The following is a 143,392-nucleotide window of genomic DNA, read 5'->3' as shown; positions in this document are numbered from 1 at the left end:
TTTTCTTTTAACAGTCTTTGTCTTTATAAGCAGCAAAAGGATGTGGAAAAATCAAACAGCCCATATATGTACTCACATGACATCCCTTGCACATTGCAAGAAGTGTATATTGGCTAAATCACAAAAACTTGAGAAAAGCATTTTCAATTGTGATTTCTAAAGAAGCTTCTGGAGCACATAAACCTACCAAATCAGTCTTGATTCCTCCTTCAGGAAATTGCTGTGTTGTACTACTTGAATATACTTTAAACAAAATTTGGAAAACTCCCGAACAGACCTCTCAGTATAGGGCTACACCATGAGTTACTAGTGGAGAGGCAGCAGATCTTGCACAGACCTGTATATCCACTTATGACCTTGGATTTACATTGTCACAGAACTCGTGACCTTAAGCACAAGTTGGAGGCCAACTAGGAGACAGAGAAAGCTATCCAGATGCTTCATGTTTTCTACAGATTTTAATAAAACAAGCTAAGAGAAATTGAACATTATCCTCTAAGGTTTTCAGTTAAAAGTTTCTCTGATAGTGTCTCACATTACAGTATAAATTTGTTAGCAATGTCACTGAGACTGCCTTATTCATAAAGCATGGCATGCTACAATCTTCACAGTGTTATTCCCAATCTTCAGCTAAAATTTTATTAACATATTCTTGGGAGAACAAAGTAAAATTAAACACATTATTTACTAAGCCAAGTTTGTCAGAGCTCCATTAATCTTTGATGTCTGGGGCTGCATGTAAATCATAGACCACCAGATCATCTGAACTTCAAACTTGTTCCACCTAAAGCACTTTGGATGCCTTCAACGAGGACAATTTTTCCAGTCAGGAATCTTTCTTTCCAGGTATGGTTCAAAGAAATTAGGAAATTGGTACGCAAGCATAATAGTTGTATTATTAGTTCTCTCAAGGATCTAAACATAAGATTTTTTTTTTGTGCATGCTTTAACAGCCTTCATATCCCAGAATCCAGTGTACTAGGATATGCAGGTCCTATATGTAGATATTCTATCTACATACAATTAAAATTAAACCCCTGGGAAAAAGCCTGTGTTGGAAACCTTCCACTGATGGGCAATTAAAAGACCACACAACCCATGACTCGAAGTTACTTATATGTGCGCGTGCGTGGAATCAATTTCAGGTATAATTAAGTGAAGCACAGTGTTAATGACGACTCATATTCCCAAGCACAACCTTCACTATCATTATAGCCAATAAAGATGTTAATCATCCTGCAATACAAGCCACCTAGTAACTTTCAAAAACTAGTACACAGACAGACGTTGTCTCTCTGACACAGTTTTAACACTGAACTGCCTCTGCCCCAGTGGCAGCTGCATTCACTAGTTCATAGCAAGTACTACAGGAGCAGAAGTCCTGCTGGTTGCTTAGCTTTGAGGGCATCCTTAGCTGTGGGTACCATCTGGCAGACTGGTTACCTTGTACTAGGAGTATCATTTCCCATATTGTCTCTCTGAATTCTTTGCTGTTCTAACCTAACAACTTTTGCAACCTTTCAGTTGAATCTGATTAGTAATCTGGTCTATTAAGTTCTCGGCATCACTATCTCCAAGTTAAACAATATTACTTCAAAATAAAAACATTTTAAATTTAAGAAGAAAAACATATTCCCTTCTCAAAGAAAAAGTTTACTCTCCTTTCAGTCAAATATTTCAGTGCATCCTTCTGTAAATTTATGCTTTAAACTTCTGGGAGTGGGCAAATTTATACTCCAGTCAAATCAGTAGGTATGAACAGAGAATTCACTCATGTCACCTTACTTCAGTGGCACTGGACTTCTGTTTTTGTCAATAGACCACTCTCTAAAATTAAACACCTTCTACCAAGACCTGATGCACACTTTGTATTTTTTAAACAGCATGATCGAATACTGGAAAATACAATGTCACAACATGTGACACTTCAGTCTGGTGGACAGTATCTGACACGATTGCTTATTTTCATCCACTGACCAGTATATGATCCACTCGGTCTCGTTTCTTCCGCCCAAATTTCATCATCTTCTGCCAGTCTGTTTTGTGATTAGGCTCCTTCCTCAGGCTGAACAACTTCAGTACTTCTGCTGCAATGAAGCTCTACAGAACAGTAAAGGTGAGATTTATCACATTTGAGCTAAGAAACGAAATGCATGCACAAAGTACCTACCCTCAAAAGTCACATTATAGAATGCATAACAGCTTTCTGTTCAGCTAAGAGACATGCGGTGTATACAAGAAAGTTACAGTGAAAGTCTTTGAGGCAGCATTACACAGGCAAAACAACTACTAAACCCAGAAGTGGGAAAAAAAATTTCTTGAGATTGTGACTGCTGTAACAATTAAACAGTACAGCAAACAGGAGATTATGACAATTCATTTTACGGGAGAATATCAAAGAAAAGCAGGGTGGGAGTTTGGTGTCCTTGTCCTGTGCCCCTGCTCTCCTCTGCCACATGCTTTTGAAAGTCTTCTCAACTAACACAGTGATCTAAATACTATTTCTGTCTTTTCCAGACAGTTAACAAGCTGTACTTTCGGTAGATTAATCAAAATACAGTCAAAACCCTCCCAATTTCAGAAGAAACAGTACAGGTGGAAGTCTTCATTTGCGTCCTGATGAGCTGTATGGAAGGTTCTTTGTTGACTGCTTGTAGGCAGACAGTTTTTTTCCACATGTCTAGCCCTGCACGTTTAACCTAGGTCCAGTCAGGCTCCAGCTTCTTGGGGGTTTTGTCTTTTCTTGAGCACTGCCACCGACAACAGGACACCTCCTCTGGCTTGCCAAATACAACAATGCCCTCACCAGTCAAATTTTGAGTCCCTCTGGGCAATTCCCACTGTCCTCAGTGAGGTTGGCACAGATGTCTGAGTAAAAAATCCAGCTCATCCCATTTGGCCTGACCCTACCATTGGATCCATGTCAATATACCCATACAGAGTTCCACTGAAATCTGCTAAAGCAGCAGCCCGTCAGCATACCAATTTTTATAAGATCAAGGTCATCCTGGCAGTTCTGCACAGAGGACTAAGGTTTAAATGCAACCAGCACCAGCGAAAAGGACAGAGAGGCAAATTCATTGAGTAAAAAAGGACAATTTTGACAAATGCCATTTCAGGTTTGTAATCTCATTTCTCTTCACAACTAATCTCTTGCTGGATACACCTGTTATGATCTTTTAACACTCAGGCAAGTGCCAGTATAATATTTTTCATCTCACTTTCCCTGCATGACAAAGATTTCTTCCTACCTTGATTTCATCCAGATCATTTGGATCTTTTACTCGGCGAAAATAAGCAGATGCGATCCTACACGGTTTCATCCAAATAGGCTGATTTAGATTAGGATCCTCAGCAAAGATTTCCCCAAAGATCTCTCTTGTTAAATCAAATACCACCTTAAGAAAGAAAGAAGTAAAAGTTAAGGCTGCTGCTGTTCATGGTAAATATTCAAAGGGCAAGAACAAAATGTCTGAAGACTGTACCTTTTTATAAACTTGCTTGTTTATTGTGTCAGTGTCCTGCTCTTTGAGGGTACTACTAAGATCTGCATGAAGGCTGAAACTTTGCAGGTCATGACCCAGCTCTTTCAGTTTCCAGAGTTCCTCAGCTGCTGCATGCACCATACCTTCCACCTCCACCGCAGTATGAGGGACCGCCAAAGGCTCCTCACACAGTTTTGTTGGCACTTTCTGCGGTTCTACCTTGGGCAGCACTGCTGGTTCCTCAGCTTGCTTGTGCTGGACCTTATGGGAACTCAGGCCATAGTCCTCATCAAACCAGTCTTGATCATCTCCCAGCACACTCAGGAACTCCCGATTGAGCTCCAGCTCTGCCAGTCTCTTGGCAAGCTCTTCCTGACCGCTGGCACCAAACACTGGACTCTCCTGTGAATTAAGAGCCACAGAGTAAATATAAAAGTGGTGTCACACTGTTGTCTAACTCAACTTACATTTTTAAATGCTCTGCTGATGTAACTGGAAATATATGCACAAATACTAAGAAAAATAATAAATAGCCCACAGTAAAATTAGAAATGTTTTGATTCAAATACCTGGGGTTTCTACCGCTCCTGATGAATGCTTTCAGAAGGTTCCTACAGAGCTTAAAAGACTGTGTCCTGCTCACTCTCTGTCCTAATGTTCAAATGTTTACGAAAGGCTGAGTGGTTTAAAAACTGATAACGTGACATGCAACTTTTCACTTCGATTGCTAACAGTCTTAGATCTAAATCAACAGCCTAAAAACTTTTAGCAGATTATGGCTGGTTTAGTGACTGAGTAGTGCTTACACTGGTGAAATGGGCTGAAGCTTTCTGTGATGATTAATATATTGAGATCAATGGCAAAGCAGACAGGTTCACTGGGATCTTCAGCAGAAAGGCCCACTCCTGTATCTGTATCATTAATGGTTGTTCTGAGGAAGCTTGAACTTACACTACTCATGATATATTAGTTCAGTGCAGTCTGACACCTTAATGACCTCCACAGCAACTGATTATGTTCGAGGATGATTATTTCATATCAAGAATAGACAGAGGTAAGCTTACAGTCTGTTGTAATTTGCCATTTTTAGCATAAAAACTGAGGGTAAGGATTAAATACAAACTGAACGTGTAGGCAAAATGCAACCTAAATGAAGTATTTTTCACTTTCATGTGCCAAAATGTGACTTTCAGTCTGTAGGGCTACCAAAACGAGCTGTGAACTGGACACATAAGAACACACGTGTAGAAGACATACATACAGCCAATCATCAAACAAAACTTGGGAGAAAACAAACTGGTGCCACTCAGCATTCCTCAGATCTAATCACCATCAAAGGAACAATCAACTGTTAAAATCAGTGCAAGATGTGCGTTACTCACAGGTCTGGGACACATGTCTGGAGAGGAAAGTTCTTCTCTTTCATCTTCCAAATCAGAAGTTAGAAAAAAGTTATTCAGTCCATCGGGAATCTGGTTTTCTACCTGCTGAGATGGGGTACTGGATTCCTCCTTCATATCACAGAGCTCCTGGTTGCTAAGCTGGATTTTCTCATTTCTGACCTTCTTTATTTGCTGTAACTGATTGACTGTGTCTTTCACAAAATCTCTAAGTAGACTGTCTGTCAGCAAACCGACCTTCTCCAGTTGGTCTTTTGACTTTTCTTCCTCGCTAAGTGGTAGTCTAAGCTGGGCTTCTAACTGGTTCTTTTCTTTTGTCAGCAAATCCAGAAGTGGAGTTGCAGGCTTCTCCACAACTCCAGGAGAGAGATCATCTAACTTTTCAGCACATTCTTCCCCCAGTGTCTTCTGCCTCTCCAGTTTTTCAGAAAGGAAATCTGAGATATCATCCAACTGAACAGTGGAAATCTCATCCACAACACCAGAAATGAGAGGAGCAAGGCTGGCCTCCTCTTTTACAGCATGCTTCAGATAATCCACCACTGACTGTTCTTGGGTAAGTGATTCAGTAGCTACAGAAATCTCCTTTATGCTGTTTACTTTAGAAGAAGACTCCTCATCAACCCTTTCCCCAGCTGAGGCTTCTGAAACAGCTCTGTCTGCAGGAGCTTTACCCTGGGAAGAGTTCTCTGTTGCATCTCTGCTCTGGCTTTCATCCTCTTTTCCAGGTTTGGAACTTCCTCTGTCTTTCTGCTCAGCTTTGTGTTGCTTCTCCAGTCTATCATCGAAGAATGAGTCTTCATCCTTATTTGCGTCTAAATGGCTATCAATGCTTTCTGTAATGTGAGAGATTTTTTGAGGAGGAGCAAAAATACCATGCTTTTCTTTGCAATCAAAATATTTAATACCATCATAAGTTCCATTATTGTTCCCTTCAGGTTTATCCAACTCCACGCCAGCCCAAAACCCTTTGGCAAACTTTGTCAGACCTTTGAATCTCAATGTTCCAGGTTGGACTTTGCTCACAAGTACTCTATCACCGATGTTGAAATTTGGCAAACTATCCATTTCTTCTGTGATCGAAACAGAGGCCCATAGCGGTGATTCGGTAGGGGCCTGTTCTTGCTCCACATCTCTGCGTTCAGTATTTTTTATAAGTTCTGTTGGAGACTTAAGTTCTAATAGCCTCTCTGAATGCAAGCTGCCAGAGAGAGAGAAAGACCTGTCACTGAGGTATTCACTGATTTCACCATCACTGCCAAGGCTGGTGGATCTACTTCTGCTGGTTTGTGTGTGCTGTGAGCGTTCTGTCAGTGACTGAGCATCCCCATCAGGAGAGAGAATAGATGCTTCAAAGTCATCTTTGTAACATTGCCCAGGTAGTGTTTCTTCAACTGATGCTTGTTTTCTGGAAGAGGATCCTTCAAAGTCTTCAAGGTATGATGGCTCCTTTTGACTAAAGAGTTGTTCTGAAAGCAGATAACCTTTTTCCTCTGCTGATTTGAGAGAATACTCTTCTACGCTCCGGCCAGTTACAGCATCTTTATCTACCGGTCTCTGTTCTAGGATTTCTTCTGTACCATGAAGACTTGCGACAGCCAAACCAAAGAGTTCCTTCTGAGAGCGTTCATTTTCAGAATGGAGGACTTTCTTTGGAAGGATGTCCAATGAGCTCTCCTGTTCTTTATCTAATGTCAACAAGACATCAGAACTCTCCAAAGGCTTAACATGAGAACCTTCAGTCTCATATTCCTCAGACTTTATGTATTCCAAGTCTTCCTGTATTTCAGACTTCTGACTGAAGGCAGCCTCAGCATTGGATGCTTCTACCACATTGTTCATTGACCCATGGAATACCCTGCTAATGTCTTTCACATCTTTGAGAAGAGATGATGAGGGTACATTATCTAAGGAATCACCAGATCCTGCTCTGGATCTCCTTGGCGACATTAAAACAGAAGATGATGTTCCAGAAGGTCCTTCTGCATGAACATCTGTCACAGCCACCTTTTTGGTGTGCACAGAGACAGACCTCTCAGTTCTTGATGACACAGCATCTTGAAGGAAAATAAAAAGTGAATTACAGCAGATTGTATAGCCTGCATTGTTTTATTGAAAAATGCAACCACAGGCAACAAAATTAACATCAAGGTTTCTATGCTAAAAGAAGATATAAACTGGTTCCTTGGAAACATATATTTCTAGATGTCCTATGAACATGAGCAACGTTCTTTCAGTTCCAGTGTTTTAAAGCTTTCTTTTGAATTCTGTTCCTTGTACCAGTATTTCATAATGCCATATAATACTGAGCCCAAGGTAAGGGCTCAGTTATTTGTTTGTAAGCCACAAATACAACCAATATTAGAATGGTAGATAATGATTAGATAATGATCAACAACAAAACATTGAAAAGTATCTAAAAAAAACCCCAACCTATTCCTAAATTCTTAATTATTTTTTATTTCCTCAAGTGATAAAGGAACAAGAAACAAAAGAAAGGAAAAAGGTTGTCACTTAATTATGGTTTCAGGCAAACCTCAGCAATAGTAAAATTAAATACTGAATATACAGAAAACAGCAAAAGCAGAAGCCTACTAAATAACAATAGTAAAAAATATAGCTTGAGCATCATGGTTTTATGAAGTCTGCATCCTCTGTTAAAACCTCGTCTTGACTCAAGAAGGAAAAGATTAAAGAATTTTAAAACAGTCAGTCTTCAAGATCTTCATCTATAGTACAGATTCTTCCAGTTACATACCTGCATGTTCTGAAATGGATTCCAAAGATGCTCTGGATCGCTCTGATTCAGCCAGTGATTTCCAGTTTTTAGCCGTCTCAGGCCTAAATATGAAAAATCAAATTGCATGAATCATGGTTACACCAGAATGTGTTGTTTTGGTTTTGTTTTTTTTTTTTTTTTTTTAACAGATAAAAATGGAAATACGAGCATCTATAATTATAATACCACACCAATGATAACATAAACAGTTCGCTTTGTCATCAAACTGTGACCTTAGGAAACAGGAATGGGGACAGAGAGGATAGTTTGGTGAGTCCTGGAAAGTAATTTTTAAAAAGACTAATCAAACCTTAGCCTTTTTTACAGCCAAAAAAAAGAAAAAGAAATTTATTTTTTTTTACTTGAATGCACTAAAACTGCACCATCTGCTGGAGAAAATGAAACACTTAAAAAATACAGTAGGAAGTGCAGGAATCAGTTGAATTTTCTACCTTTTAAAACCTAAGACGTAAACCAGATTTAAGTTGCAAAGATGAATGGTTTGCCTCACACAGTGCAGCAGGCATAATGAGTGACCAAAATGGGAAAAAATTCCTTCAGGCCTGTAATCCATGCAAAAATTTAGTGCAATTCCTGCACAATTGAAATTTATTGTTCAGAAACAACTTGAAAATAGGACTGGAAAGGCTGGGCAGGACAAAAGTGAGAGGCATATGATTACAATGGCAGCACATCTTATCTGTTTTGGGTCTGATAAGACTGGCAAATAGGTCAACAGGATACTGTCACTGTCCAGTGCTTTGAGGAAGAGCAGTTACCAGCTTTCCTTGCACTTGTGTTTTCTGCTAAAACAGCATTTACAGCAGTATCAGAATAATCTCAAAAAGAAGAAGGAATCCCAGTTACCTATGAAGTGGCGGTGCCTTGATCTTAGGTTTTTCAGCAGCAGCTGAGGATGGAGTTTTAATCTGAGGTTTGGCTGTGGGTGATGCCTCCAGATCTTGGCTCAGCTCTGCTTCAGTCTTCTTGATAAACTCATCATATGACTGCACACGGAAAACAGTTATGACTGTTAATCTACTAAACCATAATTAGAATTCAGCAATCAAAACCTATTAGATGAATAAAGGATACACTCGATTTTTCTGTAAAGCAATCTATTTAACTTCCTAAAGCTCTACAGTTGTGAATCCTAGAAATTTTAATACTTTACTTTCAAAAACAAATCACATGAGTATCACTCTTTAATCCAAGCTAGGGTACTAATGTGTATAAACATACATAAGTCCCCTGAACGCTGCTAGTAACCCATTAAAGATACGCATTTAAAAAGGGAATGGCATTTTTGCCTCAAGGCTCTAGTTCATTATTGAAAATGGTTAAATAGCCAGGACACAGTCACATTTCTATCACAATAATGTGTCTTTCACAGCTGTTGATACAATATTCTGCCAACAACACCCATACTATAATGGTTTATCCAAGGCTAACAATCTTTTACTTTGCCCTTCTTCCTACTGTTCCTAACCTCCAGTTGTTTGATCAGACTGGCTTCCTGGGCCTTCAGTCTTTCCTTTTGTCTCTTTTTCTGTTCCTTTTTCAGCTGGTAAACCACAGACTTCCTTTTCCGTAGTTCATCTTTCAGGGCCCTGATCCGTCCTTCAATGTCGCTTTGATCAGATGTGGTTTCTGAAAAAGTTTAGTTTTAGTCTTTGTAAGCTTGCACCTCACAAAACAGTTCTATGCAAAGCAATGAACAGTCATTTAGTAAATACAAAATATGGTCTAAGCAAAATATACAACAATTTAATGTCAACATGTTGATCTTTACATAAGACTCTTAAAGTGGGATCTCAGATTCCCAACACAACTATGTAACACATGAAAAAGTGTTGCATCTTATTTAATTTAAAAAAGAAAGGCTCCGATACATACAGTAACTTGTTACCAAACTTGTTCACATCAACCACCCATGTTTATGCTGCTACCATGCTGCTTATCATGTCAGCTGTTACAGAAATTATTTTTTTCTGACGTATTTAAAAAAATGACAACTCAAAGATGAATATATAATACATCTGAAATATTTGTTTACAATCGTGATATACAGTTTCAAGCTACAAGGTATACCTCATTGATGAGAATTTCACTTGCAACAGTGAACTCCAAAAGCAGTTTAGGTTTCTGGGCCATTTTGATTTCCTACCACCTAGACTAAATACATCTATGAAATAGACAGTTGACTGGTCAACAGTTGGAAGAAATGTCAATTATAACAATGTGGAGATTTTCACTGTTTTCAGGCCTCAGGATGACCATTTATTCAGGGTGAAGGAGGGTAGTGTTGAGCTTAAGACAGATGGTAGACTACTGAATAATAGCTTACACAAAGTTACTTGGCATGTCTTTGCTCCAAGTTAAATTTTACAGACCTTCCTATGACACCATTACTGACTGTAGCTATCTTCCACCTGAACAATTTTTTTTCTTAATCATTATCCTTATTAATTTTAATATGATCTCCTCCCTTCCTCTCCATCCCCAGAACTCTCTGCAACCTGGTCTTCCAGTCCTGATGATGTTCCACCTCTTTTCCCCTGGGACACTGTCCCCAGATACTTAGATCCATTCTCTGCATGACAACCTCTTTCTACCAGTAACTCTGCTACTTTCATTATTTCTGCTGCAGAAACTGAGTCTCTCAGACCTCTCAGACTTTATAGAGTGACTGCCTCAGTGTTTCATTACTTATTCTTTTCCACCCACCTGGTTATATCCACTTGTTTCTTGTTTTAAATGTATACCAACATAGTGCAAAACAAGATCCTTGTCCCAGATTGGTGTTATCACAACTAAACATCAAAAACTTCAAAATATTTATCTGACATAGCCTTACTGGAGCTCCTCCCTGCGGCTGACGGTCCCCTTCCTTTTCTATAGCAGCAACTGCAGCTCTTAAGAGAAGGATCTTGGCTGGTTTGCTTTTCTAATGCTCAGTATCACCTATAATGGTTTTTGGACCAAAAGGCTTGGATGCTCATAAACACCAATTGCTTTACTGAACATCCTAGAAAGTAAGTCACCAGTGTTATTTGGTCAGCCAGCAGGAACAGCTGGACATTTTGCTAATCAATCTCATTTCTCAAGACAACAAACCACCATAATGAAGGATTTAATCATCAACAATAGCCAGTAAATACAATCAAACTACTGTATTATTTTTCCATTAACAACTGTTGTTAACCATTTAGAGAATTTAAAAAAACCCCCACAACACAGCACAAAAACAATGGAATCTCACTTGCTAATCAGGAGTACTTTATGATGCCACTGTAATTAACAACTCCTCCCGAATAGTAAGTGACCAGTAGGTAATTATAGCTCTTCTTGATCAACTCATAAGGGAAAGATCTGCACATGCTTTCATCTTTGATGATCTTGTGTATGCATGCATTGGACTGACATAGCAATGACTTCATGACTACTCAGCAGCTTGGAAGACTTGTCTCTTTACAATGGAATGATTTATTGTGAAACCAGCACCATATTGATGGACTTCCCACATCTTATACCATTCTTCAACATTTGGAATCAAATATCTTATTTTTAAAAAGTTTATTTTCATAATCACTGTTGCCTGCTCTACTTTTCATAATAGCTTCCTTATGTGGTTTCTCAGTCAGAACTTGAAATAACTTGATAAAGTCACTGAATGCTTCACTGTGTTGCAAACTGCTCTCTAGACAGAATCCCAACACGTTACTCAGTGCAAGTATCTAGGTGTTACGTATTCATTTCTCTATCCAGTAGGAGAACAGCTGCCTCAAAATTACTGTGTTTCTATTGCTCTTACATACGTATTAACAAAAAAAAAAAAACCCAACATAAAAGATTATTAAGCTCGCCACATCAAGCACCACGAAGACTGGATATGTATGCATGCCAGTAAGTTATCCACCTATCACAAACAACAGCCAGTACATACAACAGAACCACCTAATCCTTTTTCCACTAAAAACTTATCGATCATTTAGGGAACTAAAAAAAACAAGCAGGAAAATGGTCTCTCATTTGCTAAGAAGTATTTTATGATGCTATGTCAACTGCACTGTGGAATACAAGATGTTTCAGAGGCTAAAAGCACAGAAAGGTTCAAAACAGATTTCACTGCTTAACAGAGCTGATGATGGTGACCCACTGAACGATGGCTCAGGAAATCCTGCAATCCACATGACTGACAGACTGTGAGAGCACACCAGGGAAAGGACCACTCTGTACCAGTTCACTTCTAACATGCCCTCCCTCAGCATTTACTGGTAGCCAGCTTGGATACTGCATAAAAGACTTGTGATAAAGAGTCCATACAGTAGATCTCGTGTTTTATAGCTCAAAATGTAATCTTAGGCCCTATTTTGCTGCACATAGTTCAAACCTTCCTCCAAAAACAAAAACGCGTGTCCTGAAGTATCCGTTTGTTCTGCACATGCCAGCGCAGGTCCAACAGGCTCATTCATACCACCATGGTAACAGAGCTATATTGATTCTGGAGCCAGGCTGTGTTCAGAAGGAGGATTATCATGTTTATATATTGCTGAACCATATTTGTTTTCTTACAGCATGAGTGTTGGAGAAGTGTCACCTGTTAAAAGCACAGCTAACCTTGGTATGTTTAAATTCTAGGACTACCTTACCTATTGACTTGTATCTTCTTCATACCTGTTGGCATGAACCTGTGTTACTTTCTAAAAGAAGAGATAATATATAGACCTTCTTACATTAAGACCTTCTTAAGCTGAAGTGACCAAGCTACACCATGAGAAAATACTCTTATAAAACCCCAAACATTGGCAATTTCCAGGAATTTCTGTCTGCCTCCCCACATCTATGTCTTCATTTCAAGTTTACTCATTAAAAGGAAAAGCTTTGAAAAAGCAATTTAAACCCAAGCAGGCATTATTACACTTACCTGACTGTGTCATGGATAAAGATTCATCAGACCAGTTGTGAGATATTTGATGAGACTTCACAGGGGAACGTAGCTGTGATCCACTTCTATGGCTACCTTTGCTGGAATCTTGCTTTGATACAGAGATGCTACTTTTGGGAGGAGACTATGGGAGAAGAAAAAGACAAATAAGCAATTGCTTGTAAAGCTCAGTTTGAAAGTAGATCATTGCCATCAGGAGCTAGTTACAAGGAAAGAACAGCACGACTAGAGAACATCCCACAAGCAGCGGTACCTATCCAGCTATCTTAACAAGAATTCAATCTTAGTTTGACAGACAATAAAACAACAATACCAAGAGTAGCAATAGCTGACTGCTAACTTTGAGCCTAGATTTTAGTAAACCTGGTTAGGCTACTCTATTACCACTTAAGTGAACTGACATGGTTCTGACTCACAGGTGTTCAATACAGTTTATGTAATCTTATTTGGTAACAACCACGCCAATAGGAACTCCTACTAAATATATCTGTGAAATCAAAAGGACCATTCCATGTAAAGGGTGGAAGATGACAATCTAAATCAGTAAAACAACAGACCACTATTGCTCTGAGGCCAGGTAAAAAGTTCTAAGTGCAAATATTCTTCCAAAATGCTACTTACCGCTTCAACATTATACCACAAATCTTTTACACACCTTGAATGTAACCTCTGGCACATACTAGACATTTTACCTCACTATCTTCTCAGCCAACTTTCCAAAAAAGTATTTGTAATAAGTATAGATGAGCAGGTTTTTTTATGCCACAGACACTGCATTTTCTGTCTCACTGAGCACAGGGAAAAGTTATCAGGATGACACTTAAAATTATCAACCAAGCAGAAATAGTAGTCAGAACAGAACAATAAGGCAGAATTAGCTAGCAAGCAGACATAATCTGAAACCCAAAGGATTGTGTATGAGGTTACAGCTCTGCTTCTTCATCCTATAGCTATACTTTGGGATACATTACTTGCAAATAAAGCAAGGCGGAAAAACAGAACATAGTTTCCACGGCCTCAAAGAATTCATACAATGGTAACAAGCTAGCCTACAGCTAATTCACACTGGTAAACTGGGTCAGGGTTCCACCACTTAATACTGCATACCTACGTGACATACGCAAAACATTTTGCAAGACTACCCACAAGTTTAAAAATATCTAAACTCTGTGCTGAAGCAATTTTTCCTCAAGACTTGAAAGAACGTATCTGATCACAATGTCTATTCACAGTAATGTAAAATAGTATTGCAAACCCAGAGATGAGTTTAGGCTCTGCTTTGACAGCTGGGATAGCTATACTTACTACTTTTCTGATAGCCTTTTACAAGTGTAAGAATACATATAGCATAAAAAGCTCACTCACAAGTTTGCTGGGTGAGGTAGAGGACTTGAACTCTTCAGAATAAACCATTTCTTCATTAGCTGTACTCTGATCTGGACTTTCTGTCTGTCCATGGCCCATAGTCTCTGAAGGGACAGACTCAGCAGCTAGACTGCCAAGATCTTCAGGGATAGAGCTTTCACTGTTTAGATGAGAGCAAGAAGGCACTGGAGACTCTTCTTCACTAGCCGTTTCTGAGATTGAATAATGAAAGAAAAAATAAAGCGTGTAAGAACTTGCACTTACTTATATGCCTTCAGAGATACTGCTGCCTGCATATAAAGTAGTAACTGCTACCAATACATGTCAAATTGTGTTATTTCACTGACCTAGACACTGAGGGTGGAATATTTAGCAAGAAAAAGCATGTTTACCTGAGAACTACGATTTAAGGCTGCCAAATGTTATTAGTGATTGCTGAATGTCTAAAATAAAGGTTTTCAGGATATTCTAACATTTTCCAGACAACACACTCCAAAAAGATTATTAGGGAAACCTGTCCTTCCAGTTGACCATACTCCAGCAAGAGTCACTATTAGTCTGAAGAAGTCATGGAGGAGCATATAATCTGCAAGCCAGATCTTGAATTTAGAATTGATTGCTTCCTTTACAGTAGCTGCAGAAAACATTTTAATGTTATGATTTCATCATGAGTCTCTCAACTGGCAACAAGTAAAATAATAAGTTGGGTTTTCAATATTCCTGTTTACTAAATTCCGCAGGAGTCACAGCATTACTGAAGCAGCCATGGAGAACTATTCAATATTTAAGCAAAGGCTGGAGGAGAGGCACTTCCAAAGCAGGGCTGTGCTCCAATGCCTACTGGTAGGTACGGTTAATAGAAAACAAGTGTATTTTCTCATCTGTTGATGGAATACAGCATTCATGCTGAATTTTTGTTCATTGGAACTTCATGACTCATACACATGTCATTTTCAAAACGTCTTACATGCCTAAAATCCACATGACTTTTCAGTAAGAAGTGTAATAGGGCACAATTCTGAATTCCCTTTGGACATTCAAAGAACATGCTGCCTGCTTTCAGCAAAGAGGGAAAAAAAGGAAAATGGATTGTTTCTCAAACAATCCCTGAAGTTTCATTTTTTCTCCCACTGCAATCCAGTTCTCTGTGCTTCTGAAAGTATGGTCCACTTAAGACAGGACAGTAAAGCTATAGCTCCCAACATCTGGGAACTTATTTTCCCTCACAATACCATAATTTATACTAATTACATCCTAGCACACTTTAGCACATTTGCAGATTTCAAACAGTTGTACTGCATTAACAACAGAGGTAAGAAAAAAAGTTTTCAATTTATTTGAAAACACAGACAAGGGGAAAGCAGCCCTTGATAAGAACCATCCTCACCAATAGTAATAAGGCTAACAGGATAGACACTCACATAGCACTATAGGGGAAAATGGTTTTAATGGAGTGAATTCAGAAGATCAGCAAAAGATCATGAAGTGTTTTTGTTTTGAAAATACAGAAATATAGTTTAAATTGTATGTGGAAACATCTGATGGGTCTATGCTGCACTGCTCACTTGAGAAGATACATAGCAAAGGAGTAATATGTGTATAACTAAGGTGTAAAATAGGGCTAAAAGAACAAGGCAACAGAAGACGGCGAAGACAGCAGAAATCGAGATTCTAAGAGTGTCCAGAGAAGAACCACCACCAGCAAAACATCAAAAAAAGAAAGGAAGTACAAACCTAAACAACCATTTGTGTCAAATTATGTTTTACTCTTGTGATTTGCATCAGTTCCCCCCACCTCCTACTACCTTTGGGCTCAGTTCTCTGATCCCCCAGGTCTTTCTTGGTTATTTTGGTTTTGAGCAGCTCTTTGTCCCAGGCAGCTAGAGCCTGCTTTTCTATCCACCGTATTTCTGCTTCCTCTGCATCCAGGCGGCGTTTCCACTCCAACAATTCTTCAGCATGTTGCCGACGCTGCATCAGCTTCTGTTCTCGCTTAGTTAGGAACCTGACAGAGCAGAAGACAATGGGAAAACAGCCAACCACACTCAAAGGTCCCAATAGCCAGATTCTCTATTGCCACAATTCCCATAATTTTAGCTTTACAAATTGTTTCCTAGGATAACATCCACACTAACTACTATCTCCTAGACTGCTGGTGTGCTGCTGAAAAAACCCCAAAACAAGCAGACGAGTTTTTTTTTCCTTTGCAGTAAGTAAAGTCTACAACATACTGTAAACACACTGCTTACATTTTAAAGATCTTCAAAATCATTAAAAGTGCTACTGATTATGCACTAAAATGAACAGGATAAGTTCCCAATTTCAGGATGTGAAAAGTACCTGTGGTATTAAAGTGGAACCCTCAAGAAAGCAGTAACTGTTTGAAAAATTAATCTTTCTTTTTGCTAATCCCAATGACAGAAAAATTGTAACCCCAGTCACCCCTACAGTTCTTTCAAAATACCTAATTATAAGAGAAGGTGATCCTGTATTAATAGCTCTCCTGAATTACTGGAACTTTTATCCTTCTTCCTTTAAGCATCATCTCTATGGATTGCCACACTTGAAATGTTAATTGTCAGCTGACAGCGTTAAAGAGAATAAGGACGCAGGACTGTTTTTCCCTGCTACTAACAGATCTGGCTGCTAGTTTAAGAGTAGATAAAAAGTAAGGAACATGCTGAAAATTAGCAATTATTTTTTTCTTTCTGACAAAGATTTCTTAAGTGATCCATGAAACCTCAGAAATGAGGAAGTTCTTAGAGAATTTTGTAGGTATGAATAGGTTTGTATGCATATACTGGTTCTTTTTGCCAGTTCCTGAACAACAGTATCTCTGGTCTTATTTCTAAACATAGAAGTAATCAAGACCACAGCATTTAACCTTTAAGATAGTAAATGGAAGCAAGTTCAATATCAATTGCCCACACTTCCTCTGACGTGTCAAGGCTGGAGAAGAGTGTACATCAATTTATTCATCTCCTACACTGACATTTTTAAGGCGTCATAAAATCACTCTGTAGAAAATACATGGTTTGCCAGCTAGAGTGAGAGTTCATCATTGGTACAGAAGGTGTGGTGCCTAAAAAGGCAGTCTTCAAAGACTTGTGATATTTTGCTTTGCAAACGCCTTTATAATTTGTGATTGTCAAGCCATCCCAGCCACTTGGCATCAGAGTTTTTAAGCTGCAAAACAGATAATAATTTCATTTGTGCTCTTAAACTCTTGTGTTTCAAAAAACCTTTTATTTACAGAGACCAGAATGATGAACTGGCCAATCTGCAGGTCTCGCCTGCTAAGGGACATTTCTTGTTTGCTAACTTAGTGTTCATTCTGTTCCCTGGAAAAGTGACCTGGCAATTGATCAGAAAGGTTAAGATTCAGATAAGTGCTCCTCTAAGACAGATTCAGATAAGGCAGAGAAGTTATGACGTGAAGATAAAAGTTTCAAAAGCCAGTAAGACATACCTACAATCTTCTTTCCTGTGGTCAAAACGAGAGCAAGTAAAAAAATAGAAGCACCTCAGAGTCTCTGGAACACCTGCCACCTTCAAGCTGACAGATTCCATGATTTTGTGCATTACTTTATCACTTTCTATAGACAAACATCAAACATCCCCTACTCTTAGGCAAAATCAACAGATTAATACCACTAAGAAACTAGACTGCCAACAGTAATTGCATTACAGACATGACATGGACAGTCATGCTTATGTTGTGTCTTTCACCAGCACTATCAGATTTATCAACTCTTACTTTCACACACACATCAGCTCCAATTAGTCGAGCAGATCATGTATTTGGAACTCATTATGGAGGTCATGATTACAACGACCTCAATGCAAAAGGCAAATTTTTATTTGTCCTTCACCCACCCACTGTTTGATTTCATCAGAATGTCTGGATCTTCACAGTTTACTGGATCTTGAGGGAGATAAGTTCAGTTTAAATAAAACACTAGAGAAAGACTGAAATAAATGTATTCAAAAGAGGACTCCTTAAAAGCATATGTCAAATGAATTAACCCAGAAGACCACAAACAGGAGCAGAATTAACTAAATGACCACAAAACTAATCACGACACAGAAGACTACTTAAAAAGAAAGATAAGTCAAAAGAAGTGAGAGGAGAGAAAGAGGGTTCCAACATTCAACCTATAAGAGGATGATTAAGGTAGCATGGCTAAAGATGCGGACCCTTTTATAACTCTGGAGTTTAAAAGGTCAAAGCCACACACTGCCTTAATATTACTACAGTCTAGAGGGTTCCAGTTGCAACACCAAGGGTACATATTTATCCTCAAAAGTGGGGGCAGCTTCACAGAAAACAAAAAAAAAAAAAGCAAAACCACATCTGGCATCTATGAAGCTGGAAATCTGGGGGAGCAAAGAAGCAGCAGCAGCACTCAGATTACACCAGCACAATTTCAAAGTCTAACTATTTCTCTGGTGCTAACATTACACATTTTATCCAGCCATCCCAAATATTAACCCAGAAGTATTAACCTGGTGCTCTAACCTGCACTTTTACATCAAGGTATAAGCCTAACTTTAAGGTATAAGCCTGACTTTAAGCCTAACCTACACAGTTTCAGCAGCTATAAGTAGTGATGAAACAGTAGGAGTAAAGTGAACCATCTGTCTGCCACTCAGAACACAGTAAAAATAAGAGATTAGAATCATAGAATGGTTTAGGTTGGAAGGGACCTTAAAGATCACCTAGTCGAACTCTCCTGCCATGGGCTGGGCCATCTTTTACTAGATCAGGTTGTTCAAAGCCCCATCCAGCCTGACCTTGAACACTTCCAGGGATGGGACATCCACAACTTCTCTGGGCAACCTGTTCCAGTGTCTCACCACCCTCATTGTAAAAAATTTCTTCCTTATATTTAACCTAGATATACCCTCTCTTAGTCTAAAACTGTTATCCCTTATCCTACCTCTACAAGTCCCAGTAAAAAGTCTCTCTCCATTTTTCCTATAAGCCTACTTTATATATTGAAAAGCTGCAATAAGGTGTCCCTAGTACCTTCTCTTCTCCAAGCTGAACAACCCTAACTCTCTCAGCCTTTCTTCATAGCAGAGGTGTTTCAGCCCTCTGATCATTTTTGTGGCCCTCCTCTGGACCCACTCTACCAGGTCCATGTCTTTCGTGTACTGGGAACCCCAGAACTGGATGCAGTACTCCAGATGGGGTCTCATGAGAGCAGAGTAGAAGGGGAGTATCACCTCCCTCAACCTGCTGGCCATGCTTCTTTTGATGCAACCCAGGATTTGGCTGGCTTTCTGGGCTGCAAGTGCACATGGCCAGCTCATATCCAATTTTTTGTCCACCAGCATCCCCAAAAGTCCTTCTCTGCAGGGCTGCTCTCAATCCATTTATCATCCAGTCTGTATTGATACTGGGGATTGCCCTGATCTAGGTGCAAGACCTTGCATTTGGCTTTGTTGACGTTCATGAGGTTGTGACTGACCCACTCCTTAAGCCTGTCAAGGGGCCTCTGGATGGCATCCCTTCCCTCTGGCAAATCAACTGCACCACACAGCTTGGTGAGGGTGCACCCAATCCCACTATCTATGTCATCAATAAAGATCTCGAAACAGTGAGGAAAGTGTCAAAAACATTCACTGATGAAGAACCTCTTGACCTTCCAGGACTGAACAGAGCATGCTCTATCAAAGAGTCTATCACTTGAGAAAGATACCGTTACCTGACCAATTGGTTGTAGATATACAGCTGGAATTTGGGGTGTAGGTTGGGAAAACAGACACTGAGAGAGGCCCAGTGGTGAGACGTAAAGACAGAGAAGAAGTAGTGAACAGGAGAGCAGTGTCTACAAAATAAGGAGGAAGAGTTTAAAACTAAGATAGCAAAAAAGGCAGAAAGAACGTGAAGAGGATAGCATCTAGCAAAGAACTTTAAAATTAATTGCATTTAACATTGTATAGTTATTACCCAACATCTGAAGTAGAAAAACTATACACTGTTATGCACAAGGTAATAGAACACATACAACACTTCATTCTCTATTAAGTAAAGGCAAGCTACTTTCACACTGCTATATTTTTCTTTAAATTTTGGAAGGAGTTTTATTACTTTGATGCAGATTTCCACATGCACCAGTTAACATATCTCAGCTTTTTGCAACTCCTGTTATTCTAACTGTTGATAAAGTATATTATTAGCATCAAACAGCATGATGGTTTTGCGATACAAACAACTTTGCTAGTCTAAAACTTAAAACACATTTTCATTCACCTGGCGAAACCTCAGTAAAATTACTTCTCCAAAGGTAAGCACCAGTGAAAGGGGGGAAAAAAAAAAAAAAAAAAAAGGAGATTAAATGATGTATTTTTAAAACATGAGCAATTCCAGGAAAAGTCTGAGATATACCTGTAATTCAGCTTCTAGTTGCTATTTTTTTTTTTTTGGTTTTTTTTTTGTTTGTTTGGTTTTTTTTGCAACAAAGTGCAGACTTGGTCTCAGAATACTCACTTACTGCCTCTCATTTGAAGTACTAACTGCAGATAGATAACGCCTATTGGTTTTTAAAAAAAACTACGTAAACTCACAGCTGTGCTTAAAATGGTATTTCCTAAAGAATTACCATTTTAGGCTAATTCCTAATGAATTATCATATTTATAGAAAAATAGCATGCTCCATATAGCTCTATTAACTACAATGCAAGGTAAGAAGCATATTAAGGAAAAGCAAAGAATATGAGCATTTAATCAGTTCCTCTATTGCACAGATCATCATTAAAGTTGCATATGCAAGGAAAGCAAGGGGAAGTGGTTAATTCTCTTTGACAGAGCATGCTCCTGTTCACATGCAGGCTACACAAATTGATTAATTAAAATTAAAAAAAACAGAACTACTCTTTCACTCCACTTTCAGCAAAAGAGAAATATTAAAGCTGTCTCATAAGTAAAAATGCCAAAGGATTTCCACCTTGCTGTGGAGTACAACAAATCCAGCATAGCAGGCTTTCCCAATTTCTTCCTCTAGTTGCTCTGTACTTTACTTGTTATTCAGCTTCTTTCCTTTTGCTGTATCTCACAACCTGATTGATTCCCTTCAAACAGCAGCTTCCTATCATTACACCCCAAGCCAAACATCTTACTCTATTATCTTAATATTAATTCTTATGCATTTTACAAATAAAGACATTAGGAAAAAAGGTACCAAGTTGCACTGTTTTTCAATCAATAAGCACTGCTACCACTATCAAAACACCTGCAAAAGGTGTGCCAAAGCTACGCAATTAGGAAGATCTAGTTCTAGAGAATCACTTATGTTTACAGAAAATACTACTTCCTTTGAACATACGCAGCAATCCAAGACAAAACCATAAAAATAAAAATACACGACCACATACGTTACATCACACACAATTCCCACTTGTTACTCTTAAAAGTAATTGTTTCAGCTTAAATCCTGCTATCCACCTTTTGAAAAGTAGTCTCCAGGTGAGCAATATTTTGGACTGACAAAATATCTTTAAGACCAGACCATACTTCATATCTACTGCTATCCCTAGTGATAGTAAGAACAATTATTTATTAATATATTAATTCTTTCTGCAATCCTAAGTGTTGCTTAGAAATGAAGGCACTTGGAAAAAATAAGATTTAAAAAAATTATTGACAAAAACACTACTTGGCAAAAAAAACCACAGGAAGTCTTGAATATAAAAGTGCATTTGTCATCTCTTATAGTATTAATACAGTATTAATAAAATCTCAAAATTCATAAGCTGTAACGTTTTTTTTTTTAACACTATATTACCATTTAAAATTTTGTATACTGAAACTCAGGTGGAAAAAACAATATAAAGACCCTTTTTTTTAAAAAAAAAAAAAAAGGATCAGAAGAAAAATCTTCTTGAAACCCTAGAAGTGAACATGGCCTACAGAGTACATCCTTTTCAAGTCCCCATCTTAAGCCATTTACCAACCTCAAAACAGACTTTGAGAAAGAGTTTTCTGCTATAACAATGGGGTGGGTTTTCACATGACTTGAAATGCTAATAGTTTAGTTTTGGTAATATGATGCTTCAGAAACTTGAAATATTTTGTGATTTTGGCTTTTCAGTTTACTGGATCCTATCAGAAGAGTCTGAATAAAACAGCAATCAATTGAGGCTAGAACACTGAAGACCATGTAACAAGAACATGGTTTTGGTTTTATCCTACTTACACTAAATCCTCACTTACTGCTACTACTGGTTTTTGTCTTCATCATATAGAAATACATATGGACTAAAATATAGTGACCTACCTTGGTAATAAGTTCAAAAAAATTGTTTAAGCAAAGACTATTCCTTGCGGTAACTGGCAGAGGCCAGACTTTTAATGGATTAGCCTCAAATAAGAATTTAAGGCTTCAAACTAATGAGCACATGCTGGTAAAGCATTTGGGATGTTTAGTGCTGACAAAGTAATTCCTACACTGAAAAGATGCAGAAACGATTTTTGATTCAAAACAATTTAACAGGTGAAATCAACAGATGCAGCCTTAGTTTTCAGACCCAGGAACTGCACATATACTTCATTATTTCCTCTGAAGACTAACAAATGGTTTCAACTGTGGAGCACATAGGAGGAAAAGAAAGTTCTTATTAACTGCCTGTCTGCTCAGTCACACACATACCACCTCCATTAATTAAGAAAATACTTACAGAATTCATCTCTAGCTGATTTTAATGTAATTAGAACTGAAATTCAGCAGCTGGATAATAAGGTAGAAATCACGTGCCCGAAAAGCTCAATAACTTTCTGTGAGCCATATCTAAAACTCAGTTAGTAGGTTTTGCAGAAGTATAATGCTATTTATAACTTATGCTTCAATTAAAGATAAAAATTGGTACTGTAATTCCAAAGTCTCACTCCCTATATTTTTTCCCTTTTAAATAAAAGGAGAGATACAAAATACAGGCACCACTTTGACCATTCGACTGTCGAATTGCAAGACAAACTCTGACAAGACATACCATCAAGCCCGTTCAAGTTCCTTGTATGTACAAACATCAAAATCTTTTTAAATCAAGGCACTTTTACTGACTCTATCAAGTACAAAGAGCATTAAAACCAATCTTCTACAATAAAACCTTGGCCACACAGTCTGCCAGCTAACAATGTTTGAATCTCAGTATTCAGGCAAGAACTGTAGCCTTTAAAGTATTATACTCAAATATTAATATAGTTCTATTAATGCTTCTCATCAACTATTTTTCAGGTAACTCAGGTCAAAGTGTATGTGATAACAATACCTATGTAATTTTTCTGATGGCCATTGATAGTGCAGATACTGGCCCAACCAACTAATTCTATTAAAATAGTACAATTTTGTATAAGAAAAAAGAAAATTAGTTACTTTTCATCCATTCTGCTGCGCATTTTTTTAAGTTTCTGCATAATGCTACTAGTCTCACTACTGGAGATTGAGATTGGGGAAGGGCTGCGCGTTTCTGCATCAGTTGGAAGTGGGCTAGAAGCATTGCTCTGCTTGATGTCATCCTCACTGTGAAGTTCCTGCAATTAAGTGTTAAAAAAAAAAAAAAAATCAGCATTGAAAGTAAGAAAAGTTACTCTACCATCTTTTTAAAAATTGTGTTAATTTAGCTTACTTCTGCCCAGAGTACATCAAGTACTAGTTCAGATAAGTCTGTCCACCTGCAGATTTAACTTCATTTTCCAACTTCACTTTTATTTGACACAAAGTTTTTTAGTACACCCTATTTCTCCATAATTTAAGGTCTTCCCTAACTGCATCTAGAACAAAAAACCCCACCAGAATCCAGTTACCCAAACAGGAAACCAATCCTTTCTATAATACTATTACTTAACCTGTGTCTCCTCAAAATTCTGTAAGGAGGCAGACAGTTACCAAAATCCCATCTTGCTGTCTCATAAAGCAGATCCAAGAAACTTAGTTGTAATGACACTAACACACACAAACATGCAGCAAGTTTTGGGTTTAGTGCTTACATTCAGTAGTTTGGGGTCTGACAAATAACTAAACAAAATCAGAACCTGAGAGATCTAAGCATCAAAAACCTGATATTTCCAAAGTTATTAGTTAAGCTTGAGCATTAACAAACATAATCTACTGCCCAGTTAAAACATTTTATAACTTCTCCAAATGTATTTCCTTAAACAATGCTTTAAACATAAAATTGCTGAGATAAAGAGGATGAGATCATTTGGGGCAGACAAAACTTCCAAGTGATAGGTCCAAGGGTAGCTTCCGATTCCTATAAACACTTAAGTCAAATACCAGCTGCATGGCCAAAGAGGGAAGGCTCCAGCTTCTGTACTGAACACTTACCAGCTTGTTTTCTCCTGCAGACTTTAGTTTTTCCTGCAGTTTCATTGTAGTCTGACGGATTCGTTCTATTTCCGCCTGCTGTTTAAGGATCAGCTGTCTCTCCTTCCGAGCAGCCTTGTTAGCCTCTTGAAGACGCTTAATTTCTGCCTTTTAGGTATAAAAGATAAAGCATAAGAACTATGACAGACAGCTCTCAAGAATACACTCTAAAGCTGCCACAGTGTCCTTGCTATGGGTTTAAAATTACTGCAATTACATGATGAAGTAACTAGCCTGAACTTCAGCAGCAAAGAACAAGATCTAAGTCTCAAGCAGTGAGAATACTGATACAAAAGGACCCTTAAAACAATGTGTTAAATACTACCGAAACGCAAATAAAACTTATTGGTAAGAAATAACTGGTAAGAAATACTGCTAGCTTCCTATCCAAAAGTCTGGGATGAAGTTTTCTCAGTTCTTAGCTTTTATAGTGCCTGAAACATTTAATCGGTACACAGGTGTTTCAACAGGATTTTCCTAGAGGTCATCAGTTACCTTCTCCTGCTGCAATCTCAGCAGCAGACCACGCTGCCTCTTTCGAATAGGAGGCATCTTATCATCCTCTCCCTTGTCTCGCAAATGCCTGCAAAGAGAGTGGAAGAATTAAATAAGAAAAAAGTGCAAAACAACAAGCTTTTTACTCTTTAAAGTAAAAAAAAAAAAAGTTTACTTTTCCTAACCTGCAGAAGAGTATATGCCTGTACTTCATCGTTGGCATGCTCTATATTGGAATATTTGTACACTTTAGTCAAACATGCACAGTTAAAAGGCCAGTGCAGGTAATACAAGATCATAGAATCATAGAATGGTTTAGGTTGGAAAAGACCTTGAAGATCATCGAGTTCCAACCCCCCTGCCATAGGCAGGGACACCTCCCACTAGACCAGGTTGCCCAAGGCCATGTCCAGCCTGGCCTTGAACACCTCCAGGGATGGGGCCTCAACAACCTCTCTGGGCAACCTGTTCCGGTGCCTTACCAGCCTTAAAGTGAAAAACTTCTTCCTAATGTTTAATCTGAACCTGCCCTCTTCCAGTTTAAAGCCATTCCCCCTCGTCCTATCGCTACATGCCCGAGTAAAAAGTCCTTCCCCAGCTCTCCTGTAAGCCCCCTTTAGGTACTGGAAGGCCACAATAAGATCTCCCCGGAGCCTCCTCTGCTCCAAGCTGAACAGCCCCAACTCTTTCAGCCTCTCCTCATAGGATCACCTCCTTTGACCTGCTGGCCACACTTCTTCTGATGAAGCCCAGGATACGGTTGGCCTTCTGGGCTGCAATCGCACATTGCTGGCTCATGTTGAGCTTCTCGTCAATCAGCATCCCCAGGTCCTTCTCCTCAGGGCTGCTCTCCAGCCTTTCCCTGCCGAGCCTGTATTTGTGCTTGGGATTGCCCCAGCCCAGATGTAAGACCTTGCACTTGGCCTTGTTGAACTGTATGAGGTTGGCTTGGGCCCACCTCTCCAGCCTGTCCAGGTCCCTCTGGATGGCAACCCTCCCCTCCAGCGTGTCTACCTCGCCAAACAGCTTGGTATCATTGGCAAACTTGCTGAGGGTGCACTCGACCACACAAGATCTCACATGAATGGGCAGAAGCTCTGCAGAGGGAGCACACTCAACATTTGGGAAAGACAAAAGGAAGGACACTTGGGTCACTACCTCACAATCCTATGTCAAATCCACAGTGACAAGAAGTTGGAAGAAAATATCTGGTGAACAATGGTACGCTCATGCGGAGAGTGACCATGGAAAAGTATTATTGATTAAATCTGGTCACCACTGCTTAGTAGTATCACTGGGTACTTCAAGTGGCATTCAAGGACAAAGCATACATTAGGTCGGAAACAAATCATTACGTACAACACAACCAGATTCACAAAATTTGGCCTGCGTCAACCAAAACGACCTCAGACATCAAGCAAATAAAAGTCTAACTGTTTGACAGTTTTTACCTTCCTGAATTAAGACTTGTAGAGTAATGGTTGGGAACTACCTTCTCTGACTGACAACAAATATCTGATGTTCTACTGTTTCAATGAAATTCTCTGTTATCAAACTGCATTCAATGTAAACATCAAAGCACACTTACAAACTGTGTTCTGTTCTTTCCAAGTGACAGTAACATTTGTATAGATTACTGATGTCAGAAGATTAGTTCAACCATTGATACTTAATAAGGGAGGGGTGAAAGCAAAATCTTACAAAAAAATGCAAGTAGAAGTACAAGAAAACGCTCAGTCAGCAACAGTGTATATTCAGAGCTGAATGTCCTGGTTTGAGGTAAAACAGAACCAATTTTGTTCAGTAACTTCTGAACAAAACTTCTGAACTTACCTCTTCTGGTGTTCCAGCCAAGCTAATTCAGCCTTGGTCTTCTCTTTCAGAGCTTTCTCGCGGAGCCGAAGCAGTGAGGACTGATGAGCTGCTCGCATTTCCTCTTCTTTCATGTACTGTCTTACCATCTCCATGGTAAATTTAGAGAAACTATCTTGCCCCCCTGAGAATGGCATGCTTAGCTCCTAGAAGGCAAGACAAATTTAGTATGATTTGATAATACATAAATACCAAGGCTTTTTTCAATTACAAAGAGTATGTATGTGTGTACACAAATACATGCACACACAAAAATGAGAAGGGAAGCTGTTTTTTCACTGAGCTTTATGCAGACCAGCTTCTTCCGCCCTGGGCTGCGTGAGGTTTAGAACGCCCACTCCTGGGCCAAAGAGGTGAAGCATCATCATGTACTTCCAAGCTGTGTGTAGGCATAGTAGGCAGACTTAATCCACTGGGCTTTTATAACCTACATCAAAAAGTCATTCCTCTTCCCCAAAGCTGCAAGAGAACAGGTAGAGGCCTGGATGGACTGTTCCATAAGCCAAGTCACTGCACTTGTACAACAGTGACATAAAGCATGATTCATACAACTCTATGTTTTGAGATGCTCAAAGAACCACAGTGAGGAAAAGAACACTTGAGTTTGCAAGCACAACTAAGAACAGCTCACTTGAAGCTCATCAGCTTAACCGCTTCAGTTAATTTACCTTAACTTGCTTGACCTACCTTGATAGATGACAGAGCTGTTTTTTCTGGGGATACTTCCTCATCAGAATCATCACGATTACCCCGTTTTTTCTCCAAGTTATTTCTGCGATGACTCTCAGAGGGCAGCAAAGACCGAAAAGACTTTTCCTCAATCTCATCCTCTGTCATGGACTCATCAAATTTCAGGGAATACTCTGTTGCAACAGAAGCGGAATCTGAGGGAGAAATGCACTAAGTGGTTTTACACCCAGGTATGTACCATAAACGCAGTTTTACTCCATCTCATCTCAGTAAAATGGGGGGGGGGGGGCAGGAAAGACAGGGATATAACTATTCTAATGCAGAAAAGCGGGTGTTTAGAAAAGTGACCTTGAGTTAGAGGACATAATGAAATACTGTTATCTAGCTTCAAAAGACCTAACAGACTTCTGTACACAGGTATAATCACATTTCTGGGACTGCTAAAACATTTGGCATTCATCTTGCATATTCAGCAAGTGAACATTTTGCCACAGCTAGCACAGCAGAAAGTAGAATGCCCACAGACTCCATCACTCTGATGTGCAAAATTTCAAAGGTTCCTATCTCACTGTGCCATCCTCTGCTGCCTCTTAAGAGGCTACCAATTCACCTGGGGCTCAGCTTTCTTCACACACATTCCCTCATTTATTTCAGAAACTAATTCTGAAACAGCACCTCCCTCCCCCCTTACCACCTTGAGATTCATCACATACAAAAAATACAGCTAACCTTTTTCATCTGGCAGTGATAAAATACTATCACTCGGCAAAGAATCATCCACACCAGTATGAGCCTGCTCTTCAATACTGCTAGTTATCTTTTCACGACGGGAAAGCTTTTTCTCATTCTCCTTAGAAGATGGAACTGAAGGACTCTCTTGGCGGCTGCTGGTACTACTGTATTATCAAGACATAATTTTTAAAAAAAATTACTTTGCACATTTCAATATAATTATATTACATTACTACTGTACATACCATGATTAACATCCCAGCAATAACTGACATGCAGAGGCTTTGGTTTTGGTTTTAAAATGCAGCTTGGCTACCTTAAAATTCCAAGCCTCATCAAGCTGCTGATTGACAGCAGAACTTTTTATTTTTATTCTGCCTTAGAATGCAAGTGGTTTGTAGGGATGCACACCCTCTAGCTGGCAATGAGTACTGATGATAAACCATTGCAAACATCTCTCCTTAGAGTTTTTAAAAGGATGAGCAAGATAGTGATACTGTTTTAAATTAGAAGAACTACAGCAGACAAAATCATTCCAGTTGGTCAAGATCAGAGAAACTTCATGGGATCTAACCAGATCAGGTAAGTAAACAGGAAACAAAATGCTAAAATCCAGTATTAAACACGCAAGAAACTGAGAAGTAGTATCAGAAATGAGTCAAATCTAAACCTCAGACAAGCAGCATTCCAGGCACTTCATGTAAAATCTCAAGCCACTGCAAAGCAGCAGTGAAAACAAAAACCCTAAGAAAACGGCCAGATACACAGAGAACAGAATAGAAAGTAATGCACGTTATAGAGTAGGCAGTTCTACAGGTCTCTGCACTGCGTTTTCAGAATATATGCTCCAGTCTGTGCTCTAGTCCCTTTCAAAATAACACAGAACAAAATGAGAAGGGCACAAAATGCAACTGTTTAGGACAAGGAAAAAGACTCAGGTAAACAGAGACTTGAAATGACTTTTTGGTTACAAAGGTGATGCAACAGAAGTATGCAAGTAGGCCACAGCACAGAAATCAGAATAATCTCAGCTCAACAATTTCTGAAGGTATTTCATCCAACCAAAGTCAAGACCACATCCACCTGCAAGGACAGAGAATCCCACGACTTCCCTCCACCCCTATTCCACTGTTTGACCATCCTCCCAGGGAGTGATTTTTTTTTCCAGTGATTTTCCCCTTTCTAGAATGCTGCTGTTGCCTTTCGTCATATCACTGTGCACCTCCAAGAAGAGTCTAGCCTCATATTCCGTAACAATCCACCTTTAGGATACTGCAACTAGAATCCTATCCCCTTAGCCTTCTTTCATAGGTTAAGTTATCGCAGTTCCTTCAGCCTCTCTCTTACATCACATACTCCAGCCTCCTAATCGCCTTAGTGGTTCACCACTAGACTTGTGTCAGTATGTTAATGTCTTCTCTTTACCCAGGGGCCCAAAACTGGACACTGTATTCCAGGTACGGTCTCACAAGAGCTAAAGAGAGGGGAATAAACATTTCCCTTCACCTGCTTGCTACACTCTTGCTAATGAGAAAGCAGATGTGGAACTCAATTATTCTTAAGTTAGGAAAGAGAAAAGTGACCAATTAGAACAAATACAACAAATTCAAAAATGAAGATATTAACACACAGTGTAGTCAGATTTTTAATTAAAGACATAACAAATTCTGGTAGGCATGTAAACCTTCAAGCTCTGGAATATAAACCCATTGAAGGTTTAATACTGACTTCCCCTCTTTTAAAAAAATACATTGAAGGAAATATCTTTATATTCCTTTTTACTTTAGTTCTTATTTATAGCAAAAAAACCAACCCCTGTGTAACCTAAACTCTTCTTACCTGTGATCATGAACCTTTGATCTTGAGGACTCTGAATAACTATCAAACATTGGTGAGTATGTCTGTTTTAAGTCCCCTCTCTCCTCTTTACCTTGTGATATGGCACCAGACTCACATTTCCTGAGAAAGGGAAGTGTGTTGGATAAGTCTGCATTCTCTTAAACCAAAGAGTAATACAGTTTGCACAAGCTTTCACGAGTCTACTAGAAGTAGTAACAGCTAAAATTTCTGAAAAGATCACTTAAAGCTCAGACTAGTTATATCATCCCACAAAATATTTAGAGCATCTTTTTCTACTTATATAGAGCTTCACAGAACCAGTTAATGTCACCTTTGGCATACACTATTAAGGGCATAAAGATGGAATCTAAATTCTTCTTAAATGCTCACTCATTATGACATCTTAAATTTTTCTTCAAGAATAGGTGAAGCAAAACCTAACAAATTCTACTTCCCCCTTCCTAAGATGTGAAACATTAGGCAAAACCTGTTGGTATCAGTTCGGGCTCTCAGTTGTTTCACGAACTCTGAATGATGCTGCCGCTGGTGGTCAAACAAGGTGGTGACTGGAGCAGCTGGAGCGCTGACAGTATCAGAGATCTGTGTTCGTGCTAACTCTGTCATCTGAGTACAATGAAAAACAAAGGAATACAATGTGCTTATCAGCATCAAAATGTTTTGGAAGAGAAGACAGTCATTCTAACAGGCAATATACTGATTTATTGAACAAATGTGTAAGACAGTTTTGAGATGGTTTGTAATTGTCAATTTTCGCTGTAGGAGGTGCATATTGCTCTGTAAATACATACTCCTTAATTTACTCAGAGTGGAATTATTGATATGAAACTACAGACATGCAAGATACTACTTATCATAGGACTCTAATCAACTTAACCAAACTGAGTTAACTTAACCAAACCAAATAGAATGATCCCCACATAATAAAACATTCCAGACTTACCATTACAATTAATTTAAAAAACCCAAAAAACAACAAGTGCCAGAAACAATGTTTTCTTTTTAATCTGAAAGTGCATCTTGCCCAAAGAGCATGAAATATTATTTCCATTGTAAAGGAAGCAACACGTTTAAGTTCCAATAACATGCAAACTGCCAAGTCTAAAAGTGGCAGCATTAAATCAACAAATAGCCATAAATGTGTCCTTTTTAATGTATGGCAGTCACTGTGTACCTGACTAGAAATAAGAACTTCTTCAGAAATCACAGCAGAGAACACTGATTTTTAGAAGCTTTAGAATTTAATATTTTTCTTCTTGTTCAAAGCTCTGCTTCTTGCAGGGCAGGGAACTCTGGTAGGTTTTGAAGGCAGGAATAAGCTGCATTTCAATAACTTCCATTACACATACTGAATTTCTCCATTTATTCTTCAAATAATGTATAAATTAATTGCATTGCATACAATTTTATAAAAACAAGTGAATTTTTTTTTTTAAATCGGATTGTTTGTATAGCTCACCCACTATTTTATCCTTCATTAGTACAACAGTCAACTCTAAGCAAACTTATATAGTAGCATGTTATATTATCCCTTTTGCATACGATAAACTTCTGATTGAAAGCAATGCATAAAATTAACTCTATTCCTTTATACACATGAAATTACAGTGTACATCCAAAAATATTCCCAGCACATTGGTGATCAGCATTTCTGTTGCTGCATTCCAGCTAAAATAAACGGTTGTTCAACTGAGTATCAGGAGTCACTTGTGAAAACGGATGGAAAAGCTACTCTGCTAGCCCATCATCAGAGACCAGGTCGTCCCCATCAACCTCTCTACCAGCACCTCTTATTCTTGGGATTTCACACTTAAAGCAAGACAAAAGACTAACACACTACACCAAATAAAAGCTGTCTGTTTCTTCTGCCTTGTTTCTTAATTGGTTTCCACCCATTTTGGCTCTATAAAAAAAAGTTTCTTTGTTTTTATCCAAGACTTCACTAACTGCTATCAACAACCACTGCATATACCTCAGATGCCTGACCTTTTCTGCTTCTTTTAATGTAACCCATTCTGGTCTACTCAAAAATGATTTAAGCTTTACATATTTGGCAAAGCCCAGAACAAGTACATCAGCATTATTCTGCAGTCCCATTACCTATCATAAAAACAGCCTTGCTGAGCTCCAGTGCGTGCATAAGCTATAAAGAAACAGTTATGTTCATACCCATCAGCCTTCTGCACTCCATCCCTTTACCCTAATCCACAGTTATTGCGATTGCTAAACTATGAAGAAGCAGAGGCATTTTTTGGTTGCTGTATTTCTCACCTATGTGTGAAGCAGCTGCTACACGTTGGGAACAACAAGTATAAAAACTGATAAACTGATCTATAAAACTGAAAACTAATAAATATTCTGTATGCCGCAAGAAGAATGAAGAGAGACTCAAAAAAAGAAAACTTCAAGCTCTGTACCAAGTGAGAAGCTGTGCTGAAGATCCTCCCCGCTCCTTTTTGAAAATTTATTTGTTGGTCTCCTACCTTAAAAAGTAAGCAAGATCACAATTTCCCTGCTTTTCTAATTTAGTTTGCATATGAAACAGATACAGGATCAATCCCTGATGGAGTGCAACTCTGACTAATTAAAGATGTTGTGTTCACTATCATCAATCTCTCCTGGAAGAACAAACTTCTTAACAGTTTGTTAACTGGAAGATCATAAGAATAGTGAACAGGGATTTAAAGCTGCTGACTGACTTCTAAGTAAGGACACTAGAAAAGCTCCTTTAAAGTTCTATCAGTTGTCACATTATGAAGGTAAGAAGTTGCACTGAGAATGACACTGAACAGAGAACAACCTAGAGGCAAAAAAGCATTCGAAATAATACTGAAATTAGAACAGCTTTTTCCATTCCCTCAGGCCCTCACCTCACGGATCTGGTGAGCTGCATCTGCAGCGAGAAGTGCAGTTTCCACCTGTTTGGCTGCAGCCTTACATGGGGTCTCTTGTACAGCCTCCTGCCGTGACTGGATCAGATGCTGCAGTGAATCTGCATGGACCTATGCAGGAAATACAGACAGTTCAGCACTTCAAAATTTCCTGGCTGTAATAGCTAGAGTTTTAGTTCTCAAAATCTGAGGGAAAAATTTTGAAATTGGCCCCTAAGAGCTTTTTTCAGCTATATTAAACCCCCTCACCACTTCCACATGTTCACAGCTTCAAATTAAGAATACTCATAGGCACGGATTTACTTACAGCATTTTGCCTCTTACACACTCCACATTTTTTGAAGGGCAGCATTACCTGAGCTGCCTTCTGCCTTGCCTCGTCCAGTTGTCTCTGACTTTCTAAAGCTTCTTGTTCGGCCTTGATTTTCAAAAGAGCTAAATCCCGTTCATGGCGCTGCTGCTGTGCCTACAGATCAGGAAAACAAGTTTTAATCATGCAAGTTAAATGTAAAGACCTTTTCTGTCTTAGCCACTGGCTGCAACTACCTCTGAAATATCTAAATCTACTATACTGGCGGTGTCTCTTCTGCTAAAGTAAAATGTTCAGCTTACCGACTGACTCTCCCTTTTAATGTAGACAATAGACAATGCCCATTCCCTATACTCTTCCATTACAGTGTAGAAAGAAAGAGGATTTAGGAGACCAATTAATTCAACAAACTAGAACTAGAAATATTGCCAATATATGGAAATTTCAACCAAAAATATCCTTTTCATGGAATATGACAAACTATTCAGCCTGAACAACTACACCGCATGGCATTGGGATCCAACATCAAACCCAATAAGTAATCAAGTTTTTGTTTTACTATACAATCAAAGCCGTCATTCCAGCTAATGGTATATTAATGACACATATTCTAGAGTCATCAGTTCCTTGTTGTCAACTTAAAATAAGAAAGATAACAGACATTAATCCTAAAAACATTGACATTATCAGAGATGCTCCATCATGTCCATTACAATTTCTCTGCATTCCTAACAAAAGCATAACTTGCCTTAATTTGATTAATTTTCTTGCAAAATAAAAATAAAAAAATAAGGTTAAGACAAGGAAGTATTTTTTCTATTACCTTTAGAATCTGAGCCAAAGAAACGCTCTCCTGCTGGGCAAGTGATATGCCTCGTACTCGCTCTACATCTGAAAGCTGTCTCACAGACTCCTCGATAGCATTAAGGTAGTTCAATTCTGCTGATAAACGATGCTGAAGACCAGCAGGGGAGAAGCGCATACATCCTGCAGGGTAAAACTTACTAGTCAACCTCCATAGACTTTAGTGCCCCACATCAAAAAATAAAGAAAAGCAAAATTTAACTGCTCTGGGATTAGTATGGTTTTAACAATACAACTCACCACTTGCTGAGGCTGCTCCCGCTACAGACCTACTAGTTCCCAGACTCAGGTCAGGGAAGGCTACGTTAGGCTTCAGCCCTGATGCTGTACTTCCAGAAAAGCCAGCAGGTGACTTGACTCTTTCTGATGTATTGCCTATAGAATCAAACTGCAACATTTTTTGGGAACCAGGAGATGGGGAAGAAGTCGGCGTCTTTGGGGATCTTCCCTTGTCTGAGAAACTGATAGCGAAACAAAAAAAAAAAGAAAGGATTCAATATTCCCTTAAGTGCAGGCACTTGAGACGACAATAAAGCAATAACCTAGTTCTTCCATTTATATACACCAAACAGAACTACGCAAAAGGCACAGTCTTTTATGGCTTGCACAGGCTCAGTCTGCCTTTAGGAAACGGCCTCATGAGATGGGTTTTGTACCTACATCCCAGCTCAGGGTTAAGTTTCTAGAGCATCCTATTTTTCCCCCAAGTATTAAACCTAGTTAGCGTGAACGCACACGCACACACAAAATCCAAACCATAGTATCTACATGTCCTACATGGCCAGACAAGCAGTTTCAATGTCTCCTGTTAGGAACCTGGCATTGCAGGATGCAATCATCAGCAAATGCATTTACACATCTGTTTTGAGAGTCTGAGTGAAGGACTTTGTTTTACTCACAGGAAATGGGGGCAATATTTTGATATCAGAATACAAAAATCACAGAATGGTAGGGGTTGGAAGGGACCTTTGGAGATCATCTAGTCCAACCCCCCTGCCAGAGCAGGTTCACCTACAGCAGGTTGGACAGGAATGCATCCAGGTGGATTTTGAGCATCTCCAGAGAAGGAGACTCCACAACCTCTCTGGGCAGCCTGTTCCAGTGTTCCGTCATCCTCAAAGTAAAGAAGTTTAATCTCATGTAGAGATTGAACTTCCTGTGTTCCAGTTTGTGCGCGTTGCCCTTTGTCCTGTCGCTGGGCACCGCTGAAGAGAGTCCGACCCTGTGCTCTTCACACCCGCCCTTTAGATATTTCTAAGCATTGATGAGATCCCCTCTCAGTCTTCTCTTCTCCAGGCTAAACAGCTCAGGTCTTTCAGCCTTTCCTCATATGAGAGGTGCTCCATTCCCTTGATCATCTTTGTAGCTCTCCGCTGGACTCTCTCCAGTAGTTCCCTGTCTTTATTGAACTGGGGAGCCCAGAACTGGACACAGTACCCAGATGTGGCCTCACCAGGGCAGAGTAGAGGCGGAGGATAACCTCCCTTGACCTGCTGGCCACACTCTTTAATGCACCCCAGGATACCATTGGCCTTCTTGGCCACAAGGGCACATTGCTGGCTTATGATCAACTTGTCCACCAGGACTCCCAGGTCCCTCTCAGCAGAGCTGCCTTCCAGCAGGTCAAGCCCCAACCTTTACCTGTGCATGGCTTTATTCCTCCCTAGTTGCAGGGCCCTACACTTGCCTCTGAACAACGATGAGCAGTTTTTTTAAAAAGCAAAACAGGCTACTATCAGCTTACGGATGCAACTGAATGCGATAAACCACTGCCCTGAGTCTCAAATCTCTTTTATCAAAATGCAATTAAATGCTTGAAGGCAAAAACTTCACTTAAAACAGTACAATACTACAGAGACATTTCTTAAGAGACAGCTGAAGACATTGCTTTCCAAACACACAGAAAATTATGCAGACACTTCTTAAACTTACTATTCCAATTTTATTAAGCCAAACAGAATTAACAGTGGCCGCTTAAATCCCTTAGGAGGACATTCTGCTTGACTCAGTATTTCCCCTCCCCGACACTTCTTACAGACTATTTGTAGAAGCGGAAAGCAAAAACTGTATTTTGATGCTTCAGGTACTGAACCTGACAGGATACCTATACTGGCCAGTTATCCTTACAAAAACAGAGGGGTCATTTGGGAAGGAATCACTATTTTGTTTTTCTCTTACTACATCCATCTACTTTGGGCTTTTATATTTAAAATACAGGTGAAAAAACGTTTTCTGCCTGTCTTACTAACGTTTGATCATTTCTGTTGTTTTCCTTTTGCATATCCGAAGACACGGCCATTTTTGATAAAATGCCATAACACTACCAAGCTTAGTTATATTTGTATACAGTCTTAGAAGGTTCACGTTACCTCATTAGGGAATGTCCAGACAAGTTTTCTAATGTGCTGTCTGTATCTGGGTTCTGCTCATGATCTTTACTAGAAATTCTGCTACTTGATAAGGACTTCTTTGTCTGTTGGGATCCCCATTCTAATTCAGATAGCATTTTATCTTCTTCCACAGGGAAGTGGTGAGAACTTCCATTGAAAGAGTCCAACCCTAAGAAGCAACAACATTGCAAAAAAAGTTTACGTTTGGTATTCTAAGTATGAATATCTTAGCCGTCAGGAGCCCCAAAACAAATAATTGAGAACCTTTTTTCCCCCCACTTAAAGATGCTTTTGAGTTACAAGTCTATAAATTCAACAAGGAAGAAATATAAATTTGGCAGCTTTCTACAGGAGATTAAGTTCTCTTCTACATATTGTGTCCACTGTCAACAAAAACGTCGACTCAGCTTTCATTTCAGCATGCTACCAGTTTAAATAAAGAAAACAAGCATTTGACTCTTCAATACTGATAATTAGAATAAAGCCTAGCTTTCTTTGGGTAGGCTAGAGAGTTTTGAAAAAAATAAGAGATACTTTGGAATGCCCAATCTTATTTTTCTCATCCTTTTATTGACTTTAAAAAAAGCTTTTCCTTATGTCAACCATTGCTTATATAGTAAGAGTGTACCAAGTATCAAGTTTCTTCATGTTTTTATAATGTACAAGTTACTGTAGGAAGAAGTGTATTTATTAATTTGTGCACTATGAAAACTGTCTGTGATCCAAGGATAAAGCATATATAGGCAAACTTATTGTCACCTTCACAAATGTGACCATTACTCAGATTTCTCAGCAGCCTATCAGAACTTCCTCAGTACAGAATCTGAGGATAGTTCCCACACAATATTAAAATTAATTAATTTGTTAGAGGGCTGGTTTAGGAAAAGAAACTTTTTCAATAATTTAATAAGCTCTTGCCTATTTAATTTCAGATGACTGCATTTTAAGGCCAGAGATTAATCAGAGTCAACAAGAATTTACAAAGGAATCACTGGAGGAATACATAAATCCTCCTATCAGAATTAGATTACAGTTTCTAGATATGTAGAGAGACTGCAATTTTTGTAACAAGAAAACCGTAAAAGCTCCTTCCAAAAAAATATCCTGTGGTCAAGTACTGCACTTACGTTCCCTTTTCCCTCTCTTTTTAGAGGAAGCAGATGAGCGAGAAGATGCTGCAGACCGTGGTCCAGATGAATGCTGAGAAGCAAGCTCTACAGATCGAGGCTCATGGGGAGACTTCCTGCTAGGAAGTTCTTCCTGAATGCTTGAATTACTGCTGCCAGCAACGCTAAAAAGGAACACACTGACAGTGATTAACTAAGGACTTCCAACTCCTGCATTACACTGTGCACAAGAAATCCACCACACTGTAAATTAGAGACAGACGGCTAAAACTGCACTAATTAGCCCATCTTGAAAAGCATTGATTTTGAGATTAAAAACTGACAGCTAAAACAGTAGGAAATTTGACATGATACTGAACATACCAAAACATACTTCTGATAATAAGAAACAGTAAAAGATGGGTAACAATCATCCTTTCCAATGCTAACTCTTAAGAGCTATTTGACTATCTACTTGAACACCATAAGAATGACTTCAAATATGACTGCATTTGAGATAATCTCTCAGCACACAGATATCATCAATAAACTAACAGAAACATGAGTGATTTTCAAGAAAGGATTACAGAAGATTTGTAAATAAAGGGGTAATGAATCACAAACTAAATAATACCAACAGAAGATCTATCAGGAATTTTAATCAGAAAGAAAGCTTTTATTTTGCAGCCAACATTTTCAGCATGCAAAGTGCCTTTTACCTTCCTTGCTTCTGAGGTAGAGTACCACTAATATAAACACAGTACTTGTGGCCTTCCCCAAGGTGCCCAAATGATGTAAATATATCTCAATACAAAAAAGGGGTCTTAGGAAATTCAGGAAGCCACATGAATTCAGTAGTAACATCAAGAGTCTAGGATTTACAGTATGCAAATTTTAGTCTGAATAAAAAAAGTTCTTACAGACAATTCATGTATCCAATACAGCATAACAGAAAAGGTATCCAGCATATTATGAAACAAATTTTACATTAACTATCTTCTGTCAAATTCTGCATTTTGATTTTTACAAGAAGTTTAACACATGGTTACCTGAGGTCACGTGCAATTTTTTTGTCTGTTAAAGTGCCACTTCCCTGCGATGAGGCAAAATCATCTTCATAAGACACCACGCTCTCCGGAGGGCTTGTGGCAGGGAGTAAAGGGCGCAGAAGGGCAGACCCTCCGTTCGACCTTTCATCAAACACTAAAGTGTGGACAAAGAAGGGAAAAGACAAAAATGACACCAAATGCAAATATGCGAACAGGTAATAAGCTGCAGGAATTAAAATGCTCCCAACCACGAGTTACAAAAACTTCCTTTCAAACACAAAATCAGGAGAACATCAGTATAGCCATCCCACGGCAGTTTTAACACAACATAACAAGCAGTCTTCCTCTTTTTGTTAATTATTGAATAGTCTACTTCATTAAGACACTCCAGCTAAAACATTCTTGAAGAGCACAGTGCTTGAGAGTAGAGCCATCTGCAGAAAATTTAAATGCAATCATCTTTAAGGGAAATAAAATGAAGGAAAAAAGAACCAAGAGAACCCACAAGATAAAAATCAACTTCTCGGAAAACATTCTTTCTCAAAATGAGGAACTCAAGGCAAGAGAAAGAGTACTCATAAAATGAAGAATAAATTTGTACAGAAAACGAAAATCAAATGAAGCACTTGAAGTGTGCTTGTTTATTCCCTACTGATACACCAAAACCTTACTTTCTCAAAATCAAACACTGTTACCGGATTTTTAACTGTCGCTCTACATTGAGACATTAGCAAATAACTCGTATGAGCCAAGATGGAAAAGGGAAGTCCACATCATTCATCCACTGAAGTTACATGTTTCTAATAATACAGTAAAGCTATATTATTCTTGTATAGCAAGAACTCAGGCTATATGCAAGCAGTCATATTTATGCCATGAAGTAAGTGCTGCATAAAGCATGAATTTTATCTTTCTGCCTTAACTGAAACAGGAATGATGTGTTATTACAGATTATCTGGAGTGCAGATATAGTAGGAGGATGCACATTCCAATTCAGAGGGTCTGTTCTCTATGGTGGAGAGAATAATTTCCAAATGCCCCCTGAGCAATTTAGATTCAGTATGCAATTTTGGATTCAATAAATGTAAACTTCATATTCACAATTCTGTAACTACGGGTGTCTTTAGTACATGTAACCCAACATACAAATTAGTTACTGATCTAGATATACAAAGCAATCTAATACAAAAATAATCTTCTTCCAGCTCAAAAGTGTGGGTGTTTGGTTGTTTTTTTTTTTTTTCTTCTTTTTTCCTTTAGACAAGAAGGCAAAAGAAAGCAGGGCAAATAATTTATCATCCAAAAGTAAAGTGAGGAAACCTTACACATATTCATGTTTGAGACATCTAAAAGCACATTTCTTACCTGTGAAGTATAAAGTGTAAGGAGTAGTAAGACTGGGAAAAGAGTAATTCACAAGAGCTTCGAGAAATTTTTCCATTTTTACCTTTTCCATGAAGCTGATAACTTTTCGCAAAGATGTTGATGACACTGTGGGGACTTCCCTTCGCCAGTTCCTCCCATGGCCCCTTGCTATGTGCGCCACTTGTCTGAGTGAAAAGTGGCAAATACTTCTCAGCTTCTTTCTGAAACTCCTTTATGGGCTCAAAAGCATTTCTCTCTCGAATGCAGAAATCCTTCTCTTTTAATGTCTCCAGCATCTTCAGTGACAACTGTTTGTGCTGGCCTCCTTCCCCTTCAGAAAGGCTTCCATCACTCAGGAGAGGCCCTTCACTGATGGAGTCAATGCTGGACTCATGAGGAATTACAGCTTTGTTCGGAGAGTAAGCCTGGTTTTCACGCCCTGAGGAGTCAGTCTGTCTCTTAGATAAATGTCCTAGTATCCCCTCCCGCCTGTTAGCAGCAGGGGACCTCATTCCAAGGCTGACTGCAGCGGTATGAGGCCTGATAGCCTCAGGGAGCTTTTTAAATTCACTAAGGTTGCCTACCCCAGGAAGGTTGTCATCAAAGGCTGTATGAGACACACAGGTCCCCAACATTTTTTGGATTCTGGCTGAAAAAACAGCTTCATTTTCCTCTCTCACAGGAGGACTCACAGCCTTTGCCCACCGCCCATCATCTGGGTTTTCTTGTATAAAGTCTGAGTTCCACATGGTACCATAATTGATACCAGCTCCAGCCAACTTTTTGGCTTCGCTTTCAATCCTGCTAGAAAGGGAAGCAGCTGTAGCTTTCAAAGCTTCAATCCGATCTAATTTGCTCTTATATTGGTTAGCAGTAGGTTTTACTAAGAGATTTTGCTGTGCAGCAGGTGAATTCAGGTATGGCTGAGGCATTAAGGTCAGTGATCCCATGGGTGCAGCGTGGCTCCTCCTGCCTGCCAACATTGCATCACACTCCTTTGACAAAAGGTCCATCTGCTCCAGACTCCAGTGTTGGGAGCAAGGGCCTCCACTTGAGCCCATGAGACCTTGCGGGTGAGAGAGCTGGACTCTTGGGCTCAACCTGTCTGGCTGTACCCATGGAGGCTCCATCAAATCACTCCTGAAATGAAAAGTCAGCATTTAATGACTTATACAAGTCCTGTTATTTTACATGAAAGTATCATTGCCACAAATTCATTTTTCAGGAAGAAATACTTTTCAGTGGAGGCACAGTGGCAGGGAATGGGACAGTAAACAGTTACAGAATGTTATTTAAAAAAAAACCAACAAACAAACCAACACAAACAACACAGCACCTTCAAAATTTGAAACACTGTTTATGGTGTACTGTGTGTTTTAGAGTTGTAACAAGCCAAGTGTTTTCATCATCAGCAGTTAAGTCTTCCAAAAGTTTCCTGACTTCAGAAGGGAGAAAACATCTTTTTTTTGTTTCCTGGAATTTCTTAGCCCCAGTCTTCCCCCTCCAGGTGAACCTAGCCCATATTTCACTGGAGGGTAGGCATAAAGAACACTTAGAGAAAAGGAAGACTGCATGTTTCAAGTTCTGCAAGACATCTTTTATATTTCCAGATAGTTCCTGTTTGCATGACAGGAGCTCTGTAGAGACCTTCCTTTGCTAATATCACTTGCACATATTCTGAATACTAGGAAACCTGGAAAGTCCCTCACAAAAACCTGCTTCTCTGCTTACTATGAGGCTCTCCAAATAACTTTTGCAGCCCTTTAAGTCTCATCTCTCCCCTACCATTAGTACTTACAATTTTTCCTTACAATGTTACACTAACAATATTTGCTACCATGTGGTTTAGGAGCCTATTCTGTACACAGTAGTAGATAGCATTCCTAGTGCTTCCTTGAACACTTCCAGAAAGGAAATAGATCTCATTGAATTTACAAAGTCAGTGTGGATTTGACCAAGTTAAGGTACAGATAATGAAGCAAGCATTTAAGAAGCAGACATTCATTATGTAGTTAAAAATGAAGACACACTTGCACAACAGTGCACAACTTCATGATTTTTAATTCCTTGTATTTAAGTGTTTGGTTAGGCACCTTGACTTAACAGTAAGAAAAACTTTGATAATACACTGAACAATTAAAAATGGGGAAAGCAGCATGAAAAGAAATAGGGAAAGTCTAGTTCCACACAGAAGCAGAGGTTTTTGGTACTTTAGAGACAGTAACTAAAGGCCTGAATCCAAGACAATATTAAATAGAAACACTGAACAAATTAAATAAGAAAACTCAGATGTATTCATGATCAGCTTCTCTTGCATGATGGCAATGGCAGAGGAAATACAGTCTCCCAATATGAAATGCACATCCCCTTGATGTCAGCAAAAGATTAACAGCAACCACCATTCACTATATTTCTTTACAGACTCACTGAAAACCCATAGCCAAAATTTTCATGTTTTCCTGCATCAGCTTCTGCTTTCCAGCAAGGAAACATTATAATTGCCATAAAGACAATTACTCTCGCTAGAACATGAACTTGAGAGTCTAGTCTATTTTCACCTCTCTCTCAAAAGGCCCACAATCGCTCACCTCAGTAGCGGCTGCTGTGGTTCTGAAAGCGACATGTCACTACTTGAAGATGCGCTAGGAGGACGCTCTTGAGCCTTGTTTTCTTTGTCGGATTCCCCAGAGGGTTGATAACCAGGCCTGGGCTAGAGATGAAGACAACCAGAAAAACACATTTTCAAAAGTCTGCAGGAGTTTAGAAGCTCTTGTCTCATTAAAATTGAAAAGGCTTACATTTCTCAGTGTAGTATCACATCTTTCCTACCACACAAAGACTTAAAAACACAAGACATTTATGTTTTTCTCACAGCAGAATGTACTGGGGAAAAAAGCTCTGCTCACATACAGAACCGTTTCAGACGAACACATCAAACTGATATTAGTCTTTTACCGTATATTAATCTTCCTTCATATTCAGTTTCTGATTAGCAAACTTACTTAACTCACTGCTGATGAATGTTGACCACTGACTGAAAGCAACTTCAGACAAAGCTCTTTCATTCACAGTTTGACTGATTTTTACAGTTTTCTTAAGAGCCAACCTTCATAGCTGCTGTTAACTAACATCCAGAATTCTGCTTCTATTTATAATAGAAAGATGATTTCCATTCACCTTTCTAGTAGGCTTTGCTGTGCCAAAAAGCAGCCACTAGCAAGGAGGTTCTGGATCAAAACCACTATGTTTAAGCAAAAGTTACAGAGTTTTCTTCATATCCTTTCTCTTAACCAATAGCCAGATCAGGGCGAGTCACGACCTTCCTAAAATACGACCTTCTATTCCTGCAAACAACGGCAACACATTAAGTTAGTGAATCAGCTATACCTGTGCTTCCTGCGCTGTAGGCAGCTGAGGCGGCTCTTCTAAAAACGTACGTTCCAGCAATAGTTTAGAATAGGTTTCCTGTAACCGTTTGGCTGCTGAAGGTTCAGGAGGAGGGACGTTCTTCACTTTCGTAAAAGCCTCCTTCTGTTTTCTGTAGAGCTCTTGGAGCCTTTTGTTCTTCTGTTCTGTTGCCTCCTTTTGTGCTTTCTTCTCTTCATTCTGCTTCTTCTTCCTCTCTTCTTGCTGCCTGATGATGTACTGACGAACTTCATCCGTATCATAGTGACGTTTCTTAGAGATCACCTGAGGCTCCTCACTGGCAGCTATCTTGTCCGGTTTCCTTTTGGTTGGACTATGGCTCCTGGCATTTTGAGTAGGTAAAACAGATTTTGGATTCTGCTTTTCCACATCTTTCTCTTGCTTTGTACTCATGGAATCCAATTGCAAGTCATCAAGGATTCCACGTATCTCCACAGGCAGGAAGTCCTTATTTACAGAGGCATGATCTTCTTGGTTACCATCTGGAAGAGCAGCTTCCAGTTTCTTCAGGGTATTCTCAGACCGTACTTTACTCCTTGACCTTTCAGAACTTCTTGAAGAGGTTTTATGGGTAACGTCCAGTCTAGAATCTGAACCTGTCCTTCCAATACAGCCTGCTAAAGAATAAGACTTGTCAAATATTTCAGGCAAAAATCAAACCTGGGAAGTACATTCCATCACTGAAACACTGCTGCAAAATGAGTATGAGAGAGGAGCGCAGATCTCATTGTAAACACGCTTTTGCTTCATTCAGTGTCATAGTCTGAATACAGCAGCCTTTGCTTAGACTGAGCTCACACCCTTTATACTCTCACCAGTCTCAATACCTCACAGGCATTAGAAGCACAGCAGCTACCACTGTCCCTTAATTGCCCTGTCTGAGATTCTGGATAAATTCTGAGAAGGGCTGGTGGAGGAATCAATGAAGATTTATGATGCACATGGATGACATTATATAGTATCTGAAGAACCACAATTCCTGTAAAACAGGGATGAGCAGCCATATCTTACATATTATATGCAGCACATCTGGAAAATTCATCTGGCCTGTGGACCACTTCTAGCCATTCCTCTCCCCACTAGCTTTAAGAGGCAAAGACAGACTGCAGGTGATCCACGTTTTTGGTTGCAATCTACTTCCCATCTTTTCCAGAGCAAGAAAAGTTCAAATTTACCCAGGAAGAGAGGTTATGCATCCCAACCATGTATGTGAGCAAAATTTCCCCCCCTCGAATCCCAGGTTAATAACAGGGGTTATTTTGAAAAGAAACTGATTACATTCTAACTCAGAAGTGTGCTTTATTCTGCAGACATGCAGCGTTATATAATAAATTAAGAACAATGAAAAAAGTCCAGTGATAAAAGTACAACTTACCAGATTTGGCAGCTCGCTCTCGTCCTGTTCTGTCACTAGATACAGCTCTTCTGTCCTGTTCTATTCTGGGCGCTGGACCCAGTATCTTTTTTACTAGCTTTTGTCCCTCCCGCCAGGAGGATGCACTTATTACATAGTTTCCACCTGCACAATAAGTAATAAATAAAAGTCAAGCACTAAATGGATTTTCCAGCGTATCAAAAAGAAGTATTCATTGCAACAGCTAATAATTTCTATACCCTTTAGTTCCACATAAGCTGCAGTTACACAAAACAGCCATAACAGTGTCGTACCACTCAACAGCTGAATCACACAACTATCAGTGCTGCATGCCAACTCATAACACAATGTAAAAATCCAAAACGCATTGCAGCACATTAAAGCCCTACAAAAACTCATGTAAAAAAAGAAAAAGGGGTTCTACAGGTCTAAAATATACAAGCAAACGTTACTGGGAGAGACGGGAAATATTTGAGAGGTCTGAGAAGCTGCTGTTCATCTCCCCTTAAATATGGAAAACAAGAAAAAAGATAAAAGGATGTAAAATGTTGTAATAATAAGAACAAAAATGAAGATGGGAGATAAACAAGACAATTCATCATCATCTTAAAAGAATATTAGCCGATATTCTAGAAAAAGAAAACTTTAGAGATTTTTACAGATCATTAGTTGTTGAGACAGGTGTCTTCTGAGGAGGTTAAAAAATACCAAGCAGCAGTTTTTCTATGCCAATACTAACTGACTGTCCTCTAGCTGGGATTTCTGTACCATTACTGAAAATGGTTAAGATAAACCCTATTAGTTGATACTTAATTCAAGAATAGACTACCTTGCAAGTGAAAGAAACCCAACAAAATGTTATTAGTATTACTTCATCATCCTACATATAATTAAATGTTAAAAACTGGGTATGGTGGCATCCTTACCTAAGATTGGTTAGATAAAATGCTAGGATTATTCAACTCACCTTTCATCCCACTAACTTCCGGTATTATTAATAATTTTTTTTAAATAATGACCTTAAAGAGCTTTGGAGAAAAGAATAATGTAAAAAAGTATTAGTAATCTAGTTCAGACCATTTAGCAGTATTTTATTGCTAGAAAAGTACCTAACTTGAGTACCCCATTTGCAGTTGATTTCTAATCATTCAACTTCACTTTCTGACAGCACTGCCTAAACAAACCCAGACACTGCAGCATGAACACAACACTGACAAACAAAAAAGGACTGGACTGTGGGCCCAACAGGACTTTGAAGACATGATACCAAAGCAACCTCATGTGAAATCCAGGACAGTAGAACAATAGTATTCTGGTAATCCCAGTCCTCAATCCCAGCCCCCACATTTCTTTCTTTTTGTTATTTTAAACCAGAAGTCTGAAGCCCACCATTCATTCATTACTAACAGTACTCCTTGCTTGCATTGTATATTATATAAGTATTTTATACATCTGTCACTTGAAACATGTCACTACAAGCCTCTTTGAAAGAGATATATCAGCCAAGGGGTTATCTTGCCGAACTCACTGTTCTCAATTACTTCTGTGCGTGTTTAAAAAGGCAGTGTAAGGTCTCATCTTTCATTTCAAGTCAGCTGTTTGAATTAAAACACGCTAACGGAGCGAAACATGAGCTGTGGCTATTTATAGCTTTGGCTATATTAAACAGTTTCTTATTGCTATGACTGAAGGAGGAAGAACCATCATGGATATGCCACTTAGGTCTGGTTCTTATCTTCTAGGGATTTCAGGCCATCATTCTCCTCACATTTAATCCATTACGGAGAATAACCATTGACAAAACTTGCAGCAATCGCCGTGCTCCTCCCTCACTTGGAACTGTCACAAAAACATGTTAATTTAGTATAGTTCTTTAAGTATGAACTGATCAGCATAGGAAGGAACAAATCCATGCTTATCACTTAAGTATTAGCATTCATTATCCCAGCAAAACATTTACATGCAGCTTCCTGACTTACAGCATGCAGAAGTGCATATACACTCTCAAAACCCCTTTGTAGTAATTTTTAAAAAGCAGCTTTTTTTCTTAATAAGCCTTCTTCAAAGCGTTTACTGGTTATGGATCACTTTATGCAAGGAAAAATATAAATCCTTAAAAGGTGCAAACAATGATTAACCTTGCATGTATTTAAAGGAAAAAGAATTACTCTGTAGTGTGACTGCAGTCATAACTGCTTACTTTGTATGAAAATTAAAACCAAATATGAAGTAGATGGGGAAATCTTGCCAAATCTTTTGCTACTCACAATATCAAAGATTAATGCGACTGGAAAACTAAGAGGCACTGACAGAATTCCACTGCAGTTAATTTCATTTTCTACTATAAGGCACTGCTCTACAGTAACCTGCTCACCTGACTTCTAAATGCTTTAATTTTATTTAATAGACAATGAAAATGTCATACAATAAGTGAAAATAAAAAAAAAATCTTAATTAGTGAAAGAAAAAAAACACCTTTCCTTTATAAAAATCAAGATTTGTAAGACTTGCGCCAAGAAACGTGCTTTTACATTCTTTCACTAACTGAAAAAAACAGGAATGGCTTAAGCCAGAAGTGAAGGTGCAGGACAGCAACAACTTGACATAGGACACAGAAGAACAACAGCCAGAGAAGGGCCAGAAGGACAACCTGTTCTCTGCTTCCCCATTGAGAAATCCTACAAGGGAAGAGCTTTCACTGCAGCCCTTCCTCGCAGAGGAGGGCAACTCAGCAAGTCCCACTGGCACTGATTTTAATATCACCTCCATTCCTCCTCTCAGCATTATCCACGGAGCTGTAGGTCAGGCACTAACCTGCTTCAACACAAGCAAAACAGAAGCAGGATCCACAACAGGGCAACTGCTACTTTTTGTCTGTGTTGGCCTGACAGATAGCCTGCCCAAACAAACACACAATCTTGAGCAGTTTCCATAATGTGCACACAGCAAGTGGAAAGCCAGAAAATTAAAATAAACCAAAAAAAAAGCACACGCAGCCCACCACCACCAAAAACATACACATCCCCAGTGCAGTATACAGTCTACAAACACACAATGGCATTATTGCGCATCTGAGAAGACTTTGAAAGCAATATGCTTTGATTTTTCTTTATTTCTTGAGTCAAAACTCATCTCTGAAGGACACACGACAGTCTTTCCTCTACAGTAGAGCTAGTCACCTTGTTTGGACTCTGAACTTGACAACCGTGTCAGTTTTTGCACTTTCCGTGCGGGTCTGGTTGCTTTTTTCTCTTTGTTTCTCTCACTAGGTTTTCCTTTCACTGTTGAATCCTCTAAAAACAAACAAAAGTTGTTAAGTGATATCCCACAGGAAAGAACACATAATAACAAGCTTGCTTCAACATTTACTTTGAAAAAGCAGAACTCGGAGAAACACATTAAAATTCACTGACTCTCTCAGATTATATATTGAAATCGATACTCCCAGTCCAGCATTTTAAAATCCTCCTAGCATGAAAATGTTGAATCAAGTGCTGTTTACCTATGCACTGGAACACAGCAAAGTCACAGCAACACCATAATAGATTTTTACAAAATTCATTTTCAATTTTAAAAGAAATGTTGACAGTTTGACAGGAAGAATTGTTGGTTCTCTTCTACTATAAATGTTACGTTTTACAGTATTAATGTTCCACAAGAACATATAGTCCCTTTACTCCTGAAACACACAGGCTGCTGCTTTCACGTTAACGCATGACAGCACATTCACTCGTTGCCTCTATGGTGGAGCATGAAAGACAAGATATCCATGCGCTCTACTTCCCGCAAAACTTGTCGCAGAATTCACCCAGTGATGCAGAACTAGTCTGAATCACCTAAGGCCTCATTTACAACACAATTAGGTTTTAGGCTTCAGAGATACTAGGAACACTTACCAAAGATAGCGTCATATTTTACCATGTTTTCACATTCGGGCAAAGAACAAAGAAAACCTGGGATGTGGCTCAATCGCCACCCCACTGAGTGGGCTTCCCAGCTGCCTAAGGTGCAAAGCACAGTCAAGTATTGCCCAAGAAGGACAGACAAGGTATATACTCAGTCTCAGCAGTCAACACTGGACATTTTCAAAGATTTTGTTTAAGTACTTCAATTTACATGCCTTGAAGATGCTCTTTTCTTAATCCCAACAAAAATGAACTGTAGCTAAGGCCACTGTTACCATTGTTTGATTGCTCCTCTTCTATAAAGAATGTGATTAGACAACCTAAAACCCCCCACAGATAGATTTGAAGCTTTATTATTTAGATGTCAATACAAACTTTTACAGCCCCTAATTTCAGCTGAATCCACTCTCTGATGGATGCCCATAGAAGTATCAGAGACAGAATAACAAGTCATATTAAAGGATGTGGAAATGGAAATTTAAGAGTCTTTCTCCCTCTCAATATCCTTTCCTTACAAATTTTCCAGTCCTCTTTGAGGCTGACAACAAGTGCAAGGAAGAAAGAATCAATGCACCAAATACCAGAGGCCTCAGTGACTGCATCTGCAGAAATCTAGATTGCCTCCTCACCTCTTTTCAGTGACAAACAGTTCCTGATACCAGGAAACTGCAGGCTGTTTCCCACTCAATCTATTCATATTACGGCAATTTTGTTCTAGTACAGTAAATCCTGAACATCTTTAAGACAGAATTATTGGAACTTTGAGGTCCACACAATATCCTTTAGCCTAATTGCTAAGCCAAGATAAAGACATTCTGCATGGTCTATGCTCACATGTAAAAACTATGTTGCAGTAAAGAATAATGCCTCTGTAGATATTAGAGATCTTACAACTTATTTTAGCACTAGAGAGCATGGAACAGTTTTGATCAAACTGACCGTACACACACAAAACCCCACATGCTGTAACTTTAATACAGAATTAACACGTGGATAGATAATCCAACAGCCTAAAAATACATTTACAGTATATATTATGTGCAGCACCAGCATTTGATTACTTGGAATCAGCTATTCAATATAATCTTTTCACGTCAGAAAGAAGACACGTTCCACAACAGCTGTTCTACGCAGGGCATCAGGACAGGCATAGGACTGAACACACAGAGAGCTCCCTGCTTTTGTAGACAGAAGTCTACTAGAACACACGATCCAAAGGCCTTTTTGATTGGAGCTCTTCAATGAAACTTTTCAAAAATTTGCATTTCTATAAAGAGCTCGTGAATCATTTATATCATGATTATCAAAACTAAAAATAAAAAAAAATTAAAAAATGAAAAATGCTAGCGTAGATTAAAAGTCTTTAGAAATTTGGCATTACTTTCATGGCCTAATGCTGAGTAGAGTATTTGATAAACAATTTTACTGAAAATAAGTGGCTCTTCTTTCTGAATTTTTTTTTATGAGTAATTCCAGAAAAATTCCTCAGTACCTTATCAAGCTGTACCAGCAAAAGAAGTGACCAGTCAGTCAAAAGCAATTCAACCTTACAGCGCTCCACTGTAACCAGCCTAGCAAACCAAAAAGCACACTTGGGTGTTCTACCCTAGATCACCCAGAGAAAAGAGCTGCCAATGGCACTACAGTTTTCCAGAGTTAAAAATTAATAAAGACTGGGTCTTGAAGCAGTACATTTGAAAACATAAAGCATGTATTATTGTTTTGGTCTTTCAGCAGCGTAACTGCTGAACAAATATACAGCTTTTTTTTTAATCATCTTTGCTCATAGTTTTAAGCATCAGAATACTGTGTTGCTAAATGAGCTCATCATGTAAAAAAGATCTTTTTTCCTGTGTTGCCATTTTGCAACAACAACATTTAATGTTTTTCAAAAGACCATTAAGCAAAGAGGAATGAGTAACAGTTTTCTAAGCTTTTAGCATTCAACATTCCCTCCTACACCTTCATGTGGAATAAACCCCAAAGGTAACATTCTGTTCATTTACCACTGTGAAGTTACACGGTCTTCCCTCCCATATCCTATCCAAGCCTTATAATACTGAAGGTAAAAGAGTTGTAGAGGAAATAAAATCTAGATTATTTTAAATTTTCTTAAATCTTCTTCTGGTCTACCTGTTCTCCCCCTCCTCAGGGAATGCAGGGAAGACCTCTAAAAAAATCCACGTGTACAAATCTATGGGACACAAATTTCTCCAAGAACTTAAAAGACTTGGATAATTCTGACATAGAGCAATAAAGTTCTACAAGTTCAGAGATACTAAACCAAGCTAATGCCGTATAATCTCACCACCACACATAGCTGAAGGCACACCCCTTTACTGCAGGCTACCTACTTCATTTTAAATAAGTATTCCAGGAGACTTTCCACAGCAGATGTCCTCCATCTCCCCTTTAGCTATCCATATGTTCCAACTAAACCACTAACAATTGCCACAGCAGCTTCAGGACCAATGATTTGTTAACAGCATATTGAAGCAAGTAGAATTCAGGCTTTAACATACTGTATATGGTGCACATATCACTTTAAAGGTGTTAAAAATGGCAAAAAAATATATCTAAATTGTTCCCATGAGATAATATAGGTTTCACCAAAACCAAAAGTGGTTTAGTTTTGTCCTTTTAAACAGGAAATTGCATTCATTCATGCAAACATATATAAAGAAGTTACAAAATTAAATAAAATTTTTTCTAATGAAGACTTTTCTTTTTCCTCTCTGTTTCAAAGAAAAGCCATCATTCGATTCTTTTCAGTATTGGTTTTCTATTAAAAAGTATTTTAATGAGTAAATGGGGAGAAGGATTTTTTTAATTAATTTTAGCGTTCAACAAGTTACTCCTCCTGTGGAGAGAAGTACAATATATTTAACAGTCATTGCTTCAATTTTTTGTTTTCATGATTTTGTAGACTTGCACAAAATATATTTCTCTGCCTCTTAAAGAAGGTTGCGTGGCTTAATCAATTCAGTTTGTGTCTCACCTGTTAACTGGAGGGCTATATCTCTGTACAGCTCCCGACTAATGTGAAATTCTTCCTCTTGCCAGATCTTTCCATCTGGAGCACGAATCTTTGTTTCAGCAGGATTGAAACCTGAAAGTAAACAATTTAAAGAGTTTAAAATAACAGCATAAAATATAAATAAAGCTTTTACAGAGTGGAAGGGGTAGGAAACTGCCAAGTAAGAAAGGAACTACTTGAATTTCTAATGCTAAATTAGAAGAAAGCAATATACCATTCTGCCACTTGCTCACAGTTGAAAAACAGTGGACTGGGTGAAGAAAAGATTATTAAACATGTGAAAGGCTTTCTCAATCAATACAATGTTACTAAGCTCTGGGACCATAAAAACACATATTGAAATAAACCCAAACACTAATACAGTGACCTTCTTTTTTATAGTAATTTCTAAGAAAAGACAGGAAGAATTCCAAAAGACTCCTCACTTCTGTAAATTGGCAAGAATTTCTTTTCTTTCTTTTCTGTATCTGCGATCAAACCACGCTATCCGCTCCCACATTGCCCAAACACAGCTGAGTCATGTCCACGCTTTAACATGTTCCTCAATGAACTCCACTCCTTCACCATGTATAACCAACAGGGAGCCATTCTGCACTTCCGTACCTCTGTATGATGGAGCAGCAGGTGCAGCTGCCACTTTCCTGACTTTGGGAGTCACTGCATTCTCCACGCTTGTGATCACGACAGGTTGCTCAGCATATCCCATGCGCTGCCCTCTGCCACCTAGCTCTTCAGAATGCTCCCACTGCTTTCGAATCCGCTCCTTCAGCTTCTCCAACTTAGCATCATGCTGCTGCCGTTTCAAGATTTCCAGCCTATGAGCACTAGAAGTACTTGTGGCAGAAGGGGAAGACACTTTCAGTTCACTGTCCTGGGATGTGTTACTCTGAGCAGTTTTAGCGCTGCTCTCATCTCCTCTGGAGCCACTAGTTTTCTCCTCTTCCAATCTTGGAGGTGTTGCAACCTTAAGAAACGCCTCATTATTCTGCAAGGCATCAATTGCTGGTCGGTCATTCAAATACCTAACAACAGTCTCATCTGCAGCAGAAGAACATGGGCTTTCAAAATCTCTGCTGTGTAGATCCCGCTCATCTCGGTCATGTATCATACGGCCTGTTATTTCAGCCTTCGCTTCTGCTTCGTTGAAGTCCAAACTAGAGAGCAGTTGCTTGGCCTCAAGTTGGCTAGAACTGTGATAAGACAGAGAACTGTATGTATCCCTGATGTAAGAGAAGGAAAAAAAAGAAGTCACCATCAGAAACACAACTGTAGGACCTACCAAACTAGCAATCAGCATGTTCGTTAACTAAAAGAAAGACTTCCTATACCTTGTCTCTACTTTAAAGGCAAGTTCTTTTAAAGTTTGATCACTACTCATTTAATAGTGCAAGTCTGACGAAACTGAAAGAGGTTTCTGTTCAAAATTTCACTTTCTGCACTCTCTACCGGAACAGAACTATATATAAAGTTGAAGAGCTGCAGTTAGGGCATGTAGAAAATCAGCAAGCAGTAATGTCACCCTTCAATTTAAAAAAGCTTTAAATAAAAACCAAGCATAAAACTTAAGAGAAGCATACTTAGTATATGTTCTCTAAAACAAAACAATCCACACATGCACAGCTCCTCAACAGCACATTCATTAGCTGAGAAAACAAACAAATTGCACCAAAACCCCCTGCCTTGTATTTGAGCATTAAAGAGGCAAGTCCCTGACAAGAACTTCAGAGTGAACTGGCTGTACTGCAACAAATGTAAAACTTACTGAGAGCTTAGAAATTCAACAAACTAAGGATCTCTTAGATTTTTTTTTTTTTTTTTCCACAGAAAAACAGACTCTATATTTGAATGGACACAGGGCACCTGTGCTGTTAGGACAAAAACGTATTCAATATCTTCACTGATGAGAGGCTGAAGATGTGAAAATCCAGCACCTAAGCTACCTGGCTTGCTTCTTCAGCAAGTATGTTTAAAGTACTCATTTAAGCCAGGTCATAACATTGTACTTGTGAAATTGTTTACCTCTCTTTCTCTTGTAGCACACTCCTGTTATATAGTGTAGTAATCATTACCAATCAACATAAAAGTTGAGTGGTTTAATTGCACAGAATTTTACCAAAAGTGTACATAAATATACACACGCACAGATTGTTCTACCCATTATGCTGGTTTTGTTTTCCTATGCACACTTTAAGCATTGACTAAAGGCTGTTCTCAGTGAAGGAGTGATGTGTTAACATAGCAGCTCTGATGTTAATCCAAAATTAATCCCCCCAATGCCACACAGCCTTCTTACAGTAAAGAAAGCTATTCTTTTCAATTGGATATAATGGCATGAGTCTAGCTGCTTTCATCTTCTTCTTTTCCCTGAAGTCTGTTAAATTTACTACCTGTTTTTAAAACAAATGACTGATGTAAGTTATTCCAGATAGGGTGGACAACAGAGCTGCTCAATTAACAAACTGACCCAGGACTACACAACTGATCCAAATCAGCCTCCCAGGCAACAAGGAAGAAGAACCTCACAGCTGACACAAGAAGTGGAAAAGGAGACCAAAAGACATTAGGATAACAATTATTAATAGAGATGTAGTGGAATTAAAAAAAAAAAAACCATCACACTGTCCCAACTCCACTCTCATCAGTCAACAGCAATTTGACTTCACTGGGAGAACATTTAGAAAAAAATGCAAAGTGTGTGTTAGAATCCCATAAAAAGACTATTAGCAACCCAACCAAGCTATTTATCAGGGATGCCTGTGCAAAGAACACACGCTGCTTATAACACACAAGGAATTGAAGACATTATGGTAAAAGTCTTTTAAGCTCTGATATTACAGCAAGTTACAACTAATTTATTTCTGCTGCAGGTTCTCTTTCTTTTTGAAAGCTTTTGAGGCATCTTCTATACACTACATTACTTAACATAGGCTAGGAAAAACAGGCTTTATGTATTTTCCCTCATTCCTCACATCCCACCACGTTCTATGGCCGGCAATATTCTGTGCTGCTTTTTCTCCTTGAACCACTGTTCTTATTTGGGTTTCTCAGACACACACAAACTGAATGCATCTTGAGTACTAGATGTTCTTGCTCTACACTGTCTTATGGTAATACATTGGGGAGCATGTGCTGAAGAACTAATGAAAGAAAGTTGGAAAAGCACGAGGAAATACCTTTTTGGTCCTTATTACTGAAACTAAATACCTATCAAACCTATCAGATGGCCACTGAGGGCACAGCCACATCAACTTGATGACCTTTTCAACACATTTGTCTTTAAACTCTTAATCACTGAACAAAAAATAAATCTGTAACGTTTTTTAAAAAGGAAGATATTTTTGTCCAATATCACGTGCTGTTCATGGGGGTGGGGGAGGGGAGGAAGCAAGTCAATTTTTGAGTTGTCCAAAACATCACTATTAGCTTCGTTCTGATCTTAGCATATTATTTTAATAGTCAACTGTTACAGCACTAACCTGTATGAAGCCAATGGTTCACGAAATTCCACACGATTGCTTTTTTTCACATTGCTTTCAAGAGTGGTTGCTCGAAGAGGGCTGCGTGAGGACTTGTCCTTGCTTGATATATTTTGACTGGAGGACCGGGAAGCTGAAGCAGAAACCAAAGAATCCTCTATGTACCTATCTCTCCAGAAAGAGAAAGCTCTTGGGCCAAACAATTAAGAACACAGTTTTTCCTGGGTTCGAGCATCACCAAAATAGCATTTAAAGCACTCCCTCTCTTTTTTAACAAGCTGATTTCAACAATGAGGAGCAAGGTAATAAGTGCTTGAAATAATGATCATATTTAAAGAGAGATAATAATGCTTAAACATTAATTATAAGCAACTAAAGCTGTGAAAGTTGACTGTGTTGCCACTAGAGGTCGATCTGTCTGTTCTCCAGTGGCACACTACCAGAATGCTCTAAATAGTTGGTATTTAAAAAAAGGGCTTATTTCTTACAAGCAAATGCACTCATATGAAATAAAGGAAGCATCAGATTTACCATTCTATCAGGGTGTAACAGTTGACAAACATTAAAAAAATATAAACAGCTAGTCCAGTGTAAACATAGGCATACAATTGTTATCCAAAATCCCCATAAAATCGGAATCAGAATGGGATAAGCACTGCTCATTTACAGTGTGGGGAAAGTCCTATCACTCCCTCTAACCAAGTGACTATGATAGCACACTTTCCTTCCTAAACTAAGGGAAGAAAACATTTCTCCTGGGTAATTCAAGTTTCACAAATAAAGATTGTTAGCAGGAGACAACTTGGAGGCAGGAAGGAGAAATCAAGTTTTCCCAGAATTTCCCAGTGGCTTTACCCTGTCTTACACACTATGTCCTCAATAATACATACCCTTTCTGCTTATTTTCCTGCTAGTGCTAGCAGAGGGCTTCTTGGCATCCATGACAGAATCAAATACAGCCGTGCTGGTGGGAGCTATTTCCAATTTGTTCTCTATATGACGTAGCTAGAATTTGAAGATAATGCAAATTAGAATATTGTTTTCAATTTTTAAGCTACAGGTTTTTTCCCCTAACATGATAATTTTTTCATTTTCATAAAGAACAAAACTGCAGGCAAAAGCAACTTCACAAGGCTGATGTTGCAAAACTGTACAGCCTTATGGTCAGAAACTACGTCAGACTTAAGTTTTGTTTAAAAAGATTATCTAAATTAGGTTTTGTTGCATAGTTTTGTTTCCATAAGCAGGCTGCTGTGAAAAAATTAATAATAACATGCCATTCAGAGTCTTAATGCTTGGCCTGAATGAAATATTAATTCCACTTGGAATAAATTCTATAATACTCTTTTCAAAATGGAACTTGATACAAGATTCCACATGTAAAACCCCATATTGACACTCAGCTATTACAAAAGAGAGGGACAAAGCTATGGGAAAGAGCTGAATTCCCCCCAAAAAACAAGCTGTTTGGCTTCACTGAAGCCAGGTTTTAGAAACTAGTGTGACATCTAAACACTGAAGTTCCCACAGAAAGACAGCAATTGCAATGCTCAAAGATGGAAAATTATGAAATACACTGGTGTTGTCCCAGTTTCTGACTGGACTGGGTAAGCAGGGGAGAGTTATTTTTTCAAGTTTTCAGAAAAATGAGAAGTCACCACTTTCTTAAACAGAAAGGTAATATCACACTCAAGACTAAGCTTACTATACTCAAGACTAAACTTGGTGTGGCAAAACATTCTTCTACTGTGTGTGGAAAACTTTTACCAAGACACAACAATGTTCAACATGCATGTACTCCAACCGCTTGCCCTATTTTCAACTTGTTTAACAGACAATCACTGAGCAAAATACTACTTTGGGTAAAGCTTTTGTAGCCATTAACTAATTTGAAAAGGAGTAAGAAAAAAAAAAAAAAAAAGAAAAAGAAATCAGTACTTACAGCAGCCTTAGTCTGAGAAAAAGTAGTCCATGCTGCAGTTAGATCTTACAGGGCAGAACAAAGAAATAAATTTCTCATTAGTACATGGAAAACAATGAAATAAAATGTTGCTTCAAAACAATTTTCATGAGCTCATCAAGTTCTTTTAATGACTCAATTCCAGCCTATAAATCTCCTCTATGAGAGGCTGTTATTAATCAAGACTCAACAGAGCAATAAAATACTTAATGTAAAATTTAATAAGTTCACTAAGTTGAATGCATTATTACACTTGAAATCATATCTACCACACATTATAGACGATGTTTAGAAGATAAAATAAAGCTGATTATCTACCCAAACACAAATTTGTTACATTTTTCCAATCACACTATAGTTTAACTACTTTTTTTTTCCCTTCCACTTCCTTCTTCAGTAAATGAAGCATGAATACATGGCCACTGAAAGAATCTACTCAAAAAACAAGCTTTGAACATGTGAATTTTGAATAGTAATTTTTTTGAATTGTACACCCTACAAACAAAACAGAAGCAATGTTTGCAAAGAACAAGCAGGAGGCACTAATCAACTGCAGCCTTTTAATCTAAACAGACAGCACGTGCTCTATGCACAATCCCATTCGGTAGGATGCAGTAGTATTTTCCTCTAAAAATATTTACTTCCTCAGTTCCCCTCTTCTTTTGGTTTCTAACGGTTTTCTTCTAATCTAATGGTTTCCACAATGCAACATTCAAAACCTTAATGTGTGTCAGAGCCATGGAGAGTAGAAGTATTAGAGAGTTTTTATTTAAAAAAAATAAAGAAGAGATTTTATTTAAAAAAAAATTAAAAAAACTATCTTTTCCTTATAGTAAAAAAGCTGCCAATTTCATTTCAGGCAAGATGCAACAACATAAAGGAAGAGGGTTAGGGAAGCAGCATAGAAACAGCTTTACTTTGACTTCAAGAGAGGGTTCTTCATATCTACAGAACATCTCAGTTTCACAAGGTACCTAATTTTAAAAGAAACTGAACATATTGCAGGAAACAATCAGCAATAACGTCCTCTTACAGAAAAAATAATGATCTGTCTCTTCTTTCAAAATAACTTCTGGAGATCAATTTTATCATGGTGGAGATCATAACACTGATCTTGAACCACAGACTTAACATGCAACTCAGCTGCTCTACAGACTAGAGCTTTTTTCCTCTCAAGGATGTACTGTAATTTTTTTTTCCTCCTCCTTTCCTAAATTATAGAGTAATCATAACAGTAAAAAGCTAACAGGCTTTCTCCAGTTCAGGGAGACAAAAGTAATGCAAGTCATCTTAGTGGTGATGTACTGCTGCTATTCAAGTGTCTTTAGCTCTTCACCACTTTGGAATTGAGCAAGAGTCAGGAGTAACTGCTGCTCAGGCTCTTCTTCACTTCTTTCAAGAGCCTACAGTTCCAAATTTCTGTTCCTGCACTGCTCCTCCTCTACAGCACTCAAAAAATCTGTCTCTGCACCGTCTTGGCAACTGTATCATCAACTGGCAATTCCTAATGCAGATCAGCAAATACTCTCCAGATCAGAGTACAAAACTGCTATCTCTGCAAAAAGGAAGCCATATAACACATGGTCTTAGCTCCCAAATTGAGGCAGAAGAATGCTTTCTGTAAAAACTCCTCAAAGTTTCAAACAACTCATGATAAAACATCTTCCAAAAGAAGGCAATAAAACAGAGAAAAACCATACCTCTGGTAGAATCCTTGGTTTGGCTATGCCTCTGATTTTGTAGAAGCACCTCATTTGACTTGTTGCTCCACATCATGTCAATTTATCTACAAAAAAACAGTCACGTAAGAATCAAAAAGGTGTAAAGTAAGAACACATGTATCTTATGCTAAAGACAATGTAACCTTGATCACTATGATGAATGTTCACCTCATATAATGATTTCAAATGCACATCATGAACATGATCAGAAAATCAGCACCAAATCACAAATGTGTTTACAGCTTGCCATTTTTCACAAACCATGTAATTTTGTGGATAAAAAGGGTTTTGCTTCTGTTCTTATTTGTTACAAAGAAGAATGAACTTGATAGAAAGAAACCCAGAGGTCACGCAATTTAGATCATAGTAATAAGTATTCCAGCAATTCTGAAGATGACCACACTGAAATACTGCACATAGTGGGGTAACAGAGGCAGCACTACACGGCTTGAACCTATAAACATTTGGCAAAAATACTCAGTTCTGCCAATGACAGATGAACATGTCACCTATCTCTGTTAAAGAAAAAGGCAGAATAGAACTGTGCAGGAGGACACTACAGCCAAGAAAAGACACTGCACTGGAGCTGCCACTGTTTTCCTGTGAATTTCAAAGGCAAGATTCACAGTGAATCTAAACCAGTATGAACTCTGAGTAACAAACCAGGCAGCCACCAAAGCAGTTTTCAATAAAGGAGAAAAAAAAAAAAAAAGCGCTACTTTTTTACCTGCCTAAAAGGTAAAACCTTTACCTGCCTTTTTTTTTACCTGCCTAAAAGGCAGGTAATTTATGCAAATAGTTATTTCTCATTACATTAATTGCAAAAGATGGGCTGTCATAGGTGAAGTTGTAACAGACTTTAAAGAAGCGCTATATAAGAAAAAAAGTTTAAAAGATCTAAGAGGATTTCATTCAGCCAACAAGAACTCCGATTAGTCAGCACTGCCACTACCCTCTAACCAAGGACCTCCTATCTGGTGGCACTGGCTTTCTGAGCTGTCTTCACAAGAGATTGAGGACATTTCTGTTACAGAAAGCAAAAATTAGGTGACCACAGAATTCATGCAGGAAGTTCTAGACCTCAGAAAGAGTCATAAAGACATATTTTCCTCTCTCTTCTCTCATGCACTCCCTGATATAATTTTTCTTATTTTCTTAATTTCTGAAAATTACTTTTGCTTTCACTTCCCTACATAGTGTACCACATAAAAGGGCATTCAAATATAAAGGTCATTCTTCTGATAAAAGATGACAAAACATCCCACAAAATTAACACTGTGTAGTACTTACTGGAACGGATCATTGCCTGTATATTTTGTGATAAGGATTTTTATCATTATGGATACTCACAGTGACAGCAGTGAAGTTTGGTCCTAACATTCAGTCATATAGCTTGCATCTACAGCAGCAAGTTATCCCAGAAAACTGTTCTTATGCCCCAAGAAAGACTACCAATAATAAGGAACATAAGTTTTCAAAAGACCTTTAGTTCTGACTCTCTTTAAAGAAGCCAAATAAATGTTCAAATGAGCATGGAAACGGTATGTGAGCTTACATAGGTACAGAAAAACACACATACACACACATTAGTGAAGTCCACAATCACACAAAAATTCTTGAAAGGAGTAGGTGGTGTTTTGTTTTTTAAGTATCTAGTTATGGGCAGTGAGCCAAGCGAAGTCAGAAAATTCTGCTTTTAGGACAGGTGCTGCAGAGCTCATTCATGCAGAACCGCAGCTTCGTGCCTCATATCATTTGTGCTGTAAATCATAACACTGCCCTGCCCTGGAAATCATCTAACTGAGCTTCTCCATCACTGGAGGAAAGAGCTGCTGTGCTAGAAAAGTAGAAAACAAGCATTAACAAAAATGGGGACATTTTCCATTAAGAATTACTTTTGAGAGCTGCTGGAAATGTCATATCATACCATTATCAGGTTTCTTGCCCAAACATAAACATAACAAAATCTACTCAACATGTAAATTTAGCGTCAGAGAACTTCTAGACAAACAATCATTTCTTATGGGATTAAGTATTCCTCTTGAGGTAATTGCTTGGGATTTATTCTTATCCTTAGAATTACCACTATAGATAGAAGAACCTAGTCAGGGACTAGAACTGTTCTCATTATACACACACAGATCTATATAGTTTATTTTATGAAGCCCTTGTAAATGTTGGATTGTAATATATTCTATGTATTCCTTAACTCTTTACAAAAAGTACTAGATTAATAAAAAAAAAAGTCTGAAATTGCTTGTTATATCTTTCATCCTAACTCTTAAGTAAAAACTGTCAGTCCTTTACCTGAGCTGAACAGAACACAAGTCAGACTGAAACAGTAAACACACTTTTGTGAACACCTTAGTTCTACCAATAACTCACAAATGTGTGCCGATGATCACTAATGGTCAATAAATCTGTCTCAATGCCTTGGGTCAAAAGTATATGACAACCTTCTATAAAAGGCCACTCAACCTCTCCTCCTTTCTGTATAAGCTGGGAAGTAATCACAAAGCATCCTGTGATATTTCTCCTAACAAATACCTGCAGTGCCGGCTCCAAGTGCACAATCTGACTCTTACTGTCTTCAGTGCAGCCAGCTAAGATCCACTGAGTAGTTTTGCTTAACTCAGGTTGCTGCTGTTCGGAGAAGAAAAAAAAAAAAGTCACGTAAGAACTGAGCATTCTGGAGCTGTCTACAGTTTCAGGAAGGCAACACTGCAGTAGTTTTCAACTTCATAAGCTTTGTAACTGTAAGGGTTTGGGTTTTAGATGTCCCTCTCCCCCTCCTTTGGAAGGGTGGGAGAAATTTATCAGCTTTTCAAAACCTGCCTACAAACTTTACCCATTTGTCCAAGACAAAAATCCCCAAAAGTACACAAGAGCAGGCACAGCAGAACTGCTGCAGATAAGGACCTAAGAGGAAACTAGCAAGAAAAGGAGATACTCCAAACTCCTGGAAGAAACTGGGGGTATGGACAGACATGGGACATGACAACCACTCTCTTCCACAAACACTGTTCCTACAGAAAGACACTGAAGAGAACTGACAGATCAGAAAGTGCATGAAAACACAAGAGAAATGAGGAAATGGAAACAAAAAACACTGCTGAATAAAAAAGTAAGATGAGAAACCAGCACTATGTTTACTACCAAACATAGCAAGGATGGCATTGAAAGGTACAATAGATAACAAAATAACAAGTCAACCTAGTAAGGGGACAGCATTTCAAAAGGGATGGGAGATATGGAAGTAGAATATGCTTTAGCAAAGGTACACAAAAATGTGAAGAGATGAGAAACAAGGCTGGGAAAAAGAGAAAGAAAAGAGAAACAGGATATAAACAGGAAGAGAATGGAAAAAGACAGGAAGAATTGAGAAATAGAATGAATGTTAGAAAAAAACAGCATAGAGAGTGGCAAAAAGAAAGAAAAACAGGTATATTTGAGAGTACTGTGAGTACTTCTCACAGGTATATATGAGAAGTACTCAGCATGTATTCACCAAGGGGAAATCATGCCTGACTAATCTGATAGCCTTCTATGATGGTGTGACTGGATGGATAGATGAGGGAAGAGCGGTAGATGTGGTCTACCTTGACTTCAGCAAGGCGTTCGATACGGTCTCCCACAGCATCCTCATAGGGAAGCTTAGGAAGAGTGGGTTAGATGAATGGACAGTAAGGTGGATAGAAAACTGGTTGCAAGACAGAGCTCAGAGGGTTGTGGTTAGGGGCGCAGAGTCTAGTTGGAGGTCAGTGACGAGTGGTGTTCCCCAGGGGTCAGTACTGGGTCAGTCCTGTTCAATATATTCATCAACAACTTGGATGAGGGGATAGAGCGCACCCTCAGCAAGTTTGCTGATGATACAAAGCTGGGAGGGGTGGCTGACACACCAGAAGGCTGTGCTGCCATACAGAGAGAACTGGACAGGCTGGAGAGTTGGGCGGAGAGGAATCTTATGAAATTGAATAAGGGCAAGTGTAGGGTGCTGCACCTGGGGAGGAATAACCCCATGCAGCAGTACAGGTTGGGTGCTGACCTCCTGGAGAGCAGCTCTGTAGAAAGAGACCTGGGAGTCCTGGTAGACAACAGGATGACCACGAGCCAGCAATGTGCCCTTATAGCCAAGAAGGCCAATGGCATCCTGGGGTGCATCAAGAAGAGTGTGGCCAGCAGGTCAAGGGAGGTCATCCTCCCCCTCTACTCTGCCCTGGTGAGGCTGCACCTGGAGTACTGTGTCCAGTTCTGGGCTCCCCAGCTCAAGAAGGACAGGGAACTGCTGGAGAGGGTGCAGCATAGGGCTACCAAGATGATTAGGGGACTGGAACACCTCTCTTATGAAGAAAGACTGAGGGAATTGGGTCTCTTTAGTCTGGAAAAAAGACGGTTGAGGAGGGACCTGATCCATGCTTACAAATACTTAAAGGGTGGGTGCCAGGAGGATGGGGCCAGGCTCTTTTCGGTGGTGCCCAGTGACAGGACAAGAGGTAACGGGCACAAACTTGAGTATAGGAAGTTCCACCTAAACATGAGGAGGAACTTCTTTACCTTGAGGGTGGTAGAGCACTGGAACAGGCTGCCCAGGGAGGTGGTGGAGTCTCCATCTCTGGAGACATTCAAAACCCGCCTGGACGCGTTCCCGTGCAACTTGCTGTAGGTGATCCTGCTCTGGCAGGGGGGTTGGACTAGATGATCTCCAGAGGTCCCTTCCAACCCTATGATTCTCTGATTCTATGGTTCTATATTGGTCCAACTGTAAAGTTTTTCCAAGTATCAGTATGATTTTTTTTCTTAGCATAGCCTCAGTGAGAAAAGAAAAGAGGAAACTCAGAACTCATGGCACTGAAACAAGGAAACGGGAGAGGAAACTGAATCATACAGATTCAGAGAAGGCAGAGAATATGAGCAAGAGATCGCCCACCATTATTTTTACTAACATTTAGTGGTTATGCAAAAAAACCCAACCAACCCACCAGTATGCATAGGGAACAGTATTCCTCAAGACTTTGTTTCTTATAAAAACACAAGGGACACCACAAAAGAAAAGATGAAGTTTTACTAAGAGTAGGGAAAGAAACAAAGTATTAATATTGCCTTCTATGGGATATTTTTGAATGTTTAATTACCAAAGTGGCAGGTTTTGCTACAAACTGGGTATACGATGCATAAGGCCAGCACTGCACAAAGTTTAAGCTACAATAAGGCAGCAGTGCCAATAAAAGAAGCTATCTTTTCCTTTCTTTATGCTTTGGTCTCTCTTGCTTTATTCAGGCAGAAAGTCAATGGGATTATGTGACAAAGCAAAGTGGACTGGGAACACGGTAAGGTCTGACAGTAGCTTTTTTGTTCTTCTTGCTTTATTAGTTTTAGCTATGTCGTACCATAAGCTACAAACTCCATGCAAGCAGGAGAAGGAATGGAAACATTGAGGAACAATCAGATCAGTCCTAGTCCTGTACTAGCTGCTGTCAAACACCATAATCTACAGTCGTGCCCCAAGAGCAAATGCTTGAAGCTGCTATTGGCTTTACCTCAAGGAGAGTAAGTTGGACTGGGGAAAACAAGAACCATTCCCATCACCTTCTTCTTACCCGTGGAGATACCACTGCTGCTCAAGGGCACCATGGGAGTCTATACGCCCCGCTGCAGTGTGTCCCACTGCACCCATGCCACTTGTCCGTGGGGGAAATGGATACAAAGACAAATAATGTTTACAAAAAAATGTTTACAATGTTTACAAAAATATTTCAAGTTTCTGTGTACAAATAATTGAAAGTTGACTTTTGAATGCTAAAGACCCTCTGGAGCTCCTGCCTGTGCAGCTACACTTCTGCATTACCAGCAATAACAGACATACACAGGTGGACAGACACAATCAGACCTGGTCAAGCAAACTATTTTTCTGAGCCAGCCCACTGAAAGTGATGGAATTTCTATTTAAAGACACCAGAAACACTTTCCATACTTCCTCAAATACAACAGAATACAATTTATGATGATGTGCTTGAGTCTGGAATACAAAACACCTTTACCTGCTCATTTTTATGGAATCTGAGCTTTTACCATATTGCCTTATGCTATTTAAATGAGAGCTAAAAATATCCATAATACATTGTTCTAAGACCTTTTTTAGTTATGTTAATGGGCTTTTAAAATGCTTTTTGATACAAGAGTAATGTACTTTTTTTTTTTTTTTACCTCAACGTATTTTGAGAAAAATTTGTCTCTCAAAGGAATTAGATGCAGGTGATTTACTGACCTTCCTCAGAACTGAGGACAAGTTCCAGAGCAACAAACAAATGCATGATGTATTTGTCAAAAAAGCGCCACATCCCCAGAATCTACAGCTGAGACTGCAGAATCAGATGGGTCCTCCCTGCACCTTCTTTCAATGCTCATTTATATAATAAGCTTTCAAATGAAATGTATTTCAGGGGCAAAGGTTCTGAAAAGAAGTTAACATTCAAAATCCAAGTACAACTCCAACTGCGCAATGCTTCATAGACACAAACTTCATCTTAACACTTCTCCACCATATTATCTCAAGCCCGTAATCTCTGCTTTGCTCCTCCAAAATTATTTCTGCTACAAAGTTGGGGATTTTTCTTCTCGTGATTTTTAAGTGGTGCTGAGCTAAAGATTCAATGGGTTCAAACTATTCAGAATGTCTTATAAGTAGTTTTGATGATATTTAATCTGACTGACTGCTAATACTATTCAACTTAGAAATATTTTACCGGTCCAGATTGCACTACACCCCAAGAGCAAGGCTGTATGCAATGACAATGGACCCAATTATGTAAAGCTGATGCAAGAAAAAGCTGGAAGTAACAAAAACCAACAATGTCCAAGGAGCTTGTGAATGCTAGCTGCTCTAAATGAGTAAAATTTTAGATACTATTCAGTATTTTGTCTTGTAATGCAAACAGTAAATATACCAAAAGAACTCACATGCCAATCATTATGACTTTGGAAAATAATAATTAAAATTAAAAAAGCTTCCAAAGTAAAAGAAATATACCAATAAAATTTCATCTGTCTTAAGCTAGAACAACATAAAAAAGCTTTTAGGGATATTAAGGTACTACAAAAAAAGCGAGCAATCAAGATAAACCACACACTTGCAGACCGAAAAGCAGTAAAGAATTGCAAAGCACATGTCACTACCTCTAACTGTTAACGAGGAAGATAAATGACATCAACAGTCATACATCCATCAAATGTCAGAAAATATAGTAGAAAAAAACTAATATATTTCATGAGCTCTAAGATTAAATCACTGGCATCAGTCAGCTACTAAATTTGCATCCAAACTATAGTGAAGATTTTTCTATAAATGAAACATTACTGAATCTGATTCTCTCCAACTGTACACTGAGGATGGACATTTACAACACCCTTCTGCTATGAGAAGACATGGCAACTTGCAAAAGTGTCTCTGCTTCATCACAAGTGATGCAAAAGTGATTAAAAAAATGGCACTAAAAATAGGTTAGTTTTACAGAAAGTAAAATGCATTGAATGTCTTACTCTGCTGCATCACATGCTAGGAGGTACTCTGAGGAAATCTATTGAAATGAATGTTGTGACAGCTAGCGTAACTTGATTCATTGTTCATGAAGAAATCAGAGTACAGAGGCACAGAGAATGCATCCATTTATTAAGGAGATGCACACGAGGGTTCGCCTATCCATTCAGAAATTCTGTATTTTCTTTGACTTCAAAGATCTTCGCGTTTATGAGAGAGAAGAAAATAGACAACATATCCTAATTTCAAGAACAAATAAAATACTCCTGCAGTTATTTCCCTGGCCTTCAGAACAGAAGCTCACGCATTCCATCTCCAGTTACTAGAAACTGCACATTAGAAGACCTCAACTTTTGCATCCCATAATAAATCCATTCAACAGAATATGCTTAAATTCTTCAACAAGTCCTGTCTCATCTCATGAAGAACACTCTACTATGCAGGAATCTTCTTAGAACTTACAGGCAATCTTCTTGGCCAAGTACAAGAACAAGACCTGCCAATTTTGAGAGTCTAAGACAACAGCTTTCAGCTGCTCAACAATACCAAGGACATAGGAGCAGAGCAGCAACTTCACCTGCAGCTGTCAACTGCAGACTGATCCCTATTTTCTTCCAAAGCGAACTAAAGTGCATGAAAACTTAAGGGAAAATGTTCCAAATGTCACTTTCTCAAGTTTGGTGCCTTTGCTCTGAAATTGCATTCAGAAGTAATATCTGAAAAATGTCTCAATAACAAGATGAGACATAAAAAAAACCAACCCACAACCAAACCCCACAACCAGAACAGTGACCACCAGCACTGTCTCTGACCTGGTATTACAAAGACTGGTACCAGGCCTCTGCTGAAAACACTTCTTCTCAAACTAGCTAAAAACAGCAATAAAATATTTTCTCATATTTAAATAATTCCATCCCATTAAATGCTTTAAGTGCCTAAACCCTAAAAATCCAGATTCTTCTGTTCCAGTATGACAATTCCACACAATGTATTTGCTATTAGCAAACATAACCCATAATATGACTGGAAAATATCAGAAAAAATGTAACTGTTTTTTAAACATTTACACTCTTTTGCTGTGGATTGGACTTAGTGTGAAATCCTCCCCTCAGTGAGGAGTGTTTTTACAAAGCTAAAACACAGCCAGAGTATCTGTTAGCATTCAGTAAGTTTCAACTGACCTAGTTAATTGAATAGTTAATTTATTTGCTCTATTCTTTCTCCAGTATATGGACACAGGATTCAGACTTAGGCATACAAGTAATTTTATTCTAAATCGAGTAGTCCATTAAAGTCTATTATATCATTAGCACAATGATACACATCTATCTTCCAAGCACTTATATCTATGGATAAATTTTACACTTAGGCATGTGGCTGGATCAGAATGTCCAATACATTAACTGTACTGGGAGAGTTTTCTCTCTGCACTCAACTACCAAACCCCTTCTGTTATCATTATTATACCACTATACGTGTTCTCATATGTGTTTGAATAGCATGACTTAGTTTAAGTGCATCAGTAGCACAGTTCAAACAGTGCTGCTGTACTGACAAAAAAGTCACACTCCTGATGTAAATTTCTAAGGTAGAGTGGAGCAGATATAGCACCTCGACAGTGATGAAGGAATGCCTATATTTTTCTCTGCCTGCCCTAGCAATCTTGCCACTCCTCTGTGATAGACGCGGTGCTCATCTGATTGAGTCACAAGCCAGTTCAACTCTCTAACCCAGCAGAAAATTATTTACTTTTTCTTTTTTTGTTGGGTTAGTTTTCTACCAGTTTATCAAACTGAATCAGGTTGCTGCACAGTCAATGCCAGAACTGGTCAAAGTGGGGTAAAAGAAGCAGCAGCAAAACATCATGCTCACCCACCTTATATTGTGCAGCCTCACCTACCTGCCATATACAGCAATATAAAATAGATCTAGCACTATGTGCACTAATGCTTCTCATTCCAAACTCACGCCAAACTTAAAGACGTTAATAGGACTACTGCCTCATCTGGGCACACTGAAGTCAATGAGACTAATCACATGAACGGCTTTCTGCACAAGCGTGTTTGATACAACTTAACTGTCTAGCAGAAATGAGCACTATGCCTGGCGATGCAAGGACATGCAGAAAAATCATTATACTTCGGTCAACAAAACCTTTAGGGTAGAAGAAATGGCAATTCCAAGATGGAACTCATCTATTTAAGGGATCGTTTTACTATGACGGCACATATCGCTGATAAAGTTATTTCAAGGCATGAAAGTCACCATCAACATTGGGACATCTTTAAGCTATCCACCAGCTCAGTAAAACAAATTCATGCAAACAAAATGTTTTATAGTTTTTAAAGTCACATTCTTTCAGTTGCCACCATACCTAGCCCAGGAATTCTACCAGAAAATCTACACCTATCAGCAGTATAATTTCCACAGTACCCTGGCCCCTTGTATAAATGTGTCATTACAACATAAATTAAGTTGTTCTTTTTAGTAGATGCAACATGCCTTTGTTTAAGGTAGCGTCACTCACAGAAACTGAAGCCTTCAACAGTTTACAGTGTTCGCTTGGCCACACCTTCAGTTGCATTTAATTATCTAAAGCATTACCTAATGAAACTGTTGTAGCAACCAGAACTATACGAAAGAGAGAGCAGTTCACATAACTTAGCCTGTCTATGCAGACAGTCTGACAGAACATTTTGAGCTCACACGCAACACAACAAGCAAGCGTCTGGCCGCCTACAGCTCCACACACGTTTGTCCCACAAGTACATCATAGACTCTTGAATAAGTTTTCAAGCCTATACACTCTCTAGCCCTGTGAAGTACTTTAAGGTGACAAAAATACAGAACTCACTGGTCAAGTTGTAAATTTTGAATTGCAAGTCACTGGGTTGTTCATCTACACAATGAAGCCATTTGACACATAAACCTCTACATGCACATCCATACACAATGTGCCAGGAGACTCTTGATTGCCGAGATACAGCTCACATCCAAAGACAGAAAGAGATAAACTATTCCAGAAAAACTACATCAACGGTAGGCATTATATCACAGAAAACTGCATCCACAGAAAAAAGGCCCCAGTCATACTAGTATAAAAACCTTTATGCCAACAACAGCCCAAATGAATGCCACCAACGAAGTCAGAAAACGCTTGGGGCAGATGTTACCCAGGGATGTCAGAAGCGCTTTCAGCAGGCAGACGCCGAGCGATCCCAGTTCTCTTCCCCCAGCCCGGCAAGCCCCAGTCCCAGGGCAGGCAGCACAAGCAGTACGTTTAAACTTTAAAAGCGCCGTCACAAGCCTGACCCGGTACAAGGGGGCGGTTTCCGAGGGCAGCGGGTACCAGCCGTGCTCTGCCCGGGCTCGGGAAGCAGCTCGGCAGGCAGACAGCGAGCCGGAGCCAGCACAGCTTCACAGAAAACCCCGTTTTCGGCGGCTTTCCCATACAAGGCGAAGAGACAACAGCGAAACCAGAGCTCCCCTACCCTCTCCCTTCCTCCCCTACTCCCTGACACAACAAGCAGTAGAAAGCAAATGAAAACTAGAAGACGAAAGAGAGAAAGAGACTTAACGGTGAAGGCGGGTAAAGCAGAGGACGTCGGAGCCCGGCGGCAGCGGCGGCGGCGCCAGCAGAGGCCGAGCCAAGTGACAGCCGGCAGCACCGCCGGGCCGCCGGCCGGGCCCGCCGAGCCCCCGCGAGCGGCCGAACCCGGCCCCCGCCGCCGGCCCCGCCCCGGCTCCACCTCGTTCAGCGCCCCGGCCCCTATCGGGAGGGGCAGCCACCAGCGGCGCCGGGCCGAGCGCGGCCTGGGGCGGCGGCGGCACGGGCCGCTGCCGGCGCCTCCTCACCTGGTTGCGGACGGCGGCGATCGACGCCCGCCGCCCCGGGGGCAGGTCCCGGCACATGCTGCAGAAGCAGAGAGAAGGGCGGCGGAAGCTGGCGGCGCCCCAAGCCCGGCTCCGCTGCCCGCCGGCGCGCAGCCCCCCTCAGCGGCGCCAGCCTGCCGCCATTACCGGCCAACGACTGACACGGAGCGGCGGCGGCGGCGAGAGCGGCGGCGCGGAGCAGGGCGGGAGGGACCGGCCAAGTCTCGCGAGAGCCGGTGGCTGCGGACCTTCCCAACATGGCGGCGGCCCACCGCCCTCACCTCCCCGCCGTCCGCCCCTCATCTCCGGCGGCAGCCATGTTGGGTGCGGCGCGGCCTCCCTCTCCTACCCCACCGCCTCAGCGGGCCGCAGCCGAGCGGCGAGGCTCGCTTCTCCCCCGGCAGCACGGCGGCAGCCCCGCAGCCCGCCTACCTTGCTGAAGCGGAGGCCGAGCTGAGGTGAGGAGCGGAGCCCGGCGCCGCGCTGCAGGTGCACCCCGGGCGGCGGGAAGGGCTGAGGGCGGCGCCGGCCGAGGGCACCTTTCATGGTGCCCGGGAAGCCCACGCAGCGGCGCGCCTGGCCCCAGGCGAGGCGGCCGGCGGCGGCTCCCAGCCTCGGGGCGGGGGCGGCCAGGCCTCCCGCCGCCCCGCCGGGCCTCCTGCCAGCCCACGGGCCGGGGAGGTTCGAGTCTCCTCACGCTTCTCTGGGCGCCAGACCCTCCCGCGACCTCAGAAAGACGTCGTTTTCCAACATTTTCCTCAAAGCGTTCTCCCCCCGCCCCTTCCCTGGGTTGTGCAGGCTTGACTTGCCGGTTCAGTCCACATGCAAATGGTGTAAAAATAAAGAGCTGTGGGCAGAGCTCTCGGTTTTGATGCAAGAACAGGACTTCGCAATGTTTATTAAACCACCGCTGCAGAGCCGTGCCAACGCTGATGCTGGCATTCCTGAAGCAGCTCCAGTCGAAACTAGGGCACCACTTTTTAGTCATTTGTATTCATAGCTAAGTCATCTTTATAAAAATAATCTAATTTTTTTTTTTTTTTCAAAATGAAAGCATCTCTGATTACAGTCTCCCAAGTTGCCAAATTTAAGTTTAAATAAACAACATTTGCAAAACTTCACAGAGATGCCTGAGTACCACCGGCTTAATTTCACTTTTAACAATCATTATAAACCTGGAAGAGTTTATTGGTATACTATCTTCTACTGCATAGATTCCACCCCAAAGATGCATTAAAACCACCCACGTTTCAAAAATAGGTCTAAGATGTTATCCAGCTATAACAAAATTATTTCCACTGAGGAAAGAAACTTATTAGAATAGGAAAAAAGAAATTCTTCCTACAGTTATTTAGGGAATGTCTCCTTCAGGGCTTGTCTACAACTTCACCAGAGTCTGGTTTTCAGTCATTAGTATGATTGTTCGACTACAGATGCCAAATTTCTTGGGGGACCATGGGGGTGGAGAGTTACTTACCCCAACCACTAAAGGATCACTAAAACTACTGGAGCTTCATCGCCCCCCCCCCCCTTTTTTTTTTTTTGTTCTTAACCAAAAAGAATTAAACTATTTTTACATAGCCTGTCCTCTTGGGAATGTTCAACATTTTGCATATAAATTATTCCAATATGGGAATACCATACAAAAATACCCTAAACACTGAGAGACCATTACAGCTGCAAAGCTTAGGCAACACAGAACTTAATCATGTCTCAATTACAGGATACCCATTTAACCTTAATTTGGCTCTTTTACATACACAAACTAATTACAGAGTATATTTTCCAGCGTAAGCATACCTCCTTTGAAACAAGAGGTAAGCTTGATATGTGAGTGGTTAAATGTTTGAAAACAATTTTGTTTTGCCAGATGAGGGAAAAAATACATGAACACCGACAGATGAGCACAGCTCCAATGGGAAAAAAATGGTAAGTAGTGCCTAATTCCATCCTGAGTCCTCAGAGAGCAAACCTGCTCCTCCCAAATGCAGAAGACTGTAAGGAATAATAATAATGACAAATTCAGTCAATGAAAACAATATTACTACAGTCTATGGGATCCCTGATCACAGACTACGGCAAATTAAATTATTACATTCCCTGTCATCACCTACTGTTTGCTTAAATTTACTGCTTAATATTGCTGGATTGGCAGCCTATTTAAATTGTTCAGCACTTTTGTAATGCACTACCTCTTTAATTATGCTTTTAAACATAGTTTCTCTTTTCTGTTTGGAAGCAGTTAATCTAGTTTCATGCTCCTCCTTTTCATCTTCATGCAAACAAGGCATCACATTAGGATTTTCTCAAACATGAAAAGCATTTATTTTCAGTCAGTCAAATAAAATTAAAAGTCAATATTTGTCTACTGGCTTTGCTTCTACATGACTCTATTTATTTATTTGTTCTCTGTATCTGTCAGTGGAACTTAATTGTAAAACTTTATATTACTTTTTCAAAGATTCCCTACCAATGGACATAACGCTTTGAACAGGCAAGCATCACACACAAAAAAATTCTAACAGAAAATGCAATCATCTTGTGAAATTCTCTAAGATTAGAAATAAAGGAACTGTTTACCTGCAAACAGCCACAGCTGAAAGAAAAGGAAGAACTGAACACACTCCAGTTTGATGAACTGCTCACTAAACTGCAAAGCAACGGAGATAACCGCAGCGAGCACTCCCTAAGCACTGAAAGCAGTGGATGGAGACATATAGTAAGTTAAAAGTAAAGAGCCACAATCTCATCTTACACTAACTTGGTTATTGCAGCTTTAAGAGAGAGGTTTGGAAAGTTTTCCACTCCATACTACTCTTGCACACCCCTTCTAAAATTAGAAAGGGGCAGCTGGCTATTGCAGCTCCCCAGACTCCCTCCCCCCTTTCCTTGATTGACATGGCTCCCAAGAGCTAAGAGCCATGGAGGAATTTGGGGAGGGTGCTTCCACCTGTTGGACATGGAATGAGGTTGTCCAGGCACTCAATTATAAATCCAACTGTCAGGAGCTGACAATAAAACAGGACACAGCACAGCTGTGAGGACTACAGGACATCCCCCCACGCTCTCCTACATACTGCTACAATTTTGCAGTTTGTCTTACAGCAGAAACAATGCATGAAAAATTGTTCTCTGCAGGATGTGGGCTTATAAAATAGAGGGATCACTTCAGATTTATTTTCATTGTTTTCCAGCTGTGCTACAGGGGCTTCGCACAGAATCTGGCAAGCTGTTCACACCTCCAAAACCAGTGTGTATAGCTGCATTCTGTACAGCAAATACTTTTAAGCCTACCTTAACACTGAGCTCACCTTGCCTTTTACACTCAGTTTGAGCTGAATCAATTATTAGTTCAAAACATTTTCAAAAAAAAGGGTAAAAAGGCTATGAAAACCATGACTTTTTTTTTTTTTAATTTGTGGAACATAAGCAAATGCTTTTGTTGGTGTGAAAAATGTGGAGGAAAAAAATTAGTTCTTTTAATGAACCTGCTTAGCATGCTCAAAACTCCACTGCTCAGCGCAGCGTGACTCAGAGCAGGGTGTGAGAGACAAGGTAACAACAGATGGGGCTGCGCATTGTTCTAGGTCCCTTTTACAACATCCACTGCTGAAGGCAATATGGGTATTGCCATCCTCCAGGTGCACAAAGGCAATGGGGAGGAATAGCAGAAGAGGGGCCACATTCCACCTCCTGCATGGGTTGTTTATCTGCAAGGGGGCTCTTGCCAGCTGCAGGTGTCTGTCCGCTCACAACCCAAGGAGCGGTTTGACTGTGTTTTCCAGTCCAATTTGCAGAGCGCTGCAAATTTTGTCTGCAAATTGGTGCGTAGCTGGTTCTGCTCCCCAAAGATCGTGTTCTGCCCAAAGTTTGTATGCTGTTAAGCTCACAGAACAAGAAACATCCCCTTCTCGGTCCCAAGGCCAGACCTTGTGTCTTTGCTCTATATAAGCACATTTTTGTTGTCACAGACTATTTAATTTGCTGATCTGCAGACAGTTAGGGACAGCTCAACTTCAGAAGAGAGATTTCTCTAGAAGCAGCCAAAATATTTAACAGTTTGGAAAACATCAAATGGCTGTTTGCTGCAGGCAATGAAATAATTATACAAGGAGGATAGTAATCGGCTGCCTGTGAGCAACACAGACAGACATTACTCTTCACCCCTGCCTGAGGAGGAGTTACTTAATGAGATCTGCATTAAGTACCCACAGATATTTAATGAGAGCCTTTTAAGGACAAAGCCACTAACAGTTACAAAAAGGACCTAGTTCTTCAACAGCAGGAACAGTCTTCTAATCCCAAGCCTTTCCCCTCCTCCAGAAGGCTACTGAGTACAGCATCTTGCTTTTGATTTATTTTTCCAGACAAAGCGCACCATATATTTGGAAATACAAAAAACCCAGAAAAGTGATTCTCCTTTGTCTGGCACAAAATTAAGTAGAACATGAAATCTTTAGGTTCCAGGCACCTTCCCATTTTGTCTTGAAATGGGGGAACATAGCTCTTTAATACCCAATAGTCTTGGGAGATAATGGGGGGTGGGGCGGGGCAGTTTTAGAAACAGAAAATAACTTTGATTACATATGTTTTATTAGTTTAAGAGCATAGAATCTCCTGCTTTCATGTCATAACTTAAGTCTTTCTTGTTGTTGCCAATTCTGCTAAGTATATACTTTTTTTTATCTCTAAGCGAGTTTTTAGTAAGAGTGTTCCTCCAGTCAGTTCACAGTGCGCTGGTTTGCAACAGCGGAGGTACAGGAACATGCAGCTAGGAGTGGAACAAGAATGAAGTCATCCCTTTTGTCAGCTGCTGACTCTTACATCAGACTAATGAAACAAGTGAACCATATCTTATCATTAATTCCTCAGTTCTGATTTCAGCTGGAACAGTACAAGAACACCAAGTAAAAGACAATTCAGAGCTATTACAATTTCCTGAATTGAGCCTCGTTAGAGAAAAGCCCTGATACTATCAAATACATGCATCTGCATCCTAGTATCTACCACCCCACTCAAGTTTCTTAAAGGTTCTAAATCTTGCAAAAGGTTGTATTTTAGGCATCTGTGTTTGGTCAAAGGTAAAAGGAACAATCTTAAATGTGTAAAAAAAGTCTGACCACATGGAAGTCAATGGGCAAATCTTAAAACAGCTTATAAAACAAACAAGTAAATTTATTTTTAATGATTACTAAAATAGTTTACATAATATACAAACAGATACGCTATCAAGACACACTTGGAAATAGGTCACAGTTGGTTTTTTTTTTTTAAAAAACATTTGTCCAGTGAAATGTCCAAAATGTAAATGCCATCTTTTCCTTCCTGAGCTATTCTTAAACATCCGAAACAGCAGCACTTCCATGTCTTTTTACTGTTTGTATTTCTTCCCATTAAAATAAAAAGCACTATCCATCGCTGGCTCTCAGTGGTTAGAACAAATCCACCTCAAGGTTTAAGTGACCACAGCTCTGTGTGTCTCAAACTGTGTTCTTTTACATGCTTAAGGTGATTTCGGTCCATTCCACTAACACCCCAAACTTTTGCTTGCACAAAGAAACCAGAAGCTCCAGCACCTCAAGATGTTTTCCTGGTTAAGAAGGACTTTTTGCAAGCGGACAGCTCACAGGGCTTGTGAATAAAGGATGGATCCAAGAGCCACTAATCTCTCGGCTGTTACAAGTAAACATCCTATTAATTTGAAAGTAGTTTTCACACATTCCTTCATACTCAATAAAACCAAATGCACACAGACCAATAGTTCAAGAGCATACACTAACAGCAGTGACATGGAAGTGCTGCAATTCTCTTTTTTTTTTTTATGCAAAATAGTTACAATAGAAACAAGTACATGTTTTTAGTCTGGTGTGAGGGATTCTTGGCATGAGGCACTCAAAAATATTTTAAAAACATGCATTGCTAATCTGTTCTTCACTAAAAGCTTATACAGCAAGCAGCAGGTTATATGCAGACACGTGAAGAAAGGTTCTTTTTCTAGGATACCAAATACCACAAATAAATTAATTCTTTTGATGCAAAAATAATTATCTTATTAAAATGAGAAATAACCTATGTCTTCCTAAACTTTTGTTTGGAAAGGAGATGCAACAGGTCTTTAGTACACACACAGCTGACATTTTATCAATTTCCCCCCAAATTTTAAGACTTGCAGAACTTTGACAAAGAGCAGAGAATTCCTGGAAGCAGCGAGGCAAAGATGTGCTGAGGATTATTTAACTGACATCAGTACTACTAACGTCAAGCAATCCTTCATACCTCAGCTTTTCTCACTTTCCAGAACTGTTTGGGGCAGGCTCATTTAAGTAAAAATGCTTGCTGAAAGGATCTGTACAAGTTACAAATCTTTCCAGCAATTTTGCCACTTTTAGAAATCGCCAGAGACAGCTGACATCTATGTTGTGATCAGATAGATCAAGAAAAGGCTTGTGCTTAGACTCACATCACTTTATCATCATTTTCAGTTTATGATTTTTCTTATGTTAGAAGAAAAGTAAGCAATTCTGGCAGATGACGGTGATGTTTTTGCATCCTATTACCTTGTCAAATGCAACACCTGCTTTATGCATCACCAGAAAAGGTTCCTCATAGCAAAGCAAATAGGGAACCAAAACAGCTTCAGAAGCAGGTGAGTGGTTCTGCAATAGTGGACACTTACTTCCAGCTCCAGAACACCAAGCCTGAATAAGTCGCTGAACACAACTTACCAACAACCAGCAAGTTCCTTGCTTACATTCTGCAGTTGATTTAGAGAAGCCCCAGTTACTTTAGCAGAAACAACCCTGCCAGCTGGTGGAACTTCTTTGCACAGAAAGGACCATAGGCTTCCTGAACTCAGCAGCCACAGTAAGTCCTTCCCTGTTCAGCCATTACAACATACGTTTTCTGTCTTCCTCCTTTCCCCGAGTCCTCTCCAGTAACTTTTATGTGCATCCCTCCATAGGGAGGCCCTTTTCAGGCCAAACAGGCAACACAAGATGAGAGATACGGCTCCACAGTCCACTCAGCTTATCTGTGTCCATGCTATTGTAAGAACTAGGAACATCTGAACTGGTAAACTTTGCCCAGAGGAAATCCCGGACTTTCTCCTCAACTTCTTGCAAGGTGAGGCTCTTTCTCAGCGACTGCTCATCCAGGAGAACTGTCAGCAGGAGGGCCACATCCTTAAATGCTGCGTTTTCGTGGTCACAGTACTTGTAAAAGATTAAGGTGGAGCCTGCAGGCAGCAACTCAAACCGATGCACCACTGCTACCTTCTTGCCTTCTCTGAACCCAGAGCTGAGCTCCTTATCTACCTCCAGCTTGACAACGTCACTATCCAATATGGCTTTGTCTGCCCCATTAATTTTGATGGTAGTAGCATTCTGGGAGAAGGCAAAAGCATCGGCAATCTCATTACTTAGGCATCTCAGTGCTTTCTCAGCTTCTTGGCCAGCTGTGAGCAGTAAGATGGCTGGTTCCAAATGCAGATGGGAAGCATTAAGATGTTTCTCGAGGAACACATGGGTTCTTTTCCACAGATTGGGGTCCTGACTTTGGTAAGTATTTTTTAGTTTCTTCATCTGGGCCCGAAATGCTTGCAGAATTTGAGTATCTCTACTTGACAAAGTTCCATCCAGAAGACTTGGTATTCCACTCCACAGGACATAAAGGAATGAGAGACCAATTAACAGAACCAGTAACAAAGTCCAGTTCTTGTGAAATCCTCTCTGCGATTCACCATCCTCTATAGAAAGGAGGAGGAAACAGGAAGAAAACAATGTTTTAAAAGGAATCAGAAGTCAACAAGGACTTATATAAGGAAAATAACAGGAAACAGTAGAATTCAATGAACTCATCCCACTCTCAAGCTACTGGTACAGTAGTCGCAAAGCATAAAGAAGATATCTTAGTTAAAAAAAACAAAAACAAACACAAACAATCCAACAAACTTTGAGCTTCTTTAGCAACTTGGTGAAGTAACACCATTTAAAAAAAGGACATTTTTACACATTTCCAGATTAAGAAACTGGACATTCTTCTAAAAAACAAGCTCTATTTAATCAAATGCAAACTAAGAGCTTAAAACAGTTCTAAAGAAGGTCAAGCTTTTTCCTACGTTTAGGCTCTCCAGAAAAAGCCCTATACAAAACCTGGCATCACTAGAATGGTTTGTGTTTACTTCTCCTCCCTGTCCTCATAAGGATAAAAATAGTTTCTGCAGTGGTATTTGCATCTCAAACACTGGTGATCAACACTATCAAAATGTTTGTGGTCTTTGGATCAGTCAGCTTCACAAAGAGTACACACAGCAAACAGTGCACAGGAAGCATATAGAATATCAGGTATTTTGATTTGGTTTTGTATTTGAACAGTTAAATTAACACTTGTTTGACCTACCACAAGCATAAGGCTCGATTCTGTTCCCAGTAAAATTAGTGACAAAATATACTGACCTCCCTGGAAACAGCAAAGAACTGTATGCCTTATGCTACCTTTTTATATCCTAACTTTTATCAGGACAGCAACACAACTGTTAAACACCACTAGGCCTGCCTTAGTTTTAATCTTGCAGCAAATCTTGTAAACACTACAGATGGAAGACCTTAAATTCAGGTGGAAATGTTACCTATTATACAAGACATTTCCTTCCTTAGTGCTGAAAACACATACTGTAGCAAGCAAGTCTGGCAACGACCCTCAGTTTAACACCAACTATCAGGAAATCTAATACTTGGACAGGCATGAAAATGGTTAAATGTAACACAGGCATGAAATGGAAGTGAAAGCAGAAGTCTTACTTTTGGCCAAAGGCTGTGACTGCTTCCCTATACTGGGCTGACCTTGAAATTTACTTCTTCCTGTTAAGATATTAAGAAAGGAACATGAGAAAAACACTAAAACAACAATTTTAACCAATCCTCCAGCAGGAAATTCAGCAGGGAGTTGAAATCACCCAACTGCGTTATTTTCAACAAAAAGCTGTTCTTAGTTACGCTTTTACATACAAAATCGTACGAAGCTTACAAGAAGGTTAACAAAGCACCTTTGCGTAACACCTTGTTGAAGCGAACACAGTGCTGCTAAGTAGGAGCAAAGAGAGGCTATGACCTCATCGCGGGTAGGGCTGTATCAAGTATGGGACTTTCTGTTCTTTTCTGCATCATTTGCCCTCCTGTGCTCAAGCAAGGGTAGTCCTAAACAAGGAAAACGACATGTTCACCACTACTGCTATCCTGAGAAGTCCCATTCAACTGGCAGACCAACTCTCCATCTACACTATTTGCCACATGTCAGTTCGTAAGCCATCTTGACAATCTTGCATAAAAAGCATGTCCCCAACCTATCGCAAATTACCCCTGAAGATTTTTAACTCTTGAAAAGTTTCGCAAATAAAAACAGAGGCATTTCAAGTACAAGATGACAAAATGGCAGAGATTCAACAACCTGTTATTTTCTGCACAAGGATCCCATGTCCCAGTTAAGTTTCCCGATTTTCCTCAAGAATTTGAGGGACAGAAAAATGAAAGCTCAATTAGCAGACATATTAGAAAAACGACATAACGTAAAATATAAGTAGTGCTATGTGTTGAAGGTATAGTCTCATATTCCTCTCCATCTAGCTTGGGTAAGAGACCTGCTTCATCAGCAGTCAGTTTCTTGGGATGAATTGTGCTTTTAAAGCAAACCGCAAGCTTTCAACTTCAAAATATACTTTTGGTCTATTTATTTAAATGGGCTCAGACAGCAAAGTACAAGAGACATTATCCATACAAGAGTGTTATGAACAACTTTACCAAGAGGCCAGTATGAATATATACAGTGCAATTATTGGTCAGCAAGTTTTCTGCATTTAGTCAGTTAATTAAAAAGACATGAGAATGTCTGGCTCCTTGTGAACTACAGCAACTGGTTCAAAGCTGAAGGCTCTTTAATAATATATAACCAAATCAGGATACTGTCAACGGCACTATTGAGAATAAACTGAACAAACGCACCCTGCGGTAGTTATTTCAAGAACACTAAAACAAATTCTATAACCTTGTTTCTGTATGAATGTAATCACAGAAGGTGCTAAAAGCAGCTCTGGTTTAAGCCAGAGCTTAACTGGCTTAAAGAGCTACGCTATTCTGTAATTTCAACCCCCTGCCCCGATAGGGCACAGACATGGAGATTGTAATTGGCTAAGTTTATGTAAGTCTTCTAATAGGTAACAGATCAAAATCACCTCAGCTATGTAACATTTTACAATGTAGCCCTGTTTGCAGAGGCTAGGTTTCATGTTTAGGAGACAGCTGTGATTCATACTCTAAAGGAAAAACAAAACAAAACAAAACAAAAAAAAAAAAAAAAAACAAAAACCCAAACCAACCCCTGAGGTTCTCCAAATTGAATTCCAATTTACAAGGTTTCGTTTATCTATACCTGTTAGGATAGAAACAAGCACTGAGACATTAAGAACAGAAAGTTACGAAGAATTCAGAACATTTTTTTTTCCTCTTCTTTCAAGTTATCTTCCAAGAGGGAAAAAAAAAACCCAAACCCAAAGCAACAAATCCACAAAACCAACCAAAGATAAAAATCTGAAACACAAGCAGTTGGTCATTAGATGACCAGACTGGACTTTGCCAAAGAAAAACGCTGCTCCTCTCCAGGAGTATACGACAACTAATTCAATCATAACAGGCCACCATTACTCAGGGAAAAGCTAGAAGGGAAGGTGATGTGTACAAACTAATCTAATATTCACTGCTACCAAAAGGTGAAGGTTTTGTTCCCTTCCTCAGCTCACCCCCACAATGCTCTGCGCTTACAGATTGTCCCATGAGTCAACTCCATTCCCTAACCCAGTCAAAAAAAAAAAAAAAAGGCTCATTTTCTGTGGTCAGCGAGTTGAACAACCTCATAGAAGGGCTCTGGCATGTGCTGCCTTTTCCAGCTTCTATTTGCATCTGCCTCCTGGGTCCCTTTCCATCTTCCCAGACAGTGTCCCAGGGCACAAGAAAAAACATAAGCAGAGGAAAGCAAAAGAATTCTGTACTTTTCACTTAATTACAGGGAAAGACTAGGTATCTATTTTTTGACTTACTCTGTGATGTAGTGGAACAGTGCTCTTGATTTTTCTCAAGGAAGTCAGCCTTTCCTTCTGAAACCAAAGCACAAATGAAAGAACTTGGTTATCACATCAGAGGTCAGAATAAGACAGGCAAGGCATATACGCTTTTAGCTCTTTCTATGAAATCTTCAAAGGTTATTAGGGAAGGAGCATACGCTGTGCTGCCAAACCAAGCCTGCACCATATGACAGCCTCTTGGACCCCTCTGTAGATGGAGACAGCTGCTGTTATCCAATAGAAAGGGCTTTATTTGCCCCTTCACCCTGCTTTTCCCAATATGACACAAAATTATCCTTCCTATTGTTTCTGTTTTGTCAGTCTGCGCTTACAATTGCTTTTGGTGCTCTCCCATAAACACTGTGTGGTTACGACTGTTACTGACTGAATGAATGCAAGCCACTACCTCACTTTCTGACCAGTTACCAACTCTCCTACAAACCTCCCTTACATAGTGTATCTATTTGGATGTATTCAAACCACGTGTAGTAACATAACTACCTCCTGCTGGGCTAAAAAGTATCCCATATTTCCTTCCTCATTGTATTGCCCTATTGCTTCTGTAACACACATCGAGAAAAATCTCTTGAGCAATGAACAGAAAAAGCGCTCCCTCACTTTGAAATCACTTTGTATAGTCAGCTTCCCCCTGCTAAAGTCAAAAGTAACTCATTTTTTTAGAAAAAGAACAGTTTTGTTTCCCTTTGCCTGAGGCAATTAAAGATCCACTCTCATAACCGTTTTTGAAGCAGGTATATTAGTAATCTTTTTGTTTTGCTTTAAAAAAAAAAAAAAACAAGAGAGATGGCTATGTATTTATCAAAGTTTAAAACTGCACTTTTTTGAACTTTAAGGTTTTATACCCAAGCAGATGACTGCCATGCTACAATCAGTTCTAATTTGACTCATGGGCAGGAGTACACCCTGAAAATTATTTTTTTATTATTTTTTAAAAACTTCTTCATCCATTCAGATTTCAACTCAACAACTCCCTCTTTTGCAATAGAACTGAAAGAACGTACTTTTAGCACATTTAAGCCATCATCTGTTACATCACAGAAAAGGTACTGATAAAACTAGTGTTGTTACCTTTTAACAGTGTATAAATGTTAGGTTGACACCCTGCTGATTCCTCAGGTTCGTTACTGTCATAAGCCTTCACTTTTTCCTTTATTGGATTCTCTTGAAGAAAGTTACTTGAAGAACTGCCTGTCAGGAGGGAAAAAGAAAAAAAAAAAATAGATAATTGGTCTAGCTACAGTATCATCTGTGCTCGTAACATCACAAAACTGAAGGACCAAGACATAGCTTCAGAACATACATGATCTAAATCAATGATTTTCAAGTAGTGATCTCCCAAGAGTGACTTTCTTAAAATGTAACCAAAAGCAACTAAGACTTGAAAAGCTTATGGTAAATGAGTTCACTACAAATACAGCTGTCTGCACCACAACACTTTTTAATTATTATTATTATTAGGAGTCCTTGGCTTAAAAACACTTAAAAAAAAAAACAACAACCAACCAGACATGAGGACACCAAATACTAAAAGCCAAGAAATATCTTACGCTAAAGGGATTCAGTGTAAACTAGTAAATACACAAGCATGGGAGCAAAGAGAATTTTTCCCACAGCTTTGGGCACACAACTTACAAACAATAATTGTGCCGTCTTCCCTAGCATTAGACAGAGGGGGAAAGGGAGAGAAGCAAATACAGAATATAACTCCCCTTTTTATGTAGTCCATGCCATCCTTTGATTGGGTTTCTTTCTCTCTCTCATTAACCGTAATGGCAATCTAGAGCACCTATGTTCCTAACTCACTCCCCTCATGTAGCTGTGAAGAATCCTTTAGATTGTTTTCCAAATTACCCAGGCATTCAGATGCTGAAACCCAACTTAGTTAATGTTACTAACTAGAAAGAATAAAGCCCAGTAAGGTGCCGGGAGTCACAGAGCAAAGGTCAGGGCTGGAATGCCAGTCAAAAGCGGAACACCAAGAGAAGAGGTTTGAAAGGATAAAGTGCAACCACATGGTTGCCCAGATTCAGGGTGGGGGTGAGGGGGCAGGGGGAGTTCAGGTACAGAATGAAAGCTGTAGTACTGCTGTGGAACAGAGACTATGACACAGCGATCAAGCTGAAGGGCATAAGCAGAGGAAACAGCAAAGGGAAGAACACAACTGGTAAAACTTTTTCTCTGTAACATTCACACTGGGCCCTTTTATTCTTTTAACAGTACTGGGTTCTCCCGGGTTCCATGTGTTTCTATAGCTCTTTTACCATACGCGTGAGGGTAACACACAGCTTGCCACCTAGTGTTTATTAATTTTACTTCAAGAAAAGAAAACAGCCACCTTCTAATATGTTCTGGCAACTTTATCATGCCAGTGTATGTGAAGGATACAAAGGAGTAAAACAAAAACAAAAAAAAACCCACAGAACACAGACAAGGGAGAAAACACTAAGTTTTAAACTAAGACATTAAGTCACAGGTACAACAGTAAAGTATTTGCACATAGTAAGCAGGACACTATATTTTCAAAACCATCTTACAAAGCTCTTAAGCGACTGATTTCCCACCAAGCTAAAAATGAAAATACTCAAATTACTTGATCTTCAGGAATGCCAAACAACATACCCATAATATTTCACTACGTAGTGAGGTTTTGCAAAGAAAATCTCACTAGTAGCAGTGGCCAGTAATCACAAGACCAGAAAGATCTATGAATCTAAAGAGGGCTACTCATGCAGTCCATACTTTTTAATTCCTCTCCCCTCCTTTGCATCGATCTGTACTCTATGTCTCTCAAAACGTTCTTAAGAGTTGTTATAAGAAAGATATAAGTACATACAACTTCATTTTGCCACGAAGACAGCTTGTGAATCAGCACCTTCTGTAACAGTGGATATCACCAACAGGAAGAGCATTACTGAAAGCAGACAGCACACATGGCATTCCCTACAGAGAAAAGTAAACTCCCCCTTTACGAAGTTTAACTTTCCTAGAAATATATATAAAGTCCAGCCCAGACATGCCTGTTCTTTCCTTACAAGGCCTTAACCTCCTACCCAAAGGATCATTCCTGCCTCCCAGTGAGGATTTTCCGATCCACCTCAAATCTACTGGCCAGCCACCTACTGCACAGTCACCTGCCAAGAGAGAGTAATCTTCTTACTATCCCCATGTCATACACCAGTTTAATCAAAGGGATTAGAAACCTGCCAGTTCATAAACTACAAGTTTATAAATCAAAATATAAAGCCGCTATTTTAACAGGGCGTAACTTGTTCTTTTAAGTCTAGTACATATCTATCCCTGTGGGTTCAATCTTTTTCAACACAGAGATAAGCTTGCAACACGCTTGCTGCAAAGTTCCACAGCAACTGTAGACAGCACAAACGCGAGTGCCAAAACCACCTAGTGCCTGCCTTTAACTTGTACAATCATACACTCTACTTGCATATTTTAAGACAACTTCAACGGAGATTGCTAGCATATATCTTTAGCTCCTTGGAGATGCCTGACTGGAGGCAGGGTTAGTAGGCTCTAAAATCTTTTTAGCTCTAGAAGCAAGTTTCTTAATCTACATTTAAAACATCTAAGCAGAAGCCAGAAACCAGTTTCTCAAGTTGTGGTTTTGCTTCCGTCCTGGTCTCAGGGAAGCACAATTACACCCTTATAAAAATCCACCCTGCTTGTCCCACTGCCTCACAGATCCTGCATTCCCCTAAACTCTTCAGAAAAAAAGATAGTACTGTATAGCTACAGGTGGGAGGACTGTGAGGGCCAAAACTACTCCTTTGCTTCTATATAAAGCATTAGAGTCTCTTAATATTGATTATAGTCACAACAGGCGTAAAAGTACAAATACCACTGTTAAGAGCTCGGAGGGGTGGTGAGAGGACATCTCACCCCCCAAGCTCATTTTTAGAAACATCTACATTAAAAAAAAACCACTCAGCTGTACCTCCTAAAGTAGCCCAACCACACTGAAAAAACACTAAGCACATTAGCACCCTGACAGCCATCATTTGGCAGTAACAGCTTCCCACAGCTTTTTTCACAGATAAACCTTTGTACTTTCCCAGAGAAATACTCATAACCTCTCTCTTCCTCCCTCAAGATAAGATTTTTTCTATACCCCCTGGAAATTCTGCTTCTGAAGCATAATATCGTCAGCCCTTTGTAAGGGCAATGCCACATAATTAGGGCCATGCACTGGAGCTGTAACAAGAGCCTGGCGACAGCTCTCTCGTAAGAATACAGATGGGAATGGAGAACAGTCTTAGGCTAGCCCAACTCATCCATCTGAGAATTGCCACACGCTAATAACGTAAACCGTCTGACTCAAAATAGACTAAAAGGGAAGGAAATACGCACAATTTGCTCGCAGTTTTCTGATGGAATGACGGGCTAACGCCACAGGGCTGCATTACACAAAGTCAGCCCCTCTCTGAAGTTTTGAGAAGGACAGTTTTCCACACAAGGAACAGAGCCAACACAACCACCGTCCAAGAGCAAGTACCAACGTATGCTTGGGGCTTCACAGAAAGGACAGGCAAGGCCCAACTATGCACTTCCTCACAGGCAACGCCGCTCGCTGTACGGAGCACAGCCTTACAGCCATCTATTTTTGCACCTCAAGATACTTCATTTAAATTCAGCCTTTAAAACCCAAGCAGTGTTAGTAAAACCAGTCCCCATTTTAATGCTGTCACAAAATACTCTTCCGAGTGACGCACTAAGTAAAACAGTCACCTCAGGGCTTCAGCGTGCCCCAACGTGCACTGATGCTTTTGGAAGGCAGAGAAGCACTCTCCATCTCTTATGTATGGAATAAAAACGGCAGCGGGATTTGCCGCACACCAGAACCACGCTAACACCTGCAAAGGAGCTAAACCCCAACAAATTCCATTTCCTCGGCTCTTGTGCATTTCAGCGCCTTCGCCTTTGACCTCTCCAAGTCAAAACCTACCTGCCGATCTATGCCCTCTTATAGGGGGTCGAGTCAAGGAGTCCGGATTCCCAAAGGAATGCTCCTCTCCTGAAACAAGAAACAGGTGAGAAACGGGCCGGCCAGCTCGGTTCAAGCCCACCGGCCTCCAGCCTGGCAGCCTTCCAGGAGCGCCAGACGCCCCTTGCAGACTCACTGGGACACCCCAGTGTTTACAACGGGGCTGTCTGGGAGGGCACCCCCCCTCCCCCCGGGCCGCCCCACTGCCCTGCAGGCAGGGCGGCCGCAAGGAAGGAGACAGCGAGCCCGCCCGCCTGCCCGCCCGCCCAACTTTACGCCGCCCCACCGCGCCTTCAACCGCGGGATCCACCGCGGGGCCCTCCCGCGCCACTCACCCTCCAGCCCCCCTCCAGGGCCGGGCTCGGCCGCGGCCTCCGCCTCGACCTCTTCCGCCCGCGCCGCCGCCGCCAACCGGGGGCTCTTCCGCCTGTGCTTCAGCTCGGTGGCGTCCGGCGGAGCCTGCCCGTCGCTCCCCCCCACCATCCTGCCCGCTGCCGCCCCGCGGCGCCGTCGCCGCCTCCCTCTGCCCCGGCCGCCCGCCGCCGCTTCTCCGCGCCGCGCGGGACTGAAGCTGCCGCCTTCCCGCGGCGGGGGCGGCTCCGCGAACCTCACTTCCCGCCGGCCCCGCCGCGGGGCGGGCTCAACGCTCGGCGCTTCCGCCGCGTCACCGCCCTCCGCCGCCTGCGCGCGGAGGGGGCGCCGCGGCGTCACGTGGTACAGCGGCCGGCCCGCCATGGCCCGCGCGCCGAGCCGCTGCCCCGCGCGCGCCCACCACCACCCCTACACACGCCTCCCTCCCCCCCCTGCCCCCTCCCCGCCCGCCCACCGCCCCGCTGAGGGAGCGGGGCCGCCGCCGCCGCCGCGCCGCCTCCCGGCGGGAGAAGGCCGATGGAGGCCCGGGCGGCGGGGAGCGGCCGTCCCGCGCCGCCGAGGCTGCCCTCCAGTGAAAAAAATGAGGGAGCGCCCGGCGCGCCGAGCCGCCCCCTCGGCCGAGGCCTCCCCCAGCCCGGCGGGGCCCCGCGGGGGCGGCCCCTGAGGGAAGGCCGGGCCCGGCGATCCCTCCGGGCGGGCCTCGGCCCGCTGCCTCCCTCAGGCAGGCGGTCCGGCCGCCCGGGGCAGGGGCGAGACGCGTGGGCCGCGGCCGGCGGTTTCTCTTCCCCCACCTGAGGAGCCGGGGCGGGCAGGGCCTCGGGCAGCCGGCGGGGTCCCCCCGCCCGCCGCGGGTGACCCTCCGCTCCAACTGCCGGGCGCTGCCTCCTGCCTGCCGGAGCGGGAGGATGGGCTGAGCCCCGAGCCGGGGGGGCCGAGGAGGGGGTTCCCCGCCGGTGGCGGGGCCACCGGAGGGACGGCGTCGTGGCTCCACTCTGCAGGCCGCCTGCCTGCGGGTCTGTCCCGCAGCGGTCGGAAGGAGCACTGGGTGGTCCCAAGTAAAAAGTGCCCGCGCTGTACGGTTGTTATTTAGTGTCGCCTGGCGTGCATGAGGGTTGCCTCTGAAACTGCGACATGCCTGCGTGCGCCTGGTTTTCCCATCTTTCCACAGTGGACAGACATTTTCTGTCACCGCCACACAGATGCTCACCAGGGCAGCAAACCGTTAAGGACCAGTTTGGAAACAAGTTGCTAAGCAACTTTTAGAAATTCTAATTCTTTGTAACCTTTTACAAATCCTAAAGGATTTCTACATACTGAAAAAGACAGGATTGAGGAAGATGATAGTGACATCTGTAATGGCAGTATCTTTATCTACAATGCTCCATAATATGTATGTTCATATTTGTGATGGTATTTGTTTTGCGGGGTTGTAAATGGGGTAGGTGTGTATGCGTTCAGTGCACTCAAACAGGAGGGCCGGGTGAGGGAAGTGCCATTCAGCCTTCACTTCTGCAACTGTCTTGTCTGTACATAAATTTCCAAATTAAAACTATTTTAATGCTATACTAGCACACCATAAGCGTTCCAGTTTCATCCAGAAGCAAGTGAATATTTGTGAGATAAATTACGCATACCTCCTGTACCAGGAATAAACACTGCCATTCTCTTAAGATGTGAAAGCAGAACACAGACATGAGCAACATTTTCTAAAGCAAAAACAAAAGAGGATGCAAGAAATACCACATCAGGAGGTTTCAAAGTGCAGCTGAACCATCCATGCAGTTCAACTCAAGCAGGAAAAGACCTGCTGGTGACTGGCTTGTGATTTCTGACGGGGCGGAACTGCAGCTATAAGTAGTATCCCTTTATTTGCAAGTTTCCAAAGAAAGTTACTAGATGACTATGTTGGGTAAACATTTACATAGCGTGTCCTCTATAATTCACCTAGTCACTGTTGATTCTTCTCCAGATTGAGAGAAAATGTTATTCCTGTTTAAATAAAATCCTCCCCCAAACTGGAGTTAAAAAAAGACCAGATTTGTTAAGTTACAACTCTACTACTCTACAACTCTACAGCTCATACTTTGTGAATGCTAAAAGAAGAAAAGCAACATTACACAACGTTCAACATGGGGTTTTGTAACAGTTTTGTGGTGGTGGATGACTTCATGTCCTAGACCCACCAGTTAATTCTCCTGCCAGACTGCTTTTCACTAACCGGCATCTCATCTGCATGGGCTGAAGCTCTCCCTCGATTTTGTCACGTACTCCCCTCTCTCACTTGCTGAGCTGGAGTTCTGCCACCGTTTTCGTGACACTTGTGCTCCTCCGGAAAGTGTGGTCCTTCTGCTCACTCCTGATTGCCTCCCGTGGTGAAGGGACTGGCTGGTTGTAGGGGCAGAGGGACGTAAAATGCTTTGATTTTCATGAAGCCCTTGATACCTGCAGCTCCTGTCCGCTTTGGCCACCTGGGCTGTTCCTTACTTATGACTGGAAGCAGATCAAGTCAAATGTGCCTTTGGTTGGGGTGTGAGATGAACATCAACCAAGACCAGGGCCCTCAGGGAGATCTTGGCCTCTGTAGATAAGCCACTTGGACTTTTTCCTTCCTGCTTTGCCATTCTCCCCCGTTTTACAGCCTCTACTGCACCTGGTAAGAGGTTGGCCACGGTTAAAGAATGTGCTGAATCTGCCAGGGAGGGAGGTGGACTCTGTCCACTCCCGGCCACCAGCGGCAGGGTGGCTCTGCAGGTCATGGAGCAATCTGCACTGCTGGAGAGAAGGTGCAATCCTGCTATCGCCACCTGCGCCGTGTCCACGCACACCTCACACCATCTCACCTTCCTGATATGACCAGCGTCGGTATCGATACTCGTCCACATGCTCATCCCTTGTGTAGCGTGGCACACACGTGTCTCACAACTGAGCAGTTACAATACGGTCAAGGACAAGATGAAAAGTTGTCCATAGGGCAGGGGGCAGCTCGTGGAAGCCTGGGAAGAAACAGAGAGGAAACAGGGCACCCGCTGGCCAATCCTGCCCCGGGGGGGAGGGCACAAACAGGGTGGCACACGCAGCCCTTTTCGGCTTTAGTGTCCCCAGCGGGACAGTGCTGGGTGCTGTGGGAGCATAAGGGGAACAGAGCACGGGTCAGGGCTGGGCTTATGTGCCTCACCTAAATCACACCTCCCATTGCCAGGTACAGCCCTGCCTGGTCCTGTACTATCTGTTTATGGACCTGTTGTCCACAGACAAGACTCATCCTTTTTTGAACCTTCTGACACTGTCTCTGTGGCCCCTGTACCAGCCAGGTTTCCTGCACACAGCATAAAGAAGTATTTTTTTCTGCCTATTTGAGCCCAACCTCTGACCTGTTTTACAAGTGTCTCAAGTCTTCGCATTGGGGGATTTAGTGAACACATTAGTCAAATCCCCCCCTTCAGCCTTCTGCTCTCCACATCGAGGAGTCTCAGCCATTTAGTGCCTGCTTCTTACTGGCACTGTTCCAGTTGCCTTTCCCCTGTGCTTCGTCTCAGCCGTTTGCCACTGGGCTCCTCTGGGGATGTTAGTGAAAAGGCTGCAAGCTAAGTTCAAGGGGGGTTCAGTCTCTGCGCTGCTGCTCCTTGTGTGGATGCTTTTCCCCCGGCGTGCCCTGCTCCATGCCGCCACTTCCCATGAAACATGTCCTGGGCAGGTGGGTATAGGTATAGGTTGGTACATACCTGTTCCCTGTGCGGGCACAACAAGACAGATCATCTTTTATTGGAAAACCGTTGCCCAAATGAGGCCATGAGCAGCTACACACTCTCTCTCTGACCTTCCCCCTGTTGGACAATGCTGGAAGGGGAGCACTGGGGGGGGTCCCCAGCCCTTGCCCACCAGGCTGATGCTAAAGACACCCCATTTCACAGCCCGCAGCTCCCCAGCCTCCCTGCACCTGGACAGTGTGACATTTCCAGAGTCTGCGGTTTGCTGGCTATGCGTTTGGGTTGTTTTTCTTGTGGTACTTTTCATCTTCATAAATCAACTCTCAAAACAGTTCCCTCCTCACCCTCATTTCATTGTTTAAATCTGCAACTCTGTTACCGAATGCAGGAAGCCGACAGTAATCCGGCTTGCCTGAAGGAAACTCTGCGTGACCGCAGAGTTTCAGAAATGCAGCCAAAAAAGAGGTTATCATTTCCTGAACCACTGCTGTTAACTGGGGAAAAGCCGTCCGCCTTTGGCGAGAAAGAAGGAAGGAAAACTACACCTCCCAGCAGCCTGATGGGCGCCTGTGGAAGGGCAGAGTTCACTGTCACGTTGACAGCGGAGGATTAAGGGTGTGCGTTGGTGCCACAGGCTGTCCCGCCACCAGCAGAGCCAAAGGGCCTCTGGGAAGGGCAAGTGGAGGGGCCAGCACTGGCCTCCTCTTGCTGCCCCTCTGCTTCACTTCTCCACCCGAACCGGCTCCAAACCTCCAAGATTGGGTAAGCATCCGACTCCGCCAGCCACTTTGTTCCTCCGACTTCCTTCTTCTGCCAGAGCGTCACCAGCGGGAACAGCAGAGGGAGGGGAGGGATGAGAGCCGGGGCAGCAGAGAACAGGAATTATACGCCCCCACATACCTCCAAATCTTGTATTTAGCAAGAAAACTCAGCTGTAGAGACAGTGCAGGTGGGGGAAGGTGCCCTTCTATGCTAGAAGAGCTGCTGAGAAGGCTGGGCTTCAGATTTTCCTATATGGAAATCCATGCCAATCGCTCTGCAGCTGGGAAAGTTTCCTGGGGGTTTTCCATGCTGCCTAGTTTTCCACTGGCAGGCGCAAAACCCCTCAACTTTCTCAGGTTACGCCAGCAAGCTGAGCTCCATCCTGCGCTGCCGTCCATTCCCAAATTGCTTTAGGCAGAGGGGGAGGTGTTGCTGGGGTGGGGTGGGGTGTAGGAGAGTCAGGCTGTGGCTCCAGGTTCACAACACCCAGCCAAGGCCCCTCGGATGGGCGCAGGGTTGGGTGGGGGGAACGCTGCCACACAGGGGCCGGGCGGTGTTTCTGCCAGCGACATCGCCTTCCAGCACCATCGTCTCCCAATCGGACAGACCGGAGGCAGGAAGGTAAGGTGGAACAGGCTCATTGCTCTGTGTAGACCTGGCTGTGAGATAACAGATGCCTGAAAGCACAAGGGGCAGCCTGCCCAGCCTCAGACTCCAGGCTCTCCATCTCAGAGAACAGCAGAGTCCATCCAGATGAGAAATGGGCGCCTCACGCTGCTGGCTTGTCTTGAGACAACTGCGGTTTGAGTTAGCCCTTGGACTGCTTGTAGCCTGCTGGGAAGCAAAATAGCTAATAGCCCTTGGGCTGAAGGTTCTCTGTTATCAGGGACATCCTTCCATTTTCACACCACCTTGGTAAGCATGAAAGGAGGAGCCTCCTCCTCCTCCACTGTAAATCACTGGTCCTATGTTTGTGCTTATCAGATTTACGGGAGTTTAGTCGCAATTCCTGAGGCCAAGACGGGATGGTGTCTGTGAGGGGACTTGGTTAGCCACTTGAACAGCAGGCAGATACATCTCCTTATGTCCGAAGGACAAAGCGAAACAAAATTGTACAGAAGCCAGAGCTCCAGGGGAAAAAGAAAATGGAAGAGAATCCAAGCGCGGATCTGTCTGTAGGTAAGTGAATCCTATGCTTACTCCATCTACTAGGAAAATCCCTTTGCAAGAAGATTTCAGCAGTGACATGGGAAACCTAAGCAAAATAGAAATAAAAAAATAAAAGAATGCCCTCTTTTCCAGGCCAAGAAAAGCAAGGTGCTATCTTTGAAGGGTGTAAGAGTAACAAGTTACTTTCAGTTTTCGATTCCCATCTGCAACAAGTTTAGACCTTGTGATGTCTAGGATGGCAGCACAAGGAAAGCTAAAGATGAAGCTCCAGACTGGGAGAGCTTTCTTCCCTGCATCCCAGTGCTTCCCATCTACAGATGCTTAAATAATAAACCAGTTTTCCACCACCTACAGATGGGAAACATCTGGAGGAGGCAGGGCAAGGAGCAGTGTTTGTGCCCAGCTTGAATAGCAGAATGCCTCCACGTTCCTCACATTTCAGTTTCTACCGTGTGCTTACATTCTTTGGGTGCCTTGTTATGACTACTACATCTGAGTATTTCAGTTTTTATTCTAATTTTAGTATAATCATTTCTGTCATTGTAGCGCTGTATCATTCATAAGCATTTTTTCACAAAGAGCACCTGCAATTTGAGCTGCACTGTTCGGTTTTGTAAGATTCAGAATATGTTGCAAATGCTTATGCTCAGCCTCAGAATTTCTCTATTGAATTATGCTCTGGTGTTTGTTTTTAATTATACATTACCATAGCTCCTTGGGACAGCAGCTCCAGAACAGAAGCAGAGAAGGAGCACAAGCAGAGCTAACATTTACATTCAGACAGATGCTTGAAGTGCATTGGCATAACTGTTCTGGCCAGTACTCGACAGCAGCCTTAGAAATTCTTAAAATCCATCACCTTAATCACCTTAATTTACCAACCTAGGAAAACCCACTGTGGAAGATGTGGTAACATATCCTACCACTTCATGAAAGAATTGCTTGCCCACCCTACACAGGACAGGATGGGATTGTGTTAACTTTCCTCATAGCAGCCTGTACAACTGCTGTGTTTTGGATTTGTGGGTTTAAAAAAAAAAAAAAAAAAAGCGTTGTTAACACTTTTGTTTTGGTTATTGCTGAACAGTGCTGGCACAGAGTCAAGGCTTTCTCTTTTTCCCCCCTCTCTCCTGCCAAGCAAATAATCAGGGATTGGCCGAAGACTGGGCAGGGACCCAAGGTGGGCAAAGGGATATTGCATACAGTATAACACTACGCTCAGCTACAAATACTGGGGTACAGGAAGAAAAGGAGAGGGGGTTGGCTTCCAGGGTGGCCATTGCTCAGGGACGGGCCTGGCATCAGTCCGCTTATAGGAGGTGGTGAGCATCACTTGTGATTTACCCCCCTTTCCTTCTCCTATTCAGCTGTCTTGATCTCGACCCATGATTTTTCTCAATTTTGGTCACCTTATTCTCTTCCCCATCTCACGGGGGGCAGATTTTCCTGAAATAAAAGAACTGGGAATTTTCCAGGGTGGTGGTAAAGCACTGGGTGTTCTTGACTCCTGTATGGTTAGCTGAGCTTGTGAACTCTGATCCCAACAGCTGGGCCAGCCCAAGAGAAGGTGGAGAGCACAGCAGAGCATCCTGTGCACCAAGAGGCCACCCAAGAAACACCTGAGTACCTAGGGACAAGCAGGTGGCCTGAGACCTGCCAACCAGAGGAGGACTCTTTGGTGTGTAAATCGTCAGCTGCTGATGGAGGAGAGAAGGCACTGTTGGATTCAGCTGGCTCCACGGTAGAGGAGAATGTTCCCCAGGAAGCTGAAGTATCACTGGAAGAATCTGGGAAGACAAGAGATGATGTTTCAGGAAGATCCCAGAAAGAAGACGACTTGGATAAAGGTGAGTCTCTCCCCTTCTGTGTGTACAGCATTTCCAAAATGCTGACAACATGGGCCTTTGCTGAGAGGAAGCAGAGCAGAAGAGAGGGTTGTTGGTTCTTGTGCTGAAAGAGACTAAGTGTAGGTCTGTGAATTTTATTCCCTACAGCCAGGCTGGCCCACGATAAAACAGACAGCAGAGGAGACAGCCCTGTCCACCAGGATACATGGGAGGACCAGAAGACAAGCAAGCAAGGTGAAAGCTCCCACACAGGAGAGGACAATGCTTCATCAAGAAGCAAGTCACTGAGCTCTGACAGTGAAATGACACATTCAGAAGTGACTGCCACGGAAGAGGTCACCAAGGGCCTTTTGGCAGAGAAAAGCACCAGTTCCCTTCTCCAAGATCAGGAGCCAGAAGAGCACATAGAGCAAGAAACACAGGAGAGCGGATCCCCAGGCACATTAAGGAACAGATATGGGACTAAAGGTGAGCTGGTGCCTGCACACTGCTGCTCTTCCACCATGCACATGCCTACACTTTCCATAGGCATTAGAAAAATGGTATGGTGAGGTCTCTAGTTCCCACTGTCAGTTTTCCAGAGTCGAGCAGGAAAGAAGGTATAAGAAATTAACTGGCTTCTCTCTTTCTCTCTCCTTTGGCTACTGTCCTGCTTTGAAAGGCATGAAACCGCACCACGCTCTGCATCATCTTTTTCCTTCCCCTACCCTAAAAGCAGGGGGAGCCAAGACTCAAAGCAGTATTAACCCAAAGCAGTATTTGCTTCTAACTCTTTCCCTTGGCTGGAAGATCCTGGCACCTCTGTTGCTTTTCTTCTTACAGCCCAGCTTAGTTGTTCCCTTATCAATGAGTGGCACATTTCTTTCTCTTACTGTAGGGCACACAGCCCCGAAGCCAGAGGCTCAGTCTTACTTGCAGAACATCACCACCCAAAACACAGATCAGGAGAAGGCCAAAAAGTCCTTCTTGCTGAAAGGTGAGGAAAAGAAGCTTCCCTTGTGCGTTACTCATCGAGCAGAAGGTACTGATCCTCCAGGAACAAGTAATAAAGCACATTTAATTCTTCTTCTCTCTCAGGACCTTTCACAGCCTTTTCTGAGGGTTTGAGGGAAAAAACATCCCCTTAAAAATAGGCTCAGTTTGAGCCTATAGCAGCAGCTTTCCCTCCAGCTGGCCAGCCTCAAAAGCACACACACTGTGTTCAGCGTGCTGGGAGTACCCTGGTATGTCCTGGGAGGTCTGAGGCTGATGGTCCCCCTTCCCAGTCCCTCTCTGTATTGTGGGGCCCCAAGCAGGAACTGTGATGCTGATCTGCACCACGCATTTCTTCTGGTAGAAAGAGACCCTGCTTTGCCATGGAGAATGATGCAAGCAGTTATGTCTGGACCTTGCTGTCCTCCTTTTCTGGGCAGAAGCATGGTAGCCTTTGTTCACCCAGCATAGCTAGGAAGAAGGCAGAGAACAGGACACCTTAGCTGGGCCAGACACTTCTGTATGTGGAGGTAGGTGCTCCAACCAACCACAAACCTTAAAGAAAACAGAGCAGAGGGAAGAGAAGAAAGCTTGTGGCCAGCTGCAATTTCCTCAGGAAATTTTGCACTGCAACAACAAAGCTGTAGCCTTGCCTCCATCTGTGGAGCTATAGTTCTCCGCGTCTGGTGTGTAGGAGCATGGGTCTCACCACATGGGACAAGCAGCGTCTTCACCATTCCTGGGCCCCCAGAGAGTGTGCCAACCTGAACCACTTTCCTGGGGCAGTGAGCAAGGTCTGGGGGGGGGGAAAGAGCCCTTACAGCTACTTTTCAGCATATCACTGCAGGTCACTTGGGACTGACTTCTGTTCCCTGTCTTGGGACTCTCCCATGTTGAACAGGGCTTGGCATCGTGACCCTCGTCTTGTTTACCTTCTGTATATTCTGCTTCGGCAACCTGACCTCCAAGGCGCAGCAAGACCCCAAGAACCCCACGGTGGAGGCTTTTCTGTCCCAGTTCAACCAGCTGCAGGACAGGTTTCCAGGGCAGACTCCCCACCTGTGGCATCGTGGGTGCAAGTTCCTGCAGAAGCACCTCAATGCATCCCACCACACGCAGCCAGCCATCATCATCTTCACGGCTGCCCGCAAGGGTGAGCAGACCTTGAGATGCCTTAGTGCCCATGTGGCTGACACCTACTCGGCCGCCCTGCATGCCAGCACAGTCCAGATCAACGGCACAGATAAATCCAGGCTCCAGAGTGACCAGGCCAAGCTGGAGGTGGACTTAGAGCTGAGCTCAGCTTTCCAGGCTGGGGGCCGTGCTGCGGTGATACACCGCTTTGAGTCGCTGCCAGCGGGGGCCACCCTTATCTTCTACAAATACTGTGACCACGAAAGTGCTGCTTTCAAGGATGTGGCCCTGCTGCTGACCGTGCTGTTGGAGGAGGAGACACTGGAGACCCACATCAGCCTCCAGCAGGTGGAAGAGAGGGTCCGTGACTTCCTCTGGGCCAAGTTCACCAACACCAGGACCCCTGGCTCCTACAACCACATGGACTCTGACAAGCTGAGTGGGCTGTGGAGCCGCATCTCCCACCTAGTCCTACCAATCCACCCGGTGCAGACCATCGAGAAGTGGGGCTGCCATGTCCACACCCAACCCTAGGGGCAAAGGCTGCCAGAGCCTTGGGAAGGGTTGGAAAGACAGTCCCGGCTGACTCCAGTGCAGGCAGAGGCACAGCCAGTGTTATTTCTCTTCAATTTGTTTCCCGTACCTTCCTGGGAAGAGTTTGACAGGTACAAGTTGATCCAGGCCACTTCGCCTCCACTATCTTGGAGGTGATAGATCACACGCTTCCTTCTGGCAGAATAGAACAGTGGATATTTTAGACTGCAAACTGCACAGGAGAACAACACTGTGTGGGGAGGCAAGAGGGAAAATAGGACTTTGCAGGTAGTGTTTCTGTCAGGAAGTACACAAACAATGTACACAACTAGTACACCAGAAAGATACTTCAGTTCAGTAGCTGTTTCATTTCTCCCTTCCCCTCAGTTTGCTAATGTCATCTACATTAGTCTCACAAAGTACTTCATTTAGAAGGTTGCTCTCTCTTTGTAGAGAGTGGCTGGAACACAAGAAGTTCAAATTCCCCAACGCCCAACATTTTGAAGACATGCTTTGAAAAGAAAACCAGTTTGCTAGTCAAGGGTTTGACCAGTCAGTCCTGAGAGTCCCACTTGCGCAGACTGACTGACACCCAGCAAAGACCTGATCCTAAATATAGGATGTTCAAACAAACCTGCAATTCAGAAATCCTCTAAACATCAGTTACAAGAAATTTCATGTTTTCAGCACTTAAACACTGCATTTAGTGCAGGGGGAATCCATGAGGGGATCCCATATGCCAGAGAATAAGCTCTGAAGACAGAGAGCAATGAAATAGAAACCACCTTCCTGTCACTCCAATAGCGTGAAGTCTCAAGTGATTGCACAGGTAAAAGAATGAACAATACGGTTTAACTTAATGCTGCTCTTTAAAAGGAAGTCCACTCTTGATCCTTTTGCCACTACAAGACTATGACCATCTCTTTGGTCTGATGCGTTAGCTATGGTCCTACGTGACAGACGGGTCTTCACCTGGATCTCTGATCTGCTCATAGGGCGGGGAGCACTCTGCTTGCCTCTCCCCAGCTAACTTTTATTGATGAATGTAAATGTTAATATTAAGATTTATTTCAAACCACGTAGGGTAGCACACTAGGTCCTTGCCCTCCAAAGGTACATTTGCCTCCCTGCTACACAGCTGCTGCTCTGGCATATGCCAAAGCAACTAGGAGCAGAGCTGGGATTAGCTGGTAAAGACAAAATCTCTGGCGTTAACACTAAAAATCCTCAGTCAACCAGGCTGGCTCCTTACCGTGCCTCCTCTTCTGCATCCCAGGAAGAGAAATCCAAGTCTTGGAAACACTGAGGTGCCCCAGCACACTGCATTTCTGTAGATGCTCTGGGGTAGAGCAGCCAACTCAGGGAACACCTGGGGGATAGGTGCAGGTTACAGCATTTATAATAATCCATCAGTCAAACCCAGGTGCCAACCCCTTGTGCCTACGGTGCTGCCTGCAGGAGAAAGAGCAGCTGTAGCAGAGCACGGCTTATCTCCGTACAAGCAGCATAGACTGGGGCCTTGCAGAGCCGGGGTCTGTGTCCGAACAAGACACAAATCAAGAACACTATGGTGTTTTTACAAGCAGCGCATCTGAGTGCTCTTTACACCAAATGGACCCTGGCGTTGGCCAAGTCTCCTGCCAATGGTGCCTTGCTGATCTGCCCCACCGATGGCTCAGCTGGGGCACAGCCATGCACCCTAAAACCCCAGCCAGTATCTCCTTCCCTCCTGCTGCGTGTCGTGTCCTGTCTCAGGAGATTTGTGGCCATTAACTTGGAGGAGGGGACAAAATGAAGGAAGAGGAGGGGGTTATTTGTTCATGTTGTAACCAAAGAAGAGACTTTTTGGTTGGTTGGGGACATGAAGACAAGACCACAGGGGTTTTAACCATGACAAACACTGGGCTAGGTGTGAGAGTTACCTGCTGAAGCCCAGCATCAGCAGGGCAGCCCAAGGCATGGTTTTACACAAGACACAGGTTGCTTCCTCTCCTCCCTCCTTTTTATTGCTGTACACCTTTTGGTAACAGAAAACACTGTTTCTGCTCTGCACGGTTCAGCATGGGTGTTGATGTAAGAACCGGCAAAGCGTTAATCATATTATGTCAATATCTGAAGGGAAATCTGTATTTTAATGTTATCTCACTCTCAGTTTTATGTACTGTGTTTGCAATGCATAGTCAAGGTATGCAAGGGCAACTTTACACTGCTTGGGCACATCGCTGTAAGCATCATCCACCCAAGCTGTTCTAATACAGAGATATTTTTATGACCTTTTAAAGACAAAATACCTGCTTGCTTCTGAAACAAGACTTCTATTTAAAAATAAATAATGAGATTGTGAAAGAAACAAGCAAAGTCACCGTATCCTGTTTTTTCTCTAACTATTTTCAGTTCATTAAGCAAAAGAGATCATCATATTGGACAAAGTTTTATTTAGGTCAGGGCTGTGGTTGTGCAAACAAAGTGAATATTTGCTTTTTCTGGAAAAACCCCAAACAACCTTTCTCTCAGTTGTTTGGGACAAACATTCTAGCTTTTTCAACTAAGTGCAAAGCTGAAAAGAAACCTACAAACAGCTGCTGAATTCAACCCAAACTGAAACATACTGAGGTTTGCATAATACTCAGTGATATTAATTAAACTGAAATCCACTGACAACTGAAATATTTTTGAAATGAGAAATAATTGCTTTCTGTATTTCTACACCCTTGATCAGATCAGTTCCACCCAGTGTCACATCACCTCAGCACACATACATTTTTACATTTGTGGTGAATTATTTTGCCCAGCTCTGGCCTAAACAGAGAGAGGGCTTTAAAAAAAAAAAAAAAAAAAAAAAAAAAGAGAGGATTTACCCTATTGTTCTGGATTTTCTTCAGTCCCTGCCCAGTCTCTGGCAACTCATAACATTGACATCTGTTTTCAAATAGATGTTCATGTGGTCAATTGCCAGAAGTAAACATCAACTAATCTCCTGTTGTCTGATGTAAGAAGACAAGATTTGGTCCTAGCCCACAGATTCAGATGAAAATCTGATGTCACCAGGTGCAGTGGTTGCTGGATGCCAAAAGCAGGCTGGTTTCTTAGTCTTGCCCATGAATTCAAAAGTGAGTCCAAAGGAAGCAACTGAATGAGCTCCAAGAGCATCTCCAGGCAGAAGGGTGCACTGGTGGTTTTCCCCTAGATGATGTGCCCACCATGATCTGTGTTGGTAAATAGCATCATCATCCTCATACCTGCTCCAAAAACCAGGCTGAACCGAGAGCGGGAATGGTGTCGGCTGTTGAAGTGAGGCAGGGAAACCAGGGCAGGCAAGTCTAGAGGCTGCTCAGCAGTGACTGCACCTCTCTGTAAACTTTGGGACTAAATCTGCAGCCAGTTCAGAAAAAGGGTCTTTACTATGTACCAAGCAAGAACCTCCTGTGAGTCCCTGAAATGGCTGAGCAGCGCTTTCCCAAAAGTAAAAGATGCCAACACAGAGGCACAAGGCCAACTTTCCCACCCACTGTGTTGAGCCTCAGCATTTCCACACCATCCCCTTCCACCCACACCCCATTGGGGCTGGTCTTGGGGTCAGTTTGGGGGGGGAAACTGGTTCTCCAGCTGGTTTCTCCCAGCCAGGGATTCAAGTTCCCTTTTTCTGCCCAGACCATGAGTTAATTCAGAAATGTTGTGTTCCAGCACATGCTTCCCCAGGGCATGGGTGCAGCACCTGCAGAGCCCCTGGTGAGGGAGATCACCGCAGAGAATGTGGGGCACAGCTGAGAGCAGATGCATCCATGGGAGCTCTGGAGGAACTAAAGCTCCCCCTTCCCACCAGCTCTCTGATGGCTGTGACAGGTTAGAGCAAGACTAGGATGGAGCAGGGCATGGTCCAGCTGTGCACCGTCTGAGGTAAATGAATTTGTTTCTCCTGGGGACCACATCCACTTGCGCTGAGGACAGCTCTTCCTTTCATCTGTCCCCCATGCACCTAGTTCATAATCTCTCCGGCGGCACCTCTTCCTGCACGTACACACATTGCCCAAGCATGGCAAAGCCATGGGTTTCGCTGGAGCTTGTCAGTTGCCTGCTGTTACATCAATGCTAACACTAAGTTATATTTCATCTGGAAAAAAAAAAAAATTAAAATCTTATTCTACTTGGCCTATTAAACAATGCTTCCCCCTCCCCAACTATCATTCGCTTTTTGTTTTAGACCTGCTCTCTGCAGCAGCAGTTCTGCAGGGAAGGGTGTGCTGTCACAGAGTGTTCAATGACCCTAAAAATTACCTTGAAAATTACCTAGCAGCTCAACTGAGGGGCAAAACCAATTCTGGAAGGCCAGTCTGGGCTGCTCCACTACAAAATTAGTGCTGATTATAATTGTGAGCGTGCCACCGCCTTGTGAGCTGACATAAACTTCTCATCCCCAGCATTTAAAGGCGAGTGACCCAGCCGGCGCTGCACAGGCTTGGCACGCCACCCTGCTCTGCCTGCAGCATCCCTGTCCCTGCGACAGGCACATCGTGCCACATCTCTTTTTACCCCTTTGCACCAGCACGGACTAAAGCTGGAAGAAGGCAGGATGCAAAGAAGCCGGTAGTGAACCCTGCTGAGCCACATTTCTCCTGTTGAGCTTTAACCTCTGGGAGCTCATCCGCAGCTTAACCCCCCTGGACAATTGCTTTTAGGCCTACAAAACCTCCGTTGTAAGAGAGATTTGCAGTTATTGGGAGCTTAAGACTTTTTTTATTTCCCCCCTTCACCTCTCCAGGGGAAGCAGCCATACAATGAATTGCACAAAGGAGCTCGGCCTCAGCCTGCCGGACGTGGATCCAAGAGCCTGCAACGAAGAGGCTCGTAGAATACAGCTTGCAAGCGTGTCCCCAGCATGGGGAGGGGGCAAAGCCATCAGCAGACCTCCGGCTGGCCTCTCCCCACTTTGATCGGACTGTGCAGCTATGTTCAGGCTGAGGAGAAGGCTCTGCAGATCCCTGGTGAGGGCACTCGAGAGCTGAGGATCCTCTCATCGCCAGAGCAGAGGCAGCAGCGTGGTTAGACAGGAGGCATGGAAAAAACCTCCCCACACCATACCTCCTTTGAGGTCTGCTCCGTCCTCTGCCCCAGCAACCCGGGGACCACTCAGACATCTCTGGGAAGCAGTTTCAGGTCATGGAGATCTCCACGGAGGAGCAGACCTGGCCTCTTCCCACAATTACAGCTTGAGCTGAACGAAGCCACTGTTTTCTCTGTGTTAATGGAGCTGAACCCTCGGAGCTGCTCAGAGCAGTAGAAAGAAGGACCAGCCATTCCCCTGGTCAGAGCTTGTATCTGCAGAGTGGAGCCTTGCACCATGCAGGTTCCTCCTCACAGGGACAGCAAAGGCCAGTTGTTTCTGCTCCCAGGGCCAGGAAGGGGCATCTGTGCTAGGGCAAGCACCATGTAAAGCCAGCTGAGTTACCAGGACTGTTCGGCCAGAGGGATGGACTAAAAACCCAGTGCAACGTTCTGCAAGACTGCTATCAAAGACAGGCTCCTTCCAGCAGTTTGGTCAACAGGAGGAAAACACACACAGAGAAATAAAAAGGTGTCCAAAGACCTTTACGCTCCTGGCCACATGCTTTTTTCTAAACCGTCAGACTCTATGATCCCAGAACTTTCCCCACAGCTTCCATCTGTGACATCTGCAAATGAGCAGACAGATGTAAGCAGAATAAATCCCTTCTGGTCATGTTAGAGGATGGTCTACTTTAGTCCTGCAGGATCTGCTGCAACAGCAGCAACAAACACCAGTCCTTCTTGCCAAAGGCAATGTGCTTTGATTGCAGTCCTAACTGGAAGCATTTTGGAGAAACAGTTGGCTGATGAAACCCAATTCACTGAACAAGAGGCTGAAATCCTAAGCAACTTCCAGAGGGCAAGGGATGAGTGCAAATCTTTCCTCCTAAGCAGCCCATGTGTCTGAATTCTGGTTATGGAGAGACTGTTAGCATGAAACCATGTGGCTCTGCTCTTGGGTGCTAATAAAGGGCAGATCCTCAACCTTGTGAATCCTTTAAACACTCCCTGGTGGTAATACAGACTTACCTTCTGTTAACAGGGGAAACTGGGAAGAAACTGGGGAAAAGTCTCTTGTAATGGTAGGGCTGAATGCAAAACCACAGAGGGCTGCTGCACATGTAGAGCTCAGCTGCACATGCAGAGCTCAGCCTGCTCACACACATAATACAGATCATGGCAGAACCAGTTGGCCCAGTTAGAAAGTCGCAAGTTTATGATCTAAATAAAGACAGTAGGAAAAAAACCCATACAAACTGGGAGAGGTGGGTTACAAACAATTAAATGACTGGAAGCTGGTTGTGGTGGCTGGTAATAGTTTCATTGGGAAGGTTTTAAATATATTAATTGGTTCAATAGCACTATCAAACCTTTCCATACACTGTTTACCTGGGGGGTGGTGTCTCAAGACTATGAGGGAATCTTTATCTCCCATACCCTTGATCCCACATTGACTGAGAGTATTCAAAATCTCTGAACATCAAGAAAACAACCACTATGCTTAAACTCAGGATGTAAAATGGCAAGCAGCATTTTAACATGGCCTTCCACGCTGCACTCGCATCACCCCTGTGACCAGAAGAGGCTCAGGAGTTGTGCTTGTGGGATGAGAGCAAGACTAGCAAGAAAGGTCAGGAGAGAGAGGTCACAGAGGGGCCCTGGAGGGGAGAGCATCGCAGGCCACCTGGATTTGCCCTGTCATGCTGCCATAGCGCCTCATACGCAGACCCCCCTGCCCAAATCATCTCTGTACTGAGCAGCACTCAATAGCCTGCTTCTGCCTCCCAGGGTGGCTGCTCAGACACTGGTTTTTAGGGGGGGGCTGATGAAGATCAGATGCACTGGACCAGCACTGCTACTGACTCCCTTGCTTAGCTGGAGCCAACCCCCTTTTTCTTCTTAGGCACAGCCTGTCCCCCACCTCTGTGCCTTTTCTCGGCTTTGCTCAGCCTTGCTTACCTGCAGGGCAGGGCCTGGCTCCAGAGGAACATTACACAGGGCTGCAGCAGGGCAGGAAAGCCAAGAATTGACCCTGAAACATTTTTTCCCCCTGCCTTTGCAGAAGGCAGCTCATGGAGCTGCCATGTTATTTGTCAGCGCTCCTCACCCTCGCTTTCTCTGGACGGGTCAGAAGGGGATCGCCCTCTCCTCCCCTTGCCCCTGCCTGCTAACAAACAGCTTTGATCAGGAGCCCCCAGTCCCTCCCCCCTGCTGACACCCCTCCATCAGTCCTCTCCCCTCCCTCCCTCCACGTTGAGGCTGAAACCCTTGGCGGGGAAGAGGCAATGGAGGACCCTGATCACCTTCCCCACACTAATTGCAGCACATCTGGCAGGCAGAAACCGCTGCTCCCCAGACGCCCTCCCTGAGCTGGGGGAGACCTGATACCATTTTTGCACAGCCTTTGCCCATGGCTCCCAGTAGCCAGCTGCCAGGAGGGCTGAGGTGTGTGGCACGGAGACTGGCAGCATCTCACCGAGGGCTGCCTCCTGACCACAAGCACAGCAGGGGAGATGCAGAAAGGAGGGGGCAAGGCACCAGCAAGCAGATTTGTCCCTTTGAAGTTGCAGGGTTGGCTACCTCGGTGTGCCAGCCTGAAAGCAGCATCTGGAGGCAAGGATCGGCAGATTTCTTCAGCCTGGAAGGTCTGAGAAAGCTTATGGGGGATTCTGAGGTGACACTCCACCCTCGGAGAAGGCCTCAAGCAGAGAGCAGGCTGGTGCAAGCAGGCTCAAGTGGTCTGATTTTGCAGTTACCTCATAAAGACAAGACGCACCAGCTGAGGAGGCGGAGAACAATTTTGATGCGAGGCTTACGCTGGGCTTAAGTGACTTTGGTACCTGACTTTAACAAACTGTGGCTAAGAACTTAGGCCCCCCCTGGGACAACGCTGTCATCTCTTAAGAGTCAGGGCCAGCTCATCACTCCGGCTCACCGTGTGGGTGGGATTCACTCACAGTGCCAGCAAGAGCAGCTCTCCATGTTGGGGGTGATGTTTCCCTACCACCCTTCCTGGCACGGAGCACACTGTCCTCCAGCCCCAGTGGGGCCAAAAGGCACACGCTTAGAAACAGAGCTTACCCAGAAAGGGCAGGAAAGATGAATCGGATAGCAAGTGGGTGTTTTTTTTTGTTTTGTTTTGGGTTTTTTTTGTGCAGGAAGGCTTCGCTGGGGACCGAGGGGTTTGCGTGGGGCCGGGGGCGGCCCCGGGTACCAGACCCCGCGGGGTGGCTCCGCGGGGGACCGCTGGCTGCGCCCCACCGCTGCCCCGGGACGCCGCGAACCGGCTCTCCACAACAGAAAAAGCGGCGAGAGACATCCACCGAGGGCCGGGCGGCAGGCAGGGCGGAACAAGGGGGCAGACTCCGGCTGCCCGCCCCCCTGCCCCACAGCTCGCAGGCGGGACGGCGGGGCCTGAGGAGCGCCCGGCCCCCCCTCCTTCCCTCCTCTCCTCTCCCCTCCCCTCCCCTCAGCCCCATCCCCCGCCGAGCGGCCGCGCCGCGGGTCGCCGCCCGCCACCCGGCAGGTTGTAAAGTCATTAACTCCCTCAGCCATGCCGGCCCGCGCTCCGGCGGCGGCTGCTCCTGCTACCGCCGCTGGTGGGCCGCCGCGCCGCCTCGCCGCCTCCTCCGCGGCGGCTGCAGCAGCAGCAACAGCGCGGCATGGCCGCCGCCGCTCCTCGCCTCCGCCTCCTCCTCCTTCTCAGCGCCGCCGCCCCCCTCGGCGCTAAGGTAAGCGGCGGCGGGTGGGCCGGCGGCGGTAGGGCCTCCCCTTCTCTCCCTCCCTCCCTCCCTCCCCTCAGGGAGCCGCGGCCGGGCCGGGGCCAGGAGGGGCGCTCCGAGCTGGCGGGGCCGGTGCCGGCCGCTTGCGGGCCTGCGCGGGGCAGGGTGGCCCGGCCTGCCCCGGGGAGCGGGCGGTCGCCTGAGGGGAGCGGCGGCGCCTCTCCCGTCCCCGCAGGTTTCTGGTTCCTGCAGGGGACAGACAGCCTGGACTTGGGGGGGTGGTGTGCCCTCCCGCCCCCCTCCCTCGGTCTTGAGGTGCTTGAGAAGGGGGTTTTGTCGTCTATTCCCTCCACAATTTACGCTCTGTCCGCTCCCCGGCGGCCTGACACTAACAAAAGGCCGACGCGGGGGGTTTGAGGACGCCAGAGGCGGCTTCCCTGAGTGACCAGAAGGACCGTGGGGGAGTGGGGCCTTTCCCTGGGTGGGGGCACACCCGAGGCTGCCCCACACATTCATCCTTAGCGGAGGGTTGACTCCAGTTTAGGGCTGAAAACAAACAGATTTTCCTCTTCCCTCTCTCCCGCCACCCCAGGCGTGGGTTTAGGCAGCTGCTGTCTCCGCTAACCGTGGGGTGCACGTCTGGGCATCAAAGCCCCACACTGCCTTCATCTCTGCTCTCCTCCACAAAGGACCTCCTCAGCCTGGCCCTCCTCATGGCACTTGTTTCACAGCAGCGCCGAAACCCCTCTGCCAATCCCCTTCTCCTTCCTGAGGCCTGGGAGAATGGCCCCTGTTATTGTGGCAGGGGAGGCTGAAATCCCGGCATCGCAGGGCGCCAGCTCTGCCCCTGCCTTCACAGGTCACTGCCTGCATTGTGGCTCGGGGGTCCTGTTTCCCCGAGGGGAACCTGGCTATGTTTCTCTGCTGCTAAAGAGCTTCTGCTCTGCTAAAGGAAGATGGGTTTTGGGTTGTGTTTCTCACCCTCCCCCAGGATAATGCCATGGCTGGGGTAAAGCAATCGCTTGCTACCTGCCTTAAACACAGAGAAGACCAGAGACCGCGGCTTTATGGTATATAACTCAGGTTTGAGAAGCAGCAGTGTCTCCTGTTCTGGGGTTGTCTTCATTTTAAAGCTCAAGTGTCTTGTTTCCACTGCGGTTTTACCTTCACACACATTTGCTGCCTCTTCTGTTTACCCCTTAACTGTAGGGCTAAATCAGAGAGAAGCTCCAGCCAGAGCAAGCCAGGTCAAGCTAAACAGATATGAAGTTCTTCATTTAGAACTGACCTGGATGGACTCCTCCATCAGCACGTGTACACAAGCCTCGGCTGCTCATGGTCCTCCCTGCCCCCAGCAGCTGTGTTTGTACAGCACCTAAGACGAGGGCATCTGGGGCTGGGAGGAGGGATGCTCAGCCCTCCCCAGGGCAAACACACACCAGCATTGTTGCCTGGTTTGCCCTGAGGACTCCCTTACTGCAGGAGATCCTCACAGAGCACTCTGATCAAGGATTGCATGGTGTGAGTTGGCCTGGCAGATGTGGTTGATAGTATCGATTGGTGTCTCTGGTGCAAGACAGCACACAAAATGGTCATTAGGGGATTAAGCTGCAATTCCTCTTGCTGGCTGGTTTTCTATATGCAACGCGATTATACAAAGAGTGTCATAGAAAGCCTCAATCTGTAGATATGGTAAGCAGATTCCTTCCTACGTGGGGCTAACTGCATTCAATGCCTCTGAAAAACCTGACAATAGAGATGCCTCTCATGCACACTGCCTGTTACTCCCTTCTTCCTGTTCACAGATTTCCATCCTTGCTAGCGGCTTGCCCTAAAATAAGTGCATTATCCCTCTTGAAGGGAATGGCCTAGCTAACTTGGATCAAGCATTTTAAAATGACATGCAGCACTTGCCTGTGAATTTTCTGTCATGGCAGGATTATGAACAGTACTTGATAGTTGTCCCCTGGCTTCTGTTCAGCGGCTTTCTAATTTGCTTCTGATCTGCACCTCATTATATGTCCAGATATCTGTTACTTATCTGCTGCAGTATCACATCTTTAGCAAGCTTACCATTTTTCCCGATGCCATAAAAATTATTCTGTGTTGCTCATTTTGCCTCAGGGTACCTTCCCCTCATGGGAAACTCCTTCTCAAATACCTTGCTTCAGTTTTTTGAAGGAAAATTTGGTTTTGTGTCTGTGTCCAGCATTGAATCTCTCATACAAACTATCTAGTCTACCCAAATAGGATAAAACAATGACAGGATGAGAAATAGCTTTACACAAACACCAATTCTTTTGTAAAACATCAGGGCACAATTGCAAATACTATTGTTTTTTTGAGGGTTGTGGTAGAGTATCACCACTGCTTTAGTCAGAGCATGACACAGGGAACCCAAACCAGGGAGGCTGAACATGGTCATTCATTTCCAGATAATAATCTGATGTCCGTCCCAGGCATTAAGACATCTGAAGCTACTTAGTATTTCAGCAAGTACTGTGGTTTGCTGTAGAGAGACGCCCTTAAGTAAAGGGATCATGGAAATTTTTGGTAGTTAATGTCCTCAGAAAAGGTCTGTGAAGAATGTATTTCGTTTTCAGCTGCTGTTTCTAGTAGTCTTCCAAGCTATGACAGGGTCGAACAGAACAGTTTACGACAGTTACTGTGCCCTGCAGTGGTGGGCCAAACTTTAAGGCATGCCAGACTGCAACCGAGTGCCTTCCCACCCCCCCAGCTCCTCTATTAAGGGAACTAGACAGGCATGTTTGTGGTCTCTCTTCCCAGACAGCTTTTTTCCGGGACCCAGGCTCTAATGAATCTCAAGATTAGGCACAACAATAAGCAACACGGGAGACTAGGCCAACGACACGGTAATTGCAGTTATTCCCAGGTTTCTGGGAAACCCAGCATAGCTCAGAGCTGAGCCAGAGCATGACAGAGAGTCAGCGCATAATTTATTTCATCCCTTTCAGCCCTTCAGAAAGACCGCCTGGAAATCCGATAGGATGTCATTTCAGGCCCACCCTTCTTTGCAAGGCTGAAGCATTTTGTTTGTGGCAGCCTTTGTTTGGCAGGGGGGAGAGGGGAAGCAGCTGCTGAGTCTTTGGTTAGACAGAAGAAGCTTTCAGTGATGCTGGCTTAGAGACTGTCATTGATATTGGCAAATCTGGAGACAGATATTTTATCCGGGAAAAGTTCCCTGCAGTTTTGGGTTCAAAGCTCTGGTGCCTCCAGCAAGGGGACAGGAGGGCAACCCCCACCTACTCAGTTGCATGGCCTCCAGCGTAGGTGCAGAGGCACAGAAATAACTTGGTTAACCTCAGAGAGGAAGAACTGCAGCTGTATAATCACCAAGTGCCAAGCCACATATGCCTCAGGGGAAATTCTTGCCGAGAGCACCTGGCTGAACTGGAATATGGTCTATCTTTTCTGCGGATGTAAATTCTAGGCCTTATATTCCTCATCACCTAAGGAATTGTACCTGACCCTTTTACCTCCTTTAGGCAGAGCCCTCGCCCAACCCCAGGCAAAGACTGGATTATAAAGACTGGACCTTTGCCTGTCTCCTGCTGCGGTGTTTCTAGCCGGCACTGTTGCTGTGATTCTGCAGCAGAGTGCAAGCGAGAGCAGCTTCAGCATCTCCCATAACCAGGAAAGTGCAAAAGGGTTGTTGTAAAGCCCCTTTGATTTCTTCTTCTCAAAGGAGGAGGTGCGGGGGATTCACTCAGCCAGAAGGTAACTCTTGGGATTTGCTGAGGGGCTTGGGAAACTAAAACTAGGAGCTAATTTCAAGGAGTTGCTTGGAGAAATCCCATGGGAGAGGGCTCTAGAGGGTAAGGGGGCTCAAGAGAACTGGCTGCTATTTAAGTGTCACTTCCTCCAAGCTCAGGATCAGCGCATCCCAAAGAGTAAGAAATCAGGCAAGGGAAGGAGACCTGCATGGCTGAGCAGGGACCTTCTGAAAAAGCTCAGGTGGAAGAAGGGGCCGACTGCTTGGGAGGAATACAAGAATCCTGTCAGGGTATGCAGGGAAGAAACAAGGAAAGCCAAGGCAGCCTTGGAATTGAACCTGGCGAGGGATGTCAAGGCCAACAGGAAGGGTTTCTTTAAGTATATAGGAGACAAAAGGAAAACTAGGGAAAATGTGGGCCTGCTGTTGAACGAGACAAGTGCCGTGGTGACAGATGATGCAGAGAAGGCGGAGTTGGTAAATGCATTCTTCGCTTCTGTCTTCACTGTTCAGGCCAGTCCTCGGGAAACCCAGACTTTGCAGGTAACAGAGAAAGTCTGGAGGGAGCAAGACTTTCCTTTGGTTGACGAGGAGCAAGTTAGAGATCAGTTAGATAAACTGGATATCCACAAATCCATGGGGCCTGATGGGATGCACCCTTGAGTGCTGAGGGAGCTGGGGGAAGTCATTGCTGGGCCGCTCTCCATCATCTTTGAAAGGTCCTGGAGGACAGGTGAGGTGCCTGAGGACTGGAGGATAGCTAATGTCACTCCAGTCTTCAAAAAGGGCAAGAAGGATGACCCGGGAAACTACAGGCCGGTCAGCCTCACCTCCATCCCTGGAAAGATGATGGAACAGCTTGTGCTGGGTATCATCTCAAAGCACCTGGATGAAAAGAAGGTTATCAGAAGTAGTCAACATGGATTCACTAAGGGGAAGTCGTGTATGACTAATCTGATAGCATTCTATGATGAAGTGACTAGATGGGTGGATGAGGGGAGGGCAGTGGATGTTGTCTACCTTGACTTTGGCAAGGCTTTCGACACTGTCTCCCACATCATCCTCACATGCAAACTTAGGAAGTGCGGGCTAGATGAATGGACAGTGGGGTGGATTGAGAACTGGCTGACAGATAGAGCTCAGAGGGTTGTGGTTAGCGGTGCAGAGTCTAGTTGGAGGTCAGTAACAAGTGGTGTCCCTCAAGGGTCAGTACTGGGTCCAGTCCTGTTCAATATATTCATCGATGATCTGGATGAAGGGATGGAGTGTACCATCAGCAAGTTTGCTGATGACACTAAACTGGGAGGAGTGGCTGACACGCCAGAAGGCTGTGCTGCTTTACAGCGTGACCTGGACAGGCTGGAGAGTTGGGCAGGGAGGAACCTAATGAACTTCAACAAGGGTAAATGTAGGGTACTGCATCTGGGGAGGAATAACCCCACACATCAGTACAGGTTGGGTGCTGACCTCCTGGAGAGCAGCTCTGTGGAAAGGGACCTGGGACTCCTGGTGGACAACAGGATGACCATGAGCCAGCAATGTGCCCTGGTGGCCAAGAGGGCCAATGGCACCCTGGGGTGCATCAAAAAGTGTGGCCAGCAGGTCGAGGGAGGTCATCCTCCCCCTCTACTCTGCCCTGGTGAGGCTGCACCTGGAGTACTGCGTTCAGTTCTGGGCTCCCCAGTTCAAGAAAGACAGGGAACTGCTGGAGAGGGTTCAGTGAAGGGCTACGAAGATGATTAGGGGATTAGAACATCTTTCATATGAGGAAAGGCTGAGGAACTTGGGTCTCTTTAGTCTAGAGAAAAGAAGACTGAGGGGGGATCTTATTAATGCTTTCAAATACTTAAAGGGAGGATGCCAGAGGGATGGGAGGAGTCTTTTTTCAGTGGTGCCCATTGATAGGACGAGGTGTAATGGGCACAAGCTTGAACATAGGAAGTTCCATCTTAACATGAGGAGGAACTTCTTCACTTTGAGGGTAGTGGAGCACTGGAACAGGCTGCCCAGAGAGTTTGTGGAGTCTCCCACTCTGGAGATGTTCAAAACCCGCCTGGACGCTGTCCTGTGCAACCTGTTGTAGGTGACCCTGCTCTGGCAGGGGGGTTGGACCAGATGATCTCCAGAGGTCCCTTCCAACCCTGACTATTGAGTGATTCTGTGATTCTGTAATCTAATCTGGAGTCTGTCCCACAGTCCTTAATTTACTATCTGAAAATGTGGAAAATACAAGTATCTCTAATTAAAAAAAAAGAACCATTTCTGTGTCATGGTTAATGTAGATTTATTTCTGACAATATAAGAAATTCAGCAGATTGGAACCAGCTGCCCCAGCTCTAAGTACCTGAAGTTCCCCCTCCGTGTCACCAGGCCTAGGCCTCAGATGCAGCCATGCCATAAGTCTCACTGGCCAAGGGGACAGCATTGTCCTTGCTTTCACAAGGAAATAAATGCTCCTAGGCAAGGACTGGCAAGGGAGCTTGGTCATGGAAAACCTTAGCGACAAATCAATCTACTTAAAAAGTGATTGATTACTCCAGTGCAGAGAGGAAGCAGGAACAGGGCTTATGGATATAGGGGAACACATTTTATTAAAAAAAAAAAAAAAAAAATGTCTCTCTGACTAGCATCCTTCAATAAATCTTCATTTGGGCTCCTGTCATTCCTGAAAGTCATAGCGCAGAGGGAAATGTATCCTATTCTAACTGAAAGAAAGAGCCACACAAAGGTAGAGACGCTGATCTTCCCCTAACCTCAGCTCTGCCACCACTTGCCAAGTCTCCTTACATCCAGGTAAAACACCCAAGAGCAGTAAACCTGAAAAGGCACCTGCAGCTTTCCACCACTCCTAATACACAAAGTCTTCTTCATATCCAGGGGTAGGGCAGTTGAACAGGCTATTTCACTTCCCTTCGCCCATTTATTTCCCTTCTGTCCCATCTCACCTATTGGGACTGTAAGATCTCTGGAGCAAGACTGTCTTGCGGGTTACAGCGACACAGATTTTTGTTGCCATCTGAGGAGAAGCTATGTAAATATTGCAGCTTTTGGTCCACATGCCTGCCCTCCAGGCAGTCCATGCGCCTCATGTAACTACTAGGTGAAGTGGTGAGACACCAGCTTTGGTTATTACCCCAACTATGGGACAATCTGTATTGCGCTGAGCTCTCTGCACAGATACCGGATAAGTCATTGGCATTCTCCTTCCTGATAGTTGTGAAGAGCTCTTCCTCTGCAGGGCTTGAGATGCTTAGCACAGAGAAGCATAGAAGGGGTCAGGGAAAGTTTTTTGCTGAAAATATGTTACAGTAAGAAACCTTTGGTTTCTTTCCTTTGTAAATGTGGAAGCTACATAGTCTGCATTTCCATTTACAGTCTGATAATACAATCAGACAAAAATTCTCATAGGACACAGGTTGAGATGATCATTTGGAAGAAGAGAAAAAGGTATTTTTGAAAACATGCCAGTTTCTTTTAAATTTCGTTTTTCTCTTGAGCAACTCAGCTGCTGGCCATAGCATTTGGTCCCCGTCAGGCAAGTCAACTCCAGCCAAAACATTTAAATACAGCAGATAATTGTTGATTTCAAAAACAATACAATAAAACTAAATCACTAGAGAGTAAAGCATCAGGTAACATGGTGCTTTTTTGCAGCAGAGTAGGTTACTTTCAACATGTTCTGGCTATCACCAAGAAGAGGCACTATGCACATTTCAACCATGCTAAATTACAACTGAAAAGCATTTGCATAAAACCAGCTGCATCTCCTCTGCCCAGAGGATGTTCTGTTGGCAGATACTGTAGAAACAACAAGTTCTCAGACAGGAATTACACTACAAGATGAAGAACACTTTGGCTTTATTACACCATGAAAGAGCATAAAGCCAAGGGACAGTCAACCAAAGCAGTGAACAGAGCGCATTTAGTGTTCAGCAAACCCCGCTGAGTTTTCTTTCACATCCATCAATTAAGCTTTGCAGATAGTCTTGTTGTAAAGAACCTATCAGCCACTGCCACAAACCAGCATGTTTTGCTAATAGTAGTACTGATACAACTTCCCTGAGCCCTTACTTTAACGTAGCAGACTTCACACACACACAAATTATTCATTTTCATCTACTAATACTGAAACACTGTCAGCATTTTCAGCTGGATAAATCCCTTCCAATCACAGTCCCATGTTAAATTCATCACTGCATTTAACACTACTCACAGCTATATTTCAGTAAACAGCAAATTAGTTCCTGCACAGGCTAGTTTGCCCAAGTCCCTGGGAACTTTTAGGCCACCAGACACTAAACAGGAATATATTGCAAGCAAAGTTAAAAAAAAAAAAACAAACCAGCTGAAACACAGAATCCCTTACCTGCTGGGAATTGTGGTGTTACAGCCAACAGCAGCCTGCTGTAATGACCATGTTGCAGCCAAAAGAGCTCAGGTTTGCCAAATTTAAAGGCTCATCCCCAAGCAAGGCATGCTGGGAGAGGGAGCAGTCCTCCTCTGAGCATAGTGGGGTGCATAGGGAGAGGGGACAACAGCAGTTCCAGGAGGCTCTGGTTCTGAAGCGCTCTTGAAAATTACTTTTGTGAGGTTTGGAGGGTGAGGAGCTTGGATCTGAGCTGATTTAGCCACAAAGAGAAGTTTATTTGTTGAAATGCAGCTCCAGTGAGTGACAGATGTGTAACCCCAGTTTCCCTGCAGGCAGGCGTCTGAATGGCCAGGCACTGAAGCTCTTCCTCTTCTCTCCTGACCATGTATCAGACCCAGGCAGGCAGCGTGAGCTGTGATGTGCTGTCCTGTCTGACCCGGGCCAAGAGCAATGCCGTGGGGTCACGCTGCAGCTGGCGTTACTGTCACACATGTCCAGCCTGACAGCCCTTCTCTGTATGATGTCACGAGATCCCAGAGGCGTCCCCCTTCCCATACATAACTCAGTCTTGGAGGAAAATTTGAATTTTGAGATGTGTGAGCCTGGTGTGGACCCACAGGCGCCTGATCCTGCCTCAGTTGTCCCAGTGGTCCCCATGTAGAATGCATCCAGGTGACACAGTCCCTGGGGAGCTGCCTTTGGAAGGCTCTTCTTTGCTTGGGGTGGTGAGGAGCCAGGTTCTCCAGCTAACCATGCTCTGTTTCTGTCAGGACAGTAGTGAGGCAGCAGATGGAGCTGGCTCCTGGGATGAAGAAGTCACCAAGTGGTGGGGAGAGTGGAGCTCCTGGTCCACCTGCTCCCGGTCCTGCGGGGGAGGTGTGATGTCCCGGGAGAGGCACTGCTTGCAACAGAGGTGAGTTGTGTCCCAGCTTGAGCCCTTGAGTCTCAATTGGCAGAGGGGAAATGAGGTGCCCCCAACCTGTGTTTTGGGGTCGAACCTCCTGGGTTTGCAGGGTTGGCCGCTCCCTCTTCTGTGGCCTCTTGGAAAGGAAGGCAGCTGTTGCCTGTGGGGGAGGTGGTGAGGAGGTGGTGGTGGGGAGGGCTGTCGAGGGAGAAGCACACCACTGTGGGGCAGGCAACAGGCCCCCCTGATCACATCACCCACTCAGCCTGGCTCATCTGATGGGGAGCAAGGCGTTGGTCCCCTCTTGGGGTCTGCGGGAGACTTGAAGATGATGGCGTTGTGGGCTGGAGAAGGCTAGCTCTATTCCTCTTCCCCTTTCCTTTGCAAACCCTCACTTACTGTGGCTGCTCTGACTACTCCAACCCTGATTTGTAGCCAGTTGCTGTGCTAAGAATGTGGGTACATATTCCCAGACACTTTCTGGGGACTTGATTTACTCTTGGCAGCAGCCAGCTCAGCCATGTCTCAGCAATTTCCCCTCCTTATTCCCTGCAGAGCTTGCAAGTTTTTTTCCCCTCTGTCATTTATCTGGCTGTCATCTGACAGCTTCTCTATTTGTCCCCTACAGCCACATTTGTCCCCTACAGCTGCTACAGTCCTGGTATCAGTTGGACTTGGTTTGTGGGAGTGGGGAGAGCTGGGGAACCAGCTGCCTGAACTCCCACTGTCCCCTCTGGGTCACCTTGCCACCAAGCCCTCCTCTTCCTCAAGCACCTCACTAACCTGCTGCTCCAGGGTCCTGAGATATTAATGAGAACCAGCATCCTGCAGCACAGCAAGCCCATAGGGGCTGCCCCGCCCACACTCAGTCCCTTTCTCTTCTGCATGGATGCACTCCTGAGTGGAGGAAGCTCAAGCTAGGGCCCCCAACCTGCTCTCCTTCCTGCAGCAGAAAAGTTCTTTTATGTGGGCTGATTGGCAGTATGGTGAGGGGCCAGATGTGCTGCTGTACATTCCATCTGGACGTGGCCTCCCCACTAATCTGGCTTGCCAGTGTCTCTGCTACTGCTTCTTATCCCCAGCACACCATGGCCATCATGGGAGAGCAGTGGGAAACAGAGTGCGGGAGGGAGCCTGGGGCTGTCCCACACTTGCACAGCCAGAGCTGCCCTTCTGCTCTTTGCCTGCTGCTGGGAGAGAGATTTTTCTCTCCGTTTGGCATCTGCTCTTGACTCCACAGCTGGGGAGGGAAGGGCTTTGCTGTGGTGTTTTACTCCAGGGTTCAAGTTTGAATTTTTTAAAAAAAGCCCAGCATAAAACCCAGCCAAAAGGTTTCTGCAGCTTCAAGGAGAATGGCTTAAGCGTGAGACAAGTATGCTCACGAAACAATTTCTGCCTGAGTCTGCAGGCAGCCTCTGCTTCAGCTGAAAGGGATGGCAGTTTTCAAGCCTCTTGGTGCAAATATAGGCTTTGCCTGCATTGTGTAAACCATCACTCTGGAGGCACAGCTGCAGTACCTCTAGCCAGTCCAGCTTGAATATGCCTACAGGGTTCTTCATTACATAGTGCATCCTAAGTTCCCAATACTATTAACGCATTGGCTGCTGTTGATCTTTACACAGACCACATTGACTTAATCTGTGGTCTCAGACATTCTCTCTATGTCTTCCCAGCTTTCAAGAATTTTTTTCCCTTTGCATCAGTCAAGGACTCCAATGTCCCCTGCAAAACTCCTGCTGGCCAGAGCTAAAACATAAAGTGTTGAGAAATTCCTGTGGTTTTGGTCCATCATCTGCATCAAGCCTTTCCTGATAATCTTTTAAGGTGGCCAGCCCTCACGAGAGGTGACATCTCTCTGCCCACTGCACAGTCAGTCCTGAAATCACTGCAAATCCTGGGTGCATCAGGGTCTATTGTCCTTTTGTCACATCAACCCTTTTGGACCTCAGAGTGAAGGAACACAGTGGCAGTCATATGGCAGTTGCTCCCTGTCTGCGCAACCTGCCGCAAAACTAGAGTAGCCTAAAATCACTGTCCACCTGAGTACTGAAAATGTGTTTCAGAGGAGATGTTGGCTAGTCTAGATCCAGAAAGCTTTGCTCTGATAAAATGCCTGCCTTGCTTCTCCCCATTAAGTCAGGCCTGACTTCTTTGCCATCCTCAATACATTAGTACTTCACAGATCTCCAGCTCATTTTCTTTCTGCTTTGTAGGCTCCAGATGCCCCAGGGAACAAACAGCACCATGTGTGTTGGTCAAGCCAAGCACTACCAACTGTGCCAGCAGCAGGTGAGAACCACTTCCAGTACTGACTGGTCCTCACTGGGGAAAGCGGGACTCGGGGTCACACTTGGAGCTGCCAGAGCACCAGCACTCAGGGTGCAACTGGTCTGTCAGAGGAGTGCAGACAAGGGGTACGATCCAACCCTGGAGTAGCTGACAGTCTGCCTTTGAAGATGTGGGACATGGGCTCTACTCTCTTGGACAAAGAGGTGGGGAAAAGGATATAAAAACATACTTTTTGTGGGGTGGGGAGAGGGATGAAGCTTTTCCAGTATGCTTTTCCTTTTGCTGGGAATAATTTTTGCATGACTGTTAAATACAGCTGTCTGAGGGGCCCTTGCCAATGGAGGCCTGGCCTTTCTGCCTGTATTGTGGTACCTCAAAAACCGTCGCTGATTCCTTCCAGGGTGGACAGGGCATTTTCATCCTCCAAGGATGCAGCAGGGACAAGCAACTGTCACAACCATGGCTGTGACATAGGGAGCTTTTGATCACATTTATTCCCTCCGTAGCCCTGCCCAGCCAACACAGCAAGCTTCAAACAGCAGCAGTGCTCCAGTTTCAATGCCAAAGCCTTTGGGAAGCGCTACTACCACTGGATGCCCCTCTATCCAGGTGGGTTTTCACAGCTTCACACAAAGGATCAGGGTGAGAAAACACCCACAGGATCTTCTCAGACACAGGAGAAGGGGAAGGTCCCAGGGAACAAGGCATGGATGCTCCTGGCTGGTCTGGAAGTGCTTCCCTATGCTCCCTGCTTTGGAGAAATCATTCCCTGTCTCTTCACAGAACTGCTCCACCCAGCCAGGCCTCCTCTCTCACCACATTGCTCCTGTTTTGGATCCTACATCAACAAGCACTGGTGGGTAGACAGGGCACAGGCTTCTCTGAGCTGTCTTGGCTAACCAGCGGTCATCTTGGCAGACTGGGTGTTCACGCTCTTTGTGCCTTCTACCGTTTTGGCTGCCTCTGTCACCCAGCATGCTTCTCACTGGGTTAGTGGTGGGTTGTTCTGAACAGGATGCCCATCCGTTTCCTGCGCAGGCAAGACAAATTGCATCACATAGGTTGCCAGATGGCCCTTGAGGCACAGATTGAGCTCACCTAAGATTACTCTCTTTCTGGACCCACCTGTTTTTCTCTTCCCATTAGCTGCCAAGGGGACAGAGAACATCTGCATCTCTAGCTTCAGTTGCTTAGCTACAGCCGCACCCAGTCAGTACCCCTTTTACAGGTCTTGCTTGCTCTCCTGTGTTAATGTGTGGCTTGGGACCTGCTGATACAGATTCCCGTGTCTGGCACAGGGGATGACACAGCAAAGGGGAGAGGGTATGGCAAGGAAGAGGGTTTGCCAGCAGAAAGCATTTCTGCTAGGCACAGTCCCCAACTGCAGCATCATACCATGACCCCTTTAGTACTACAAAATCTGTAGCTTTGGAGTCTCATCTCAAGCAGCAAGAACATCCAAGGTAATATCAAACCATTAGTATGGATAAGCGGAAAGTCCCCTTCCTCACCGCCCCTCTCTGAGCACCTTGATCTGCCTGCTGACTTCTGCCTCTGTCCCTTCAGATGACTACACCAGTATCTCCAACAAGCCATGTGACCTCCAGTGCACCACCCGGAGTGGAGAGAGGCAGCTGATGGCCCGGGCACAGGATGGTACCTCCTGCAAAGACAGGACCTATCAAGGGGTCTGCATCAATGGGAAGTGTGAGGTGAGGCTCTGGGAGGAAGGAGTACAGAGATTAGGATTGTAAGTACATGGCTGGACTTGCTGGTCATTTCAAGACCAGGGGTCCCAGCAGGGAATTGAAACTGAGGTCTGGCATGGAGTAATTACATTCACTCTTGGATGACTATGGGCTAGAGCAGAGCAGAGAGGTTCACACAAAAGGAGTTGTACATCCTCCTTTGGGGGAGTACATCCTCCCCCAAACCTCTCCAAAAGAGCATAGTGGCATTTCCTTGAAAAGACCCTGATCTGTGGAGATAAGCTGGCCCCAGGAAACCCTCTCTTGTTTTGTTCTTTGCAGCCAGTTGGGTGCGATGGGAGCCTGTACTCACCCCGGACGATGGACAGATGCAGGGTGTGTGGAGGGGACGGCAGCACTTGCCACCGTGTCTCGGGCAGCTTCCGAAAGGCAATCTCACAGATAGGTACTCCCTGCTACCACAGTCCAGAGACTTCACCTGCTACTTCTTACCACCAGCTGGCATGAAGGGTGACTGGCTTGAACGCGGGTAGGAGTTTCCCAGCTGCTTTGTGGAAAGAGCTGAAGAGTGCCACCCCTGCTTAAATGCCTGTATTTTGTCCTTTTCACTTATGCATCAGAGGAGATTGGTTTGATGTGCTGTATATTAGGCTGGTAAGGTTTCCCTTCACCTCTTTACAGTAGGAAGCAGCTGGGGATCTATTTGTTCTTATTGATTTTGGCATCTTGCCCACCTCAGATAATGTGAAGAGATCAATGAATCTTCTTTTATTTATGCTACGTGTTCATTTGAAACTTAAGCTCCTATGATGAGGGTCACAGTGTTTGTTTCGGCCTGCACTTAGTCTCCTGCTTTCCCCAGTCCTATGGCTGGCACAGCTGAGGGGTAGTCCCTCTGAAACTGGGCTGAGATTCATCCCTTGTAACCTCATGGCCCATTCCTCCACCCACAGAAGGAACAGACTGTGGTATGCTCATTAGTAATTAATTAGCTGTGGTTTGAGGATGCTTTGGAACATCATTTCACACTGTTGTTGTTTCACTAGTCTGCCTCACTCTCTACAGACACTAGACTAGAAAAGCACTTGAGCCCCTTTCCAGAGCAGGGGTAATGGTACTCACCCCTCTAGCAGTACAGATACAGTTTTGGCATCCCATTCCAGTCCTCATAAAATCTTACAGAGCGGACAAGACTTGCATTTCTAGGAGGAAAGACAAGCTGCCAAACCATGTAACTTTAAGAGCCGCCTTATTTCCTCTCCCTTTAAAGGTCATTTTTTATTCTACTCCTGTGACAAATTCTGTTGAGTCAGGAGCTAAGGGGTCATGTGGTCTTTTCCATCCTCTGTTCAGCTTCAGCCCTCATCACTAATAAGCTTTTTCTGTCTTTTTGCCAGAAAGAGTGTGAGAGCACGTTTACCCACACACCTAAAGCCAGACTGTTACACTTATGCAGTTCCTTCCTAACTCCAAACCCAGTAGTGCTCAGGCTGAGCCTGAGAGACCTGTAATGGTGATCTGTAATGGGACTTCAGAGGGGAGCTGGGATTAGAGCTTGCAGACTGGTGCAACATGCATTTATGTCCTTAGCATCCTGCCCCTGAAGGGCAGTGCTGTCCTCCTACATACACACTTTTCCCGCAAGCTGCTTTTTCTACCCAGACCTTTTTATTCTGTCCTCATGGTTTCCTCACCGTCTGTTCCCGTTCCTCAGGTTATGTGTTCATCACCAACATCCCTGCTGGTGCCACAGACATCCTCATCATTGAGCGCAGAAAAACAGAAAACATCCTAGGTAAGCAGAGAAACCAGATGGATGTGGAGATCCCAGTTCAGCTGCCTGGGAGGTGGGAGGAGGGCTCTGTGCACTCCCATCTGTGCTGTGAGAGAGCTGTCTGGGAGCATTTCCTCCAGGGTAGCACAGGGGCACTTAGTCTCTCCATAAGCCAAGTCTACCACATTTCCAGCAGCAGGAAGGACATTTGGAAACCAAGCTCACAATGGGTAGTCCCTGTTGTGAAGACATTTGTGCTCTTGTTGGAGAGGGAAATGAAAGCAGCAGGCATTGAACACTGCTGATCTGATCTGATGTGGAACATGAATGCTGGAGGGCCTGCAGTTCTTTTTATATTGGGCTTTTTTCAGTCATGAGCTGTTTGCTCTCCTTGGTGCCAGTGCAGCTCCAGTGTTCTGCGTGGAGTATGACATTTGTCCATTTTCTCTCTCTTTGAAGCACTCGCAGATGAATCCGGGCATTTCTTCTTCAACGGCAACTCCGCCATTGACAACCCCCAGAACTTCAGGATAGCTGGCACGATCTTCAAGTACCGGCGGCCCTCGAGCCTGAATTCAGATGGGCTGGAATATATCATAGCTCATGGGCCCACTAACCAGTCTCTGAATGCCATGGTACGTGAGGAGCTAGTTTTAGGCTTTCCTGTCTTGCCTGTCCGAAAATTGTGAGCCTCTCTCAGACAAAGGGAATATTAACCTGGTTCCCAAGCCAAACCTGAGTGTGTAGGTGGCTAAGGAAGCCAGATACTGTCTTGGGGGTGGTGTCCTCTTGGATTTATGAGGATGGTGTCTTCTCTTAACATCCATTACAAAATGGATGTGGCTAGAAGAGGTCTCTGGGAAATACACATCCTTAAAATACAAATGTGTTTGTTTTCTTTCTCTGTTTCCTCCAGTACTATAACTTTAATGGGAAAATGCCACACATAACTTATGACTACACGGTACCACGGACACCACCTCTCCGAACTGCAGCCCCTGCTGTAGACAGACCTCTCTATCATCACCTACCAGAGACCACCCAGAATCATCCCATTCCAGCCAACTCCAGAGCTGCCCAGGACTCCAATGCCACATGGCTCTCCCTGTTGCCAGATGACACTAGTGAACAGCTTCCTCTAAGAGAAGGGCATGAAGATTTACGCTTCAGCCACCCGCACTTCTTCCAAACCAACAACACTAGTCAGACGCGGGACTGGGGCTGGGAACAAGGTGAAGAGAAGAAGTATGACTTCCAGATAAGAGAGGTCTACCATGCAAACACAGGAGAGGAAGAGGAGGAGGAAGCAGCAGCAATCGGTGGAGAAACAGAGTTGGGTTGGTTGCTTTGTTTTTTCTTCTGTCCCATTTTGTTCATTGAAAGCGGACATCCCGCACTGGTCCTCTTGAAATCTAAGGTGGCTTTACCATCAGGGCAGACAGGAGGGAATGATGATTAATAGTGGGATGGAGACTGTCAGGGAGCAGCAAGGGCCTGTAGTTCTGTAAGGGAAGGGGAGCTGGGAGAGGGTGGCCACGATACAGATCAGGCAGTGCCCTCTCAGGCAGGACAGTCCCACGGCACCTGAGCTTGGCAAGCAGGGCAGTGACAGCAACAGGTCCTAGCAACAGTCTAGTGATAATCAGGTGAAAGCAAGGCGAGAAGTCAAATCTGAGGTCAATCTGGGAAAGCGAAACAACAATTCAGGGACAAAGTACACCTGCAACATTGCTCAGGCCAGGACTGAAGGCCTAGGCCTGAGCTTAAATGGAGCTCCTGAGCAATGGGCAGAGAGTGTGTGTGAGGTTTGTCAGGGCAGTTAAGGCCTCTTGGTGCACCCTGGTGGCAATTTATGATTATGAGGACAAATACTGAATGTTTTTTGCCTTGTTAAATCCCACATGCGGAAGTATAAGACATCCAACATAGTTAAAGCATCCCTGTATTTTTTTCCAGCTCTCAGGTTCAATCAAATTTCCATCAGCACAGCTGTACCCTACAGCATGAGGAGATCCGAGCTCTCAGAGAACAGCCGCATAGCATCCTCCAGGCTTCGTCTCTTCAGGCGACTGTGTCACCGAGACCCACACAACACTGCCTTCTGTAGGGAGCTGCAGCACCTGGCAGCCAGGCTGGCCCCGAGGAACTCCACAGCAGGACTATGGACCGAGACAGCTGCCCAGTGGCCACAGGGCCTCCACAAAGCGCCGGCCCGTAAGAACTCACTGGAGGACTTGAAGGTGGAGGCATTTGCTGGGAGTCAGGGGGAAGCGGCCAACTACAGCATGATGGCATCTGTGGAGAGCCCTTTGCTAGGTGCCAGCCCAACCGCGGACATCAGCCAGGCAGAGCCTCTGCAAGCCCCTGGCACTGAAAGGTGGCACTTGATTTCCTGTCAAAACAGGAGCATGATTAGCTGGGGAGGGAGGGTCAAGCCAATCCTATGGTAGTCTCACTGCTGTCCTTGTTGTCCCCAGTGTTTATCCATGGCAGCTGCTGTAGATGCTTGACCAATGGTGTGTCCTCCAAAGACTGTCACAACTGGCCCGACACGGAGCTCCCAGAACATATTTCAGGTCCCCCTGCCTCTAAGGGATCCATTTAAATGGGTGCTGAAGGACCTGCGAGGCCAACACTGATGTGTTTGTAAAGGAGGCCAGGAGCCTATAGTATGTCACATAAACACGTTTAGCACCACATCATGGCCCTTGTGTCCCATTCACCTGGGCACATAAGTTTCTCTAACTTCAGTAAACATTTGGCAGGAGAATGAGGGCCAACTTCTAAACATTTCTGGCAAGCCACGTGAGAACTCTCCCCACCGCATTACATGATACTAAGAGGGATCTTGCTTGACCTCCCCTTTCCAACCTAGTGTCATACCTCTCAAGGTGATAATATGAACTGTGGCTGAGGGCACCCGCATGGTGGAAAGACCATAATATGCACAAGACTCACTATGAACGATGCCTCTTCTCAGAGGGATGTTTATCCACAGCTATCCACAGCCTTACTAGTTGAATTCAGGAGGTGGATCAAGGTTTTACGTTCTCTGTTCATCAGTGATCCATCTTGCCCAAGGTGGGGGCGATGGAGAGCAGAAACACTGGATTTCTTCCCGTCTTCAAAGACAGTGAGAAGGAATTTCACTATATTTTGTTTGCAGCAATTTTTCATTTTTAGTTTATGCCGCCTCCTTTTTTCACAGCAATGAGTTTGATGTGAGCCCCGTGGGCCATGATGACATCAGCTTGGCTGACATGTATCGGTGGAAAGTCTCTGCTTATGCCCCCTGCAGCTCCACGTGCACTTCAGGTAGGTTTGGCTTCAAGTGACTGATCATGTGAGGTCCTTGTTGGCTGTAGATGGAGAGAATACTGGTATTTTTTAAAAATGGCAGGTAGAGTATCAGATGCAGCAAGCACACCAGTAATTTAATCATGGCGGGAGGAGGCGTTTGAATCTGATGGAGCCTGACCATGAGAGGGTCTTGATTGCCCAGCAGGTATCAGCACGTCCTATGCAATGTGTGTCCGGTATGATGGAGTAGAAGTGGATGAAACATACTGTGATGCCCTAACCCGACCAGAACCTACTCACGAATTTTGCACAGGGAGAGATTGCCAGCCTAGGTGAGTGGAAATTACATCAGCTGTCCACGGGGACAACATATCTTTTTAAGGATCATTTTCTGCTCAAGGTGTACAGCCATTTCTGGGTGGAAGATATGCTTAAACAGCTAAGCCCTTGTATCCCCTTGTAAGCAAAAAGAGGGAAGGAACTTGCTGTCTAAATTGCCTGCTAAGGGTAAAGTTGGCTTTCAAGACCAGCACCGCCTTAACAACACAGACATATACGGGATGAGCAGACTCATAGCAGCAGGTACCGGGTGAGGGAGTTCCAGGCATGCAGGCACTCCCCAGCCACCCTCTGTCCCTTGCCCCTCTTACCTGGGTTTTCCTTTGTGCTTTCTTTCCTGGGGACTGCTCGTGGAGGTGGGAGACCAGCCGGTGGAGTGAGTGCTCCAGGACCTGTGGTGAGGGCTATCAGTACCGTACTGTGCGCTGCTGGAAGATGCTGGCTCCAGGCTTTGACAGCTCCGTTTATGATGACCTCTGTGAGTCAGCTGGGCTGGCCAGGCCCATGGAGAGGAAAGCCTGCAAGAACAAGGCCTGTGGGCCCCAGTGGGAGCTCTCCGAGTGGTCCGAGGTAGGCAGCAGGGGAGCTTTGCTCCCAGAGGTAAGCAGCCAGGGCTGGCCTGGGGACTGGAGGAAGGTTGCTGGCAGATATTGGGTGCTGAGGAAGCCCCTGGCCAACTGCACCCCGGGGGAACAAGGACGGCCTTTACCCACAGCTCCCCTGTTCTAGCAGTGCTAAGCAAGAAAAGGCTATTGCAAAATTTTTTTTTCTAAGGTCACTTCTCAAGCAGGACGTTCACCAAATGAAAGCCCTGCCAGCAAGAGGCTCTGCCTCCCTCTTCCAGAGGATCTAACTAAGGGTGAATGGGGAAGTGAGAGCATGGAGATATAGAGAAGCCTAAAACGCAATCGAAATCCCTTTGATTGACTTTCCACAGCCTACTTTGGACTGGGCCAGTGGCAGCAGTCCAGGCATCAGCATCCTGGAGCGTTGGAACTTTGGGACCCAAAGTAAATAAGCAGCAGGGATAGAGATGGACCCACCTTTTTCTGTCCCTGCTGGGGCCCTTCCCCTCTCCCCTAGTGCAGCAGGGGAAAACAGGAGGAGGCATAGCTGCCTCACTTGCCTTTGCTCGTCCCTCTTGTTCTCTGTGCCCGAGCCCTGGGGCTGACTCTGTATGGCCATTGCAGTGTTCAGCCCGGTGTGGCACACAGGGGATGATGAAGCGGGAAGTGCGCTGCTCGGTGGAAGCACCCCTCTGCGATGAGTCCCGGAAGCCCAGCAGCGAGAAGGCATGCACAGGCCCACCCTGCGACCGCCGCTGGACCACTTCAGATTGGGGCCCGGTGAGTCCAGAGAGTCTGCTTCTCCTTCCACCCAGTGACGGGAGTGCAGGGCTGGGGGGTGGGAGCAAGCGGGCAGTCATGCTACTGCTCTCTTTTGGATTTCCTCTGGCAGAGGCTAAGCTAAAGAAACTAGAATAATCTATATTTTTTGCCTCTTCATGCTGTAAATTTTGGTTAGCTGTGAAGTGAGCTCCGTTCAATAATCTGGGAAGCTCACGGCACCTGGAGAATGGAAGCCCCTGACCACATGTACCTCTAAAGACCCCTGGGATCCAGTGCCACAGTCCCAGTGGCAGGGCTAGGCTCTGGACTCAGGTCTCCTGGCACTACCGACCCTGGCCCCTCCACCTTCTTGCTTTCTGATGTATCTAAATGCCCTTTATTCCTCCAAGTGCTCAGGTTCGTGTGGTGAGGGACGCATGAGCCGCTTTGTTGCATGTCGCAACCTGGAGGGCAAAGTGATCTCCAGCTCACAGTGTGACCCAGCCACCAAGCCCCTGGCTGTCCATCCATGTGGAGACAAGAACTGCCCTGCACACTGGGTGGAGCAGGAGTGGGACCAGGTAAAGCCAAGCCCAGCCTTGTATCCTCAGCCCTCCTTTCCACCCCGTATCCCACAGGAGATGGTGGGAGCCTGGCTCCCTTGGCAGAGCAAGGTTGTTTGGTGTGACCTCCAGCCACGGAGCTGTACCCTTTTCCTAGCTCCTTTTAGAAAGAGGGAAAGAGTAATGAATATTCCAGCTTGTCCTCTCCATACCCTGTAGACTACCCCAGTTTTTGGCATTTGCTGCCTTTCCAGGGACCTCCATTGGAGGGCAGCAATGTCCTAAGGAAAGCTCTCCCACCTCTGGCTCCCAGCTGGCAGTTGCAGACACCTCAGCAGAACTCTTTGTCCAGAACCTGCACTCAACCCCTCCCAAGATTTTGGTCCCACCACTAAAGGGAAAGCCTCAACAAAGCCAACTTCATCACTGATAAATAATAGCCAGAGGTAAACCTTAACCCCAGCCCAGATCCCTGCCGTGAAAGTCTCGTCCAGATCATGACTGTGTACTTGCCTCAGGGCTTAGAGCCCAAGTGCCCCATTCTACTAAACAATGAGTCTTTGCCTATCTACATACTCCTCTTCTGTTGCTCAAGGCCTAGAGGCTTTAGGCTTCCCAATACAAACTGATCCAAGTCCCAGAGCACCCAGAAGGAACTCAGACACTCAGTTTTGGGGTTTGGGCTTTGTCCTTAAAGTCTTGAGCAACAGAGTGATTCACAAAGCACTAAGGAAGAAAGCTTCTAGGGAACCAGAGAAGCAGCCAAGCTCTCTCACCTCCAACCATAGTTAAACTTCTGTTCTTCTTTTGCTACCCTTTATAGCTGTTGACCTCATGCAGCTGAGTCTCCCTCCAGCACTGTTAACAAGCACAAACTGATTAAACCTGGGGACCCATGGCAGTCCTGTAACTGTCTCCTGCTCTGGCCTGTGGTGCGGGTCACACACAGTGACGCAGTGCAGTTTTTCAGCTGTGTCCAGGTTATTAAACTCAACCGAATTCTGAAAGACTGTCTGAACTCCCCACCTTTGTGTGTGCCAGCTTTTTGCGTTTGCTGTGTTCTCTCCTCTGATCTCAGCTAAGGGCAGATGCAAGCCAGCTGTGCTTCACCTGCCACGGTGAAGAATGGCACAAAGCAGTGAAATACCAAGCTGGCAACTGCCTCCATGGGCATCAGGGAGCACAGCTGAGCTAGAATCAGATCTTGCCTTCTGATGTTTCTCTTGGTGGTGTCCTGAGAGAGTGAGTTCTCCCAGCTAAGCCTGCATAGCTTTGGGCTCAGCAGTACTTGTCCATGCAAATCACCTGCAGTGCACCAGTTTCGTCCCCTTGGGCCCACACAAAGCTTGTCAGTACTCCAAGATGTAGGCTGCTACACGAATATGCTACATGGTTTTTGAGAAGGTAGAAACACATAAAATAAGACAGAAACAGCCTCTTGTAGTCTTACCTTGGCTGCTCCAGGTCCCTTGTGGTAGCTGCTCTCAAGGCCAGCCAAGGTGAATTCGGCATTCCCAGTGCTGGCTGAACACTAATTACCAGCTCTTGTCCTTGCTCCTTAAGAAATTCAGCTCCTTTGCAGACATCCATTGCTCTTGTGACCTGGGAAGCACTACTTCTGTTAGACTAGTGTTAGCACATGCATTAAGCACCTTGCTTCTGAGCAGTCTTACCTGCAGCTTGAAGCTCTACAGCTGACAAGCATCATTTGTTACCTGGCTGCTTCTCTTTCCCAGTGCGATGCCAGCTGTGGGCGAGGGATGAAGACCCGGGTTGTCTTGTGCGCAGGCCTGGAGAATGGTGTGTACAGGGAGTACCCCGAGAAGCGCTGTGAAGCCTCTCAGAAACCTGAGGAACAAGCTGCCTGTTTCAGGAGGCCATGTTCAACGTGGTTCACTACCTCCTGGTCTCAGGTAGGGCTCGGAGTGGTGGGGAAGGGGGAGAGGAGGTCTCATAACCCTGGTTGGTGGAGCATGACGTGCACTGAGGATTTCTAGCAGCCTGTTCTGCTGAGGGCTTTGTTAGGGATGGGACCATGAGTTCTGCTCTTCTGCAGACCAGGCAGCAGGTGGAGGGACAGACACACTAGAGCTGGGGAAGACCTTAGAGCACATGGGTTATACAGCTGTGCCTCCACCTCTGCCAGAAGTCAATGTTCTGTCTTTCCCTGCTTTCTCTTGATTTTAACTGGGGATCATTTAGGGAATGGGAGGACAGGAGAAGCTGGGCCTAGCTCGCAGCTGCCATTTTCTCCATCTTCTGTCAGAGCTCAAAGTAAAACCAATTCTGAGTTGCATTGAAGGGATGAAAGCAAACTCCTCCCTTGCTCTGCCCCAACCTTAGCTCAAGGGGGGGCTCTCCTCCCGCAACAAAAAGGGAGCATAAGTTTGAGATCAGTGTGAGATTTCACCCAAACCTCAAGAACAGTCTCCAAAGCAGGGACCAAGAGGCCTCACTGGAAGAACGAACTTGGGAACTAAAATAAGAAAATGCTTCTCACGAACCCTTTCCTCTCTCTTTATTCCGACAGTGCAGCAAGACGTGTGGTGCTGGTGTGCGACTGCGTGAGGTGAAGTGTTACCAGGGGGAAGCACTGGCTCAGGGCTGTGACCCCACTTCCAAACCAGAAGCCAGGCAGACGTGCCAACTCCAGCCGTGCCCCACAGAGGCACCAGGTAAGTCTGGGAGGGCAGGGAGGGAGAGGAGCCCTTGGGAGCCCTTTGCTCCGTCCACCTCTGCTGGGGAAGCACATCTCCTTTTTAACCCCCTTCTGCGGATGCTTCTGCTCCCCAGAAGAAGACTGTGAAGACAAAGCGACGGCCAACTGCGTGCTGGTGCTGAAGGTGAAGCTATGCTCTCACTGGTACTACAGGAAGGCTTGCTGCTGGTCATGTCGACTCAAGTCACCCTGACTGCTGCCAGGCCATTCTTCCCTTCCAAGTTCAGGGGCAAAGAGCCCCTTTGAGCCAGACTTTACCACTTGAAGCCACCCCACTTGGCTTGGCTGTGGAGCCAGTCCCCGTAGACCAGCCTGCTCAGTGAGGAAGGATTCCTAGGACTTAGTCGTCACTGTTCCCTCTCCACCAAGAGGATTTTACACGAGACAAACCATCAGTTCCTGGAAAGCTACTGAGAAGTGAATTGGGGAAGCCTGTCCCTGCTGTTGTCATCTCCGAAGAGCTCTAGTTGGAGGCAGTGGGGCGCAGAGACCAGCCCGCAGCAGGGCACAGCTGACGGCGGCTGTCTCTCTGGTCTGTCCTGCAGATTCTTCTACTACAAGGGCAATTTCCAAAACACACCAAAAAAGGCTGTGTCACAATAAAGAGCTAAACTGTAAAACTGTGGTTTTGGGATGCATGTACCTAAGCCAGAGGCAAGGGAGGAGAAGGGACACAAGAGGAAGGAAAGCAGGAGCAGGAAGGGTAGGGGAGGAAAAATCCATGCACCAGTACAGCTTCCAGGCAGCACCAGATAAACCCCATTTGTGTTGCCTGCCAAAGAACAGCAACCACTCCTGTTTAGTATTTCAAAGTCCTCGTTTATTTTTGACATTGAATTTGGACCCATAGCTGAGCAACAAAGACAGAGAATAATAACAGGAGGAATCTGGAGTGGAAAAAATCTGGGATCCCTGCCCCTACCCTGTACTGTTCCTCCACCATCCCCAAAACCTTTAAACCCACAGTTGCATCTCCCACATTTCCAGCTCTTTCAGACTCACCCGTTTCTCTGTAGCTGTGCCAGGCCTGGGGTGTTATTGGCCGTGAAGATAACCCTCATCTTGGCCATCCAGCTACTCTGGAAGTGCCTCATCAGCCTTGGCACCTCATTAGCAGGTGACAGGTGATACTTAATGTGATGAAGATGACGATGCAGTCACCTTCCTTTCACCAGAAGGGTGACCCGCAGAAGCAAAAGCCCCCTGTGTTATTTCCACCCTCCGGAGGTCACGGCCCTGCACATGCTGCTGTTGCGGTGGGAAGCCTCGCTGCGTGCCAAGAGGTAGAGTCGGATGCCGGGAGCCACCGTGCCCGCGAGCTGGCCCTGTGCCCTTCAAGGGGATGGCATTGCTGGGCCAGCTGGCAGAGCTGTGCAGGCGACAGCCTGCAGGTCATGCTGGGACATATTAACTTCTTGTGGCTCCCAGCAGGATGGAGACCTAGCTGAGCAGATGCTCTAGCGGGAAAGGCTGGGATTTACTGAGTGAGCCAAGATTTTTTTTTTTTCCAGTTACAGACTGTATTTTCAGGGAGGAGTACTGGCTGGATGGGAAGCCATAGGAGCTACGGACTATTGGCCAGTGGGATCCAGAGCGCTTTGCTGTTGCTAACTTTCATCTTCCCTCCTGCCTGCCCTTAACATGAGAGGACATTTAAAGACCCACTATCGCTATTTGGAGAACGGAAGGAGACTGTAAAAAACAGGCAGCTAGACCGAGTCTCAGGATAATGGCAATGCAATGTCTTTCTGGGCCAGGGGTGGGGGAGATGGTGCACAATGTTTGCTCAAAAGGCTGTGCAAAATGTGAGCTGGGGCAAGGTGTTTGGTTATCAGGACAGTCGCCACGTTTGGCGTTCACCTGACTCCTTTTCTTCGGGTAGTTTGAGCAGAGGTGACAAGGCATGAGCAGGTCCAAAGTGTAAATTAGCCTTTTGCCTGGTAACATAGACATCTGTGGCTCACGTAGAGTGCTCCTCCATACTAAGACCTACTTTTTCTGTGCGCAAACGGGGAGGTTAAGTCCAAGTCTTTTGAGCAGCAGGATTATTTCTAAATTATGGTGGTGAAAAAAAACCCCAAACCACATTTCTGAGCAGTCATACCCTATATTGCAAAGGCATGACAAGGGTTTCCTGCCATGGCCTCCAACAGCATCCGCATGGCTGTGGGGATCGTTGCTGTCCGGTTCTCTCCTCCCTGCCATGAATGGGAAGCGCTCAGCCGAGCAGTCCTGCACCGGTTGCTATGGAAGTGCCTGTGAATGATGGAGATGTCCTTTTAGTAATTTTTCACCTAATTTGATTTATGGAGGAAGAAAGAACTTTCCCACATTCATTTTTTGCAGAAAGGCAGAGTCACTGGCTGTCATTACCAGCCGCAGAGCCGGTGAACCCAGGTTCGGGTCTTGCACCCTCTTCTTCCAAGACCAAAAGAGGGGGGGACCCCGACCACCTGAACATCACTCTTCCATGGGAGGTCGTGGGCCCTGCAAAGAAGGAGAGGTGACCCGGTGGTCTCCGCTGTTGTTGTCAAAAGCAAAAGCCATCTTAAAACCAACCTTCCTCTGGCTGTCCGGAACTGTCAGGGTGGGCTGGTAGGGCTTTGAACGCTGAGGGTGACCAAAACTGCAGTCATTTCGGGGTGCAACTTTTCCCATAAGTAAAATCTTGCCATTTTTATGGGTCCAAGTTAAAATCGCTCCTAAGAAAGCTTGTGAAGAGTAGAAGAGGTGGGGGCTTCGGCTGCAGAAGGATCAGCCTGTGCCTGTTTGCGTAGGTGAGCGGTTTTGCAAGCAACTTTGCCTCCCCTGGCAGTGATCTAAATTCATGTCTTGAACTTCTTCAGCACGTGAAAAGACCAAAGCGGGGTGGGAGGCGGCGTCCTATCTTCACTCGAACATAAAAGCTAACTGCTAGCGGCAACTAACGCGGGATGAGGGGAGCAGGACGATCTGGATCTTCCCTTCTTTGCTTTCCCATCGCTGAGGAGCGCTGCCGTTCCCAGCTCAGCGGTGGGATTTGCTGGGGGTGGCAGCTGGTGGGTGGTCACGCATCTGCTCCGTGTGCCTGCAGCAGCGGCATGGCCTTGGGTGGCTGTGTGGGGACACCGGAGGCCCCGCTCTGGGCTCAGGGAGTCGGGGGAACCTTGGGTAATTAAATTAGGTTGTACTGTACATAGCCCTCGTTAGACAAGTCCCTTCAGGAGACAGAGTAGAATAATAATGACACTTATGATGGGTTCAGAGATGGCCGGTTTAACGTCGCCCTTCGAGGTCTCTCTCGTCTTCTTGCCCGTAAAGCTTAGCTGTGCCGGGCAGCTCAGCAGGAGGACTGTGCTGGTCTTGAGCTGGGCTTACGGGGTCCTCTCTGCGGGAACTCCCCCCCCCCCCCCGAAAAAAGACAAGTGAAAAGCCCCTTCCCTCGAGCAGGTGCCAGCTGGGGGCACCCTGTGCTAGTGGCAATGGTGACTACACCTCCGTGCTGATAGCCCGCGGGTTCGGGAAGCTCTCGCGGAGGAGGCTGTGGCGGCTCACCGGGTAGCTTTGCAAGGTGGCCATGTTGATGGGCGGCCCCATCTCCTTGTAGCACGCTGGGGTGTAGGTGACCCTCTCGCCCCCGTTGCGCACCATGTCGGCAGTCCGGATGTAAAAAGGGGAGCCGTAGGGGGAGCAGGTCGGGCAGTAGTTGTGAACCCCGTGCTGGTTGAGCTCGCTGGCGGGGGGAGCGGGGCTGCCCTGGCCATCCACCATGCGGGAGTTGCAGGCGTTGCACGTGCCGAGGTGCGAGTGTGTGGGAAGGTCGGGCTCTTCCTCTTCCTCCTCCTCCTCCTCCTCTTCCTCATCGGAGCCATCTTTCTTGCAGCAATAGTACTGCAGGAAAGAGAAGGGGTTGTATTAGGGGAAGCGGAGCAGCCGGTGGGCAGATTGGGATTCGCAGCCAGCACTGCCACATCCCCGCTCCCTTCATCCCCCTGCCCGGGAAACCCTCCGCCGGCCTCTCGCTACTCCGCTCCGTCGGTACCCGAGTCCTGCAAAGCAGCAGAAGCCGGACAAAACCTGGACCTGAGCGTGCCGCAGGTGGCAGCTGATGGGGAACTCGTCCCCTCCCCTCCCAGTGAGGTTTGCGAGGGGAAGGTATTTTAACCGTGCCAGTTGGAAACTCCTCCAAGTAACCACTGTGCTTTTCATCACACGGGCGCTGCTGCATGGCACAGACTTCACATTAACTTTTAAAGAGCAGGAGGTTGTAGCTAGCTGTTGTTGAAAGCCTCCTCGTTTAATTTACAGTGGGGAAAAAAAAAAATAATATCAAAATCTCCATCTGGTATTGCAAACCCAGCCAAGCCTACACCTATATTAGCAACTGCTGCAGAGCCTCAAAAGCCTTAGGGGAGTCCTCCCGCACCGGGAGGAGGAAAGGATGTAACTCTGCAGCATCTGAGGGGAAAGGGGTTTTCAACTCCCTGCCCATCACAGGCAAGAAACCCCTTTTGAGACCCCTTCCTGCACCAGCAGTTCGGCCTGAGGAGCAGCGACGCTGATGGGGTTCGTGGTAAGATGGGGGACGGCCACGGTGCTCACCTGTAGCCTACAGTAGCAGAGCACGGCAATGATGCACAGTAGGATCACCGTCGCTAGGATTCCCCCGGTGATAACAACAGTTCCCGCTGTCATCCGACCGATTCTCCATCAAACTCTGAAAGGCACAGGGCCATGGAAGACACCTACCGTGGCTTCGTTGTCACATCACAGATGTGACGCCCAGGAGGCATCCCAAAATATCGCATCCCCTGTTCCTCCCTCCCCAACTCGAAAACTATCACCCAATATCATTCTCCTCTTAGCGAGAGATGGAGCATCGCGTCCCCTCGCTGCCATTGCTGCCTCTGGCTTGGGGTCTTTGGGAAACAACCCCGCAGTCCACCCGCAGAGCCTCCCCCTCCTTGCTGAGCCAAAAGGGCTGATTTCCATGCTCCCAGCAGAAAATACAGCTTCTGCTTCAAAACGTAGAAGAAAACCTGGGTTTCCACCAAGGAAAGCCAAAGGGGAGCCTTGGAACTCCACAACTCTGGCAGTCTGAGCCCAAAAAATGTGCCCCAGCTGCCTGCTAGGCACCAATGGGTCTAACATGGGCTTGGTATGAGCCAAGCAGCCCCCACCGCCGTCCCCATGCCACAGGACCTGGGGGCTACTTACGTTCAGTGACGGAGGCGTTGGACCTGGAAGGAGCAGAGTGAGAGGTTAGCCGTGGCCCACCAGCACCCCTCCCGCACGTTTCCCCGCTTCCTGAGAATTTGCCTTGCTTTGGGACCTGCGGGAAGCCTCACTTTGCGTCCCGCATCCCACAGGGACAGGGCTCATCACGTGCCTGCGCCCCCGGGAGCCTCCATGGTGCAAAAAGCATTTTGGGTCCTGCAGATGATAATGATGATGATAATTTTTTTTTTTTTTTTTTTTTTTTAATTTGGAGCAGGGAAAGAAGGCATTTCCCAAGCTCGAAGAAATACTCTGCAGGTCAAGGTTGTGCTATCAGCGGCTCGGGAATCATGCAGCTTCGCAGGGCGAAGGCCTGGCTTAGTCAGCACTCAGCTTTTTCCTCTTTAAAATTAATTATGGAGGAGGCGGATGCATCATTGCGCAAGTGGACAATCTTTTACATGCTGCTGGGAAAGGAGCTCTCCCCTCCATCCCCTCCAGGGCAGCATCCCCCCGCCACCCCATGGGCACCTACCCAGAAAAGGACAGGCAGGACGTCACGGTCACGCCAACCCGAGGACAGACGGCCGGGACAGGCAGCACTGCATGGCCATGGGGAGACGCTGGCAGCCCTGGGAGGGAGGACAAAGAGAAAAACCCACTGTCAGCTTGTCCCCCCCGCTCAAGGGGGCTGCCTGGTGTCCCCATCCCCACTGATGCCACCTCTCTCCCTTGCAGCATGGCTAAATAAATTGCTTTTTTAGGGAGACCAGCAGGAAAGGTGGGTGCTGTGAAGGTGGGTAAACCCAAACTGCCAGGATCCCGTGCCTGAAACCTGCAATTTCAGCAAAAGTGAGTGAGATGCACCCAAGAAAGCAGGTGCAGGAGCCATCCCATGCCCATCGCCCCCATCACCCCCGCCCTCCGGCGATGCCTGGTGCAACTGCATTTCATTACTGGTCCCCGCATCCCTCTGTGCCTCGTCCAGAGCAAGGCTAATTGATAGGGCCCAAGTGCCAGCCGGTTGCAGCCGAGGAGATCCAATTACCTGCTTGCCACGCGGCCCTAATTGACGGAAGGAGGTGGCAGCTTCCAGATGTGACCTGCCCAACTCCGCCCCAGTCCCTCGCTGCCACGTGTGCTGGCGGGCAACGCGGGGAACCCCCCTCCCCCCAAAATCACCCACCTTCCTCACTCGCCTGCAGTGATTTGCAGGATCCTGCCTGCCACAAATTGATTTTCAGCTCTTGGAAAGTTCCCATACAAAGCCAAAAGGCGGAGAGGCATTGGATTTCCTCCTCTAACCGCTCTCACACACGAAACAAAAGAAAAAAAAAAAACCCTGAGAAATCAATAGGTCCATAACTCAGCTAATATCTCCATCCATCAGGGGACCTGACGCAGAGCTAATAATAGAGACCAACACGCTCGGCTCCTGCACCCTGTTACCAAACTGCACCCCGAAACATTGCCGAGAGCGAGGGGCACCAGGGACACATGGGGGAGCCCTCGACAGAGTTATCGCCTCCCCAGGTGCCATCCTTAACAAGGAAAAGCTGATGGTGTGTGGCTGGAAAAGGCAATCGTTGACCTTCGATGACCCCCAAGAGGGGACGCACTACAATCCGGGTGGTGATAGATGATGCAGGCGGCTGTTCGCATCCAGAAAACTTCATTTCATGGGAGCTGTGATTTGATTTAGAGCTCGGAGAGCAGCATCCAATTAGCTTGAGGTTTGGAGCAAGCAATCGGCCTCGGAGAACGACCCTCCGCAGAGAGGGACCAGCCTTGGAGAGCTTTTGGTCACCTCTGAGTCTGACCGGCGCTTCCTCGAGGATGGCTGGGCTTCCACGTGCCCCATCTCCAGCATTCCCATTTCTGGGGCTGCCGGGATCAGTGTTTCACTGGCACCGCTCAGGAGCCAGGCTCCTGCTTATTAAAACAGAGAATGTTTAAAAAAAAGAAAAAAACAAACCAAAACAAACACCCCCCCCCCCCCGAAACCAGTAAAAACTAAAACAAAGCAGAAGAGAAGCGCTGCCTTTCCTCATCTCTTTGGAGGTCATGCTTTCAGAAAGGAGGAAGTTTCCTCCCCTCCTTCCCCCAAATCCTGCTCACCGGCAGCCTAACAGTTAATTTTCTATCCAGTTTGTGCCTATAAAATAGTTTGTTCCCATAAAACAGCCTTCTCTAACCCACAGCTCCCTTCTGCAGGGAGGCAGAAGGGGATGTAACACCTCCCAGGGAAGGAGTAAGAGCCCCAGTCTCAGGAGTAATTGGGGTCTCAGGAATTATAAGGTAAATATGCCCAGAAAAGGGGCAGGACAACCACAGCAGCCTTTTCCAGCCCTTGCACGGACCACACAACAGCCCCAGCAGCCACATCCCTGCCGCCCGGGGTCACCCCACATCCATTTTCCGTCTGTCCTCCCCAAACACATCCCAACCTGCTGTGAAAGGGGCATTTTGGGCTCCACTGCCTCAGCACCCCCCCGGGCTCGGGCACCACACAGCCACACCACCCCATCCCGACAAAAGGGATTTTTAGGAGTCCTCTAAGAGCCTCGGGCTGTACCGTGAGCCGAGCTGAGCCCCGCGGCTCCTGCTCCCACGGCGGGACGGGATGCGGAGGCATCGCAGGGGGATGCACAACTTGCAAAGCCAAACTCCCCAGGGCGCAGTCCCATTTTTCCTTTTGGTTTAAAAAGGGAGTTGAGGGTCATTTAAATATTTAAATATCCCACGCTGAGCAGACGCTCGCTGCTCACCTGCTCCTGGGCAGCTCAGGAGAGGGGGCTGCAACCCAAGGGCGGGTGTGGGGGCCCTCTGGCGCACAAACCATTGCTGAATAAAATGAGGATTTGTACCAGCCGGGCTGCGTTACCCTCCCTGCCCCTCACTGGCTTTCGGGAAGCGATTAGAAACGCTAGGCAGTGGTGTCATGCTGTCCCCGATGGGGATGGGAGCAGGCGGAGGGAGGGTCCTCGGCCGTATCGAACTCCTCCAGGCAGGCGTGCAAAACCGCTTGCTGCAGAGATACATTTTCTTTAATTGATGTCACCTCACAGCGCAAAGTTACGGCCTGAAAAGTGACTCTGGGAACGGGTGGCATCGCAGGCTTCTATATTTATTCTCCTTCAATGACGTCCATAGCAGTTTTGCACGGTTTGCAAGTCGATGGTGAGGTTTCTGGCAGCCGCCAGCACTCTCAGCCCAGCTGAGGAACACCCGTCCTTCCTCTCCCGGCACATCCCACCAGCCCCAAGCTCACCTCCCCATCCGACAAGAGTCAAACACTGACACGAGAGCTCAGGAGCAGGCTTTAGGCTCGGGCAGAGCACGGCTATTTGCCATGAGCATCATGCCGAACATCGCCGACGAGTCCTGCCCCAGCCCGGGCTCTGCTCTCCCGGTTTTGTTCTGCACAGCTCATGGGCTAATTCAATGAAATGTCTGCCTGGTAAATTAGCCCAGCCGCTGCCTTACCAGAATCATCTCCCAGGGCCTAATTGGAAAAAAACAGCATCAGGGGCTGCCTTTTCAAAACAAATTATGGCAGCAAACAACAGGGCAGCTCCCGGGTGGCTGCGTCCTGCCCCACACGGGCTCAGCCCGGCGGGATTCGGGTGGGTTAACCCACGGTTGAAAACCTCAGCGAGAGGAGGAGGAGGACACGAGCAGCACGGCTGCCCCAGCCATGGGGCACGATGGGTGCACGGGGAAGGCTGAGATCCTGCAAACTCGTTGCACGTGGGATGTTCTGCGCTGCAAGGTGTAAGGGTACGAGCCGAGTTGTGGGGAAATAGAAACAAGGGGACCCTCCCAAATGAGCTGAGCCCAAATGAAAGTTCACCCAAAGAGCGATGGCAACGCGGGATGCAAGAGGATGCGGGGGCTGCACCCAGCTGACAGCCCCCCCCAGCAGCCCCAGCACTCGCCCCCGGGCTTCTTGCCCAGGTCCCAAACCACTGGGTCACTTTGAAGCCTTTAAACTTTTAATTAAGGGATCCACAGGGGTCGCCAGGGAGCCGAACCTGCTGCCCATCCCGGGCCCTGCAAACACTGATTTTTGGAGGAGTTACAAATTGCTGCTTTGATTTGCGCTTGCACATAAGCTTGCTTAAGCCCCATCATCTCTGGGGGGTTGGTATGGGGCCAGTCCTCTGACTTTTGGTATACTGTTAATAAATATATTGAGGAAAAAGTATCTTTAAGGCACAGAAATTGCCTATGGCACTGGGCAACAGGAGCAACCCCGCTCCCTCCTGCAGCAACAACACCCCCAGGAGTGGCGCTGGGCTCCATAGCTGGTTCTGCTGAGTTATATTTGAGTTCGGACCAGCGCGTGGACAGAAATCACAGCGGCGGTTAGGAAAACTTCGATTTCAGCCCGCCTGCTGCAGAGAACACCAAAAAAAGGCTTTTTCCTGGCAGAAAGGGTGTTTTGTGCAACCCATTTCCTACCTGAGGCTTTTTCGTGCCCTTTGGTGCCTCGAGCTGCGCGGGGTTTGGCCCAGCAGTTTTGCAAGGGAAACCGCAGCCAACACCCGGCTCCTTGCTCCCGGCCACCACAAGGACAGCCAGGTCACAGAGGTGACACTGTCCCCCAGCTGAGGCTCCAGTGATTTGCAGTCAGCCATCAAAACCGAAAAATCCCATGCCCTGCCGCAAGCCCGCCCTTGCTTTCCATCCACCACCTGCACCAGCTCCCCGGGGGGGGTCCCCGCCGCCTCCTCCCCAGCCGAGGGATGGGAAAGAAGAAATACCAACAAGGTTTTGAAACCAGCTCTTTTCTTGCAAAAGGTTTGTGGAAAAGGCAAGATACTAATTGCAATTAACAAAAATCCAACCACTTCAAGGGTGGAAGCCGCCAGCCAGACCCCAGCTCCTGGGTCGGCACGAAGGACTGCGCTCCTGCTGCTAACACCACGCTCCTGACCCACCAAGCTCAGGAGATCCCCTCTTCTGGGTCGTCAAACTCTGCCGAAACCCACCTTCTTGCCAACCCAGGTTCGCTCCCTCCCATGTTGGGCCTCATCCTGCCCTGTGGGAGCCCAGGAGACCTTCCCCGCCAGCGGCAATTGCTTTTACAGCCATGTAGGAGAGAGCATCTCCCTCCGATCTCCGGCTACAGCAGCGCTGGGGTGTGCAAAGCCCCAGGACATCCTGGGATCAGCTGGCACATTCCGCGTCCCTGTCCCAGGGACGCCTCCTGACAGACTTTCAGAGGAAGGGCAGCTTTGCAGCCTGGAATGTCTCAGGTGCGGATTACACCAGTATCTCATTACTTGGGCATCTCATCTGCCCTTTATCTCCTTAAGCCACTATTCAGATCCTATCTTGCCTGCCTGTGAGGATTAACTGGAGCCATGCGTAGGGATGGAGGGACACGGAAGGGACCGTCACCGCATTCTGTTCCCCCTGAGCACACACATCAACATGCTATTGCAAAGCCCGTGGCACAGCCAGGGCTACACCTGGATTGGACAAGTCCCCTTTGCAGCCCCTCCTCATCGCAGGACAGCTTAAAACCCAGGGCAGGAAAATTATAACTCCCTCCTCATCCCCCCACTGCATCTCCTACCCACTGCTTTTGCCTAGCCGGCTCCTGACCAGCCCAGTCCAGGAGCCACAAGGTGGGTGCAGCGCTGGGAAGGGGTGATGTGCAGCCCCAAACACGGTGAAGGCATCAGACGTGGGCAGCCCACAGTGGGAAGCAGGATGGAAACGTCCCTGGCCTGACCCACATGGCTCATCTCCTGCCACTGGCCCCAGAGTCCATCCCGCGGCTGCTCCTGGCAAAAGCTGTGGCCGAGCCCCGGCACACGTGCCAGGGAGCTGCTCTGCCATGGTCCCAAACAACCAGGGACAAAACTGGTGGCATCAAGCCAAGTTGCACGGAGGAGGGCTTTTGAAATTATGCCTCACGTCAGGTCCCCGCGGGCTCTCCGGAGCCAACCAGGACATGACCAGCATCCGTCCTGTGGGCGCCATCCCTCCCAGTACCCAAATAACCCCTGCTACGAGCAGCCACGGCAGCAGCATCCACACCGGGAGCAGAGTGAGGCCGTGGGGAGCCAGAATGCTGAGTGTGCCCCAGGCGAGACCGACCCTTGCCAAAAAGGCAGAGCATTTTGCCACATACGAGTGCTAAAGGCTCCGGACCGTGCCTACGACCACAGCCAGCAGAGAGCTGGAGCCTAGGCTGGATCCTGGGCTGTACCACGGATCCCTGGAGGACACGGCCCCGGAGAGCAAGGACTTGGGTGTGATTTGCACCCCATATTGCCCCTAAGACCCCCTGCCACAGCAGCACCCGGGTGTTTACAGTGCACAGCACAAGAGAGGGATCCTCATGAGCACGGAAAGGAGCAGGAAGGGTTATTTGCTTCCACCCTGACATCACCCTTGGTGTTCGCACACGCTCATTGCACCAGTGTAGGTACCCCACGACTGATTTAACCCTCTGGTAAAGCACCAGCACAGCTCCGGTATTTCCCCTGCATCAGCCAGCGTTCCCAGCGCTTGCCCAGGAAAAGGCGAGAAGGCACCAGCAAAGTAAATTGGGGCAGCAGGGGCCTCTTTTAAAAGCTCTCAGCCATCAGCCATTCCACGCCGAGGCCTCAGTGAGGAGGAAGGTCCAGGGGATGGATCAGGATCCTGCCGAGCCCGCAGTCTGGAGACCCTCCCCGGCAGCGTGACGGAGACAGTGTCCCTTCGAGGGTGCTCTGCTGTTCATCCCCAGCCCCGGGAGGGTATTTCTCCAGCACCCTCATTGCTCCAAGATGAAACCTTCACCTCCTCAACGCCCATATATTTTCACACCGATGGGCTCTTTCCAGCAGGGCAAGGAAGGGGATGGAGACTTCAGCCAGATCCCTCCATTCTCTGGGGGCTGCAAGCACAGCCCATGAAGATACGATTTTCTTCCCAGTTTGATTTTCTTGCTGGTCTACCAGGGGAAGGTGTGTGCTCTGCTCTCCAGCGGGGCGAATCCCACCGAGGAATGCAGGGACACCAAATGCATCTTCACCCCAGGCATAAATTGGAAGAGGAGGATCAATCCCAGCAGAAGCATCGTGCAACACAGTCCAGAGCATCCCCGCAGAGGATCCCCCAAAAGATCCAAATGAGCACAGCGGCGAGTTTCCCACTAAAGAATTTTTTTTTCGTTAAGCCAGTTTCTCACTGGCTGTCTTTAAAACAACCCCCAGGACAGTTTCTCCTCCAGGCACCACCTCGTTGTCTCCCTCCTTGCTCTGGACATCGGCGCCGTCTCACCCTTTCCGCCTCATTAACATCACTCCCATGAAAATCCTCTGCTCAATTCCCACCCGGATCTGCCCTCGCTGCCCCATCCCTGTTGCTCCCAGCCTGACGTATGAAACATGACTTGTGCAAAACCTTTCCGTGTAGCAGCAAGCTCTGCTCCCGAAAGCAAAAGCCCAGGGGAAAAGCTCTGGCTGAGGCTGGAGCCTCTGTAATCCCATCGGCTTCAGCCGCCCCCCGGCACAGCGCACTCGGGCAACGCTGTCCGAGTCGCGCCGGGGCGGATCTGTCGTGCCTCGACGTCACCCAATTTATTTGTTTTGCTAAAATGAAATATAAAATTAATTCTCCTGCTCAATCACTGGTTTTAACTCGTGCTCTCCCACAGCCTGGACAACGCTATAGGGCCGGTGGCTGAAACAGTGACCATGCATTTGGGGGATGCTGCTCGCTGGGGACACGCAGGGGACATCTCCTCGTGTCCTGCCAGCATCTGCCCTCCTGCCTGCCTGCGAGCATGCCAGCGAGACAGCCACCGCTGAGGGATTAAATTAGCAAAGACATCATTAGGGGTAACTGGACCATTTACCAGTTGGGTGGAATGAAGGAAGATGAGCCTTGTGTCTGCCCACGAGGAGAGGGGCCACCAGCATCCCTCTAGGCTCATGAGCTCTCTTTAAATCCCATTTACAGACAGGAAAACTATATGGATGTCTGTCAGTGATGCACCACACTTTCCCTTTCACATTTTGGTGCTCGCCTCACGTTCATCTCCCTCTAGCCTTGGGGACAGCTGAGATTGCCCCCAGCTGCCCACCAGATCCAGATACGTGTTACAAAGGACGCTGCCATCAGCACCTTTAACAAACCTGGAGCCGAAAACTGGGGCCTACTTTTAGCCGGGCAGGTGCCCTTCAGCATCAGGGAGCAGATAACCCTCAGACCGCCGCTCCTCCAAAAAAAAAACCAACCCTAGGGCCGGTTATAATTTAATCCCACTCCCGCAGTAGCTGCAAACCTGCACGGTGCTTGGGAAAGGAAACGTCCTTTTTTTTTCCACGGCAAAGGGAGATGGAGGGCGCCGTGGCCGGGCCCTGGGGAGGAGGGCGCGGGGAAGCGCAGCCTCTTCCTGCGCATGATGCAAGACCTGCTGCTCCGACTGTCAGCATCCCCCCGGCATGTTCGCTTGGAGTAGAAACAGAGATTTATTTTAATGACTCATTAATGCCTAATTGCATTCAGGCAGCAACACAGAGAGAGGAGCCTCCCACGTGCGGCAGTACTACAGTCAGGAGGGCTCTCAAAGCCGCCCCGAAAGCACAAGGCAGACAGACTGTCTCTTTTTGGCGGGGCCAGACAGCAGAGCCAGGTGCCGGCTCTGGAGCAGCATGGTTTCATGGTCGGGATCCAAAAACAAGCCAGAAAAGTCTCTGTTCATCTCTTCATTTACTCCTCCTACCCTCCATAACACCCAGGAGCCACTGGCTCCGTCTGCCCGACACGATGGCCACCACCAGCTGCCCGTCCCTCAGCTCCAGGGAGGAGATGCGGCCTCCCCCGGAGCTTGGATGACCATCTGCAGACCCTCAGGCCAGAAGCTATTTCAGGGGGTGGCCATCTCCTAGCCTTAAGGACACATGTGTTTTTAATTCCCCTGTGCTTTTAAGGAGCCCATAGCAGGGGCTCAGCTCAGCAGGGTGGGATTTGTGCCGGAGCCCCCACAGGTTGCTCCATCAGGGAGCCAGACACAGCACAAGGAAGGGTTGAACTGCTCCTCCTGTCTCAGGGACACCCTGGGTGGGGAGAACACGGTGGTCATGGCAAAAACCAGCCGGCTTGGAGAGGAACCAGCCAAAACCCCACTGCCTGAAGCTCAGGTAACCCCTTGCCACTGACGCCACCCATGAGGAGTTCTGGGGTCTGCCTCTGCTTTTTTGGGTGCCCCAGTTAGCTCTGCCCACATACCTCGTGGGATGCAGACCCAGTGACAGCCACATCACCCGTGGGCATGGGAGCTTACAGCCTCCCTGACCCCCAGGGATCCCCATCCCTGGAACGCATGCCAGGCACTAGGGGTTACGGCCTCACCGGCGACGGCCGCCTCTCTCCAGCATCGTTCCACCGAAGCCGGCTGAGATCGGGCCCCATCTGCTCCCGCCACTTTCGGTAGCATTCAGCCCTCCTGCCAATTGCTTCAATTAGCAGAGGGATTTATTTTTTTTCCCCCCAAAGGTT

At 44.7% G+C, this 143,392-nt stretch overlaps 5 protein-coding genes across 6 annotated transcripts in view; 2 read left to right on the top strand and 3 right to left on the bottom strand.

Moving 5' to 3' along the window:
- Window positions 1-58,923, bottom strand: part of CEP350 (centrosomal protein 350) — a gene marked incomplete at its 5' end in the record, with an annotated part of 67,891 nt that extends 8,968 nt beyond the window's left edge. The window contains 37 exons of the mRNA XM_082483368.1: window positions 1,978-2,100; window positions 3,252-3,398; window positions 3,486-3,887; window positions 4,868-6,942; window positions 7,644-7,726; window positions 8,532-8,671; window positions 9,154-9,314; window positions 12,592-12,736; window positions 13,978-14,189; window positions 15,783-15,982; window positions 19,689-19,811; window positions 23,355-23,512; window positions 24,309-24,455; window positions 24,843-24,930; window positions 26,676-26,860; window positions 27,402-27,598; window positions 28,134-28,300; window positions 29,976-30,095; window positions 30,463-30,599; window positions 32,864-32,995; window positions 33,240-33,350; window positions 34,018-34,181; window positions 34,299-34,519; window positions 36,428-36,617; window positions 37,576-37,739; window positions 38,604-38,757; window positions 40,051-41,108; window positions 42,557-42,678; window positions 43,356-44,011; window positions 44,770-44,913; window positions 47,949-48,062; window positions 51,673-51,783; window positions 52,315-52,901; window positions 55,188-55,320; window positions 56,078-56,192; window positions 57,130-57,173; window positions 58,848-58,923. Of these exons, the coding sequence (XP_082339494.1) occupies window positions 1,978-2,100; window positions 3,252-3,398; window positions 3,486-3,887; window positions 4,868-6,942; window positions 7,644-7,726; window positions 8,532-8,671; window positions 9,154-9,314; window positions 12,592-12,736; window positions 13,978-14,189; window positions 15,783-15,982; window positions 19,689-19,811; window positions 23,355-23,512; window positions 24,309-24,455; window positions 24,843-24,930; window positions 26,676-26,860; window positions 27,402-27,598; window positions 28,134-28,300; window positions 29,976-30,095; window positions 30,463-30,599; window positions 32,864-32,995; window positions 33,240-33,350; window positions 34,018-34,181; window positions 34,299-34,519; window positions 36,428-36,617; window positions 37,576-37,739; window positions 38,604-38,757; window positions 40,051-41,108; window positions 42,557-42,678; window positions 43,356-44,011; window positions 44,770-44,913; window positions 47,949-48,062; window positions 51,673-51,783; window positions 52,315-52,901; window positions 55,188-55,320; window positions 56,078-56,192; window positions 57,130-57,173; window positions 58,848-58,923 (9,306 nt within the window). The remainder of the gene's footprint in view (window positions 1-1,977; window positions 2,101-3,251; window positions 3,399-3,485; window positions 3,888-4,867; window positions 6,943-7,643; window positions 7,727-8,531; window positions 8,672-9,153; window positions 9,315-12,591; window positions 12,737-13,977; window positions 14,190-15,782; window positions 15,983-19,688; window positions 19,812-23,354; window positions 23,513-24,308; window positions 24,456-24,842; window positions 24,931-26,675; window positions 26,861-27,401; window positions 27,599-28,133; window positions 28,301-29,975; window positions 30,096-30,462; window positions 30,600-32,863; window positions 32,996-33,239; window positions 33,351-34,017; window positions 34,182-34,298; window positions 34,520-36,427; window positions 36,618-37,575; window positions 37,740-38,603; window positions 38,758-40,050; window positions 41,109-42,556; window positions 42,679-43,355; window positions 44,012-44,769; window positions 44,914-47,948; window positions 48,063-51,672; window positions 51,784-52,314; window positions 52,902-55,187; window positions 55,321-56,077; window positions 56,193-57,129; window positions 57,174-58,847) is intronic.
- Window positions 58,924-75,429: 16,506 nt separating this feature from the next.
- LOC309671943 (torsin-1A-interacting protein 1-like) lies at window positions 75,430-87,137 on the bottom strand (the record flags this gene model as incomplete). The annotated part of the gene is made up of 6 exons (XM_082483307.1): window positions 75,430-78,019; window positions 79,074-79,133; window positions 81,362-81,418; window positions 82,475-82,594; window positions 86,364-86,432; window positions 86,738-87,137. The coding sequence occupies 6 exons, from the start codon at window positions 87,135-87,137 to the stop codon at window positions 77,217-77,219; spliced, it is 1,509 nt and encodes a 502-aa protein (XP_082339433.1). The 3' UTR covers window positions 75,430-77,216.
- A 5,251-nt stretch (window positions 87,138-92,388) lies between these two features.
- Window positions 92,389-96,900, top strand: LOC309672564 (uncharacterized protein; the record flags this gene model as incomplete). 2 transcript variants are annotated; one of them, XM_082484095.1, is made up of 5 exons in its annotated part: window positions 92,389-92,422; window positions 93,961-94,260; window positions 94,408-94,728; window positions 95,138-95,302; window positions 96,134-96,900. In XM_082484095.1, 5 exons carry the CDS (start codon window positions 92,389-92,391, stop codon window positions 96,898-96,900), a joined length of 1,587 nt encoding a protein of 528 aa, XP_082340221.1. The 2 variants fall into 2 exon arrangements, 1 of the variants encoding a protein (XP_082340221.1); XR_014269242.1 differs by lacking the exons at window positions 92,389-92,422; window positions 93,961-94,260 and having other exon boundaries at window positions 94,689-94,728; window positions 95,138-95,236; window positions 96,134-96,144.
- Window positions 96,901-105,496: 8,596 nt separating this feature from the next.
- LOC309672089 (ADAMTS-like protein 2) lies at window positions 105,497-129,266 on the top strand (the record flags this gene model as incomplete). The annotated part of the gene is given in 19 exon segments (XM_082483504.1): window positions 105,497-105,553; window positions 105,556-105,674; window positions 114,543-114,680; window positions 116,885-116,960; window positions 117,467-117,569; window positions 118,527-118,672; window positions 118,991-119,114; window positions 120,384-120,464; window positions 120,903-121,078; window positions 121,360-121,780; window positions 122,400-122,820; window positions 123,652-123,758; window positions 123,946-124,075; window positions 124,439-124,652; window positions 125,273-125,428; window positions 125,821-125,991; window positions 127,710-127,886; window positions 128,504-128,648; window positions 128,767-129,266. Coding segments are annotated over 19 exon segments (3,081 nt in total). The 3' UTR covers window positions 128,886-129,266.
- A 2,894-nt stretch (window positions 129,267-132,160) lies between these two features.
- Window positions 132,161-133,366, bottom strand: FAM163A (family with sequence similarity 163 member A; the record flags this gene model as incomplete). Its single annotated transcript, XM_082483306.1, has 2 exons — window positions 132,161-132,562; window positions 133,274-133,366. The coding sequence occupies 2 exons, from the start codon at window positions 133,364-133,366 to the stop codon at window positions 132,161-132,163; spliced, it is 495 nt and encodes a 164-aa protein (XP_082339432.1).
- Between the last annotated feature and the right edge of the window lie 10,026 nt (window positions 133,367-143,392).

This window comes from Vanellus vanellus (genome assembly GCF_965231255.1).
Source record: "Vanellus vanellus genome assembly, chromosome: 5".
Lineage (NCBI taxonomy): Eukaryota > Metazoa > Chordata > Aves > Charadriiformes > Charadriidae > Vanellus > Vanellus vanellus.
Note: the sequence above shows the minus strand (reverse complement) of the source record. Positions and strands in the feature narration are given on the sequence as shown.